General features: G+C 39.2%; 1 protein-coding gene across 2 annotated transcripts; it reads right to left on the bottom strand.

Moving 5' to 3' along the window:
• Nucleotides 1-18878: 18878 nt before the first annotated feature.
• Nucleotides 18879-95308, bottom strand: LOC126174990 (oocyte zinc finger protein XlCOF7.1-like). Of its 2 annotated transcripts, XM_049921470.1 has the most exons (10): nt 95231-95308; nt 95029-95148; nt 94489-94958; nt 80329-80467; nt 60390-60563; nt 45738-45943; nt 39226-39427; nt 33524-33668; nt 20380-20536; nt 18879-19489 (listed from the first exon to the last, which is right to left on the bottom strand). In XM_049921470.1, the coding sequence occupies exons 1-10, from the start codon at nt 95288-95290 to the stop codon at nt 19084-19086; spliced, it is 2079 nt and encodes a 692-aa protein (XP_049777427.1). In that variant the 5' UTR covers nt 95291-95308; the 3' UTR covers nt 18879-19083. The 2 variants fall into 2 exon arrangements, with proteins under 2 accessions (XP_049777427.1, XP_049777428.1); XM_049921471.1 differs by lacking the exon at nt 60390-60563.
• Between the last annotated feature and the right edge of the window lie 48871 nt (nt 95309-144179).

The raw sequence follows: 144179 nt of genomic DNA on the forward strand, positions 1-144179 counted from the left end.
CCACTACAGACATTTCTTTTGAGTGGCTACTAATCTCACACTATACAAAATGTTTCGATACTGATGTTATCCATTATCATCTTGCATCCTCATCGGCAACTTGTCATGCAAGATTACAAGCACCCCTCCCCCTCCCCTAGGCAGTCTGTGTGGTGTTGGTGGGTCTGCTGCTGAAGAATTCCAACTGCTGCACACTGCCCAAAGAGTGCCTCAAACAAATAACAAAATACAATACAAATATTTGAACTAATGCAGAATATCCTATTTATTGAAACATATGTCAATGAAGACTGTCTACATTTGCACTCTGGCAACTTGTTCTACTTTTGTGGCGACCCAGAAGGAAAACTCAATGGAGTTGGGTTCTTAATTAACAAGAAAATCGCTTGTAATGACACATTACAATGCAGAGAGGTATAATACTTTAAATTCTGTGCCAAAGATTAAATTGAGAGGAATTTAGAATATAATCTCTGTAATGTTCATATTTGATTCTCTTTTGTTTCATACTCCAAGAAAGAGTTGACACACTCTCGCTTGTTACCTTGTACAGGATGGACATAATTTTTGGGGTATGCTGAAAGGCAGCCATCTTGTTAGTATTTATGATTTGTGCAAAAAGAACATAGCAAGTCTTATTGTCTTGTGAATAAAAAAATAGTGAAAAGTAGCCAAGTTTTACGAGAATTATTTAAAGTGACGTAGCAATGTATTCCTTTGTTTCCACCATCTTCATGAAGGAAGCTGATGCTGACTTAGAAAGATACGCACGGTCAACGAAGAGAAGAACATTTAGGGCGACCATTGAATTAATATTGTGACAGAAGTGAGAACTCTGAATAAATAGACAACAATGTAAAATTCCAAAATATTGTTAATCGGAAATGTACATTAGATTTCAGGCAAAATTCAATCAGCACTGAATTTGTCCGCATTCAAAGCCAGTCATTACAGTCCTTAAAAGCCTTTCAAAAATTCTAAAGTTAGGGTTCCATATCCCTATTTTTTTCCTTTCATAAAATAAATACATAAATTTATTTATTTATTTATTTATTTCGCTGCACTGGTGACCATGACAGGACAGTGCTGGTGGAACAAAGAGTAAGTACTTGATTGTTGTACTACAATTGTACTTGTACTAATTATCATTTCTCTGTTACATGACACACATGGAAAATGGTGAATAAGGTGAAACAATATTAATTGTGCAAACAGATGGCACAATAACCAGAAGGAACAAGGACAAAGATTTACAAAACTAATGTAATTGTGAGTGACGCAGCTCAGCTAGAATTAAGGTAGGAAAGCGCAAACGCGGACAGCGGCTGCACCTTGGCTTAGCTCCACTTAAAGCAGAACCTTTTTGTTTCCATATTAAAATCCTGGTAGTGTTTGTGGCAATGCACAACACACAATTACACTTTGATAATTACATTTTTATGTTCAACAATCGCAGAATTAGAAGACGTAGTGCGCCTTTTGTAAATTTCTGTTGTGCACCAACTAACTATTGCGAAGATTTAGATTAACAGTAAAGTCCAGATAAAAATAATATCTTCAAAATGGAATCAGAGAATTTTAATTTGACAAATGTTCATGGACACGTCACCGATTCTGACAACAGTGACGTAAATGAAGACGCAATTAGTTTTTCAGTACAAAATAATGCAGAAGTAAATACAATTCAATTGCACTCCACAATAATTAAAAATAATGAACCACTTGCAAACGAAACCTTGTACACAATCGATGAAGCATCGATTACCAGATCAGATGAAAATATTTCGCGTGAAATCAGTGAACCTAGCCCGGTTGCGATTCAATCAGACTGTGGTAGAGAAACAATGGTTACAAATAATGGCATAAATACAAACACACAAGCGTCGACAATTACGCTTGAGGCATTATATAGTCTGGTGTCAAACGTGAGTAAGCAATTATCTGATTTAAAGATCACTCACGACACGATGAACACAAAACTGTCAAATCTAGAAATGAGCCACCACACGACAAACACAAAATTGTCAAGCATGGAAACTGGGTTCCAACAGCAGTTGTCAAGTGTAAACATGCAATTTGAAAATATGCACAAACATTTCGATCAACGCTTACACTCACCAATGAATCAATCAAAAGTTCGAAGACAAAGTCAACAAAACAGTTAATAGTGTATATATATTCTGACAGACACAAAAGCAAGGGTGAGATTCAGAGGAGCACTGTCAGAAGAATTTGAGATCAAGACTGGTGTTAAACAGTGAGACGGATTGTTACAATTGTTGTTCAATATAGCACTGGATGAACTGATCAGGCAGTGGAGAGCAATAAACGAGGAAATGGGCATACCAAAGACCCATGTGGGGGACAAAAAGGACAACAGGGCTCAAGTGGACTGCCTAGCCTTTGCAGATGACATAACAATAGTAAGTGAGACGGAAGAAGACACAAAGACACAACTCGACAACTTAAGTAAGGTAGCCAGAAAGGTGGGACTGAGGTTCGCCTACAACAACACAAAGACATTAAACACCACTGCAGACTAGGAAACACCGCAAAGCACTGTGCAAATGGTGGGCAAATTTAAATACCTGGGAGAATTTATAACAGGAAGGAACAGGAGCAAGGAGGGAATAGCAGAGAGGATAAAGAAGATGAGGTCAGCCTTCTGCATGACGAGATAGGTATACAATAAAAAGAATATATCCACAGAGGCAAAGATAAGCCATTACAAGGCAACAGTGAGGAATGAAGTATTATATGCTGCTGACACTAGGAAGAAATGGGGCAGAACAACTAGAGAAAGAAGAGAGAGAAATATTGAGAAAAATACTAGGCCCCAAAGGAGGTGGAGAGAGATGGATGCGAAGACCTAGGAAGAACTGTATCAGAACATGAGAACAATATCCGGGGAAATCAGACTCAAAAGGGCAAGGTTTGTTGGACATGCAGTTAGGATGAATGTGGACAGAATGACGAAGAGAGTGTGGGAAACAACAGGGAGGACAAGGGGAAAGACAGGAACCAAGTGGATTGTTGAACTTTGGAAGGACTGGTTGGAATTGGGGATCAAGGTCGAAGGAAAGGAAAATTGGAGGAACAAATATACACTGACAAATGTGCTGGAGATCAATGACAGAGAAGAATACAGGAAAAGGTTAGAATGTCACCAATGGAGCCGCCAGGAGAAATGGAAACTGAAGAGCTCGGAAGAAGAGCGGGAGAGAAGAAGAGAAAGAATGAAAAGGTTCTGGGAGAAGAAGAGGAAAATGCAGTTCACTAAGGGGCTACCCGTGGTCCTACAGAGGCCGTAACGCAAGAAGAAGAAGAAGAAGAAGAAGAAGAAGAAGAATGTATTGGCAAATGATTTAGAAAAGAAATTTTCAGATCTTACAAGCAAACAGGAACAGGAACTGTTAGCAATCGTAGAAACACACATTCAAACATAGACGGTACCCGCACGCTGGAGATTTGCTAGAATGGCACGCAATCAGACAACGTTGCCCACTAATGGACAACTAAATAATCAGGTGTGCATATCACCCGCCCACATTCAAAACTGGGGCCAGCAAACAAAGCTCGCCACCCCAGAATAAACATGGAAAGCAATACACAGACTTAATTTTCACCTCTGAAGAGGAAGGAAATATTTGTAAACAATGTTGTATTCTTTGTAGATTTTATTGAATAAACTTTACTATATATTGATGTTTTCTCAGTCTAAATTGAAAGTTTGTATATTAGGATTAAGGTTTGTAAATATTAGCATAAGTATACCAAATAACTGACACACACTCAGTAATACGAAAGAATTCACAGTGCCATGAAAATAGGACATTAAAATTGAAGTTTGTAAATAAAAGACCCCCAAACCTATCAATTGCAAGGTCGAATACTGTATCCTGTCAACCAAATAAAAACTTCTAGTGACAGTATACAATAGGGGGGCAGTTGAAATGACACTACGACACAGAGAGATACACTACTTTAAATTCTGTCCCAAAGATTAAATTGAGAGGAATGTAGAATGTAATCTCTGTAATGTCCATATTTGATTCTCTTTTGACTCATACTCCAAGAAAGAATTAAGACACACTCTCACTTGTTACCTTGTAGGGGAGGTTGGTTGGTTGTTTTGGGGAAGGAGACCAGACAGCGTGGTCATCGGTCTCATCGGATTAGGAAAGGATGGGGAAGGAAGGCGGCCGTGCCCTTTCAGAGGAACCATCCCAGCATTTGCCTGGAGTGATTTAGGGAAATCACGGAAAACCTAAATCAGGATGGCCAGACGCGGGATTGAACTGTCGTCCTCCCGAATGCGAGTCCAGTGTCTAACCACTGCGCCACCTCGCTCGGTGCTGTAGGGGAGGGACATAATTTTTGGTGTGTGCTGAAAGGCATACCTTGTTTGTATTTATGATTTGTGCAACAGGCATATCGAGTCTTATTGTCTTGTGAATAAAAAATAGTGAAAAAGTATCCAAGTTTTACGAGAATTATTTAAAGTGAAGCATTGTATTCCTTTGTTTCCACCATCTTCGTGAAGGAAGCTGATGCCAACTTAGGAAGACACACACGGTCAACAAAGAGAAGAACATTTATGAATTAATATTGTGGCAGAAGAACTAATGCCACATCTTAGGTGAGAACTCTGAATAAATAGACAACAACTTAAATTCCAAAATATCGTTAATAGGAAATGTAGATTATACTTCAGGCAAAATTCAATCAGCTCTGAATTTTTCCACATTCAAAGCCAGTCATTACAGTCCTTAAAAGCCTTTCAAAAATTCTAAAGTTAAAGTTCCATATCCCTTTTTTTCTTTTCATAAAATCAATAAATAAATTTGTTTATTTATTTCACCACACGCTGATTGAGTATCTGTCTTAGAAGGAACTTCCGAATAGGTATAAAATGCAGATTGTTCAGGTGTACGCTCCCACCTCAAGCTGTACTGACGAAGAAATTTAATCTTTATATGAAAGCCCGGGTAGCACCGGTAAAAAAGTTAGTGATTGTCACTTCCAGTTGGTTATTGGCAATTTTAATGCATAAGTTGGCACCAAGGAACAAGGTGACACAGTGGTGAGCAATTATAGGATTGATGACTGAAACGATATAGGTGAGAGATTAGTCCAATTCACTGAGTACTCCGATATGTCCATCATGAATACGTTCTTTAAGAAGCACCCTGACCGAAAATGGACTTGGAGGAGACCAAATTTCAGTGTTAAAAATGAGATAGACTTTATTCTGTCAAACATTCTGCAGACTGTAAAAGATGTATCAGTGCTAAATCAGTTCAACAGTAGCAGTGATCACCATATGGTGAGAGCAAGGGTCAAACTCAATGTAAGTGATGAAAAGAATAAACTTACGTAAGGGAAGAGAAGTGTAATCAACTTCAAAAACCTGGAAGAACATTAGTCGAAATTCCAAGAAGTCCTCCAAAGCAAGTTCCACATAACTAAAGATAGAGATTTGGTGGAAATGATTGTTTCAAGTGCACAAGAAATTTTTGGCGTATGCCAAAAGAATAAACAACGAAAGAAATTTAGTGCCAAAACTGAAAACCTTTTACAACACAGGAGAGAAATTAAAATCCAAACCTACCGATTGTGACATGGTAGCGTATTCTGAACAATGTAAGGCAATTTGAAGAGAAATGAAAACTGACACACAGAAATTCAGTGAGACACCTTACGAGCAAGTTTAGAGAACAAGACAAGTTTAAAGTCAGCCAAACGCAAACTCACAATCGGTAAAAAGCAGATTATCGCATTTGATGGAAATGACAGTCGAATCACTGAAAAGGAGGGGAGTTTTGAAGTTCATCACAGACTTTTATAGTAATTTGCATAGCAAACCAAGGGAAAATTTGAGTGTGTCTAAATTACATGATGTACCTAGTGTTCCAGATATACTCCCATCAGAAGTCAAGTGTGCACTACATAGCATGAAGAAGGGAACATGCTGGGTGTTGACATCCTGAAACTGACAGGAGAGGTAACAAATCACTTGGCAAAAGTATTTACTTCTTGCCTGCAATATGCTTCAATCCCACTATCATGGAACAAGGCAAACATTATATTGGTACACAAGAAATGAAGTATTCACAATATCAAAAATTATTATCGCCTATCAGCTAGCTCTCAATTTTGTACAAAATTTTCACAAAGATTCTGTTAAATCTAATTAGTGCCACCCTAGACTCAGTCCAACAAACAGGACTCTGAAGCACATTCTGGCCATTAGTGAAGTGATAAGCAGAGCAAATGAATACCAACTGCCTCTCTGCATTGCCTTTGCTGATTCTGAAAAGGCTTATGACTCCGTTAGACATATAGTTGTCCTCCAAGCTTTGAGTGAGTAAGGAGTGGGAGCAGCATACATTGAAGTGCTCAGCAATATCTACGAAACTTCTTCAGCTTATGTTAATATCGGCGAATCAACTCAAGAATTCCACATCACGAGGGGTGTCAAGCAAGGTGACCCACTCTCCCCAAAACTGTTCTCAGCTGTACTAGAAATGGCTATGTCAAAGCTGAGCTGGGAAGGTAAGGGAATTTAAACTAATGGAAGAAGGCTTACCAACTTGAGATTTGCTGATGATATTGCCTTACTGGCCAACGACTTCGCAGAGCCCCAAAACTTAGTTACAGATCTTGTATCGGAATGTCAGTTGGTCAGCTTGAACATGAACCTTTACAAAACAAAAGTAATATCCAACAAATGGGTCCCAGCTGGAGATGTGAAAGTCAAGGACAGTTCATTAGAAGTCAGTGAATATATCTACCTTGGCCAGATTATAAATATGAAGGGAGGTGTAAAGCCAGAAACCTATTTGCCCATCAAGCTTGGCTGGCAAGCATTTAGGAGGAATTAAACAGTATTAAGATCAAAAATGCCAATAAATCGGAAGAAAACAGTATTTGATCAATGCATTCTTCCTGTGCTGACGTATGGTTGCAAGACATGGACACTGAATTCATTTACAAAACGGAAACTTAGGATAGCACAGAGAGTCATGGAAAGATCAATGCTGGGCTATACAAGAAAGGATAGGAAAAGGGCAGATGACATCCGGTCTGTGACGAAAGTTAAGGACATCTTAGAGACAGTAGGCTACTTGATATGGCAGCGGGCTGGCCACGTCGCGAGAAGAAAAGACAGCGGATGGACGAAGCTATTACTGGAGTGGAATCCGAGAGAGCATTGGAGGCCTACAGTAAGACCACCGGACAGATGGGACAAAGGTATCAAGAAGACTGCTGGTAGCACCTGGCAGAGAACTGTCCAAGACTGTTCCACTTGGAGAGGACTGCTGAAAGCCTACCTGAATCCATGACTTGAAGAGGCCACATTATTTAATGATTGAATTGGATGATGATCATGATATCAATGAAAAAACTGATTTTTGAAATGTATTGTTAATTACTCATGAAGCAGTGGCAGGAGAACACACAGATGAAAGTATTTATATCTGCAAGCTTTTGAAGCAAGTGACTCCTTCTTCTGATAGAAGGGCAGAAAGGTGTGGAAAAGGGATGAAGGGAAAGGACTGGTGAGGTTTAGGAAATGGGAAGACTTTGGAAAAGTCACCCAGAACCTCGGGTCAGGGGAGGATTATTGGATGGGATGAGAAGGAAAGACTGGTTGTTGGGGCCTGCACTGGACGAGATTTGAAAACCTGAAAACTTAAAGGTGGAAGATAGGGTAATAAGCAAGAGAAGGATTGTTGACAAACATTGTGCGCGAGTTAATGCGAGCAGAAAGCTAAATATGTTGTATGAGACAGATGTGGGAGGGGGGACAGTAAAGTCAGCACCCACCTGATTCCAATCCTATGACACCCTTCCTGCTCATCTTAACCAACTTTTACTTAGCAACTACTTTACCTTTGAGGGGCAAACATACGAGCAGATCAGGGGCATGGTCATGGGAACCACGATGGATCCTCACTATGCCAACCTTTTTGTGGGTTGCTTAGAGAGAAGTACTTCCTAGGATCCATAAGCCTTCAGCTCCTGGTTTGGTTTGGATACACTAATGACATTTTTACCATATGGACTCATGATGAAGCTCTCCTATTAAAATTTTAGGAATCTCTAAATACACCCTCTCAATTAAATTTTCTCATGGTCCTATTCCAAGTCCCATGCCACTTTCCTTCATTTTGAACTCATCCTCACTGAAGGTCAGCTACACACTTCTGACCTACTAACAAACAACGGAACTTACATTTTGACAGTTGCCATGCTAACGTTGTCTCACAAAGAGCCTTGGCATTCAAGGTAAACATATTTGTTCAGATGCACACTCTTTACACAGTACACCACTATTTCTACTGAGCCTTCAATAGACATAATAACCCCACCAGCCTGTTTCAAAAGCAGCTGTCCCAGGCCATCACATCTGATCCTGGTACTGTTAACCTGTCTAAAAACCAATGTCAGAGTACTCTTATCACCCAGTATTATCCTCCTCTTGAATGTATTAATCAGCTACTTCAACAAGATTATGACTTCCTAAAATCATGCTCTGAAACGAGGTCCATTCTGTTAGACATTTTTTCCCACCATACCTAGAATAGTTTTTTGTCACCGTCTCAATATATCTGCAATATACTAGTCAGACTCTATGCTTCTTCTGTATCCATTTCCTGATCCTAGGGGTCCTATCTCTGTGGCCATCCCTGCTGTAAGACTTGCCCTATGCACCCTACTACCACTGCCTATTCCACCCCTGTAACTGGCAAAACATGAACTATCAGATGGAGAGTCACATGTGAGACAACACGTCATATATGTGCTGTTATGTAAACACTGTTCGGCATTTTATATCGGCGTGACTACCAGCGCGTTATCAGTTAGGATAAATGAGCATAGCCAGCAGATGTAAATACACAATATAAAGCATGCTCTACAACATGAAGTCGTGTCCTCGGTGCCTGTTTCACCACATCTGCCATATGGATTCTTCCCACAGACACTAGTTTGTCAGAACTCCATAGGTGGGAACAGGGGTTACAATATGCCCTTGGTTCTCACCACCAAACTAGCCTCAATTTATGTTAATTTTCTATGGTGTCAGCTTTTCTTCATAGTAAATATTCCTTTATTCTCTGCTGTTTAGTTTTCTATATCTTTCGTTTTCCAACCAGTCTGTTTTTCCGCAACCCCTCCCCCCTCTAGTACATACAATGCACTTAGATTTCTGCTCTTATTAATGTGTGAATAATGTTTTGCCAATAATCCCTGTCTTGCATATTATCCTATCTTCCATCTTCAGGGTCTCAGGTTTTCAAATCTCGTCCGGTGCAATCCCCTACAATCAGTTTTTTCTTCTCATACTGTCCGGTACGTCTCTCCTGAGCTAGGATTCTGGTTGATTTTTCTGAATTCTCACTATTTCCTACACCTCACCAGTCCTTTTCCTTCCCATTCAACCCTTCTGCCAGAAAAAGGAGCCACTGGCTCCAAAAGCTTGCAAATTTTAATACCTTTATATGTGTATTATCCTGCTGCCTATTTATAGAAAAGATACACTTTTGTAGTATTTAAACCTCATAACCATTACAAAGTAACATTAATTACAGACATACTTGCTGATTTGTAGATGACAAGAGTACAAATCACTTCATATCTGTAATGCTTATGGGAAAAAAATTCCTGGATTTTTGGGCACTATTAGCTGAGGGCAATTATGGTTGCCACTTGATGCCATCAGTGATGACACTGGTTTGAACCATTGTCAGTGGTGGCATAACTGTTGAGCATCTGCTTCCTTCTCATCAGAGTACAATCAGTTGATAGAATGGTGTCCTAGGAAGGACTACTTCCTTCTGCACTTCTTTTAAAAAAGAAAAGTCAAAGAAATAGGAAAATGCAAAAACATCCTACATATGCTTCTCGACTAGCTAGATCTATACACTGTTTGACAAAATAAGTGATGACAACAGTAAATTTTTCAGGATGTTTTACGAGTTGCTTGGCTACGTAAAAGAAGATATAATGGGAATCAACACAGAATTAAACAAGTATTACTCAGCAGAAGAAAAACTGGACCCCACACTGAGGTAAGTCGAGTTGTAGTTGTTACTTCATTCTTATATCTTGCACAGCTATCTATCATTTAGGCAAAAACAAATAGCTAAGACTTTGAACACCTTTATTTACACATAAAAAAAAGTTAAAATGTACATTACTTTTGAAATAATCATTTTCCATAAAAAATTACTGGAAAAGTAATACACACAAAATTCTAGCTTTCGCAACCAACGGTTGCCTCGTCAGGAAAGAGGGAAGGAGAAGGAAAGACAAAAGGATATGGGTTTTAAGGGAGAGGGTAAGGAGTCATTCCAATCCCGGGAGCGGAAAGACTTACCTTAGGGGGAAAAAAGGACAGGTATACATTTGCACACACACACATATCCATCCACACATACACAGACACAAGCAGACATTTGTAAAGGCAAAGAGTTTGGGCAGAGATGTCATTCGGGACGGAAGTACAGAGGCAAAGATGATGTTGAAAGACAGGTGAGGTATGAGCGGTGGCAGATTGAAATTAGAAATTAGCGGAGATTGAGGCCTGGCGGATAGCGAGAAGAGAGGATATGCTGAAGGGCAAGTTCCCATCTCCGGAGTTCTGACAGGTTGGTGTTAGTGGGAAGTATCCAGATAACCCGGACGGTGTAACACTGTGCCAAGATGTGCTGGCCGTGCACCAAGGCATGTTTAGCCACAGGGTGATCCTCATTACCAACAAACACTGTCTGCCTGTGTCCATTCATGCGAATGGACAGTTTGTTGCTGGTCATTCCCACATAGACACGCTTCACAGTGTAGGCAGGTCAGTTGGTAAATCACGTGGGTGCTTTCACACGTGGCTCTGCCTTTGATCATGTACACCTTCCGGGTTACAGGACTGGAATAGGTGGTGGTGGGAGGGAGCATGGGACAGGTTTTACACCGGGGGCGGTTACAGGGGTAGGAGCCAGAGGGTAGGGAAGGTGGTTTGGGGATTTCATAGGGATGAACTAAGAGGTTACGAAGGTTAGGTGGACGGCGGAAAGACACTCTTGGTGGAGTGGGGAGGATTTCATGAAGGATGGATCTCATTTCAGGGCAGGATTTGAGGAAGTTGTATCCCTGCTGGAGAGCCACATTCAGAATCTGATCCAGTCCCGGAAAGTATCCTGTCACAAGTGGGGCACTTTTGGGGTTCTTCTGTGGAAGGTTCCGGGTTTGAGGAGATGAAGAAGTGGCTCTGGTTATTTGCTTCTGTACCAGGTCGGGAGGGTAGTTACGGGATGCAAAAGCTGTTTTCAGGTTGTTGGTGTAATGGTTCAAGGATTCCGGACTGGAGCAGATTCGTTTGCCACGAAGACCTAGGCTGTAGGGAAGGGACCGTTTGATGTGGAATGGGTGGCAGCTGTCATAATGGAGGTACTGTTGCTTGTTGGTGGGTTTGATGTGGACGGACGTGTGAAGCTGGCCATTGGACAGGTGGAGGTCAACGTCAAGGAAAGTGGCATGGGATTTAGAGTAGGACCAGGTGAATCTGATGGAACCAAAGGAGTTGAGGTTGGAGAGGAAATTCTGGAGTTCTTCTTCACTGTGAGTCCAGATCATGAAAATGTCATCAATAAATCTGTACCAAACTTTGGGTTGGCAGGCCTGGGTAATCAAGAAGGCTTCCTCTAAGCGACCCATGAATAGGTTGGCGTACGAGGGGGCCATCCTGGTACCCATGGCTGTTCCCTTTAATTGTTGGTATGTCTGGCCTTCAAAAGTGAAGAAGTTGTGGGTTAGGATGAAGCTGGCTAAGGTAATGAGGAAAGAGGTTTTAGGTAGGGCGGCAGGTGATCGGCGTGAAAGGAAGTGCTCCATCGCAGCGAGGCCCTGGACATGCGGAATATTTGTGTATAAGGAAGTGGCATCAATGGTTACAAGGATGGTTTCCGGGGGTAACAGACTGGGTAGGGATTCCAGGCGTACGAGAAAGTGGTTGGTGTCTTTGATGAAGGATGGGAGACTGCATGTAATGGGTTGAAGGTGTTAATCTACGTAGGCAGAGATGCGTTCTGTGGGGGCTTGGTAACCAGCTACAATGGGACGGCCGGGATGATTGGGTTTGTGAATTTTGGGAAGAAGGTAGAAGGTAGGGGTGCGGGGTGTTGGTGGGGTCAGGAGGTTGATGGAGTCAGGTGAAAGGTTTTGTAGGGGGCCTAAGGTTCTGAGGATTCCTTGAAGCTCCGCCTGGACATCAGGAATGGGATTACCATGGCAAACTTTGTAAGTAGTGTTGTCTGAAAGCTGACGCAGTCCCTCAGCCACATACTCCCGACGATCAAGTACCACAGTCGTGGAACCCTTGTCCGCCGGAAGAATGACGATGGATTGGTCAGCCTTCAGATCACGGATAGCCTGGGCTTCAGCAGTGGTGATGTTGGGAGTAGGATTAAGGTTTTTTAAGAAGGATTGAGAGGCAAGGCTGGAAGTCAGAAATTCCTGGAAGGTTAGGAGAGGGTGATTTTGAGGAAGAGGAGGTGGGTCCCGCTGTGACGGAGGACGGAACTGTTCCAGGCAGGGTTCAATTTGGATAGTATCTTGGGGAGTTGGATCATTAGGAGTAGGATTAGGATCATTTTTCTTCGTGGCAAAGTGATATTTCCAGCAGAGAGTACGGGTGTAGGACAGTAAATCTTTGACAAGGGCTGTTTGGTTAAATCTGGGAGTGTGGCTGAAGGTGAGGCCTTTGGATAGGACAGAGGTTTCGGATTGGGAGAGAGGTTTGGAGGAGAGGTTAACTACTGAATTGGGGTGTTGTGGTTCCAGATTGTGTTGATTGGAATTTTGAGGTTTTGGAGGGAGTGGAGCTGGAAGTGGGAGATTGAGTAGATGGGAGAGACTGGGGTTGTGTGCAATGAGAGGAGGTTGAGGTTTGCTGGAAAGGTTGTGAAGGGTGAGTGAGTTGCCTTTCCGGAGGTGGGAAACCAGGAGATTGGATAGTTTTTTAAGGTGGAGGGTGGCATGCTGTTCTAATTTGCGGTTGGCCTGTAGGAGGATGCTCTGGACAACCGGTGTGGATGTGGGAGAGGAAAGATTGAGGACTTTTATTAGGGACAGGAGTTGATGGGTGTGTTGATTGGCTGAGTGGATGTGTAGGTGAAGGATTAGGTGGGTGAGGGCAATGGATTGTTCGGTTTGGAACTGGTATAGGGACTGATGGAAAGAAGGGTTGCAGCCAGAGATGGGAACTTGAAGTGTGAGGCCTTTGGGGGTGATGCCAAATGTCAGACAAGCCTGAGAAAATAAAATATGGGAGTGTAATCTGGCTAGGGCGAAGGCATGTTTGCGGAGGGAATGTAAATAAAACTTGATGGGGTCGTTGTGGAGGTGTTGTGAGGGTGACATGGTACTAGAAGGTGGAAAGTGGAACACGAGGTTGAAATGAAAATGAAAATAAATATAAAAATATATGGGGAGAGATAAAGGTAAAACTAGAAAGCAAATGGAGATCTGGTGTGAAAAAAGGCGAAAAAGGGTTGGTTAGAGCTGGGCTATTTTGATCCTGTGGTGAACTTGTGTAGGTAGATAATGATGTGCATAAGGTTAGGTGGTTGTGTTGCCGCCAAAACACGTTAAAGGGTGGAGAAATACGGGAAAATTTCGAAAAAACTACGTGAGGATGTATTAAAAGGGTGGTTTGGTGGTGGCAGATTATGGAAATGAAGCTAACAATTGTCTGATGAAGAAATAATGACGTTAAAACCTGTGGGAAGCGGCTAAAAATGATCGATGATGTGAGAAAAACGGAAATGGAAATAAAGCAAAAGATATTAAAACTAGCCGAAAAGGTTGTTTAATAGCTGAAAGGAACTGTTTGTGAACTGGAAACGGTGGATTTTATAGCAGCGGTAGTGTTGAAAGCGGAAAAAAAAAAAAAAAAAAATTTGGTTCTGAGGATTCCTTGAAGCTCCGCCTGGACATCAGGAATGGGATTACCATGGCAAACTTTGTAAGTAGTGTTGTCTGAAAGCTGACGCAGTCCCTCAGCCACATACTCCCGACAATCAAGTACCACAGTCGTGGAACCCTTGTCCGCCGGAAGAATGACGATATATATATATAGGGAAACATTCCACGTGGGAAAAATATATTTAAAAAGAAAGATGATGAGACTTACCAAACAAAAGCGCTGGCAGGTCGATAGACACACAAACAAACACAAACATACACACAAAATTCTAGCTTTCGCAACCAACGGTTGCCTCGTCAGGAAAGAGGGAAGGAGAGGGAAAGACAAAAGGATATGGGTTTTAAGGGAGAGGGTAAGGAGTCATTCCAATCCCGGGAGCGGAAAGACTTACCTTAGGGGGAAAGAAGGACAGGTATACACTCGCGCACACACACACATATCCATCCGTATATATATATATATATATATATATATATATATATATATATAAAGATGATGAGACTTACCAAACAAAAGCACTGGCAGGTCGATAGACACACAAACATACACACAAAATTCTAGCTTTCGCAACCAACGGTTGCCTCGTCAGGAAAGTGGGAAGGAGAGGGATAGACGAAAGGATTTGGGTTTTAAGGGAGAGGGTAAGGAGTCATTCCAATCAACGTCAAGGAAAGTGGCATGGGTATGGGGCATTTGTTCCATCAGATTCACCTGGTCCTACTCTAAATCCCATGCCACTTTCCTTGACGTTGACCTCCACCTGTCCAATGGCCAGCTTCACACGTCCGTCCACATCAAACCCACCAACAAGCAACAGTACCTCCATTATGACAGCTGCCACCCATTCCACATCAAACGGTCCCTTCCCTACAGCCTAGGTCTTCGTGGCAAACGAATCTGCTCCAGTCTGGAATCCTTGAACCATTACACCAACAACCTGAAAACAGCTTTTGCATCCCGTAACTACCCTCCCGACCTGGTACAGAAGCAAATAACCAGAGCCACTTCCTCATCTCCTCAAACCCGGAACCTTCCACAGAAGAACCCCAAAAATGCCCCACTTGTGACAGGATACTTTCCGGGACTGGATCAGATTGTGAATGTGGCTCTCCAGCAGGGATACGACTTCCTCAAATCCTGCCCTGAAATGAGATCCATCCTTCATGAAATCCTCCCCACTCCACCTAGAGTGTCTTTCTGTCGTCCACCTAACCTTCGTAACCTCTTAGTTCATCCCTATGAAATCCCCAAACCACCTTCCCTACCCTCTGGCTCCTACCCTTGTAATCGCCCCCGGTGTAAAGCCTGTCCCATGCACCCTCCCACCACCACCTATTCCAGTCCTGTAACCCGGAAGGTGTACATGATCAAAGGCAGAGCCACGTGTGAAAGCACCCACGTGATTTACCAACTGACCTGCCTACATTGTGAAGCGTTCTATGTGGGAATGACCAGCAACAAACTGTCCATTCGCATGAATGGTCACAGGCAGACAGTGTTTGTTGGTAATGAGGATCACCCTGTGGCTAAACATACCTTGGTGCACGGCCAGCACATCTTGGCACAGTGTTACACCGTCCGGGTTGTCTGGATACTTCCCACTAACACCAACCTGTCAGAACTCCGGAGATGGGAACTTGCCCTTCAGCACATCCTCTCTTCTCGCTATCCGCCAGGCCTCAATCTCTGCTAATTTCTAATTTCAATTTGCCGCCGCTCATACCTCACCTGTCTTTCAACAACATCCTTGCCTCTGTACTTCCGCCTCGACTGACATCTCTGCCCAAACTCTTTGCCTTTACAAATGTCTGCTTGTGTCTGTGTATATGCGGATGGATATGTGTGTGTGTTGGAATGACTCCTTACCCTCTCCCTTAAAACCCACATCCTTTCATCTTTCCCTCTCCTTCCCTCTTTCCTGACGAAGCGACCGTTGGTTGCGAAAGCTTGAATTTTGTGTGTATGTTTGTGTTTGTTTGTGTGTCTATCGACCTGCCAGCGCTTTTGTTTGGTAAGTCTCATCATCTTTCTATATATAAAATGCTGTAATTGTTATTTCTCGGTTGCCACATACAGCAAAGAGATGGATACCTCCGAATCTCACTATGTACCTGTTGTTTCGCTAAGCGTAGTACGTATAATCCGGAAAGTTGTTAGTGCAGTAATTATTTCTGGACTTACACATTCATAAACAATAATTTCCAATTAGTTTACATCAGTGGTTCACAACTGAGGGTAATTACCCCCATGAGGGGTGAAATGAAATTTTATGAGGAGTGAAAATCAAAGAGTTTAAGTTTGTTTTGGTCTCGAAACTTAAACCCATTACTATCATTAGTGTTTCGTAGTGCTGGAATACTGCCTACGCCAATGACCAATAAGAACGTATTTTTTTTTAAATAATGCTAACATTAATTCGTGACACAATGTGGCAGAGGATGCAGCTTGTGAAACGAATGTATGAATATATGTTCCTCATACATATATTCATACATATTTTGTAACATGCATCTATGATAGTATACGTAACACGTAGTCATCACATATGCTTGAATATCTCACGAATATGCCTTCACCGAGTTGTAGCTAATTCCCACGACAGATCAGAAATTGCTTCATCATTTACTCCACAGTAATGAACGAATTAACTGACAGCACAACACAACAGTAATGTAATGGCTGGTACATTGCTGTAGGGCTTACACATTATTGTTAGTTACAGTAGTCAGACACAAAGCATTGGCAGCCTGTAGTCTTCCAATTTCTGCAAGTTCAGAACAATGAGTCTAGCAATCAAGTGATTACATACAGTATGTTGCCTACAGTGCACACATTGTAACCTGAGTGATTTTAAATCAGAGTGGTGGGTGCGGGTGAAGCAAGTGCCTCTAGGAAGGAGTAGTGTGGAGGAAGGATGTTTTGTACGAAATGTCTACCCTCAATGTGGACAAATTTTGTTTTCTGAGAGGGGCTTATAAGTATCACTCACTGTGCACTGACAACTGCTTCTTCATTTATTTTTTTACAAGGAAGCAGTACCAATTGTCTCACTGACTCGTTAGTTTGTAGTTTTCACTCGTCATTTCAGAAGTAAGAGCTTACAAAGAAAATTCTTTTCCATTCTGAAGTGTACTCGAGCACTAATGTTGATTGAGAGGGGAGGGGGTACCAGATAATATCCCATTTTATTCATGGTAATCGTCTCAGAAATGTGACAAATCACTGGTTTTGCACAGTCTTATTATTATCTGCATTGTAATTTTGTCTTCAATAATCAACTGGATGCAATGAAAATATTAACAAAACCAAGTTCTGACATGACACGTTGGACAATTTCCTTGTTAGCTATGGCTCACTAATAAAGCAACGTAATAGAAGAACATGTACATATATTGAATAATGATTGATTATTTACGAATATTACTAAATTCTGTATTGAGCTATTAAAGTTATAAAACTCACCCAGAACATTCTTCTCACTCATGGGTCTTTCCTCGAACTCTGAAATGAAGTTCTTTAAAATACTGCACCAAGCACCCAGTTTCTCACTTTTGTTGGAATATGCTTCCGTCGTTACATCACAGAGTACTGATATAAATTGTATCTCAACAATTAAATCTTCTGTATTTATTTTACTTTCAAAGAGTTTATTCAGGTCCCTGAGTTCTCGAGGCAGTATTTACATATTCATAAGTTAACAATATTGTAACACAGTGCAAGTACAGCGTACACAGCACTGTTGTACATGAGCTACTGGAGGACAGCTGCAAGAGTGACACACCATGCGTGTGCACTGGTCCAGTGGAAGAAAAGTGGTGATGTAGGTGTCTTACAGGTCATGGGCCCCATTTACCACAATACCCCGCGAGGGGTCTGGGCAACTCCGAGTCGCCAGGGCAGTCACCAGGCCCATAAATTGGTGTCTCAGTGTTGTCACAAGTGTCCGCTAATTAAGTGCCATCTGACACAATGCCCCTTGAGTCGCCGGAGACACTAGTGGTGACGCTAGCTGCCCTTGGCTAATAGCGCCCATAATCAGCAAAAATTCTGTGCCTTCACACATAAATGAGTAAGTAAATGGACAATGAACATACATTTATGCAAGATATGTGTCTATGACAATGATGAAAAAGAACTTCACAATGTACCATGAGTTTTGTGATAGCTTTACCTATCACTCTTGTTTTAATGATAGATCTTACCTGCTCTGGTTTCTTTTCTTTTTTGATATTTTGGGATAAAATATGAGAATATGTCTGCATGGTAGACCTTTAATGTAGTAACAAAATACTGCTGGGGAACTACATAAGATTAATGAAAATAAAATAACGCTATCACAAAATAAGGATGTAGAACAAAAGTTACCTACACAATTTATGAATACATGTAAATTTCCTAAAGTTCGATTTCTTTCAGAAAAGCCTTCTGTGCAACTGCCAAGAATGAGTATTGGCAGTAGGTGATGATACCAACAAAGTTTGGTATTATGTGACTTCTATACTGTTTCAAATATTATCATGCACAGGCAATAGTATTTTCAAAAATTATTTATTTTTTTGTGTCGTATGTTACTGTGAATTTCTCTGGTTACTGAGACAGCTTTTTCAAAATATCATGACACTGTAAATGTTCACAGAGGATGAGGGATGTAATATAAAGATACCAACAGAAACATTCACTCTCCAGTCGGGGACTTGGTGTGATCGTCATCGTCATTCTTCGGTACACCAGGAAACATTATTAAAAATTTGGAAACTTGCACATTTGTGAGGGGATATAACCTTCACACATCAGTATTTAGTGTAATCAAGTACACTCAATGTAGTGACACATTATCACTTCATTAGGACGTAAAAAGAAAAGGAAAAAGATTATAAATTAAATTAGTGTCAGCTGAGTAATAAATATTTCATTTTATGACTCATTATTAGTTTAGCAGAGTTGATATGCAATGCTACAGTCACAATCACTACATTATACAGACAACTAAAGTGTTATCACTTATATGAGGTATTACAAACACTGCCACTGTTACACTAATCACAAGCCTTACAATTGGGAGCAGTGCACAATAAAACCAGATTTCTTATTATAAGTTATCAATAAGTGATACTGCTAACATCAAAAGTTGCTGGAACAAAGACCAGTCCAGGTTGAAGTCCAAAATCCTCTGTAGGAGGTGGTTGCACAAACTGGGCAGTTGTTCCAAGAGTTGGTCCTCCAGTTGCTGTGGTCCCATCAGTTGCCATCAATGGGCCTAACTGTACAGCATCAGTTAATGTCAACATGCCTGCATGTCCTCCATCAAGTTGTACTAGCACAGGTGGTGTACTAGATGCTGATTGCTGCTGTGGTACAACAGTTTCAACAGAGAGTGGAACAGGTAATGGTGATGGCTCATCTGGATCATCAATGTCAGCAACTGGTGTCAGTTCTGAAGGAGCTTCAGTAGATGCTGAAGCTTCAATAGGGGGATTTGAAGACTCAACCTCTGGATGACATTTCCTGAAAAGTATCACAATTGTGGGAACACAACAAATTGCTCTAAATATTGTGTTAAATGCTACACATGCAGCTGTCCTTGTTACATAATGAAAACTAAATTGACCACGTATTCCTCTCCCAAAATTTTAAGTTGTTTCTGTAAATCAAAGATATATTACCAACCATTGTACTGCCATAATTGAGATTAACTTTCATGGAAATAGGCTATCTTCCTCTGTAAACGGGAGGGGGGGATGGGAGGAAATTCTGCAGCTCTAACAAATAGTTCTTTTGCCTTAAGCTTCTCTTCATAACTTTTCCTTTACTCAGTATGCCTCATCCACTATCTTGAATTACTCAGCTCTGTTATGGCTTCTTTCTACAGCCTCAAATCTTAATGTTTCATTGTTGATTATAATTTTGTCACACACTGAACTTTCTCTCATGGGGCCCAAACTAAAGACTTCGCGATCTAGTTATAAAAGAGCTTCTACACCTTTTGCTTTCACATCACAAACTACTTTCTACAGACTTCTTGGTTCTGAATACTTTAGCTCTGATACAGATGTGCAGAGATACTTCTATTAATTGATCTTCATACAACAGTAATGGATTGTGTTCATAATTATACGCAAGGAAATAGGATGCACAAATTTCTTTGCATTACTTTGCTGCTATTTTCTGAAGTTAACATACTTGTAGTTATTGTCAGATTGAAGGAGACAGTGAAAGAACCAACTGAAGCAAAACTGATAATCTATCTCAAACCCCTCTGTCCAAACTTGAATCGCATGAACAAGCTTAAATGACACTTATCCTTTCCTTCTGTTGGTTTTTCATCAAACACTTCCTGAAGCTTGCATGCTGATTGCAAATAAAATTGTCGGTGGTAGAAGGATTTAGATACTTACTTCCGATGCAACTTAAGGTCCCAACTACTGGCATAGCACTTGGGACAAAGATCACAACTGTATCGTTTCTCTCCCAAATGCCGCCGAATGTGATCATCCAATTTTGATTTTCTTATGAATCCTTTGCCACATGTCTGGCACAGGTGAGGGCGTTCTCCTGAAAAGGAGTAAGTATTCATACAGAATTATGAAAAACTGTTTTTACTAAATACTGATTTTATGTATCACCCTGATTTCAAACTTATCTCCAAACCAGTACAGCAATGATGCGTGATTTACACAGAAACTCAGAGAATGAGGCATCACCTCACTTATGGAAAACTTACATAAACAAAAGTAACTGAGGAATGAACATTATCTACAGACTGGAACACAGAAGCTCAGTTACTTATTTTAGACCCCCCCCCCCCCCAAATACATATGCACATGCACACATTGTTCCAGTACTTGTACCTGACAGGCGATGGGGCTGCATTATGTGAGGTAAGTGGCATACAGAAGCGGATATGGGTGAAAGGAAGGAGGATATAAGCAAAATTTATGTTTGATGCACCTTTGATGAGGAGATCAACAGAGTAGGAACATGATCCCTGATCAATAAGAATGGGGAAGGAATTCACCGATTTCTTTTTGACAAATTTAAGAAAATCATATAAAACACATATGGAAGGTTAGACAGTGATTTGAAACTCTCTCTTCCTCCTGGATGGAAGTCCAATTGCGCCACCTCACTAGGTGGGAGGGATGGTGGACGAAGGAGGCTAATAGTGGTAAGGGCAAAGAGAGGAAGCACCAGGGTGGGAAGGTATAAGGGCACATTAGAGATTTTGCTCAGATGCTGGCAGAGGCATAGTTTGTTCAAAATGTCCTGAATGAGGTCTTCCTAGATATGGATCACCTGAAGCTGGTAAAAATTAGTCGACTTTTTGTCAAAAGTGTTTTACATCTGCCTGCTGTCAACAATGGCAATCTAAAAATACAGTACCTGTATAAAGAAATTACTGTCATGCAATGCCATGCAGTATGCACATGCTTAGAGGCAGTGCTGTGTAAGGAAAGTGCAAGTTGTTCTTTCCACACCTCTACTGTAACTATGGTTTTCAATGTGTTGGGCTGTAGTAGATGGAGCCTGATTCCTCAGCTGCTCACACCGCCATCCCCTCCCCCCATAAATTCTGCTCATGCCTGGTGATGCGGTAGGAAGGCTATCAATATTGCAGACTGATCTACCTGAACTTCCATAGCATGCAAATATAATGCCACCCAGTGGACTTACTCGCAGTTGCTGTTATTTGACTTTGTCTCTCCATGTGTACTATACTGCCACTTTGAACATCTAAGTCTTCAATTTTATTATTCACAGTAAATATCTTCACTTTCTTAAGAAGCCTACACTGTCTCATCCCTTAACTCAACCACCAAGTTTCATTTAAGTCTATTTTCAACTTGGTATTTCTTATCCAGGTTTTACTGCCATGCAGAAATGAGCATATGATAAATGTTCTATAAAATAATACATCAGAAATCATGATGCAGTAACAAATTTGGTTGAAATTTCTCCAGACGTTGCTGAGTTACCTGGACCTACTAGACATTTGTAGTACAGTGCTTCACCGATGAGCGTGTGATTTCTACCATTGCCAGGCTTAATGGAATTTTGCTTAACTTTATATTTAAAATATGCATGCAAAGCAAATTAGTAGTGCTTGGACTTGTATCAGTTTCAGTGAGGAACTATTGCATAATAATTATGATCTGAAACTATGGCTTATGTTAGTTTCCATCACGATTGTGGACAATTATACAATTTTGATCTGTCATTACAGTGGTTTACTTGTGTTCAATATATGTTGTTGTCCCTAAAATGAGGATTAGAATATTGAAGTCTTCAATTTTATTATTCACAGTAAATATCTTCACTTTCTTAAGCAGCCTACTCTTTTTCATCCCTTAACTAAAATAAATAAATGTAAATGTCATGTGACTTGGGCCTCCTGTGGGGTAGACCGCTCACCGTGTGCAAGTCTTTCGATTTGATGCCACTTTGGGGACTTGCGCGTCGATTGGGACGAAATGATGATGATTAGGGCAACACAACACCCAGTCCCTGAGCAGAGAAAATCTCCGACCCAGCCGGGAGTCGAACCTGGGCCCTAGGATTGACATTCTGTCGCGCTGACCACTCAGCTACCGGGGGTGGACGTTCCCTTGACTCAATCACCAAGTTTCATTTAAGTCTGCTTTCAACTTGGTTTTTCTTATCCAGGTTTTACTGTTATGCAGAAATGAGGATATGATAAATGATCTATAAAATAATACACAATAGCTGTAGGCCACTTCTTTACTGAAGCGCTACTAACTTTGGTCAAACAACAGGTGATCCTAAGACGTTAAAATGACGTTACTTACAGGCCATTTGTTCAAATGTGAGGATTTGTCTTGAATCGCCAAATTCCGTTTCAAAAACATAAAATGTAGGGAAGCAACGAAGTTACATGTGTGGGAATATGTTGGCAAGATGAAGTGTCAGAACAGTCTGGCCTGACTTTTGTAATATCTCAGTTCAAAAATTAACACACACAGCTTAATTCCTATGAGCTGAGTACATCATAATTCAACATTGTTACAGCTGCAAGTAAATTATATCAACTACTCCCTGTATTAATTACTATTTTTCAAAGTAGTAATTTAGGCAGGATATAGTACTATTTCCATGAACACCAAAGTATCTTATAATGTAAATAACAATTTATAACACGGTATAAATGTATGAATTATGTGATGTAACTTTATTTCTTGGTTGAAGGTTATTTGTAAAATTGATGACTGAAGTAGAGAGAGACATATTTTTGTAACCAACAGTGATTTGTATTCCCTGCCAAATCGCAGTGTCTATATGGAGTTGGAGGTACTGCTGCTGTTAAGTAAGACACAAGTCCCATGCACCTCCACAAGTTACTACCTGAAGCTTTCAGGTAAGGCCATTTGTATAGTCTTGTTTTAGTTTTTTTCATTCCATATTCAGTCTGGTCTGATCATGTCTACTTAACAACGACCTTTCTGCGAATTTTAAAATTCTGTTTCTAGCAAGCCATTCACTAAATGAACTTAGTTGTTACTGACTACTGGGAAGCTATTCACTATATGAACTTAATTGTTACTGACCACTGGGAACTGTCAATTGTTCCACTGGTCACTGTTGCTAAATGAAACTGAACTTATGCTACCTACCATTGAGCAGGGTAGTAAAAATATGTCACAAAAACAAAGGATAATTTTGGTTCCAGAACATATCTTTTTTAACTCTGTTTCTGGTTTATGTACACGAGTCAGGTGCTTCACTAATGCTACATAATGCACCATAGCTAACATTTGATTCTATACCTTCAACATTGTTTATCAATTGTTATTTAGATTTAATGATCTGGACTCAGCATGGAGTCTGAATTTTAGAGGTTATTGTTATAATTTCATTTTAAGATGAGGTGAGAGGTGATTGATGAGATGACTGTTACATCAAGAAGCATCAGCTTCCAAACAGCAGAAGAAAAACAAGTACATTTTTGCCCTAAGTGTGTTAGCAGCTGGCAAAATGGGGAAATACCAGATTCTGACAATGTCACATAGAGAAGTGTAGCAACATACATTCAATCCATACCAACAATGAGGCAAGCACTATAGGCACAGGTGATTTTAACTATTTTGAGGGACTGCAGATGTAGAGCCTACATGTGTGTCACCTTCAAAATGTGTAGGCACTAAGTACCTCTTGAGTGTCACACAGTGTATATAATTTGTGCAGTGGTTTTTGCTTCATCAAAACGCTATTGATACTACATTCCCCACACATGTCTGGACTATGAGAATCCATATCTGGGACTATGGGAATCCACATACTATACATGCACTCCATAAATACACCCAGCACATTGATTAATGATGCTTCCTGCTAAGTATCCAAGGGCAATTAGGGTTCTACACCTAGTCCGAATATCAACTGAGAGAACATGTCAGAGCTGCACCAGCAGCAGCAACTGCAACAAACAGGCAGTGGGAACTTCTACCACCAACACTGGCTTGCCCCCCCCCCCCCCCCCCCCCCCCCCCCGTGTCTGTATATGTGCCGATGGATATGTGTGTGTGTGTGTGTGGGGGGGGGGGGGGGGGGGGGGCGCGAGTGTATACCTGTCCCTTTTTTGCCCTAAGGTAAGTCTTTCCACTCCCGGGATGGGAATGACTCCTTACCCTCTCCCTCAAAACCCACATCCTTTCGTCTTTCCCTCTCCTTCCCTCTTTCCTGATCAAGCAACTGTGGGTTGCGAAAGCTTGAAATTTGTGTGTGTGTGTTTGTGTGTTTTTTATTGTCTCCTATCAACATACCAACACTTTCGTTTGGTAAGTTACAGCATCTTTGTTTTTAGATATATTTTTCCCACGTGGAATGTTTCCCTCTATTATATTCATATGTATTTATATATTGATATGTGTACTGTTGCATGCATACCTAATACGTTCCAAAACAGAACATAAAAAAAACGATTTTCTGATGTTCATATCTTGGGTTCTATTGGTAATAAAAAGGTAGGGTCAAGTGTTTTGGATAGTGCTTGGGCTAGGTATCATTTTTATACCCAAGAAAAGGATTGTCTTATTGTCACTATCCTACAGCACAGGGCCAAAGTAGGAATATTACTCACTTTCTCCTGCACAGGCAAATGGAGCAAATTTGTTGTTTCTTTTTGCATTTTAAGTGGTCTTTGGTGGGATTGATGGGACTTATGGAGGCACATTAGTTCACAGGCAGTTCCTTTGAAAATCCAAAAAGAAGGGTTTTTTACTATAGTTTTGCCATCGCCTGCAGACCAAAACCCAGCCAAGAAATTCCAAGATGGCTACGCACACCAAATGGCTGAAAATTTTACGATGTATTCCTATGATTCCAATCTCAAACAATATTAAAAATTTTTGAAAATATTCTTTACATCATTATCTGTTTCTGAGACACAGAAGTTTAAAGTTACCCCATTTTTACTTGCAAAATACACATGTAAAATGTGATATGTAGGAAAAAAAAGTTTATAAAGTGACGTAGTATGGAGAAATATGCTGTAAAGTGTCTTCGTTATCATCTAGGACCCCCATGTAGTGCTGAAGCACATGCATAATTTTTTTTCAGCAAAATCCAGCCTGAGGTGTACAATTAGTTTTGCATAATGTCAATTTCACGTAAGTAAACTATCTAAATTTTACCGACCAATACATTTCTTTTCATACGAGTTGCATGCCTTGCTGCAGCAGGGAAAAGAAGGGAACCAGCTGCAAAATGCTCCTATTGGACCAGAAAAAAATGTGAATATGTTCTTGTTTATTTAAAAGACTCTGACTGGAAAGTGGGGTACCAGCTACCTCATTCTACTTTCCTCAGTACATTTTAAAATTTTCCCCAATATTTTGGCATGCAAACATATTTGCAGTTTTTATGCTGAGAGAGGACAGTTGCAGTGGCAGTGAGACAGAAAAGAAATCAATACTGGAAGATAGTAGACAGTTGTTGTATTATATAAAGAGTAAATGAGAGAATGGCAGTGTGAGAGAAAGAGAGGGACACAATGGCAGTGGAACATAGCTGACAGTGACAAAACAGTACTACGAAGAGTGTGGAGGCAACACCACCACGGGGGTTGGGCTGAGGGTTGGAGAGGAAGGAGTAAAGAGAAAGAGAAAATGGAAGCGGGTGACATCCAGTAATAATGAGAGACAGAGTATTTGACCATAAGGCAGTGAGAGACAGTGACAGTGAGAAGAGACAGCAGCAACAGGAAAGAATGAATGAGATATTAGCAGTAAGAGAGAGCAAGATGGAGACAGTAATAGTGAGAGGAGGCTGTTGTAGGGGGACTGTGGCAGTGACATGGCAGACAATGACAGAGAGATATGAAGAGATAATGAGAATGAGCTGGTCTGAATAAGTCAGTGAGAAAGAGCAACTAGGAATGGATGGGTATGACTGATTTACAGTGATGGACTAGTGGGTGTCAGTGAGTAACAGTCAAAAGAGTTTGTGGGAGTTTGAGATGAGTTGCATGCTACAGCGCAAGTGTGTTCACATGCCAAACTTTTTGGGAAAATTTTTAAAGGTGCTGAGGAAGGTACAGTGAGGCAGCTTGTACACCACTTTTTAGTCAAGAATCTTTTAAATGAACACGAACATAACCACGTTTTTTTTTGTGCTCTCATAGGAGTGTTTTTTGCTGGTGTATGTGTTCCACATCTCCTCCTAAACTACTGGACCAATTTCAACCAAACTTGGTACACATATCACTTACTGTCTGGAAAGAACTGCTGTGGGGGCTAAGAACCACCTACCTATCTAAGAGGTGTGTGTGGGAGTGAAAAAGTAGTTTACCCCACAATGTGCAAATACCCAAACTTCATTCATCCAGTATTTGAAAATGAGAGTGCCTAGTGACTTGCAACAAACTTTACACGTAAGTTCAAACCATTACAAAACTTTTCCTCACTGACAAGTCCCACGAAATGATGAAATGAATATAGTTTATCCTTTACTACATTTATGCTGTTCAGGCTGTAAAATTGCCACATCAGGGACAACACATCAGGGACAACATTTTAATTTATTAGTTCTTTACTACTAACTGTACTTGCGACACATTTAGCAGACAGTATTTGCAGATACTACTGAATGTATCAGCAAAATTATATCATTGTATGACATAGTTCAGGATACATGACGTCATAAACACTGAGATGCGAGCAAAACTGCCACACCTGCATGAAATTTAAATTTATTACTTTTTTTCTACTAACTCTATTCACAACACATTTCACTGATGGTATCCACATATGCCACTGAATGACCTACAGAATTACTGTATATTGTTGCATGACATGTAGTTCAGGAGATATGACATCATGAAAATTGAGCTGTGTGAAAATGAAACAGTCACGTGATATTTGCTACAGCTCCAGGTGAACTGTATGTACAGATATGTGTGAAATATGTTAAATATATGTGGAAAATATTTGACATATGCATACATGGTCAAAACAACTCATAAAAAGCTTCTCCTAAGCCCCTGTATCAATTTCAGCCCAACTTGGTGCACATACTACTTACTACCTGGAAAGAAATACAGTGGAGGTAAGAACCAGCAATGTCCTATTAGGGTAGGGCTGATAATGTGGAAAGAGAGGAAGGAGGAGATAGATAGACAGACAGAAGGAGGGCAGAGGAGGAGATGGGGAAAGAAAGAGAAGGAGATGGACAGAGAGAGGGAGGAGAAAGCGGTGGAGAGAGAGAGAGAGAGAGAGAGAGAGAGAGAGAGAGAGAGAGGGGGGGGGGGGGGAAGAGAGAGATAGAATGAGAGAGGGGAGAGAAGGAGACCGACAGAGAAAGGAAAGAGGAGGAGATGTACAGAGAGAGAGAGAGAGAGAGAGAGAGTGAGTGTGTGTGTGTGTGTGTGTGTGTGTGTGTGTGTGTGTGAGAGAGAGAGAGAGAGAGAGAGAGAGAGAGAGAGAGTGAGAGAGAGAGAGAGAAAGGGGGGGGGGAATGAACAGGGAAAGGGAACAGGAGGAGATGGACAGAGAAAGGGGAAGCAGGAAGTGGATAGAGAGGGGCAGAGGAGAAGATATACAAAGAGTGGGGGAAGGAGGAGATGGACTAATAGAAGACTGGAATAAATACACACCTGGGCAACACCAGGTACTCAACTAGTTGTTATGCATCATACTTTTCATTTACATTCTGGACCTGTAGGGTAAGGTTTCCCTATTTAATATTGTCTTACATATATTAGTATTTTTTCATTGATGATAACGATTTCTTTGGTTGTTCGTTTTGATACTGATACTACATCATTACTTCTGCAAAAGCAGATCGGCTGTCCATGATGATCAGGCATATCTTTTTGAACTAGAAGTGACTCAATGGTCGTATCCACTCTTAGTAGTAGTCTTCTTTCCTTCCTTCATACTTCTTTTAGCGACCACACTGAGTGCTTTCATGGAGTGTAAGTAAAACACAATAACTATGGACTCTTAACAACCAATGTTTTCTATAAACATTACAGCACAGCAACAGCTGGTTCTAGTGCCACGGATCATCTCACTCAGTTTAACTACCACTAGAACAAATTTCGAATGAATGGTGCATTTCACAATATGTAAAAGAACCCTGTCATACTTGACAGAGTTAAGAGGACAGTGTTACAAAATGTCTGTAAATCAGACCCAGGACAGACAGAAAACCAAACACACAGAATAAAATATAATTTGTATGCAGTGGTTATTATTCACTCTCAGAATCTTAAGGTTGTATTGTGTGCATAATTCATATGTGTTAACAAGAATGCATATCTTAAAAAGAAAATTATCCTGTGTGTCTGGCCAACCATCCCTCAAAATTTGGTGGCGGGATCCTGAAACATCCTGTATACAACACGCTGAGTTTACATCCATAGGGCCCTTTCTTTTTTCTTTTTTTACCAAGTGAAGAAAGTGAGATCATGTGAGAGTGAGAATAGATAACTGAAAGCCCTGGTTCAATAGTGATAAAAAGGCAAAAAAGAAACAAATATCCTAATGTTATTTGCATCACATAAATAGTTCTGGAACCAAAATTATTGCACAACATTATAACTGCAGGTTTTTTTCCCCCAGTGATGACTAACATCTGGGGGTATTAAAAGAGAGCTTTATTTAATGCAAAGGACTAGCTCTAATCAAGATTTTAAAATCCTTTATCAGGTTACCTTCCATCAGGAATGAGAGTGCACTCAGTAATATGATATACAAATGATAGAGCAGAACAATCAGTCGTCCTTTTTTGCAGGTTTTATTCAGCACATCTAGATTTCAGATAGTGCCTATTTCATAGTATCAATGCATGTCAGTCGCCTGTTGTTCGGGCGTCTATCACAGTTGTGAGACTTGTGACTTCAAGAGTCTTGACAGAACTGCATATCTTACCAACAGAAAACAGTGTCTTATGAGCAATTGATATGACTGGAACAATATTAAGTTCAAAGTGATTAAATATTACATATGGTGTGTTGCGAGTCTCAGTGCTTGGCCCCACCGCTGTTCTTGGTCTACATACATGATTTACCAAGGACACTGGAATACTCTCCAAAAACTGCAATGTTTGCTGATGACAAAAGTATGCTGACAAAGGGCCCAAACATAAATACAACAAACAGGCAGACAGGGTAATAATGGAACAGGTCTACTATAGGTTTACAGCCAATAGCTTAACTTTAATCTTAGAAAATCTCATATTATGCAATTCCAAACAAATAACAATGAGACATTTCTTGATAAGAAAGTCCACTCCAAGTACAAAACTTATGCGAAAGTGCTGGACAATTAATATGTTCTTCTCAAATTCCCTCTCTCTATTCTTAAATCTTATTAAAGCCTGCCCATTCATCAGTTTACTCTTGTTCCCTATGACAGTAACAAAGTGGATTCCACTGACTGGTAAGGTTGGAGTGTTTTAATTCTTCTTTAACAGATCATATAGTATGGCAAGAGAGCATCCTCACTGCCATTGTCTCCTAAGACATTTACCTTTATTCTGTGTACCTCAGTCTCTACAAAAAGTGCTAACCCTTCACAATGTATGACATTGTTTTCGCGTACCAGATCTTGCCCTTGTCCCTCTGAGCTTCAAATTTTACTGTCTTGATCAGTATTGACCTGTTTTCAGTGTTTGTTCCCAACCAGACCCCATTAGAAACTTCTTTTAGTTTTCAGATTATTGATGTGCTAGCATGCATTCTCCACGATTATCCTTTTCAAGTGATTGGTTTGGTGACCACCTCCTATTATTCACAAATTCAGGACAGTTCTTTGCACAATATCCTCCCTGTGTGAATAGATCTCCTGAATTTCTTGTGTCCTCATAGTTTCTAAGATTACCATAAACACTGCGCTTTGGGCGGTCATCACAATTATGATGCATATACTCCCCAAGATAATCTTTCTTCCCACGTGCATTGTGGTTACCACAGCTGCGTTATCTCTGTTCATGTTTGTGCTCTTCATTCCTCCAGCTCTTCTCTGTCATGGCTTCTATATTATCTAGTATTAAACATAATTCCTATATATCACACTGTGTGTGTGTGTGTGTGTGTGTGTGTGTGTGTGTGTGTGTGTGTGTGTGTGTGTGGTGGGAGGGCTCAAGAGGGACAATTTTGTTTATTTCACAACCAATAATTCTTCAGAAACATATCCTCCAATTATTCATAGCTCTTGAAATTTTGATTGCTTGCTATGCCGCAAGTGTGTGTTCCTCCTTGCGTAACACCAACACAAAAATCATTTTCTTCCATTTGTCCCAATTTAAGCAAATGCATCTTTAAACAACTGTTTTAGAAGGGCAGCTGGGTGTATATTTTCAGCTGGTGAGAATGACTGAAATTTTGCACATTTAAATAATTATCTCTCGAGATGTGATAGTAGCAACAATAACTTATTTCTGTTTAACTTCAAACATTTTAGCAATTTCTTCATGCAGTTTCCGTTTGCCTCTTTCCAAATTGGTAGTTAACACTTTTTTCAGAGGATGAGCACAGGTCCGACCAGGTTGTTACTGTAACTCACTACATTGGTTTCGCACTCCACTGACATTTTAACTGATGATTCTTTTTTACCTGGGAGACACCTTTTGCTTCTGCAATTTATCTGTCTTGTTTTTTTATCCTGCATGAACAAAATTGTCATCATTTCTTCCCACCAAACTTTGTTTCTAGGAATACCCTTGTAGTCCTTGTACCTTGTCCTTAAATCTTTTTGTGCCTGCTGCTAAATTTTTCTTCAAGTTCTTTGTTAATAGTCTTACAAACATCCATGAGTGAAACCTTGATATTTTTCTCACTTGGCCTGAATCTCTTCCTTCATGATGAATCGTTCCATCTCTATGTCTATCTCTATTGTTCACATTGTTGTTAATTGAAAAGTCCTAATCACTTTTCTTCCCCTGTTCAACATTCTCTTACTTTGTGCACAAGGCACAAGTATGCAAAGATATTGATACCCTTACCATTCACTGATTTTGCAGTCAGTCATATCTGAGCCTAATTTCATCTCTTTAAATAAGGCATTTGGAGCTCAAAGACATATCCAGTCCTCCTGCCATTCTGTCTGTGTTACTGTAATCAGAGAGAAAGATAGCCTGCTGAGTTTCAATTTAACCACAACAATCTGATTGATGATAGTCTACCTGCAATCTGCTTCCTGACTTCAGCACCAAGATGCAGCCAACATGTTACAAACAACAGGATCTTAGGATCAGTGCATGTATCACCACGTTGTAATAACCCCTTCTCCTTCCTGATATACTGAACATATTCAGAAGATGTCACAGCAAGGATCAATGCATGTATCGTCACACTGTGACACCCCACCCCCTTCTACTTTTCCTTCCTAATACACTGACCACGTTCAGAGATGCCACAGCAAAATTATTTGTAGTATTTACCACTTGAATTGTGAGGAATCATTGGTTGATTAACAACAGAAACACTGAGATATAACTAAACTTGTGATTTTTATCAATACTTTCTCACGCAGCTGCTTATCACATGTCACTAAACAACTGCTTAAGAGCAAATCAACTTTCCTATGAATATTTCGAAGGAGCAAGATAATAACAGGTGAAGTTCACACATGAGAGCTTGAATAAAAATGAATCTGGCATGCAGTGCCAGTTGCCATCCGTACACTCCTACATTGTTGACACAGCAAATTACTTCTGACATTATTGACACAAATAAATATGCCCTCCTATGGTGTAATGTTCATCTATGGTGTGTAATGAACATCAACAAAAGCAAAACGAGGATAATGGAATGTAGTCAAATTAAGTCGGGTGATGCTGAGGGAATTAGATTAGGAAATGAGACACTTAAAGTAGTAAAGGAGTTTTGCTATTTAGGGAGTAAAATAACCGATGATGGTCGAAGTAGAGAGGATATAAAATGTAGACTGGCAATGGCAAGGAAAGCGTTTCTCAAGAAGAGGAATTTGTTAACATCGAGTATAGATTTAAGTGTCAGGAAGTCGTTTCTGAAAGTATTTGTATGGAGTGTAGCCATGTATGGAAGTGAAACATGAACGATAACTAGTTTGGACAAGAAGAGAATAGAAGCTTTTGAAATGTGGTGCTACAGAAGAATGCTGAAGATAAGGTGGGTAGATCATGTAACTAATGAGGAGATATTGAATAGGATTGGGGAGAAGAGAAGTTTGTGGCACAACTTGACTAGAAGAAGGGATCGGTTGGTAGGACATGTTTTGAGGCATCAAGGGATCACAAATTTAGCATTGGAGGGCAGTGTGGAGGGTAAAAATCGTAGAGGGAGACCAAGAGATGAATACACTAAGCAGATTCAGAAGGATGTAGGTTGCAGTAGATACTGGGAGATGAAGAAGCTTGCACAGGATAGAGTAGCATGGAGAGCTGCATCAAACCAGTCTCCGGACTGAAGACCACAACAACAACAACATGGTGTAATATGATTACAAAGGTTATGTTCCATATATTACTTATACTGTGCCATGCAGGGAAGGGATGGAAAGTGTTCTTTTATTTTTCATATTTTATACAATACAATCACGTGAGCATTTCACAACGGTATAATCAGTTTGACCAGCTATCATCTTCATGACTGGTCTCTGGCCCGAGATCCAAACAGGGTACTATTTTAACTCTGGATTATTTTACCCAGGAGGACAACATTAATCATCAAACCATATAAAACAGATGCATGTCATTAGCAAATGTAAAGGTGGTAGGAAACAAACTTCCTATTGTTACTTTTTCTTGAAAGTGAATTCAAGAGCTAAGCCGGGCATCAGAAACACTTTAAAAAAATCAGGTTAGAAACATCCCAACACATCACTGCAGTTAACATTCATGGCTAGTTGTTATAATGTAGTAGAACTCATGGACATAGATACATTTCACCTACATTAGTGCCTTTATCAATATCTACTTACTCTCAGGATTGTGACTAGTGACACTGTATTAAAAATGTAAGCATGGATATCAATAAAACTCTTGTTCACTGTAGATACCTTTTAACACACATTATTATGTACAATGTATAGCTAAAGAAATTACCTGTATGTATTCTGATGTGGAACTTCAGTTTTTCTTTCTGTCGGAATTTGCGACTGCAGAAGGAACATGAAAATCTCTTGAGTTCTGTATGTGTGTCCAAGTGAGCACTTAAACTGCTGTGGGTTGAGAACTTTTTGCCACACACCTATACAGATAATACCAACAGGTGCTATAAAAATGTCTTCACTTAACTAATTCAATGAATCTATCTGAAGATTAAATAAAGAGACTCTAAATGTAGCAACAAATAGCGATGGGCATTTGAGTTTCACTGTATATAGCTTTCTAGTAGCTGTGAAGCATATACACTAGGGATGAATCTTATTTTTCGAACTTGCTTCCTGTGCACAACAAAATAAGTTGTGTATAATACAGGCTCAATAGGAAAAGGAAAAGGCATGCCCTTAAGCTGCTACATTAGGAAAAAAAAGGCATAAAATCCTTTTTTTTATATCTTAAAAATGTTATTCAATAACTTATTAACTCTCAACGTAATTATTAATATTCCTGTATCAATCTTAATACTACAGTCTACAAAGCTACTATGTGCAATGTTTGCAAGGCAAATGTGACAAGAAACATCTTTTTTTTCTTTTCTTTTTTTTTCTTCCAAAAATTGTTATTGTTGATGTTGTCTCCTTTTATGCTATGAAAACATATGACGATACACAGATACAACCTGAACTACATACTGCTTCTGTTTTCATTTTTGTAAATTATTTATTGTACACCTCCATCAGATCGATGCCTATCTCATCCAGATTAACAACAATTTTCACATCACAATAACAACTAGATTGGCAAAACTTCATTTTCATGCCACTAAGAAGGATCTGTCTTAAGAAGTTTATCCCTCAAAACCAAACTGTTGAAAATATCCACACTTTATTAGAAACATACAGTTTAATCTCATTACTGATATTGTGTGGGATCTGACTGACTGGTACTTGAACCCCTATAATAATTCTGTCTGCTAGTTCTGGCCCACTGTTCAATGCATTGATTATTGACGCAGAAAGCTAATTAGGAACACGGATGGCCTAAACCACAGAAACGGAGACACATATTATAAATGGATTTTAAGTTTTTTCAGTGCTACATGATATCATCACTACTGATAACCCAATATTTACAAAGTTCTGAAAGAATACTAACATACAAATCGAGTGGTTGGTTTGGAGAGTAAAGGGACTGAACTACAGGGTCATCAATCCCTTTTTCCTCAAGCAAGCAGGTCTCAGGTTAATAACATGCCCAAAAGGAGACAGGAAAAGTAAAAAGGTGTAAAACTAACTGGGAACCACACTGAAAGACAAAACAAAAGAAGCAAAAAAAAAAGAGGAAAATGTGCACTAACAAGAAAAAAAAAGCAGTGGAAGGTATTAAAATAATGTAGCAGATGGCCTGGGCTGGGGTGATTGCAAGAAGAAAAATGGATGAGCCAGCCACTCTACAACATGCTAAAATCTCCAGCTGAAAAACACAAGGCTAGAGAAACACAAATATGGAAAAGGCAAACATCAATGTAGACAAACAACAAAGAAAGAGTGAGAAAGAGTTAAAAAATAGGGAGGGCGAAGGCCTGAGAGAGAAAGCCAGATGCCCACCATTAGATTGAGTGATAAAAACCTCCCCCTCAAAGAAACCAAAAACTAGATCAGCCGTTGAGGCATTGTCTCTTAACATGATGCTCAAATCATTATACCCACTGAAAGCAGGCTAAAGCTGGAGATAAGCTCAGCCAAAATTTTTGAGTAGAACCTACCGGTGCTCCGAAAGGATAGGCTAAATATGGTTGGTGGTGGTGTGTTTGTTGCTGTTAGAAGTAGTTTAACTTGTCGCAAGATTGAAGTAGATAGTTCCTGTGAGTTAGTATGGGCAGAGGTCACTGTTGGCAACCAGAATAAAATAATAATTGGATCCTTTTAGCGACTTCCAATTCATATGATACAGTTGCTGAAAGGTTCAAAAGAAACTTGAGTTTGATTTCAAACATGTACCCAACTCATATAATTATAGTTGGTGGCGACTTTAATTTACCCTTGATATGTTGGCGAAAATACATGTTTAATTCCAGAGACACACATAAAACATCTTCCGAAATTGTACTAAACGCATTCTCTGAAAGTTATTTGAGCAGTTAGTTCACGAGCCCATATGAATAGTTAACGGTTGTGAAAACACACATGACCTCTTAGCAACAACTAATCCTGAGTTAATTACGAGCATCAAGACGGATACAGGTATTAGTGAACACAGGGTCGTCATAGCAAGATTGAATACTGTAACCCCCAAATCCTCCAAAAATAAATGAAAAATATACCTACTCAAAAAAATCAGATATAAACTCACTTGACACCTTCCTGAGAGACAATCTCCAGTCCTTCCAAATTAATAATATAAGTGTAGACCAGATGTGGCTTGAATTCAAAGTAATAGTATTGGCAGCAATTGAGAGATTCATACCAAATAAATTAACAAATGATGGACCTGATCCTCCTTGTTACACAAAACAGGTCAGAACACTGATGCAGTAACAACGGAACAAACATGCAAAATGTAAACAGACGCAAAATCCTCAAGATTGGTAATCTTTTACAGAGGCTCAAAATTTAGCACGGAGATCAATGTGAGATGCTTATAACAGTTTCCATAATGAAACTTTGTCTCGAAACCTGGCAGAAAATCCAAAGAGATTCTAGTAGTATGTGAAGTACGTTCGCGGCAAGAAACAACAATGCCTTCTCTGCATGATAGCAATGGATATACTATCGAAGACAGTGCTGCCAAATCAGAATTACTACACATAGTCTTCTGAAATGCCTTCACAAAAGAAGACAAAGAAAATATTCCAGAATTCGAATCAAGAACAGCTGCCTACATGAGTAACGTAAAAGTAAATATCCTTGGAGTTGTGAAGCAACTTAAATCACTTAATAAAAGCAAGTCTTCTGGTCCAGACTGTATACCAATTAGGTTCCTTTAAGAGTATGCTGATGCATTAGCTCCATACTTAACAATCATATACAACTGTTTGCACAACTAAATATCCATACCCAAAGACTGGGAAGTTACACAGGTCACACCAATATTCAAGAAAGGTACTATGAATAATCCACCTAATTACAGGCCCATATCATTAACGTCGATACGCAGCAGGATTTTGGAACATATATTGTGTTCGAACTTTATGAATTACCTCAAACAAAACCGTCTATTGACACACAGTCAAAATGGCTTTAGAAAACATCGTTCTCGTGAAACACAACTAGCTCTTTATTCGCATGAAGTGTTGAGTGCTATTGACAAGGGATTTCAGATCGATTCCCTGTTTCTGAATTTCCCCAAAGGCTTTTGACACCATACCACACTAGCAGCTTCATCTCCATCTACATTATTACTCTGCAATTCACATTTAAGTGTTTGGCAGAGGGTTCATCGAACCACAATCATACTATCTCTCTACCATTCCACTCCCGAACAGCGCACGGGAAAAACGAACACCTAAACCTTTCTGTTAGAGCTCTGATTTCTCTTCTTTTATTTTGGTGATCATTCCTATCTATGGAGGTTGGGCTCCACAAAATATTTTTGCATTCGGAAGAGAAAGTTGGTGACTGAAATTTCGTAAATAGATCTCGCCGTGACGAAAAACGTCTTTGCTTTAATGACTTCCATTCCAGCTTGCGTATCATATCTGCCCCACTCTCTCCCCTATTACGTGATAATACAAAACAAGCTGCCCTTTTTTGCACCCTTTCGATGTCCCCCGTCAATCCCACCTGGTAAGGATCCCACACCGCCCAGCAATATTCTAACAGAGGACGAACGAGTGTAGTGTAAGCTGTCTCTTTAGTGGACTTGTTGCATCTTCTAAGTGTCCTGCCAATGAAACCCAACCTTTGAATCGCCTTCCCCACAATATTATCTATGTGGTCTTTCCAACTGAAGTTGTTCGTAATTTTAACACCCAGGTACTTAGTTGAATTGACAGCCTTGAGAATTGTACTATTTATCGAGTAATCAAATTCCAACGGATTTCTTTTGGAACTCATGTGGATCACCTCACACTTTTCCTTATTTAGCGTCAGCTGCCACCTGCCACACCATACAGCAATCTTTTCTAAATCACTTTGCAACTGATACTGGTCTTTGGATGACCTTACTAGACGGTAAAGTACAGCATCATCTGCGAACAACCTAAGAGAACTGCTCAGATTGTCACCCAGGTCATTTATATAGATCAGGAACAGCAGAGGTCCCAGGACGCTTCCCTGGGGAACACCTGATATCACTTCAGTTTTACTCGATGATTTGCCATCTATTACTATGAACTGCGACCTTCCTGACAGGAAATCACGAATCCAGTTGCACAACTGAGATGATACCCCATAGGCCCGTAGCTTGATTAGAAGTTGCTTGTGAGCTGTGTCAATCACCGACTCTAGCTCTGTAACTGTGGAGCAACATACAAATAATTGCATTGGTTTCAGTATGGGCACAGAATCAAGCTTCAACATCCCTACTTTCATAGACAACTTTTGCCTGCTGTATTCTGCAGCAAGTTAATCAACTGAAATGTTCCTATAATTAGAAGCAGGCATGTGTAGTGGATTTTTATTTTATTTTATTTAGATTAATTTCCACTATAAATAAATAGTATACTGAATTGCTGAAATTTTTACTTGCTTGATCCCGGTTCACACGGGTTGGTGGACACTGTTTCTTTTCAATTATTAATTTCTGGCATTCTTCCAGCATATTTTTGCAGTTGCCTCCACTGTTAATATATAGCTTCTAATTTTGATACATAGTTACTATGATACTATGTCAAAATTCACGATTTTTTCCGATAAATTGTCACTTCCAAAACAGCAAGTGTGACACGGGAGGGAGGGAGGGAGGGAATAAAAAAGAAGATGAAATCCTGAATATTTCTTTGACAGAAAGTACTTTAACTCCATTTATCTCACGTGAATCATGCTCAAGCAAATATATTACAAACTAAAGAGGAAGTCATTGTACTTCCTACAACATATACCTTCCCATCAATATGAACTACTGGGCCGAGTTAACAGTGTTTAGTTAAAGGGTTTGGTTCAGATCGCTCTGAGCTCCTCTATCTGGCTTGGGGTCACTAACCCCACATGAAACTTTACCAGTAAGAACTGTGAAATGAGAATGCTTTCAGTTCACGAAACAGAACTGAAATACACATTCATTATGTTATGAATTCATCATGTAGAAGTAATATTTTGCAAGGTTGGCATTTTTTCAGGATTTTCCTTATCCTACTGAACCCAAATTTCACACAGCTCATTTTTAAGTGAAATGGAATAACACTGGGGGATGGCCCAAGAAAAATGATCGAAAGTTAAAAAAGTTCAGCCCTAGTATAAGTTTTTCTTCTATTTTAAATTTACTGCAATACAAATAAAAAAAATACTGCAAGGATGTTCTGAGCTTAAAATTTAAACCACACTCAGCACAGAAAAAGCTATTTGCACCCCTGAAACACAAAGCTTCAATCAAATATATACACATGTTCTGACAAAGCTTCAATCAAATATATACACATGTTCTACTCAAATGAATATTTCAGATTAAATTCAAGGAGAGAACAAAAGAAAATGGTGATAAAAATTCAGTGTTTTTAATAATAGCAGAAATATATTAATGATTTTATGCAGTAAGTTGTTTACCTGGCATAAGAATTTCCTTTCAAACCGATGAAAACATATTTTGTGCCTAGTTAGATGTATTCTCTTCGTAAATGTTTTCGAGCATTCATCGCATGTGAAAAGGCTTTCGTGCCTCTCATGACGATTTACTTTATGTTTCTGCAAGGATGTTCTGAGCTTAAAATTTAAACCACACTCATCACAGAAAAAGCTATTTGCACCCCTGAAACACAAAGCTTCAATCAAATATATACACATGTTCTGTCTATTCATTACCAGGAATCTTGTGAAATTGCTTTAGATTATGTTTGTACCTCAATTATAGAAACAAACAGTTAAAAATACGAGGGCGATCCACAAAGTACATTACGTTTTGGAATTAAAAATAAATAAAGTATTGGAAATTTATTTTATTATATACGGATGAAAGCCACACTTAAATACTACTTTTCTACATAGTTGCCATTTAAATTAAGGCACTTATCGTAGCGATGGACGGGCTCGGAAATTCCTTCGTCGTAAAATTCGGCCGCCTGCGCCTTCAACCACGTGGTTACCTCTTCTTGAAGCTGTGCGTCGTCATCAAAATGCTGCATAGCCAACCACTTCTTCATTGCTGGGAATAAGTGGAAGTCGCTTGGTGCCAGGTCGGGACTGTACAGCGGATGAGGAAACAACTCCCACTTAAAAGATTCGAGAATTTCACGAGTGGCATTTGCCGTGTGGGCCTGGGCATTGTCGTGAATCAGCAAGATCTTTGAGCCCAACTTTCCCCTGCGCTTGTTTTGTATTGCTCTTCTGAGGTTGTGTAGAGTTTGGCAATACCTTTGAGAGTTTATTGTAGTGCCTCTTTCAGGAAATCCACAAAAATCACACCTTTTCTGTCCCAAAAGACAGTCACCACGTGGTTGAAGGCGCAGGCGGCCGAATTTTACGACTAAGGAATTTCCAAGCTCGTCCATCGCTATGATAAGTGCCTTAATTTAAATGGCAACTATGTAGAAAAGTAGTATTTAAGTGTGGCTTTCATCTGTATATAATAAAAATAATTTCCAATAATTTATTTATTTTCAATTCCAAAACGTAATGTACTTTGTGGATACCCTCGTACTTTGCACGAAAAATGTACAAAAAGTTTCAAAGTTTGCTGATTTGAATAGCACGAAGGATTCTGTTCTACATCTCCTCACACTGACCAGAGTCACTCAGTTTTGTGGCTCCATAGAAGGTAGCAGTAAATGAATGACAGTAGAACAGATTACACTCCATGGCCACTGGCAGTGTTACGAGGATACATCTAAGGAAAAACAACAGCCAATAGCCTTGGTTCAATCCAGCAGTCACATGAAGATTTTAAGTATACGAGGTATATCAACGACGAAATTACAATGACGACAATAATAAAAACATCCAACCACCACTTCAACGTAAGACTGCCGAGTGACAACTTTGAACTTTATTTCATGGCTACAGATAGCTCAGTACAATTATACCATGAGTGCTTACCTTTATTCTTTCCCTTTTTTGTATGCCTCTAATGATTTACCAGTATTTTGTTAATACAAGAAGATACAGTTGGATATATAGGATGCAGATGGTGACTACTGGATCAAGACTCCCTTCGAATGCTTTCTTGGCAAATGACTTTCTATTTTCACATTCTCCTCTATTTATTTATCTCTTCAGGTCCAAGAAAAAGAGAACTATGGTTTTGAAAGCATCAACATTTATTTTTCTTATGGTATCTATCATTCAAAACCTCTCTCACAGTTTATAGTTCACAAAAGATCTCATTATTATTTTTATTATGAATATGACAATGAATAACCAAGGACAGCAAAATAAAACAACAGCCAATCCTTTATAAAGTTAAATTTTTGTATGGTGGATAAAGAATTCTGAACAGGACTGAAATATAGTATCTCTAAAATTACACACACTATCTGTAAATGTAACCAGGGTTATTTATAGCCTTTTTGTTTCTACCAATGGTGTCTTTCATTAATGCAATTTCTTTCAGATACACCTTTAGAGAGAGAAAAAAAGTGAAGCAGGTTAAAATTCACTTTCTTGACAAGATCATTATAAACGGTACAATAGTTCACTTGAACAAGACTGTGTGAGAGAATGTCTTGGCTTCATTGATGAAATCATGTTGGAGTTCACCTGAAGTAATTAAGGAACCCTACAGAAAACCTAAGTCTCAATGGTTGGATGGGGATTTCAACCTCACTTCTAAATATCAGTCCTCTGTCTTAACAGCTGAACAACTTCACCCATTTGACAAATTTTGTCACTTAAGCAAATATGCATCATAGTAAGGAAGATATTTAAGAGGAAGAAGACCAGGGACAGATTGCTACTCACTATACAGCAGAGATGTTGAGTCGCAGACAAGCACAACAAAAAGACCAGAGGGCATTCTGGCTGAAAGCTTACATGTTTAATAGACTTCTTGTTGTGCCTGTCTGCGATTCAACATCTCCACTATATCATGAATAGCACCCTATTCTTTTCATAATATTGACTGTTATGTTCTTTTTCCACAGAATTTAATTTATGGATATATGCAAGCCTCATCTGAGAGGTTTATGAAAGAAGTCACTCATGCCTCTTATTAATCCAGGTTCTCTGATTTAAGAAGACGTAAGTATACATAATCAGTAGAAATCTAACAAGAGCTAAACTTAAAATGTTATAGAAATAATTTCCAATGAACCATTCAACATATTTATATGCATGCTGCAGGATCTAAGCAAAGCCTGTAAAAACTAAGAACTCTAGAAACATTATTTTACATGCTATGCAGTGACAATCACTTATTATGGTAGCCAGAAACCACAAGAAGATCTCTTAGAGTTACTATATCACTGCAGCAGCAGTCAGAAAAAGTGAACTATCAGTGACTTTGTTGTATTCATTCTGTGTTCTTAATGCTAATTATTCATTTCAGTTATGGATTTCAATACTGAGTGATTATTTTGCATTCATAGCATTCATTGTGAGTGGTAGGAAGCAGTCATATCATGTGCTGTACAAGCAAGCAAGAGGAACAGTGTTACATATGTATCAGCACTTGAGAAGACAGTCTTTCATTGGATCTTAGCTGTCATACAATGTGTGTCTTGCCATTGCCAAATGTCAGAGGTAGATGGCAGAAGCTGGTGAGTTTGGCTTAAAGACTGTGAAGAGAATTCCGAATGAGATAATGCAAGCAATAAAACTGCAAAAAAGCGGGTGATCTAGATGGTTTAATGAAAAACATTTTGTGGTGGATTGTATTCAACATGTATGCTAAAGGTGAATATCCATCAGCAGAAACATTACTTTTGCATATGGATAAAGCCAAAAATGTTGAAAGGAGCAAATGGACCACACTGACGATAATTTAAGATATGGGTTTTGGGTATCAGAAAAGAGCGACGGGATGAAACTGTTAACGAAACATAGTGGTACTGCAGGTCTGGGGACTGTGTTTTTGAGAACAATGCACGAGATCAAACAAGATAACATATCTCAAATTCATTACATAGATGAAACATACAATCAATCAAAAGCACAGAAAGGGAAATGTGCTACACAATGAGTAATGGGTATGGTGAACTTAAAGTTGGCAAAAGTAATTGACTTACAGTGCTTCACGTTGGGTCAGCAGAACATGGCTTTATTGTACAGAGTAAGCTGATTGTAATGTGTCAAAGGCTAAGAATTTTGAAGATTACCATTCTGAAATGACATACAGTGTTCTTAAAAATGATTTAAACAACAATTGTTGCCAATTTCCCCGCACACTTCTAACAGAATACCCCATAGTTCATAACAGACCAGAGCAGAATTGCTGGTACTTATCAGTAATCATGAGCCTGCAGACAGAACTTATGAGACAGATGAAATTGCAAAGCAGCCTGGACACAATGTTGTTGGACCACTGTCATTATAGCACAACAGAGCTGGTCTTAGTTCAGGCAAAATCATATATTGTGGAGAAGAACAATATACTCAGAGCTGTACATGTTGAGAAGGTTCACACACATGGCAGTAGACAATAAGCGACAGAAAACATCTCAACATCTGCAGGTATAGCTTGCATAAGGCACATGGGAAAACTACAGGATGAAGAGTACCATGAAAAAACTGTCAGGGATGCGACTATGAAACCTTTTATTAATAAGTCTTTGCGAGTGAGATTTCTTACAATGAACTATGGAAGTATTAATTACTGGTACTTATGATTTTGTTACCATAACTGTATCTACAGCTGCATTATAAAAATAAGGATAAGGGTTCATCTTTCGCTCATAAAATGTATTTTACTATATAAGGCACTTTAGGTCCCATGTAAATATATAAAAATTGTAAGCAGTTCATACAAAAAAGCAGCAGATATTGCAAGCAGTATGTAAAAAAAAAAAAAAAAAAAAAAAAAAAAAAAAAAAAAAAAAAAAAAAAAAAAAAAAAAACACAGTTTTTAATATCACACTAAATCTTCTGTTTCTGATATCCTTAACTTACATATTTTTACAGTTTGAGAATGACTTAAGTATATCTGATTAATGTAGCTGCCAAACACAAGCAATACAAAGAGTCATTTGATCAACAAAACAGATCATTCTAAGTGTAGTCTTCTGTGACCGTTATCACTGTCAATAAAATTCTTCTGGGTGAGTGTGCATTTTCAGTATGTAAAATTCTCCAACACTTCGGTCACTGTTGCAAATGGCCTTCCTCAGGGTGTTGTGCTTTTGCTGAATGAGATACGAAAAGATGTCTGTTTCCACCAATAACATGGAATAAAGCAAACACCAATAAATGATGTATAACACCCCACCTCCTCATCCTCAATACCCTACCATATTAAAAAAACAGCTTCTTTCTCTAGAAAGCAAAAAGTAAGTTTTCTCATTGCGCACTCAGGAATGCCATTTGCAACAGTGGCCAAATCGTTGGAGAATTTTATGTATTAACAATATGGTCACATACCCAGAAGAATCTTTCTGAAAAAACAGATCATTATTGTTCGCAGTACAAAATTTAAACATTGACAGTTTTTAAAGAAAACAGCTACAGCAACAACATCATGATTAATATTAAAAAATGACTCTAAAAATGCTTGTTGGTTGCTGAAAAAATCTTGTAGCTGTTTTTGGAGACTTTTTTCTTTCCACATTCACAATATATTTTGCGCCCAGCCCATTGTCTGGTGACCTGTCAGTAGTTAAAATTTGGGATTCCAAACTCTTCCCCTAATACAGATGCAAGTATACACAATTTCGAGATTCAAAAACGTAAAATCTGTCAAAACAGGCACAAAATGTACATATCATATGCAATTACATAAGCTCAAGAGGCATTTGTATATGCTGTACGTCAAGAAATGCGGGTTGTACATAAGGTGCAACAACCTTCCACTTGCACAGATAGAAACCAAATATACCAGCACCAGAGCAGTAGGTAATGCACGCCATGGCCGATAGTGGGCACCTTTGGCTAGCACAACGCCACATGGCAGAACTATCAGTATCACAACAAAATTTATTAAAAGTTGTACAGCAAGATTACTATCAATTACTAAAGTAAGGCTCAAAAACACAAACCCTGTAAGATATGACAGGAACTTCATGTGTGAAAATTACAGGATATTAAAAAATAAACTCAAAAATGTGGAAAATTTCACCGAACATTTGATGTTATAAATAGTTGCCACAAAGAGCACACGATTTTTACTTCCAGTGGCAACTGAAGAAATTATCAATAAGGCGAAAATACCAATCTCTTGTTCCACAGATCTGCTCATTAAGTAATCAGTCATGCAAGCACCATCTGTGCACAAAAATTTAAAGGTCTTCCAAAATATCCAAATAAACACTTTTATTCTCACACTGAAGAATCTGTACATTGTTTTTGATATCACAAAGCGGATGGTTACACTCATATAAGTGGATTCCTAATGCACTACCACAGCTAAAATAACCATGTTCCCTACACTGAGTTCTGAACTCCTTCCCAGACTGTCCGATGTAAAACTTGCAACAAGCTCCACACTTTATCTTATAGACACCCCCCTCCCCCAAATGCATCCTTATGATACTGGCAGTTCTGCTACAAGGTGCTGTGCTAGCCGAAGGTGCCCTCTATCGGCCATGGTGCGTGTTACCTACGGCTCTGGTGCTGGTAAATTTGGTTTCTGTCTGTGCTAGTGGTAGGTTATTGCACCTGATATACCATACGCATTTCTTGATGTGCAGCATTTACAACTGCCTTTTGAGCTGAAGTAGCTGCATATGGTACGTAGATTTATGTGTGTTCTGATATCTTCAATTTATTAGTATTTTTGTGTGTTTTTGAACCTTGCATTTGTGTATCAATGTATTTGTATTACGGGAAGAGTTTCTCTCTTTTTCTCTCCCCCCCCCCACCCCCCCCCCCCCCTCTTCCTCCCCTTACTGTGCAGAATCCACTACCCACCCACTTTCTTTACTACTCCAAACTCTTATACTAACACTTATCCTCCTCAATTCTACTCAATTACAAACCTGTGTGCCTTGCTTTTATGTTGGTTGAGTTCACGTGGAAAATCATACTTGTTTGGGCAGAGCTCACAGCGATATGGGCCACCAGAACAGCGAGCCAGATGGTACAATGTTCGAGCCAAACTTCTGAATTCTTCTCGGCAAAGGCCACAAAGAAATTTGCGAAGCTGTCTCAGGTGTTCAGCACTTGCTACTGCCTCTCGTCCTAGCTGCACTCGTAAAAGAAAAAGAAAATGTAGAAATTAGTGACAGTGATCAGAGGAACAACAGCTTTCCCTTTACTTCAAAACACATTCTTCAAATTGGAAGAAATATAATTTTTCTGGGAGATCACAATTGCTAAAAATGAAGCATAATGTGACAAAGGAAAACATTCAGAACTAAATCACATGAAGGACAAAAAATAAAACAGGTGATACGAGACAGATGTTCTAATGCTCATTAGAGTCAATGGTAAAGACAATTTTAAATAAACGCAGAACAAGCGATTCAAGTTTCATATCTGGTGTGTAAATTAGCAGTGGTCATGCATAGTCCTTGATCGGTCTGTGGGTATACAAGCCAGTATAGAACTTAAATCCGTTCTGTACGATCACACATTCATTCTCCGTATTACACATACTTAAGATAAATGGAGCAGTATACATATAAGCCAATGATCATACAGGCAAAAACAGACAGTTAGTGCACAACAACAACAGAGAACAGCAACTGAACACAAATTACAGAAAAGCAAGGCATTGACAAGAAACTATTACAACGCAACAAAAAAGCAAATATAGAAAAATAGTCCCTTTTTGCTTTCAAGAAGCAACCAGCACTTTTGCAGGTATAGTTTACATTTTCATACAGGCAATGGACTTGTCAGCCATCAATCCAGTGTAAAGTAGAGCAAGATTGTAACAGGAATAAAGTGGAGATCAGTGGAAACACCAAGGAAAGTTTACAGTAACTTATCACTATAAGGGAGGTAGGTACTGGAATGTATACCTACTGAATGTGATCACAGGAGTATTCAATGCAGCCACACGGACAGGAGAGTAAAAGTCACAAGAAAACTATTAGGATAATTAACTCTGATGTTGTGAATGATATTTCCTAACTTAGACAACAATGTTTGTATTAATGTGTTATTTGTCTGCCTTCTTGTAATGTTGCAAGCAACCAGCACTTTTGCAGGTATAGTTTACTTTACATTACATGAAACCACTAAATGTAGCAATATATATATATATATATATAGTTTAATGTGAATCTGCTTCACAGGATGATGACAGAGCTTTCAAATTTAACAGCCCTTACTCACATCTCACCTCTAATAATTCAAGTATTAGAGCAGCAGAAGCAGCATTCACAGCTGACATTTTGATCGTGCTTACTGTTCTCCATTCCTCTTCATGCAAATGCTTTCATACCCACACATAAATAGCTTCACTTTCTGACAAACCGATTACAGAAGGAAAGTTACTTCAGTTCAGCTCAAATACGTATTAACAGTTCTTGACTCAAGTGATTAAAAACTGTAATAATACAAGCCTATACAGACAATTAATTTTATTATTAATTTTTTAGTGTCTGAAGTACAAGTTCTCGTGGCTTTCTTCAGCTACAAACTGTGACCCATATGTCGATGATAGGCTGCGATTTAAAGAATTAGCGAGCAGTCTGCTACACCACGTGTCCGCATTTATCAACGCAACAATTAGCTCTAAATATATTTGTGTGTGCGTATGTGGTTAAAGGGAGGGAGGAGAAGGAAGAGACAGAGAGAGATAGAGAGAGAGAGAGAGAGAGAGAGAGAAGTATATGGAACAAATCCAACTATTCAGTTTACAATTACATAAAAATGTTACATAAAGACACCTTATACACAATGACATACATCATCCATGTGGTGCCCATTCTCTCTAATTAGCTATCTGCGAGAATTTACTCACAACTTGAGCTAACAGGCATTCAACAATCAAATCCATCTCTCCAACTCCCACCTCCCAAACTCCATTAAACTGTGGAGTTTATTAGTGCTGGTACGCTCTTTCAAATATCCCACATGAAAAAGTTAGAAGTAGACATGTCTTGTGATCCTGGAGGCCATGGCACGTCACCAAAATGAGGAATCAGGTGTAGAGGGAAAATGAACACTCCTCATGTTTATCTGCTGTCACTGCAATTCTGGTGGAAGGGATATGTTCAGCATGTGTACCTAATGTCTGGAGTTCCCTGTCACAGTTTTGCCATACTTCTCAAAAAAAAAAAAGAAGAAGAAGAAGAAGAAGAAGAAGGAGAGAGAGAGAGAGAGAGAGAGAGAGAGAGAGAGAGAGAGATTCCACCAACAGCTGCTAGGGCAAACCATATGGTCACACATGGCGAGTGAAGAGATCTTTCATGAACTACACAACTGCTCATAAACACTTGCATTTGGGTCAGCTGCACAGATGACTTGCATACACAAATTGAAGTCTTCTTCTTGTTGGAAGTCCCAATCATTCATCTGCTGGACTATCAGCATTTTTTAGATGGAAATTTATATCCAAAAATAATATTTTTCTCACAGGCTCAAGGCACATCTACAGACAGTGCAAATATTGCTATGCAGATCATCTCAGGCTCCTGATGACTCACAATACCAATGTGAGGTGTCCCCACTTTTTTTAATCAGAACTTAGCAGTTTCTTTTTAAGAATGTGTTCTGTTGTTCTGAAAGCTGTAACCCATCATAGGACTGTACTGCAATTTCAGCTGTGCAATTAAAACAGCAGTGAAATATGTGCCTTGTTGCAACAACAGACTTGGCATTTAGACCAAAAGTTTCATAAGCAAAAACAGTACTCCACAGTATCATTACTACTGAAATAATGAACAGTTCTACAGTGAATGATGTATGCATTGTGTCCCTCCCACCGTTGCCACTAGCCAATAAAAATGCCTGTTTCCTATAGATCACCTTTCAACAGTCCAATGATTGTCTGGGGGAATTTAATGGAGGCTTTCACAGCCAGTATTTGTATTATTGGTAAATTTTGTTTTATAGGCATTATGCTGTGTTCCAAGGCATGTTTATGTTGAAATTTATTTCTAAAATTCAACTGTAATAGGTATAGATGAACCACCTTAAAGCGACGCGTGAATATTTATGCCACATGGGGACTGGTACCTAGATTTCCTGCTTACTGTGACTAGTTGCCTTACTACATAGGTTATCTAAGCATGCTCCAGACTGACCCAAACGTCCACATGTTACACACCTATCTATTTCTTCTCACATATTATTAATTCATTTAATAAGTGGGAAATCTGGGTTTGATAAATATTGCATAAATTTCAATATTTGAAAAGGTAATTCATCATCAAATATAAAAATGCATATTTCTGTGGCTATTGTTTTGTCTCCTACTCCCTACTCCTGGAGACAACATCAGAGGTTATAAATAATCATACTTAAACAAGCTGAGCAGGCCAAACTGTTTATAGAGTTCTGCATAAGAATGAAACAGTTGTACTTGCTAAAGAAGGAAACTACACAATTTTCATGTTCTAGAATATCAATGGGAGACATTGTTCCCAATATTGAAACCAGAATCTGTGTTTTAGCTGGACTAGCAGCAAAGAAAATACGCATGGAATCAGCTGAGATATTGCTTAGAAGCAAACCACTTCACAGGCGCTTAAAAAAAGATGAGAAGACAGTTCCCCGAGATGTAAATTCTGATAAAGACATTCTAATTCTTATAGAAGGTAAGGGAAATGCTATAGAGTTAATGGGGAAAGAAGAATACCACAATAAATTTCGAAACATGTTAGAACACTGTAGATACAGAAATCTTAAGGGAGATCCTGCAACCTCTGTTCTTAATGTAACAAACAAGGCAATGAAGGTCTCTTTGATTTCTCCCTATGAAAGAAGTGTGTCACAAAATCAGAAACATGTGTCACCAATACTGTATGGTTTACCAAAAATGGACAATCCTGACATTCCATTAAAGCCTATCATTAGCACTACTGATTGTACAACACATGGGATTGTCCACTATTTAGGCACTCTAGCCATTTGTAGGAAATACTGAACTTACATTAAATGTAAACTGAGTGTGGAGGGGGAGGAAAGGAAAGGAAACCGGGAGAGGAAGGAAATCAGGATATCAGCTGCATCCAGACATTATGTGTAATCAGTGACGTGGAGCAAAAATTTACGTAATATGATTGACAGCTGCAGATTTCATGTGGTGTCTGTTCTTTCAGATACGTCTGAATGAACAGACACCACCCCTTCATATACCATATTAAACATTTTAGCCAGTTTATCAAAAAATTAAAATTCAGGTTGAGTCCAAGACATAGTATGGCCAGTTTTGATGTTGTATGACAGTTTGCTATGGTCTCTGTTAATGAGGTGATGTCACATTTGGAAGGAATTTCCATAATGGACATAGCACATTCCTTTAAATGTTTTCTCACAATATCTTATTTTCAATGGGACAGAAAATTCTGTGAGCAAACTGATGTTGTGGCTTTGGCGAACCCATTCAGTGCAGTAGTAGCAAATTTCTACATGGAAAAACTTGATGACAGAGCCCTTCAGATCAAATTTCATTTCTAGATGGATGTGTACTTCCACAACCTAAAGGAACTTTAGGACACAAAGTTTACAGATAGCCCACTCACATGGATAAATACCTTCACAAAAATTCCAATCACCATTCCACGCATGAAAAGGGAATGATCAAAACACTGGTGCACTTGGCAAAAAGAATCTGTGAATTGCTGCACTTGGTCGAAGAGCTTGATCATTTAACAACTTCTTTCAGAAACAACAGGTTCCCTGATGAAGAGAAGAACAGGACACTACTTTCTGAAACATTTGGAGCTTCTAGTGACAAAAAAATCAATGAAAGGGAAAGTTTTCTTCCCATTTGCAAAACCAGTCACAGTTCACGTTAGCTGAATACTAAGAAGACATGGTATTGGCACAGTGTTTAAACCAACAAGAAAAGTGCACAAATATTTGAACACTGCAAAGAGCCTGCTAGCAACAACAGAAGTACACAAAATCCCTTGCACAATCGGTCAAACATACATAGAAACTGCAAAAGCATTAAAATTTAAGGAAGATGACAGTAATTGTCATCTGGGAAACACCGATAAATCAGCAGTAGCAGATCAAGCAGTAGGACCACGGAACCACCAAATAATTTTCTCAAGATCCAATTATCATTAACCTAGGAATTACAGAGAGGCCACAGAAATTTAAAGACACAAAAACAACTTTTACAGAAAAGAAGTAGCATTGAAAATAGACAATTTGTGGACCTTAGAGCTAAATACAGCTAACAACGTCAACTCTTCCCCAATAAAAGTTCTATAACATTTAGGCATGACTGCTATCTTAGGCAACAATCTGATGACGTCGGGGCACGACCTGACTCTCTCTCTCTCTCTCTCTCTCTCTCTCTCTCTCTCTCTCTCTCTCTCTCTGTGTGTGTGTGTGTGTGTGTGTGTGTGTGTGTGTGTGTGTGTGTGCGCGCGCGCGCGCGCGCGCGCGCGCGTGTAGACACAGAAATACACCTTGGACCACAAAACAATACCTGAGTATGTATGGAAAATTTTAACCAATTTAGGAGAAACAGTTAACCCTTTGTCTTACGATTTAAGTTCCGTTAGCATGAGCCGTTAAGTGGGTGCAAGGTACGGATGCGCCTTACAATTCCCCGCGCTTACACATGCTAAGGCTGTGGTGCACTAAGCCTGTTGGCGTCCGAGTGTCGTGCACACACCCTCGGGATTTTTAAGTACGTGTGTGAGATACCAGTAACGTGACATTTCTACAGGTATCATAAATAATGACGATTAGTTGCCAATTGGAAATGAAACATTCATTGTCTCAAATGCAACGATATATTAACAAACGTTTTATTTCCCTTTATAAGCAAACATACATTGATGAAATACATCTTAATAATAATATTCACACCAATGCAATGATCTAAGACTGTATAATATTTTGTTCAAAACATTCTGGGAACTGTTACGTTAGTATGTTGGCAAACATATTTTCAAATGCACCGTCTTCACAATGACATGTACACGAATTTAATAGTCTTCGATTGTATGATATCGTCCAAAACAATCTGGCACATGTAATGCAACCCTGCACTTTTTGCATTCCCGCGTTGTTTATGCTTTCTGCACACTATACAAGCTCTCGCAGGATTGACTTTTGATGGTGTTTGATCAATACGTTCGGGAAAATGTGCCCAAAGTTGCGCGTGCAGTCTTAGTGGTATATCGCCGGATGCTAATCGTCTCTTCCGATTATATTCCGGTACAGGTGTAGTTTTCAACAATGATTCTGCAATGTGAATCCTATATTCTGCGTAGCTCTGTTATCTGCCACAATGTATTTTGTAATACAAAATGTACTTGTTAAATAGAGCAACAGCAAATAGGTAAAAGAATATCTTGTGGTATCCTTTCATACATTTTCTCATCAAAGGGACGCATGCGAGCATCCGATCTTGGCGATCAATTCCAATCATGCCTCTATTGTATTCGACGTCACATTTCGGTTTCCACGACGCATTGCAAAGAGGTTTGTCTGTGGCAATCATTTCTGCTGTTGAATGTTTGTGGAAAGCGTGTAAATGTCTTGTTTATCTTTCCATTTTAGTGCCAATATTCCATTACAACTCCTCACTGTATATTCTCCCTTCATTAATTTCACCTTCAGGAAGTCTGTGGGCATATTTTTTCTGTTTGAGCACACCGTTCCAATCACATTAGTTTTATTGGTGAGGAGAGTTTCGAAAAGTTTTGGTGAAGAAAACCAGTTATCAAATATAGAGTATGCTCTTTGTGTAATACCGACTGTGATAGTTCTAGAACTATACTTTCAGAGGCACTACCACTAGCATCACATTTGTCACTAACCGTGTATATCTTAAAATCATAGCAGTATGCTGAACTTGACTCACACAATTTATAAATTTTAATACCAAACCTCACTCTTTTGATGGGTTAAATTGTTTGTCGGATAAGCACCCCTTAAATTTCATTAATGATTCATCAATGGCAATATTCTCTTGCATTGTGTACACTTCCTTAAATTTTTGATTGAACATATCTATGACTGGCCTTAGTTTGTACAGCTTATCTGTGCTGCTGGCTAAACTGTTATTTGCTAGATGCAGAAATCTACTTATGTGCAGAAATCTCCTGAATGGCATCGTCTTCCTAAATATTGGCGTTACTATAACGGCCCTCCTAGACCAATACATCTGAATCGATGGTTTCCTTACTTCAGCCATGATTATACATGGCGCAATGTATATTTTTATTTCATTACAGCTGATAGGAGACCACTTTTGGTCTATTTTTCGCCTCTTCTGTTCATTGTTGAGTACTTCTTGTGCATATCTATTCGTCTCAGTTACAATGTTTTCCCAAAATGTACTATTAAATATTACATATAAAACGTCTAATTCTCTTATACTTGTACTCACGGTTTTATTTGGGAATATCCGTATATGTCCAGATTGTTGGTTCATTGTCTTCCTTTTGCCACATCCACCACTCTGATTGTTGCTGGTAGGTTTGCTCTTCTTCGTCAGTATCACCTTCAATCACCAGCCGCTTACACCATTTTCGTACAGGAGGTAAAACGTCACTACCACTGTCACTGCCGCTGTCAAAATATCCTGCAAAATCATTGCTGGCTATGCCACCAGATGTCCCCCTTTCCTCATGAACATGTTTTTTACACGTTGGGAACATTGTAAAAGTATTTTTGTAATGTCAGCAGGTCCTAATGCGGCGAAGAACACTTCGTGTATGCTGCGTGTACTCTATCAGTTCCGCAACGTATCAGAGACGTTCTGTTTACATTTGGCGCAGCTGACCGATGACGTCTCTCACACAACATGCGCTTGTTCGACACGGTAAATGTAGCACATCTCTGATATGTCTATGTGATGTTTGGCCAGGTCGGCACGCTACATCTCTCACATGACATTGTAAGTTAAGGGGTTAAAAATGAAAATACAAACATCAAACCAGAGGAGTAAATATATGGAAAATCACGTAAAACATTCACAGCACAAAGATGTTCTTGAGTGGTGTAATTAATTTAACAAATAATACTGTATAGTCAATTAAAACATGAAGTTGCAGCAAGAAAACAAAAAAGACTATATCACTGCTGTGCTTTACAAGTTTCTGTACCACAATTATGTTTTTAGGTCATAATGAGGAACAGCTTTCATTATTTTCTTAATTTAACCCCATCTTAACTAAATGATCCCAATGATTATTTACTTGCAGCAAGGTTATTTTCTCCCTAGCTAGAATCAGAAATTTACTATATACCTATCATGAAAGCTTATAGTACACGAATTCTTGCTATTCATGTATTACAAAATAGTAACTGAAAATGTGGAAATTGGCAGGAGATGATGTACAGATTTTTACACAATTTTGTGATAGACAACACTGCCATTTCTGATAAATTAAATGCACTTAAATCATAAGCACTTATAACCACAAAAATATATACAGGGACAACAAAACATGAGGAATAACCAGTACTCCTAAAGCAAGTTAGTAGCACTGCGGCACAGTACTAGCAGTCAGACTGCACAGTGTAGACTGGCACATATGATGAGAAAAGTCTGGGGAGGCAGACATGGCCAACAGTCGTCAACCAATCCACGAGTGTCCGTTGCTACTGACTGTATTGAAGACTGCTCGAGAGTAAGCCATGTATTAGCAGAGCCCAATATAGTACCACTTTCAATACATTTCATAAAATGGCTTGGTGTTTCAGTTCTCACAGGTACACCTGCTACGTCTTCTGTGCCGGCCCATGCCATGCTGTTTGCTGCCACCACACAACAGCACAACTCTGTTGCTGCTGGTGTACTGATTGTACGTCATGTCTATATTAACATATTTATGTCATTAAACAAAATATTGAACTAGACTTTTTCTGACAGCTCTTTCAAGTGGGCACAGAACAATCACTTTATAAAAAACATTTTGTTTGTGATGAGAGAGAAGTCAATGTCCTCCACTGATAATGGCGTTGGATGGAAGCTGGTTTAACTCTTATTTGTTTGGGCTGATTCAATCTACAAATTGTCTTAATTCTTGCTCAGCTATAGATATCAGTAAGATTGACAACATCAGTTCCACAGCTCTACAACATGGATTGGTAATTATATACTTTACTGCTGGCTGATGTGGAACTAATGTTATTGATGTAGAAAGTCATCAGAAATCATTCACTAGTACTGTATTATCATGGACAACGATTTTTTTCTTTCAGCTAATAAAGTGAACTGAATCAGTTTGTCCTAGCCTCAGGGTCTTTCGACAAATCTGCTTTGCTTGTTACCTCAACTGCAGTATAAAAATAATCTTGAACATTAATTTCACAAATTCATTTCAGAACTTTTATTACAATTTTTCTAATCAAAGACGACACTAGAGAATTGAAAGCTTGAAGAAATTAATATGTGTTACAAAGAATAATGAAAAGAAAATAACATAGTAAAAATGAATCAAAACCAAACTGGGTACAGAACTCAAGTCAGTGGCGCTAGTTAACATTATAAATTTCTTCATCACTGTTTTTCATGTGTGTGTTCAATGAAGCTGAGTTTTATAGATCATTAGAAAACTAACCTTGTGTTGACTTGTAATTTATATCACCAAGCACTGAATCGCTTGCAGTTTTCTTAGATATTCTTGGGCTTGTACCTTGTTATTAATCATTAGCTTCATTTCAAGGAAACACTAAGAAATAACATGATTCTGTGAAATAACTATTGTGATACAGATTATGAGGTTGTGGAAATGTATTACATGTATTTTTTAATCTGTTTCATAAAACACTTTTCTTATACGTGAATTTTTCATATTTTCACAATAAGTTTGTGGATTACATGATTTCCATTGACACTTGTTTGTTGAATCACAATTCTTTCAACAGAGAAAAAAAAGGTAGATCCCAATGTTAAAATGTAGGGTCACCTGTTATAAATCTGTAAACATGTAAAATGTCCAGTTTCTACAGACTAGTCAGTAAGAACAAGCCTGATTGTGACTGTGTTAAATTAAGAAACACTATTGGTATTGAGTATTAATGAAGAAGGCGTCCAGGAGAAATAACTAAATAACTTCTTAGGAAAAACAGAAGAATCTACTCCCATTCACCATTACAGTAAAATGACCCATTTCATCTGTTTAAGGATCCTTGTCATTCATAACTACAATTTCATGATTTAATAAATAAATACACTTCTTTAGTTCACACATAAACAGTAAGTGTGCTAATTGAAAATATAAAGGCTCTTAGTCGAAAGTATTTGAAGGCGATAACGTGAAAGTGATCCCTTCGAATCCGATGTCAAAAGATGATAATAATAAGAACTCAAATGTAAACGAACAAATACCAATTCTCAAACTATTCCTCTCTAATGGCTCTGTCAACAGAACTATTGTATATTATTTAATAAATCTAACAGCTGGATGTTGCCTTAAACAATAGTTGATTAGTTACATTCATAATGCCTTACTATGATGTGGCACATGTAAATTGATTTACAAAAGTACCATAACACATGTGCAACTAACCTATGCAGCACTTGAGATATAAATGAATTTCCGGCAGCAGTCTTTGTCAGATAAGAGTTGTGGGCCAAGAGTATTAAAATTAGGGCAGAGAAAATTAAGGGGAGCAATTCAAAACTGTTCTCTCTTTCTGACTGTATGTACAGCTGAAGCAACTCAATAAAGCGGTACAACTGGAAAAATGAGGGCTAACTTTTATTACTGTACATAAAATTTCTATTTGAGGAGAGATAATTACTGAAAATTTTACTTCATACTGTTAGTCCTTGAGTGGGTATACTGTTTTTCATAGTATGAGTGGGCATGCATGCGGTGTACTTTGTACACATGTGAAGAATAGCTGTCTTTATGTTATCAAAGTAAATATGTACGAGCAAAATCACAGTTTAACGATTCACTGGAAGCATTAAATAGCGCAGTTGCATCAGATCCCATCCAACTGCTTATTGAATTACTGATTATCTCAGAAGAAACCGTTTCATTGTGGGATTATGGTGCTAGCTCATAATATGGGCCGTTTTCTTGCATGGACCATGAATTTTTTCTCACCTAGCTCGCTGTTTATTTTATATTACCACTGGTTACTAGGACGCATGACAATACAATTTATCACTACATTAGCTGAAGTAGTAGTGAAGAAATGGGTATGGGCTTACAATTGTGAAACAACAATGGAATGGTGCAAAACAATTTTGTTTGTGGCTGGCGCACTTTATACCCAGACACACCTCTTCAAGGCTTAATGATACCATTTAGCACATAAATCTGTGTGCATTGGCTGTTCATTATATAATACTTACTTCAGTCTGGTTCAATGTTTACCACTAGAGCTTGCACAAAAAACGGTGTTCAAGTGCCGAAACACATTTTCATGCTGAACACTGTGAGAATCCACCCATTATTCTAAAGGGACGGTGACCTCCAACTGCTTGTCACCTGCCAACTTGTGCACTTTGAGTGTTCTGTTTGTTTTCTCTACACTGCATAGCATGGCACCACAGGTGCAAGGTCATTTCTTCATAAAAAGGCGCAAGTGACTGTATGGAATGTAATTACATTTATGCTGGAAGACATGAACAAAGCAGCAAAAAACTCTTTAAAAACCTGCTTGAGAGGATTTCAGGAAATGTTAACCATTCCAGTCATTTAATAATGAGAATGGAGGGAGGGGGGGGGGGGGATATAGTTACAAGTACTTCACTTCACTAGGCCAGACTACTTCTAAAATACACAGAAGAAGGAGAAGAAAATTTAAGCAGGAGACTAACAACATAACTGTCAACTGAACCCTGTGCTTTATTTTTATATTTTCACCAGGAATACATTAGTTCTTATGGTATGTTTTATCGGTTAACACGAATTTCGGTTAAGGCGAATTACGAACTCTGTTTCAGTTCCTAGTGTAATTAAATTTCACTGTAACACAAACTTCCGACCATAGAGTATTCTAAAGCAATTTTTTTTTTTTCCGAAATGAATGTAGGAAATGTAGCTACAAAGCTAATTATATTTATTGTTGACTCATTTTTAACGTATTGTAGGTCGGTAGCTGCGATTATCACCTCAACAATCAGCGTATGCTGTACATTGTAAGACATTCAATGTATGCAACAGCATTTAGGAATGTACTCAGTGCCAGATTTGACAGGTGTTCCATTAGTCGTAGCCATATCGAGTTGGAATACTGAATAAAAACTACAGTTACAACTGGTACCGTAGCACGCGAAAATGGCAAAGAGGAAACAGACAGCTCTAAATGTACAGTTAAAGTTTAAAATTCTAGATGAAGTGGACTGTGGTACCAAGAAAACAGCAATTGCAGAGCAGTTTCGAATACCTAAATCTGCTTTATATACGATTATTAAGAATCGAGAAAAAATTATTAATGCTGCGGCATCAGGTTCTGGAAACAAATATAAATGACTTCGTACCGCAAAGTATGAAGACATCGAGACGTTACTGCTAGAATGGTTCAATCATATGCGTGCATCTAACATACCTTTAACTGGCCCTGTGATTCAGTCAAAAGCAAATGATATTGCTAAAGATATGGACAGCAAAGACTTCTGTTGTTCTGCTGGTTGGTCGTATCGGTTCCAAAAGAGACATTCAATTTCATTTGTACAAACTTGTGGTGAAGCAAATAAAGTTGATAAAGAAAGTACAAACAGTTGGTTGCATGAATTCATCCGAGTGAGGGAAAAGTATGCCTTGTGTGATGTGTTTAACATGGATGAAAGTGGATTTTTCTACAATCTTTTTCCAAATCACACCCTAGGGATAAAAGGTGATAATTGTCATGGTGGAGCACGAAGCAAACAATGTGTGACTGTTGTACTGTGCTGTAATGCTGACGGCAGTGAGACATTTCGTCCCTAGGTTATCGGTAAATCTGCGAAACCACATTGTTTTAAAAACATAAATATGGACACTTTACCTGGCATCTACTCTCACCATAAGAAAGCTTGGATCGATGGCACATCATTTCGCAAGTGACTTCTTTGTTTCAACAGTCGAATGGTTGCTCAAAATAGACATGTTGTTCTTACATTGGACAGATGTACTGCCCATAGCGTTTATGATCTGAACCTATCCAACATAAAGGTTCAGTTTTTTCCACCCAACGCCACAAGCCGCCTTCAGCCTTTGGACTAAGGCATAATCTCTCTCATACAGAGAGCTTACCGTAAGCGACTTGTAAGAGCTGCAATTCGTGCTGCTAAAAACAATAGTGCAACCCCAAATTGGAATCTGCTTGATGCAATAAAAGCCATCGCAGCAGCCTGGAACTCAGTATCGCCACAACATATAGGGAAGTGCTTTAACAGAGCTTGGAGACATAGCAACACTGAAGATGTCCACGAGTTAGAAGATGCCACTTCACCTGATGAATGGACAGTTCTGCAGGACATTGCGACCCTGGGATTAGTTTCAAAGAATTCATTAGTGTAGACGACGATGTTGCCATATGTGCTTCTGTGGAATTGGACATGCCAAAAGCTGTGAACAAGGTGCAAGAAGGGCCATCAGAAGAAAGTGAAGAGGAAGAGAATACAGATACCATTCCACCTACCCGTCAGGAGATGTTTACAGCCTTGGACTGTTTAGAATGGTTCGCTTCAACATCCAACATCACTGCTGGGTTTACGGATGCTATCATTACAATTGGTTGTGAAATTACAAAATATTATTTTTCCCATGAATGTCATTGAACCATGACCAAATTTTTTCCAAGAAAGTAACGTACATCATTTGTGAATACTTGTAATTTTACAATCACTTTATAGTGTTATAAGTCTACAATAACGTGATTGATAGTGTAGTGTATTACACATTAGTGTACTGCTGTACATGTATACTTATCAAAATCTGTGTTTTTCACTTAACACGAGTTTTTTTAACACAGACTCCTGATTTATCGGTCCCTTCGGATTCGTGTTAACGAAGTTTTACTGTAGTAGTAGGCAATGTTGTCTCTTGCACTATATTCTTATCCCTTCTTTTTTTTATGAGATTTCTCTTTGGCAATGCATGACTGAACTTGTTTTGTTTTGGCTGATCCTTTTTCAGTACTCTAGTGAGAAGCTATTTACTTTGAACATCTACATGTGTCAAATTATTGGTCTGGTAAACATAACCGGTTACTACAATCACCAGCAGATTCGCTAGGTGTAGCTTGTAAGTAATGCAAGATATGCATAGTATGCTTCATAGATATGCATTGGCTTCAGTTATCAAACAGCACCGCCCTTGATGTTCAATGGTCATTCACGCTGGAACCTCCATGACTACTGGTGTTAACCTCCCCTACAGTGCTGTCTGCACAAGTACATTTTGTCTGCACTTTAGTTGTGACTTTTCTTTTCAATTTCCTAATGTACATGAAAAATATAACTATCAGAACTTACGCATACTCACACTACATACTTCAATCAAGCCAAACATCTCAGAAGGAATATAAAAATCTCTTTACCTCTCTCTCTCTTTTCATTGTTTATACTCACAGAAACGTTAAAACAACTGATAACTTACTTTGAGACTGGCGTCCTTGCATGCGTGGGTCACAAAATCGGATACAGACTTGTAAGCAGACTGACACACAACACAGCAGAAGAATGGCAAATCATCTGGAAAATCATCCTTAAGAGATACTGTATCTCCAGCAGTAGAAGCAGATTCAGTTGATGCCAAAGGCAATTTATGAATCTGAAAAGTAGATGTAAAATAATGTTGAATATAGTGTATCATATGAAATGGGAAAATTGCTGTAGATTAATTTGCAACAAATTTAGGTAAAGGCCTAATCTGAAATAAAAAATAATTCAAACACTAAAACAATATCACCAAGAGTAAATGCCACAATTTTTCATCTAGTAACCATTTCAGAAGATAGACATGTAGTCTGTAGAACTAAATCCAGAACAGAATATGTTGCTTCAAACTTGGAGATAACATCAGTGATTCTTGCCAATTTTAAACAGTTGGCAATGAAGTCAATTTATGAAAAAGGTTGAGAGACACAATGTAAGGTAGTCTAGGTGCCTATCTGTATTACTGGAATTTCAAAAGTCACTAAAAGAATTAGGTATGAAAGGGCATGCAGCTTCTCTTGGGGGGAAAATATGTTACACACAAAACAAACTTAGTAAAAAATTAACTGAAACACCTGGTTATAAAGTCTTGAAACAGACCTTGATTATCACCATCAAGATACCTTAAAAAATGTAAAAAATTTTCTACAGTGCTTGTGCTCATCAACAATGATTGTATATTTGTGAAATTTGAAATTTTATATTACCTATCAAACAAAACAGAAGAAGAAAATGTAATTGCACTTGACACCAACCTCAGTATTCAATGAGATAGTGATATGATGACACTGATCTACAACAGTAGCAATTCCAAGTGGGACAGTGCTAAGAAACATCTGCTTCACAGTGAATGACAGATATTTCTGTGTAAGTTACAGATAAAAATCAAGTACACTGAGCTCATTCATAATGATTAAAGGAATATTAGACACAGCAAACATCTCATGTCTGGGAGGGAGGGAGGGAGGGAGGAGAAGAGGGAGGGACGGGTGTGATGGGGGGAGGACTGGAGGAGTTAGGTTGAGGGAGGGAGGGAGAGAGGGAGGGAGGGAGAGAGAGAGAGGGAGGGGGGGAGAGAGAGAGAGAGAGAGAGAGAGAGAGAGAGAGAGAGAGAGAGAGGGAGGGGGGAGAGAGAGAGGGAGGGGGGGAGAGAGAGGGGGGAGAGAGTCTTCTTTCTTTTCTTTATGCAAAACAGTTTAGGTTAAAAGCACTGATATCAAGACTCAAAATGGGCTGCCTTCCAGAAAAAGCACTCTGTGGTTCTTGAAATTAGTCTGTGCATGGGAGCTTAAACAGCGTAAGTAAGTGGATAAAACTAAAACGAATAATGACAGTCATTATATCCTTGCCATTTACCTGCTGCTACTACAGCTACTGGTACAACATCCATGACGTGGGGGTTCCACAAACATTGTTTTGTATCCTGCAGTGGTAGACACACATGCAATAATTGCGGATTCCCAAGTGCTACATAAATAATACTTTGCTGATACAACAGGCGTAAGAGCAAGGTTCAACATGATGCACACTCATTCTCATAAATTAAGGATAATTGCAGAATGTGGTGCCACACAACATGGCACTGCACAAAACTGGCACTAATAGCAAAGGCACACAGGGAACACACTTCACAAAGATCTGCAAGTCCACAGTATTGGTGATTAGTTGAGAAAACCATCCCAAAACACATGCGCTACAAAACGCCACTGCACCCCGACATCAATACGGGATATGATCACCATGCACATGTACACAGGCCACACAACTACTCTGGATCAAGTGGTCGAGCAGCTGCTGGGGTATAGTCTCCCATTCTTGCACCAGTGCCTGTCAGAGCTCCTGAAGTGTCGTAGGGGTTTGAAGACGTACAGCGATACGTTGACCGAGTGCATTCCAGATGTGCTCGATGGAGTATACGTCTGGAGAACAGGCAGGCCACTTCATTCGCCTGATATCTTCTGTTTCAAGGTACTCCCCCAAGGTGGCAGCTTGGTGGGGTTGTGCGTTACCATCCATCAGGAGGAAGGTGGGACCCACTGCAACCCTGAAAAGGCGGACATACTGATGCAAAATGACGTCCCGATACACCTGACCCATTACAGTTCCTCTGTCAAAGACACGCAGGGGTGTATGTGCACCAATCATAACCCCACCCCACACCATCAAACCATGACCTCCATACAGGTCCCTTTCAAGGACATTAAGGGGTTGGTATCTGGTTCCTGATTCACACCAGATGAAAACCCAGCAAGAATCACTGTTCAGACTATACCTGGACTCGTCCTTGAACATACCCTGGAACCACTGTTCCAATGACCACATGTACTGTGTTCTTGACACCAAACTTTACGGGCTCTCCTGTGACCAGGGGTCAGTGGAATGCACCTTGCAGGTCTCTGGGCGAATAAACCATTCTGTTCAGTTGTCTGTACATTGTGTGTCTGGAGACAACTGTTCCAGTGGCTGCGGTAAGGTCCCGAGTAAGGCAACCTGCAGTACTCCGTGGCCATCTGCGGGCTTCTGATGGTGAGATATCGGTCTTCTTGTGGTGTTGTACACTGAGGACATCCCATACTGTAGTGCCTGGACATGTTTCCTGTCTGCTGGAATCATTGTCATAATCTTGAGATCACACTTTGTAGCACAAGGAGGGCCCGTGCTATGACCTGCTGTGTTTGACCAGCCTCCAGTTGCCCTACTCTTCTACCCTCATAACGTCATCAATGTGTGTTCTTTGAGCCATTTTCAACACACAGTCTCCATTAGCACGTCTGAAAACGTGTGCTCTCTTACTCACTGCACCGTACTCTGACATGCACCAACACACCTCTGCATATGTGGACTGCTGCCAGTGCCACCGTGCGACAACCGCAGGCCAAATCCACTGCATGGTCATTCCCAAAGGTGATTTAAACCCGCAAACTGCCCACCAGAGAGTTGTTTCACCATGTATAAGAATTATCCTCAATTTATGAGCATGATTGTAGATTCTGATGCTGCAGCACCACAGGCAGTTCAAACACTGGTCAGTGCAAGCACTGCACTTATGGCAACATCACAGCCAAAAACATAAGTATGCGTGTTGATAAGCCAACTAGAGGCAGCCACTAGAGGCAGCAGCCTCACCAGCAGCAGCCTGTGCATCAAGGATGACGCCACTGCAATTGTGGGCACTATGCTGCATCCACAAGTCACACGCTCACTGACCACTGGTCAAGTATCCTTCCACTAGACGAATATTTACAATGCTGTCTGGCTGCACCCAGTGGCCCATCTCTCTGAGATCACTGGCTCTATTTACCTGAGCATAGCCTCTGCATCTACAACACACCATGATACTGCTCCAGCTGCCACCGTGGAAGATACTGAACAAGAGCAACACCAGGTTGCCAGCCATCACCCTCAGAGCCTTCAAGTTCTTCGACATTGGCCTTATCAGGACTCATGACTGGTATTCTTCTGTGGAATGTAGTGTGTGAACCACTATTCTTCTGTGGAACTTAGATTGTGAACCAGTGCCTGGAAGTAACATCCCAACAGAGTCTGATTCTGTCACATTTATATCAGATCATGTGGATCCTTTAGTTGTGTCTATTAGAATCTCTTACGGTGTTGTGTCAACAAAGTATTATTCATGCACAACTTGGGAATCAGCAAGACACAAAAACATTGATTCTGGAACCCCATGTTCTATAAACTTAGCTGCAACCACTGTATAGCATTCTACATGGGCATGATGACTAACAAACTACTGTATCTGTCTGAATGTATGGTTACTGCCAAACTGTGGCCATTAGTCATATGGACCACCGAGCTGCTGAACATGTCATCAAACACAATGTGATTTAATTTAACAACTGTTTAACAATATGTGCTATCTGTATTCTTCCCATCAACACCACCTTTTCCGAATGGTGCAGGTGGGAACTCTCCATACAATACACCCTTCCTTTCCATAACACCCCTGGCCTCAATCTTCACTGGTCCCTGTCCTGCACCTGCTGCTATCCCATCGCCAATATTACACATGCCTTCTATCCCACCAATGTAACTGCACCTAGCAGCTCTATCCTGTCCCTACCGTGTCCCTGCACACCAACAAGTGGCACTAGCATCTTTTTCCACCCTACCCTGCTACCTCCCCCCCCCCCCCTCTCCCCCATGCCTCTTCATTCACCCCACACCAGTTAGACTGCTGCTCATGTCACATGCAGTCGCAGTTGGGCCTTAGTGGTTATGGTCATAGGTCGTGTGTGTGTGTGTGTGTGTGTGTGTGTGTGTGTGTGTGTGTGTGTGTGTGTGTGTGTGTTGGAGGGGGGGGGGGGGTCAACTTCTAAAGGAGGACAGCTATTTTAATACCATACTTTTTCGTTGTGCCTGTCTCCAACTCAATGCCTTTTCTATGTGGTGAGTAGCAATCTATCTGTTCCATATTTTGCAGTATATCTTGTAATGAGTTATAGCATCAATATAAGAGCTGGTTCTGATTAGCACATGCAGTTTTTTTGGTCTTACAAGACACCTTTATTCCACGAATAATCATTGGCTTCTCTGTAGACTTTGGTCTTGCATTTTTCATTCATGCCAAGAGCACTGTATATCTCACTCTAGTTCATATCCATGAGGAATTGCCCAAAATAATCCAGTTTTGGTTTACTGACTACCCTCTTGAACTCAGATTTAGTAGATTTTATATCCTGTTCATTATTAACAAAAGAAACTGCATGTCATGGTCTTAGAGGCTGTTGACTATTTGCTTTCTAATATAATTTTGTTCATTAGAGCTTTCTGTAGAGATACTATCAATGGTATTTTGTAAGCAATTACCTACACTAGTTAGAAAGTTTATGGCAGGAATTAAGCTGAATAACGCAGATTGTAATAAAGTCTTACTGGAAGTGTTTTAAAGAGAACCTACATTAAAATAACTATAAGTCACTATTTCTTTGTATTTCACTGTTAAATATGCCAACAGAGCTTCACAGCTATTGATGAATGGGTTAAAATAACCTGAAGGTACTCAGTACATACTTATAAAGAATTTATTATGAAATTCTACTTCTGTCACACGTGCTTGCTGTAAGTAAAATTTATGAATATATCTGTTTTTAAATTTATGATATTTCCTAATAATTGTGGCATCACCTCCTCTCTCCATTTCTGCTTTGAACACTAATGTAAATTCTGTAACACTTAACACATCTATACCAGTAATTTACTTAAAACATTAATGAAGTTAAGTAGTTCATTAATTTTACTTCTCTGCCTTCAAATGTTTTATGTGATAAAGATAGTAGGCATTTCACATTGGCTGAGACAAAACTGAGTGGAAATAAAATTTTTAACCAACATTTCTTTATGCTGATGCAATATGCCATAATTAAGTCATTTAATTTCTTTATCAAACTGAAGATCTGTTCCAATCCTAGTCCCCCTTAAAATTTTATTTCTTTCCCTTCCTATTCCAAAAAGGTGCAGCTCTGACAACTGTAATCACAACCAGAGACGAGTTAACAATTTCAGGCACTAAGCATGTACTTGTTTTTTTACTTGGGCTAGTATCTTACAGTAGTGTTTATAATGCCTTTACTGTGCAGGTTTAGAATGTATTGATGCTATTTGTGTTGTCTCTTTGTCTCAAAAGATACACTTATGCCTTTAAGTTTTTAACACACTTTGTAGGTTGGATTCTGTAATATTTTCGGAAACATGCTTTCCAAAATTGTTATCTCAGTTAAGGACAAACTGTATTTTGAGTTAGCATCTTCTCCAAGACACACTGGCCTCCATTATTAGTTTCTTGAAAGAATGACATGAATACCTGAATAGCTTCATTATTCATTATTGTTGTAGTTTTTCACTGTGGCCCATCTTGGTCAGACTAGGCATTATGAGGGCTGATCAACAAAAACTAAGACTGATTTTTTTCCATGAATGGTTATTACTCCATTTCAATGTTTACATCATATTTTTCAAAATACTCCCCTCCTACTTGAATGCAATTTTTATGGTGTTGTCGTAACCCGATGGGGTTGCAACATACTTATGTGAATCTCTTAGGCGAATAGGAAGTGATGGGAGATTTTTCAGGTCTACGGACTCTCTGACAAATGAGTGGCTTCGTGCAAAGGAATAAGTTGGTGGAGAGTCTAGCTAAGATTAATTGGAGACAGTACAGAAAGACTTGTGTAGCAGGTTAGGAAGGTAGAAATGAAGAAACGAGCTTCTGAGTTGGTACCTTGGTCTGATTTTATTACTTCTTCCTGAGTTTACATGAACATGCTGAAGAACATTGACACTGGGTCATAATTTCTATGAGTGAATAACATAGATGAGACTTACTGGATACTCAATTTACTAGAACAAATAGCCTGCCTGGCCTATCACTTTGACTTGAACCATGGAAAGTGGCCAGTTTCCTATTGATCAAATCGAACCCCCACCCCGGTTCCATTACATGTCACACTGTAAGTGACAATCAGTCATAGGTACAAGTAAGCCATGACAAACCAACTACCCACAGTCCAGAGGTACATAATGACAAGAATGCAAGTGCTTCTTAGTGTACAAACTTAACTGAAGACATTATTTCACTCACATAACTTTTTGCTCTCAGCCAACAGACACCTGAGGCTCATCTGCTGGCAGGAACTATCAAACTGTTGAATTCTGCCCTGATCATCAACTGGTGGCCTCTTTATACTGTACTGAGGATGTTAACTTACAGGTTGATGTGACTGTGTCACATTTTTTACCTATAATTTGCAATCAGCCAACTTGATATCAGCAGTTTCCTAATGCCCCCAACCTCATATTGGTCTGGTGAAAGTGTCAAGCACCGGACATCTTCACCTAGGTTTGCAGGCTCTACTTGTTAAAATTCTTACTAAGATGACTTTCTCTCTGTTGGCAATATATTCACGATTCAGTCATTAAAGCATGTCTGCCAGTCCTAAAACACAAAGTGCATGCCATTCTTTGTCAGGTCCTTGAGAATTACCTCACTTTTCTTGTTCACTGCTTCAGAGGTCTCAAACCTAATACCCCAAAGCTTTGCCTTTAGTGATGAAATAAGTATCACAGAATGCAAAGATCGCTGCCATAAGGTACAAAGGTGATACTGAAACGAGCCAGAAACTACGTAACTTGATACGTGATAGGGTGCTGCTCACTGTCATGATGCAGTCACCACTCTGTCCAAGAATATTCTGGTTGTTTCCTTGCAATTTGCTTCCTCAGTTTAGCCAATACTGATATGTAGTATGTTGCTGTAGCAGTAGTGTGAGTGGGAACTGCATGCTGGTAAATCATTTCATGACAGTAAAAAAATGTTATCACCACCACTTTCCCTGCAGATGGAATAACTTTAGCCTTTTTTGCTGTTTCCACACTATGCTGGCTCATTTTCCTTCACGATCATAATGATGCAGCCATGACTTATCACCGTGATGATCAATGCCAGAAACACATCCTCTCCATCATCAAGGAGATGCAGCACCTTATGCCTTGTCTCCATAAGCACAGCTTTTTGCTCAGGGGTCAACAGATGTGGCACCCAACGGGCAAAAACACAGGTATATGGAGATGATAATTCATAATCGCAAAAGTACTCCTATATGAAATTCTCAGCACTTCACTGAGGTTAGATAAAATTATCTGCTGATCCCAACATACAATCACAGCAGTTGTGCTGATGCTGACTTCAGTCATAGCAGAAGTCAAAACACTACGCCCATCTTGCTTAATACAGACAAGTCGGCCTTCTTTGAAGCCCTTGAACCATTGGAACACTGTTGCATGAGATAATGCATCTTCACCATATGCTTGCTGTAGCTTTTCTTATGTTACAATGGCCGCATGATTTAAATGAACACAGAATTTTATTGTGACGTACTGCTCCTCTCGCATCACCTCCTTTGTTCATTATGTGAAATGCAAGAGTGTCTACAAAATTGACCATTACTACCAACCTACTGATACGGGAGTTCTGCCGCCTACAACATTACACATAAAAACCCACTCTTTTCAAACTGAGGCAGTCCAGGATCAATTGTCAAAGATCTCAGGCTGAACTCGAGGCCACGCTACCCTTACTGCCTTGCTAGGAGGCAACAGAGTTACAACACTCTGAAATAAAGGAACACACATGGCCAGGCTAAGGAGTCTGTGGGTCCTGTCTGCCAGGAGTGTTCTATATGATGCTGGACGAGTAGTGTCTGCATCACCAAGTCTGTTGTTTTGAGTTGAGGGAAGAGCCTGTGGAGTTGTATGGTGGCGCTCTGGCAGTTGGGTGTGTGGTATTGTTCCTAGGCCATGGTAGTGCACCTTGCAGTAGAGTATAGCATACAGATGGTAGCCATAGCAGATAGCTGCCAGATAAGGCAATCAGAAACACCACATGAGTTGTCAACTGTTCCGTATGTTAGTCACCTAGTGTGGATGCTTCTCAAGATATGTTTGCTGACGGAGAATAAAGCAATAGTACAGTCCCTGGTGAGCACTATGTTTGCATGCAAATAGTTTTTCATTGGCATTAGGCAAGAGAGGGTCATTTGTGCTCTGAACGTTCGGGTGTGTGTCTGGACTTTGAAGTTCCTGAATTTGACTGGCCCTAAGGCTTTCGTTGGTTTAAGAATTTGTTGTTTTAAGAATAGAGGTTAAACTTTTTAAAATTCATTATGTGTTTGATGACACAATTCCTTTTAAATGTTCTCATTGTGTTGGCCCACTTATTTTAGTGCCATTAAACTTTCTGTAGTTAATTTTGAACTTAAATGGTTATGATGCTTGAGGCAAATTATGAAAGACTGAAGCTAGCTTGTAACGCCTTGTGGTTTTTTGAAAACTGATTAGACCGATCCGAAATTTAGTTTATATATGTTACAAGCATTAACATTCTACCTTAACGTAAAGTGTATTTTCTTTTAAAAATTACTGGGCATAAACTTTTTAATAAATATTAAGTTTTATTACTGGTTTTTAAATTCTTCTAATATAATTTGATTTTCACTGTAAGACTGGCTAAATGAGTGTCAAGCAGATTTCCTTTTAATTATGTTGAACGATTATTGCCACTCTATGTTTCACAATTTTATAATATATGTCTATTTCACATTTTGCCTGTACCTGACATGTATTAATGTGTTTTTTGAAAGCAGTGGCCAGCATGACTGTAGGGGCTGTTTGTTTGGAGACTATGCCGTTTGTCGTGTGCCGAAGTCACTGTATTTGAAAATTTTTGTAAACTATTCAGACAGTTATTTACTGGTAATTTATTGCTGAATAAATGTATATAATTTGCGTGTGTTTCTCTGGGTTTGTGTCCACGGTTCTTGCATGATATAACTGAGCACTTTTGTTTTTCTTTGTCCAATAGTACAGGAAACTATCATGGAAGCTATTGGAAGAAAATCAGTCTGTCCTTGTAGATCAGCCCTTGTCTTATTTTTTCCAACTGTGGTATAGTTGACTTTACTCTGACTAACAAAAATGTTGTTAATTAGGATGATGGTTGAAGTTGTGCCTCTGGCGAGGATACAATGGGGACATGATTTAGGTATGCTTCAGATGCTTACATTGTTTCAAGGAGATAATTTACAAAGAATTCTACATTAAAATCTCCTGTTGCTATCAAGTCACTATTTTTTAAGCATCTGAAGTGTATTGGCTCATTTGCTATTTTTCGGACATATTACATTACGTTTGATGATCTAATATTAACGTGAATGTAGAAAAAATGTCTATAAGACTGTTAGTTATTAGTGGAAATTAAAGTTATTATTATTATTTCACCAAAGCAACATGATCTGATAATGACACCACAACCACACAAGTACTTGTAGCAGTCAGAATGAACAGCCACACACAAAACTACATGTACTAACAACATATACTAGCCTGCAGTTGAAAATGCAACAGGAGTGATCCAAATATTACTTTCACCACTTAGAGCCATTTGTCTGACATTTTAACACAAATGTTGCACATGCACACACCGAGAGCATGGCTACCAACTATCACAGATTTTAATTGTTACAGATTTACGGAGTTATGGGAAGTTACTAAAAAATTGGGGAAATACACATTTTTCAATTTTATGTTATAAAAAAATTGGAAAATGTAGTGTTCACTTTTTGTTAATCATATGCCATTAAAATGTTTTTATAAACTATAATGATTTCCTTACTGAGTACATAGTACAACTGTCTACAAACGATTTTGTTACCATGGTGTACTAAGAGAGGTCATGCTGAGTGACAACAAAAATTTTTCATTCTCTGCGTGTCAGCTTAAAGGACAGGAATAAACCTGGAATTGAAATTAAAAAAATAAATAAATAAATAAATCTCACAAAGGCGATGATGCTAGTACCACTGGAGTACACACTAGAAGCTTCATTCATCATACCAAGTTCCAAAAATCTGTTGTTATAAAATTTTATGAAGTTATCTGTAGCCTTTTCATAAACACTAATTTCACAAAGGATTGGATTACGGCTACAAGCAAAGCAAGAAGATTATCACTCATGAGAAAATTATCTTCAGTAAGCAATGAGAATCCAGATTCTGTATTATACAAGTATAGGCAAATCCAGGAAGAAGAAGAGGCAGTGGATGAGGCAGGATTGTGAGTATTTCTGTATAAAACACTAAAGACAGGCCTCTCATTTATGAATGTAACTTGATATTGTTTTATGTGTCTGTTGATTTTGCAGTATTTGAAAATCACAGAATGTTTCTCAAGCACCCTTGATGTTTACTAAACTAAAAAGTATTTTCTGCTTAACTTCATTTTTTCATTACAGTTGTTTTTATTTCTGGAAAATCTTTATGTAATGTAAGAAAATTTCTGAAATCTACAGCCTCTTTTCAAGGGTGGCAGCTATGTAAGAGCAACAATATCCTGGACAAAATCCTGGATTTTTCATTGTTTGAGTAACACATTTTGGGTCTTCTTATTTCCTCTGGTTTGATTCATATTTGTTTATTATCCCTTTTCCTACTCTATACTTTAATACAGAATCTTCCCTTCCACCTGTGTGCTTGTATCAGTTTATGCTTATCTTCTCAATATCCTCCCCCCTTCACTTTCCCTCCCTTTACATTTTCCTCCATTTTAGTATCATTAGTCTCTTGTGATTTTTTCTATGGTACAGAATTTAATTTTTAACAATTGAGTGCTTGCTGTTTTCTTCTTTAGACAGACACACGTGGGTTGTGAAACTTGTTTCTTGAAACCAGCACAGCAAAACAAATTTCACAAATGACTGTCTACACAGTGACATCAGCATACATTCAGTTTTGACATTTTATTTAAACTGAAACCAATTTTTGTCTTTAAAATGAATGTGGTGGTAGTTATGTTGGTAATGCTGGAGTTCAGACTTGTCTGCTTGGCATCAGTACAGAAGAAAAAGAGTAAATATAATTTGTGACTGTATCAAGAGAAGATGTTAGCACAGATAGTCAACAACAAATTTCTTTTAGATTATTCCTGAAGCTACTTCAAAACTTTAGAATGATGTCAGAAAGATTTATTGATCATAACAGAGTTCACGATGCTACAAGGTGAAGTCTCATACATATTGAATCACGAACTTGTGTAGTAAGAATTTCCAAAGAGTTGCATACATGTGTTTTAAAATAACTCTCCACTATTCAAGCTACTTCTGCTTGTAATTGCACTAGTACAGATGCTGAAGAATATTTTATAAGAGTATTGCTGCCATATTGTCTTGTATCATAATTAGCGAATAATCTGGTTGAGTCCATTCACATATGACTATCGAGTTGGATTCACCATTGCCACTAATATGTGTTTTGAGTTTTTCTTTTCAGAAATTAAATCCGCATTTGTTGCATTTTCGAAACTTGTAGTTTGAGAAACAAAATCAGATTTAGAAATAATCGGGGAATATGCAGGGTTATTCTAAAGGATGGACCCATTTTCAAAACTTCATATTTATTCAAGTACAAATCCAAAATGAGCTTTATACCAACGAAGAAAGGAAGTTTCAAGGTTTTTTTTAAAAATACTGTTTGATATTATTTTAATAATTTGTAAGTAATCTGAACGATCTGCGGAACCGTATCACTACTACCGAGCACTCAGTAACAGCAGATACGCTTTCACGTGTGTGGGATGAATTTGGCTACCGCGTCGATGTTTGCCATGCAACCAATGATGGCCACATTGAATATTTATAACATTTACCACATTTCTAATTATTAAATAACTATTAAAAACTAATTAATTATGAATTATTACAAATTATTAAATTTATTAAACTGATGTCAAACATCAGGGAAAAAGCTTTGAAACTTTCTTTTTTCATTGGTATAAAGCTTGTTCATTTTGAATTTGTACTTGAATACATACGAATTTTTGAAAATGGGTCCATCATTTAGAATAACTCTGTATTATTATAATATAAAGCAAAGAGATATGTTACTGTGTGAAGCATTATCATCAAATTTGAAACTAGAGATCATGTAGCATTTTTTGGCATGCAGAGATTTTTATTCCTTGTCTCTACAGTACTGACGTCAAATTCTAGAATCCAGAGCTGCCAAGTTTATTTGTGATTCCACATATCTGGGAAGTTTCTTATCTCCTACATTCGCTTTGTACACATTGAATTTTCTATTTCTGATGTTAGCTCTACACTGTATTCTTTGGGTAACTTCCGCATTTGTGCAATTATATTTTTAGTAAAGTTATTCTCTTCAGTATGGCTTCATACTGAACTACAAAAAATTTTTACAAGTTTCCAAACGCAGAAAGGGATATTCATAAATCTTAGGTGTATCATTATTTTTTACAAGTATGGTATTTTGGTCAGCAACTCAGATTTCGTCATTCACTTGCTGTTCACGTCATGAACAATTGACTCAAGTGCAGTACTGTGTCACATTTTGTTCTTGTAATGGTTATCATTAATACCCTACAAGCACTTATGCATAGTGTAACGCCCCAGGAATCAACAATTTTCTCAGTTCCCCATCCCACCTAACCCAAAAAAACACGATTTACTATCAAATGTACAGTTTGGCTTTAGATGTCGTTTAACAATGGAAAATGCTATATTCTCTTTTTTCTCTGAGGTACTGGATGGGGTAAACAAAAGGTTCCAAACGTTACGTATATTTTTTGATTTAACTAAGGCATTTGATTGTGTTGATCACACAATATTTCTCTGCAAGTTGGACCATTACGGAATACAGGGAGTAGCTCACAATTGGTCCCCCTCTTACTTTAGCAATAGACAGCAAAAGGTCATTATTCACAATGCTGAGAATGCCTGTGATGTGGGTGTCTGAGTGGGGTACAGCCAAGTGGGGGTGCCCCAGGGATCAGAGTTGGGGCCACTCCTGTTCCTCATTTATATAAATGATATGTCCTCTAGTATTACGAGTAACTCTACAATATTTCTGTTTGCTGATGATGCAAACAATTTGGTAGCAAAGTATGTTGTGCGCAACATTGGCTCGGTTTCAAATAGTGCAGTTCATGACCTAAGTTCATGGCTTGTAGAAAATAAACTACGGCTAAATCACAGCGAGACTCAGTTTTTACAGTTTCTAACACACAATTCAACAAAACCTGATGTTTCAATTTCAAAGGTGGGCATATGATTAGTGAAACTGAATAGTTCAAATTCCTAGATGTTCAGATAGATAGTAAACTGTCATGGAAAGCTCACGTTCAGGATCTTGTTCAAAGACTTAATGCTGCCTTTTTACTATTCGAAAGGTATCTACACCTACATCTACATCCATACTCCGTAAGCCACCTGATGGTGTGTGGTGGAAGGCTCCTTGACTACCTCTATCAGTTCTCCCTTGTATTCCAGTCTCATATTGTTCGTGGAAAGAAAGATTGTCGGTATGCGTCTGTGTGGGCTCTAATCCCTCTGATTTTATCCTCATGGTCTCTTCGCGTGATATACGTAGGAGGGGGCAATATACTGCTTGACTCCTCGGTGAAGGTATGTTCTTGAAACTTTAACAAAAGCTCGTACCGAGCTACTGAACGTCTCTCCTGCAGAGTCTTCCACTGGAGTTTACCTATCATCTCCGTAATCTTTTTGCGATTACTAAATGATCCTGTAACGAAGCGTGCTGCTCTCCGTTGGATCTTCTCTATCTCTTCTATCAACCCTATATGGTACGGACCCCACACTGGTGAGCAATATTTAAGCAGTGGACGAACAAGTGCACTGTAACCTACTTCCTTTGTTTTCGGATTGCATTTCCTTAGGATTCTTCCAATTAATCTCAGTCTGGCATCTGCTTTACAGACGATCAACTTTATATGATCATTCCATTTTAAATAACTCCTAATGCCTACTCCCAGATAATTTATGGAATTGACTTTTCCAGTTGCTGCCTGCTATATTGTGGCTAAATGATAAGGGATCTTTCTATCTATGTATTCGCAGCACATTACACTTGTCTACATTGAGATTCAACTTCCATTCCCTGCACCATGCGTCAATTCGCTGCAGATCCTCCTGCATTGCAGTACAATTTTCCATTGTTACAACCTCTCGATATACCACAGCATCATCCGCAAAAAGCCTCAGTGAACTTCCGATGTTATCCACAAGGTCATTTATGTATATTAGTGAATAGCAACAGTCCTACGACACTCACCTGTGGCACACCTGAAATCACTCTTACTTCGGAAGACTTCTCTCCATTGAGAATGACATGCTGCATTCTGTTATCTAGGAACTCTTCAATCCAATCACACAATTGGTCTGATAGTCCATATGCTCTTACTTTGTTCATTAAACGACTGTGGGGAATTGTATCGAATGCCTTGCGGAAGTCAAGGAACACAGCATGTACCTGGGAACCCCTGTCTATGGCCCTCTGAGTCTCGTGGACGAATAGCGCGAGCTTTGTTTCACGCGATTGTCTTTTTCGAAACCAATGCTGATTCCTACAGAGTAGATTTCTAGACCCCAGAAAAGTCATTATACTCGAACATAATACATGTTCCAAAATTCTACAACTGATCGACGTTAGAGATGTAGGTCTATAGTTCTGCACATCTGTTCAACATCCCTTCTTGGAAACGGGGATGGCCTGTGCCTTTTTCCAATCCTTTGGAACGCTACGCTCTTCTAGAGACCTACGGTACCGCTGCAAGAAGGGGGCAAGTTCCTTTGCGTACTCTGTGTAAAATCGAACTGGTATCCCATCAGGTCCAGCGGCCTTTCCTCTTTTGAGCGATTTTAATTGTTTCTCTATCCCTCTGTCGTCTATTTCGATATCTACCATTTTGTCATCTGTGCAACAATCTAGAGAAGGAACTACAGTGCAGTCTTCCTCTGTGAAACAGCTTTGGAAAAAGACATTTAGTATTTCGGCCTTTAGTCTGTCATCCTCTGTTTCAGAACCATCTGAAGTGAGTGATCATTCGACAAGAAGATTAGTCTACTTCGCTTATTTTCATTCACTTATGTCATATGGTATTATACAGGTGTGGGTGGTTAGTGTTTAACGTCCTGTCGACAACGAGGTCATTAGAGACTGAGCGCAAGCTCGGGTTAGGGAAGGATCGGGAAGGAAATCGGCCGTGCCCTTTCAAAGGAACCATCCCGGCATTTGCCTGAAACGATTTAGGGAAATCACTGAAAACCTAAATCAGGATGGTTGGAGATGGGATTGAACCGTTGTCCTCCCGAATGCGAGTCCAGTGTGCTAACCACTGCGCCACCTTGCTTGGTGGTATTATACAGGATGTTACAAAAATGTACGGCCAAACTTTCAGGAAACATTCCTGACACACAAATAAAGAAAAGATGTTATGTGGACATGTGTCTGGAAACGCTTAATTTCCATGTTAGAGCTCATTTTAGTTTCGTCAGTATGTACTGTACTTCCTCGATTCACCGCCAGTTGGCCCAATTGAAGGAAGGTAATGTTGACTTCGGTGCTTGTGTTGACATGCGACTCATTGCTCTACAGTACTAGCATCAAGCACATCAGTACGTAGCATCAACAGGTTAGTGTTCATCACGAATGTGGTTTTGCAGTCAGTGCAATGTTTACAAATGCGGAGTTGGCAGATGCCCATTTGATGTATGGATTAGCACAGGGCAATAGCCGTGGCTCAGTGCGTTTGTATCGAGACAGATTTCCAGAATGAAGGTGTCCCGACAGGAAGACGGTTGAAGCATTTGATCGGTGTCTTAGAGGCACGGAACATTCCAGCCTATGACTCGCGACTGGGGAAGACCTAGAATGACGAGGACACCTGCAATAGACGAGGCAATTCTTTGTGCAGTTGATGATAACCCTAATGTCAGCATCAGAGAAGTTGCTGCTGTACACGATAACGTTGACATGTCACTGTATGGAGAGTGCTACGGGAGAACCAGTTGTTTCCGTACCATGTACAGTGTGTGAAAGCACTATCAGCAGCTGATTGGCCTCCACGGGTACACTTCTGCGAATGGTTTATCCAACAATGTGTCAATCCTCATTTCAGTGCAAATGTTCTCTTTACGGATGAGGCTTCATTCCAACATGATCAAATTGTAACTTTTCACAATCAACATTTGTGGGCTGACGAGAATCCGCACGCAATTGTGCAATCACGTCGTCAACACAGATTTACTGTGAACGTTTGGGCAGGCATTGTTGGTGATGTCTTGATTGGGCCCCATGTTCTTCCACCTACGCTCAATGGAGCATGTTATCATGATTTCATACGGGGTACTCTACCTGTGCTGCTAGAACATGTGCCTTTACAAGTACGACACATGTGGTTCATGCACGATGGAGCTCCTGCACATTTCAGTCGAAGTGTTCGTACGCTTCTCAAAACAGATTCGGTGACCGATGTATTGGTAGAGGCGGACCAATTCCATGGCCTCCACACTCTCCTGACCTCAACCCTCTTGACTTTCATTTATGGGGGCATTTGAAAGCTCTTTTCTACGCAACCCCGGTACCAAATGTAGAGACTCTTCGTGCTCATATTGTGGAGGGCTGTGATACAATACGCCTGCATCAGCGCATCAGGGATTCCATGCGATGGAGGGTGGATGCATGTATCCTCGCTAACGGAGGACATTTTGAACATTTCCTGTAACAAAGTGTTTGAAGACATGCTGGTACGTTCTGTTGCTGTGTGTTTCCATTCCATGATTAATGTGATTTGAAGAGAAGTAATAAAATGAGCTCTAACATGGAAAGTAAGCATTTCCGGACACATGTCCACATAACATACTTTCTTTCTTTGTGTGTGAGGAATGTTTCCTGAAAGTTTGGCCGTACCTTTATGTAACACCCTGTATTTTGGGGTAACTCTTCCCATTACAAAAGGATATTTTTGCCTCAGAGACGGGCGCTTCAGACAATAAGTGGTGTAAAGTTCGCACACCTCATGTCGACCCCCGTTCATGAGTCTAGGTATTTTGACATCGGCCTCTCAATGTATGTATTCCTTACTGTCATTTCTTGTTAACAACTTTAGCCTATTCCCAAGAATAAGCAACTTTCACTCATTTAATACAAGGCAGAAATCAAACCTGCATTTGGATCGGACTTCCTTAACTCTTGTGCATAAAGGTGTACAGTATACTGCTGCATCCCTTTTCAATAAGCTACCACCCAAATTCAAAAATCTTAGCAGTAATCCACACATTTTCAAATCGAAACTGAAGAGTTTCCTTGTGGGTCACTCTTTCTATCCTGTTAAGGAGTTCCTTGAAAAATTAAGCTGATTCTTGTTGTATTGTTGACTGTGTTTACTTGAACTTATGGATTGACTTTTTCGAGTTCATCAATATTTTATTTTTATCTGTTATTACTTTTATGTTGTAATTTCATGTACTGACATGTTCCATGACCTTGGAGATTTGCTGCTCAATATGGCCCTACGGATCTTCATGTGTAAATAAAAACATAAAATAAAACACACGACTGATAGTCATGCTGTGAAAGTTGGAACGACTTAAAACTGAATAGTGTTAATGATTTTCACCCCTGTGAGCCACGCATACGCAGTTGCTAACAGCACAGTTTTGAAACATTGTTTTGCAATGTAATGTCTCCTTGTAAACTAGGTTTAGCTATAAATGCAACTATGTTTCTTTCATTTGCAAGTCAGTTAACTCTACAACATGATTCCTCTTTCCACAGTTGATACATGAACACTTCACTTCAAATCTGTTACTTGTAGTGCAAATACTAAGACAAATTTAGCAATTATTTGTTCTGTGCTGCTAGTGAATCTGATGACTCACGACTTGTATTTTCACTACTAAATGCTTTCCTTTAGTCAACATATTACAGGTACACGATCAAAACTGTGCAGCTTATGAGTTCTTTTCTTAGTTGGGTCTTTGTGACTGAGTACCAAACTGAGATTAAGCCTGATAAATTTAGAGAGCTGCAGGCATTCTTCAGGCATTCAAATTGTAAGTCACATGGAATAATAACAGTTATTTAACCCCTTAACATTAAATCCTGAGTTATCTCATTTTAATTATTTTGACAGAAACTTTAAATCCCGAGTACGCTCGAGCAACCTAAGAACAGATCTTTTTTTAGGGGGAGGAGGGAAAAAAAACTGTATAGATTCATTTAAGCACTGATAGTTAAGTGTTCAACCACTAGAGAGCATCTAGTCCTACATTCGTAGCACATCACAGCTCTCATGTTCTGGTTGTGGTGGTTGCCATTAGACATCACCTTTACTGAGTGTAGCTTTGGGTACTTTACAACAAAACAAATGCTTTCAGCTTCTCTCCTGTATTGTTGTTTAGGCAGAGTTTAAAAAAAAAAAAAAAAGGTTGGCTAAAGTGATCCAGAGTTTGACACTGGATTTAGTGACTCAGAAAGTGAAGAGCAATGCGATGTTACTTCATTGGAGACAAAGTCACGACAGTTTGTCAACTGAGTGACAAATGTCTGCCAGTGGTATGAGATAAATACATCACATCCATTGGGCTCCAGCTAGCTTCTCCAAGATTTATGTTCATATGAAACCACTGTGAAATGCATGGTTCGACTTCGCAACTACACAGAAATTAAAAAATGATTTCCAGTTTCAGGATATTTTAGTCAAAGTCCAGTGCACAAGTATACTCGGGATTTTATTATTGGTGACCGGCAAAATTTTGTAACTCTTTATTTCTAACTTTAAAAGGTAACTTCATTTGTCTATATATAATGTCATTCATTAGAGGATGTTTTCTTTAGTAAAAAACTATTATTTTCTAAAAAACACTTCGCCGCCAAGAGTAAAAAATCATTACTTATTCAGAATGAATACTATCTCATTCTGGAACCCCCCCCCCCCCCCCTCCCCCGGCCATGCTGTGGCTAAGCCATGTCTCCACAATAGCCTTTCTTCCTGAAGTGTTAACTCTTGCAAGTTTCACATGAGAACTTCTGTGAAGGCAGGAGATGAGGTACTGGCAGAAGTAAAGCTATGAGGCTGGGTTGTGAGTCATGCTTGGTAGGACATTTGCCAATGAAAGGCAAAAGTCCCGAGTCAGAGTCCCAGTCCAGCACACAGTTCTAATCTGCCAGTAAGTTTCATTATCTACTGTTTGATTACTTATAATAAGTACACCTAAATCCACTAATTTTAGTAACATTATTAAAACATTATACTACACTAAGATTCCATAAAACTTCATACCTTCTGATCAGACGACCATTACGAATTTTGCCAATTTAAAATTAAACTCTGATAACTTACTATGAACTTAAACAAGTATCAATAAAGTAACAAAACCTCATGCAAAATATGTTAGTTTCTTCTTCTCTGCTGTCAGTGTACACTCATAAATCTTTGCAAACACAAATTACACATTTATTATACTACTAATGCCTGTAAGATTCTTAATTACTTACCCTTTCAATATGTAAATTTAACACACGTTGTGAAGAAAATCCCATGTCACAATATTCACAAAACCTCGTTTCTGCCTTGCCCTTTGCCTTGCCACACTTCGATAAATGTGCTGCCAATCGACTTTCCTTGAGAAATTTCCTGGATTCAGAATACTTTAGTGACTTTATGTATAGTGGACAAAATAAGTCAAAATGAGAAATTTTTTGATTAAGAAAAGAGAAAGCATAGTTATCCAAATTAAAACTTCACACTATGGCACAATAGTGTCAATATGAAGGCATTTACATATAGTACTGAATGTGAAGGGAATGAATGTTATGAGTTATCAAAATCTAAAATAAAATTTTATGGTAGTCACAACTGCTATTCTTGCATACCCAAGAGGATGTGGAACGTGAAATGACAAGTCTAATCAAATCTCATGAAAATTAGATTTACTTTTACTGAACTCCTACTATGAGTATGAAGTGTAACTTCCACATCTACATCCATACTCTGCAAATCACTGTGAAAGGTAATTCCTCAGGCTTTCCGAGCAATTTGCTGCATTCTTGAATTGTCGGTACTGCCCAATATTGTTTTCTTCCCTATATGATATTTTGGTGACGTGACTAGTCACTGTCATCAAGTGCTACCTGAGACTACTGTCCACAATTTGTACCCTCCATCTTCCTTCATTTGTGGTTCACTCTCAAGTCCCCAAGTGTTTTGTTTTCAGTCCAAACCGACTGGTTGCATTCTGTTTGTGGCCTGTCCTGTTTGGGTAATCCTGACACGATCTGATGACAGTCCACTCTGACTGGTAGAAAGCTTGAGGTTTCTGGGGTGACAAGGTCTAAATTTGTTGTACTTTGAAATGCAGAGAAAAGCATGTACCATTTAGTACGGCATCATCACATTCCACTCACATATGGAGTTTGAGGAGGAGGATTGCTTAAATGCCACTGTGAGTGCTGTTATTAGTCTAATCTAGTGTTTGCAGTCACTATGAGAGTAATAGGAAGGGAATTTTATATTCCTAGATTCCTCACTTAATATTGACCCTAAAGGTTTTTTTTATATCCCAGCAAGTAAATGACTATGATCTCTCAGTTTCTGCAGATGTGGCTTCAGTTGCCCGAGACTGCAGTCATATATATGTGTATGTGTGTGTGTGTGTGTGTGTGTGTGTGTGTGTGTGTGTTTGTGTTTGTTTGGAGGGGGGGGGGGGAATATTTCTGATGAAGGCCTTACTGTCCGAAAGCTTTATTTGTGACAGTCTTTTTGTTGTGCCTATCTGCGACTCAGCATTCTCAGCATCTCCGCTATATGGTGAGTAGCAACTTTCCTTTTCACAATATTGTTACACATCGTGGATTTTCCATTGTTTGATTTCTGCAGTTCAGATATTTCAAAACCTCTATGCTGCTCTTTAATGGGTTAATAAAACTTGTGACTGTGTGCCGCCATTCTTTATATTTGGTCAACATCCCATGACAGTCCTCTCTGCTATATTTGAGCAATATTCTAGGGTGGGTCACACGAGTCTTTTGAAAGCAACCTCCTTTTGTCAAGTGATTGTATTTTTTTCAGTATCCTACCAATTAACTGAAGTCTGTCACCTGCTTCATCTATGAGTGAGCCTATGATCTTTTCATTCCACATCCACACCAAACTGTTACACCCCAGTATTTGTGTGAGTTGACAGTTTTCAATTGTGCATCACTGATATCGCAATCACAATATACTACATTTTAGGGCCTTGTGAAATGCACAATTTACATTTCTGAACATCTAAAGCAAGCTGCCAATCTGTGCATCACCTGAAATTTCATAAAATCTAAATGAATATTTGTGCAGCTTTTGTCAGACAGTACATCATTGTACATAATTGCATCATCTGCAAAATGTCTGAGATTACATAAACAGCCAGGATCCCAACACACAACCCTGGGAAATACCTGAATTTAATACTACATCTGTCGATGAGTCCCCACCAAAGATAACGTACTGTGTCTTTTCTACCAAGAAATCCTCAATCCAGTCACAAATCTCTCTACTCCAACGAATCATATTTTCATTCATGTGTTGGGCTGGCACTGTATCAAATTCTTTTCAGAAATCAAGAAATACTGTACTGCATTTACTTGTTTGCTTTGATCCATGGCTTTTGGGATGTCATGTGATAAAAATGCAAATTGAGGTTCACATGACCAGTGTTTTCAGGATCAGTGGTAGTTGGAAAGCAGAAGCTCATTTTATTTGATACCTAATAATATCTGAGCTTGGGATATGTTCTAAGGTTCCACAACAGATGGATATCAAACAAGCTGGACGGTAATTTTGTGAATTATTTTTGCTGCCCTTCTTGTAGAATGGTGTGACCTGTGCTTTCTTCCAACTGATGGACTAGGGATTTTCTTTTTGTTTGAGAGATCTATGGGTCCTTTTTCAGTTTTTCAACATTTCTGTCTTTTCTTTGCTTTTAACTTTCAGTGTCATCTATGAGTGTTAGGATAAAACTTTAGAATCACTGACAGCTTTTGGGAGGTTTTATGAGAGATCTTTCAATAAAATGTTGCTACAGTGGTTATCAAAGGCTTCACACACTGCCCTTTTGAAACCCAAACAAATTTAATTTACATGTTATTGTATCCGTGCTGGACCGTTGAACTGTACAGCTGTTAAGGATTGTGATGAAGAATGTAACCAGCTGCAAATACCTATAGAATGCTTTAATTTAACTCCGTAACCTGTTTTGGGCTACCCTGCCCATTTCAGATGGCTAATATTTCCAATTACATTAATGTTTTCATCAGCAGCATGTCATTCACTCCTGCACAACACAAGACTATTTTAATGTTTAGTGCCACTTTTCCTGTTGTTTGGATAGCAAAACCATACTAACGTGCCAGCATCTGATAAGATGAAACAGTTGTATTCACTTAGATATGCTTCTATGGGTGACACTCCATCTTGCTTTGGCCCTTATGCTTTCTTGTACAACGTTCCAACTGTTGCAGTGCAAACAGCACACATATTCTACAAAAATCACTGTGCCAAATTAATATAATTGGTAACATTAGCCATTTGAAGATGAGAATATCAGTGTGAAACTGGTAATAGTGTTAAATAAACCTTCCTATAAGTATTTGTGTTTGATTTCCTTCTTCATCACCAATAATTTCATTTAGCTTTTCTCCATATACAGCACTATGTTTTATTGTGCAGTAGCTGTTGCTACTATTCTTGTACACCACAGAATGCATCTTACATCTTGAACTGTTTGACTAGATGATATATCTAGCCAGTGTTCGGTCAAGCATCTGAAGTTCAGCCACAGTTCCTCTACATGCTTCAATCCAGAGTCAGATGTTTCAAGTTCCACGTTAGGATACGATACTACTACCTATATTTTGTTTGCTGAATTTGTAAATTTCTTTACTTGTTTTTGTTGCCCTTTGTAATTTGGTAATCACTGCTGAAACAACTGCATGATAAATGGTACCTGTTTCAATATGGACATCCTCAATGAGGATTGGATCTATTTGTTGCCATTAGAACCAATATTTTCTCTCATGAGGGGGCTTCCAAATTATCTGTTCTAAGTACTTTTCATAGAATGTATTTAGTATTGTTCTGGAAGATGTCATGTGACATTCACCACTTACAAAACTGTAACTTCACTCTGAAAACCTCAGCTTCCTGCTGAGGGGACTTAACTCTGGTCTCAAAGCAAAGCAAATAAATGTGTATCCAACAGATGATTTCCATCTCATTATGCACAATGGGAGGTAAAATTAAAGAAAGAATCGAATAAATAATACTTCAGAGGCAATCAATGTGCATCACAGCTTACTCTGTTTCTATACCATGGACCACAGAATTATATTTATGGTATTTTTTCCAGGATGTATACAAAGAAGGGCAACACAAATGAATAAAAGTTTGTGTACCCCACAGGATAGTGTCATGGAAATGCTAATAAACCAGAACTGGCACATTCTTGAAGATAGATGCCAACTACCACATGAAAATCTACTTACAAAGTTTCAAGGACCAGTATTAAGTGGTTAATCTAGGAATACATTACAGCCTCCCACATATCATTTCCTTAGGGACAGTGAAGAAAAGAGTAAATAAACTGCAACAAACATAGTCACTTAAGCAGTCATTCTTCTTGTGCTCCATATGTGAATGCAATGGGAAGAAACCCTAATATGTGGTCAAATGGGAAGTACCCTCTCCCATGCAATTCACAGTGGTTTGCAGGATGTGGATGTAGTACCAAGTCAGCCATGATGGAGCTAACAAAAACGCTTACATTGTGCACTAAATAAAGATTGTGTACTGCTATATTTAGAGCTATCCAAGGATTTGATAATATTAAACATAAAATTTTACAAATAATTCAGAATCATTAGGAATAAGAGTAGCAGCAAATGAATGGTTCCAACCACAATTGCAAAACAGGGTACAAACAGTTGAGTTGGCATAGATCTCAAATAAAGTGAAAATTTTAATAACACTTCGATCAGAACCAAAACACTTTACTAAGAGTTTCTCTAGGTAGAAACTTAGGATCATTACTGTTATTGATATAAATCAGTCGCTTTCCAGATAAAGATGGGTTCATGGGAAAAAAATCTCTTTGACAATGACAGCAACAGTGTTATTACATATAAAACTACAGAACTCCTGACAGAGAAAGCCTCTTGGCCTGACAGATTCGGACATTCAGAGAGGTGGCGTTACTGCTAGTTGTGATCTCCAATTGATATGGCTGCCAAGGAGGGGAAGAAAAAGTGTGCACTCTGTGTACATACTGGAGACATCCCAGACGTGGAACAGGGGGCAGCCAACTGCAAGTGGTGGCTCATGTTGGCACTGATGATGTGCATCACTTTGAATTGGAAGAGATTCTCTCTGGTTTCTGGCAGCTATATGAAGTGGCAAAGAATGCCACTCTTGCTTTACAGATGAAGGTAGACTTACCACCTGTAGTATCATGGACAGGACCAACTGCGGACCTTAGGTACAGAGCCAAGTGGAGGGTCTGAATCAGAGGCTCAAGCAGTTCTGCAAATGTGTTGGCTGCAGATTCCTTCATTTGGACCATCAGGTGGTGGGGTTTTGGGTTACAATTAATGCATCAAGCTTCCAGTAAACACAGGAGATGACTACACATGGAGTGGGCACTGGGTATTGTGGACAGAGTTGTTTTTTTAGGTTAGAGTGCCTTGCAAAAGTACAATAGCAATTCGGTCTCAAAGGATGCATGGTAATCACAGGTTGAGGACAGACCTAGGACCAATCAGTATTATAGTTGTAAACTGCCGTAGCTGTGTTGGGAAAGAACCAGAGCTTCAAGTACTAATAAAAAGCACTGAAGCCCAAATAGTTACAGGTTCCGAAAGCTGGCTAAAGCAAAGTTTAAGTTCAGCCAATTAAATACTGTTGTTGGTGGTGTGTTTGTTGCTGCTAGAAGTAGTTTACCTTGTAGTGTAATTGACAGTTCCTGTGTGTTAGTATTGGTAGAGGTTAAACTTGATATCTGGAATAAATTAATAACTGGTCCCTTTTACAGACCCCTAACTCAGATGATAGAGTTGCTGAAAGGTTCAAAGAAAGCTTAAGTCTCATTTCAAATAAGTATCCCACTCATACAACTTTAGTTGGTAGTGACGTCAACCTGTCTTTGATATATTGGCAAAAATACATGTTTGAGGTCGGTCGTAAGCAAAAAACATTGTCAGAAATTATACAAAATGTTTCCTGTGAAAATATTTTTGAGCAATTTGTTCAGGAGTCCACTTAAAGTATAAGTGGCTGCAAAAGTATACGTGACATCTTAGCAACAAATAATCCTTTGCAAGCGGGTCGCATCTTGATGAACACAAAGCTTACTGACCACAAGGTGGTTGTAGTCAGATTGAATACTATAACATCAAAATCCACCAAAAACAAACATAAAATATACCTATTTCAAAAAGCAATTAAAAAATTGGTTGATATCTTTCTAAGAGAGAGTCTCCACTCCTTCCAAACTAACTACAAAGAGAGTCTCCACTCCTCACAAACTATGTAAGTGTGGACCAGATGTGGCTTAAATTCAAAGAAATTGTATTGATACCAACTGAGAGATTTTTACCAAATAAATTAACAAGAGATGGAACTGATAATGGTACACAAAACAGGTCAGAACACTATTGCACAATCAATGGAAAAAGTATACCAAAATTAAGAAGCATAATATCTAAAAATCGTGATGCTTTAAAGAAGCTCGAAATTTAGTGTGGACTTCAATTCAAGATGCTTTTAATACTATCCACAATGAAACTCTGCCTTAAAAACTGGTAGAAAATACAAAAAGGTTCTGGTCATATGTAAAGTATACAGGTGGCAAGACACAATCAATACCTTTGCTGCTCGATAGCATTGGTAATGTTACCAATGACAGTGCCACTAAAGCAGAGTTTACTTTCACCAAAGAAGGGGAAGAAAATATTCCAGAATTCAAATCAAGAACAACTGCAATGTGAGTTACATGATTAACTTATAAGTAGATATTATGAAAAGGAAAGTTGCTACTCACCATATAGCGGAAATGCTGAGTCGCAGATAGGCACAACAAAAAGACTGTCACAAATAATGCTTTTGGCCAGTAAGGCTATTGTCAAAAATAGACGGCACACACACACACACACACACACACACACACACACACACACACACACACACACACACACACACACACGACTGCAGTCTAAGGCAACTGTAGCCACACTATCAGCAGCAGCAGCAGCAGCAGCAGCACCAGTGCATGATGGGAGTGGCGGCTGGGTGGGGGTAAGGAGGAGGCTGGGGTGGGGAGGGGGAGGGATAGTAGGGTAGGGGTGGTGGAGAGTGAAGTGCTGCAGGATAGGCAGATGGCAGGGGAGAGGTGGGGGGGGGGGGGGCAGGGAGAGGGGAGCGGAAAAGGAGAGAAGTAAAAAGGCTGGGTGCAATGGTGGATAGAGGGCTGTGTAGTGCTGGAATGGGAACAGGGAAGGGGCTGTATGGGTGAGGACAATGATTAATGAAGGCAGGGGCTAGGAGGGTTATGGGAATGTAGGACGTATTGCAGGGAAAGTTATCACCTATGCAATTCAGAAAAGCTGATGTTGGTGGGAAGGATCCATATGGCACAGGCTGTGAAGAAATCATTGAAATGAAAGATATCATGATATCATGTTTGGCAGCATGCTCAGCAACAGGGTGGTCCACTTGTTTCTTAGCCACACTTGCTGCTTATAGTGTGGGTACAGTTGCCTGAGACTGCAGTCGTGTGTGTGTTTTAAGTCTATTTTTGACAAAGGCCTTACTGGCGGAAAGATTTATTTGTGACAGTCTTTTTGTTGTGCCTATTTGTGACACTGGATCTCCACTTCATGGTGAGTAGCAACTTTCCTTTTTATAATATTTTTACACTCCATCCTGGTGTTTCCATTATAAGTAGATATCCTTGGCGTAGTGAAGTAACTTAAATCACCTAAGAAAGGCAAGTCTTCTGGGGCAGATTGTTTACCAATTAGGTTCGTTTCAGAGAATGCTGATACAGGAGTTCCACACTAAGCAATCATAAAAAACTGCTCATTCGATGAAAGCTCTACACCTGGAAAGTTGCACAGGTCACGCAAACACTCAAGAAAGGAAGTAGGAGTAACCCGCTGAATTACAGATCCATATCACTGACATCAATTTGCTGTAGGATTTGGAACATATACTCTGAAAATTATGTATTATCTAGAAGAAAATGATCTATTGACACATAGCAAGAAATCAGTCAGAAAATATCATTCTTGTGAAACAGACACAAAGTAATGAATCCTGTTGACAGGGGATCTTAAACTGATTCCATACTTCTAGATTTCCAGAAGGGTATTGATGCTGCTCCTAACAAGCAACTTCTAATCAAATTACCTGCCTACTGAGTATCATTTCAATTGTGCAACTGGAATTGTGATTTCTTGTCAGAAAGGTCACAGTACTTCGTAACTGATGGAAAGTCAGTGAGTAAGACAGAAGTTGTATCTGGCATTTCCAAAGGAAGTGTTACAGGCCCCTGTTGTTTCTAAGAAATATATATGATTTAGGAGACAATATGAGCCGCCTAGATGTTTGCAAATGATGCTGTCATTTAACACCAAGGCATCAGGAGATCAAAACCAACTGCGAAATGTGATTCTTCAGTTTCTCCCAGCATATTTGTTACTCGAACAGTCTACAAGTGCACTGCCGGACCACAGGGTCCAACAAGCACAATATTTCGGTGATCAGACCTGTCGCCATGTCAGGTGCTCTGAGACTGCTATCTTACCTGCTGAAAAAGTTAATGCTACTGTTGTTCTCTCCCACAAGATCAACTGCTGACTCCACCAAGAAAGTAGAGAACAAGATCAAGGCACTTCTGAAGGAATCTGAGTTACCAGAAGGGTCATCAGGAAATTGGCACCACAAAGACCAGTACCACCAAGATTTGATGGCCTCCCAAAGTCCTCAAAGATGGTATGTAGTTATGTTCCATTGTTGACAAAATACCTGATCGACATACTAAGTGGGTGAATGCCAACATCACACCCAAAATTATAAGGATTTTGCGAAACATCTCAACAATTTCAGGTCGAAGAACTCAGATATCATGGTGAATTTTGATGCTGTTTCACTAGGGTGGCTCTACATGAGTCACTAGAACTCACTGGTAAGAAATTTGAGATAAGACCACCAGCCTTTTCATGCATGTCCTCTCCTCCACATATTTTCTATTTAATGGAGATACTAAGAGCAAAAGATAGGAGCCACAATGGGCAACCCACTCTCAGCAGTGGTTGCGAATTTGCATATGGATGACTTTGAGGAACAGGCTCTGATGGCATCCAAATGGAAACTGATCTGCCTTTTCCATTATGTGGGTGACATGTTTATCATCTGGCCTCACAGAAGGGACAAACTCCTTGATTTCTTGGTATATATGAATTCCATACATCCCAACATCAAATTCACTATGGAGATCGAAGTAGAGGGGGACTACCAAACCTGGACATATGGTCAAGAGAACAGCTGATTGCACCCTGGGCCATAGCGTCTATTAGAAGAAAATACACACTTAACTGAGTACTAAAAACACTAGTACACAAGGCACCACACCATCTCAGATGCAAAGTGTCTGCCAAAGTTAATGGAACATCTCAGAACTGTGTTCCAATAAAATAGATACTCAGGGTGGCACATTAAGAGCATTCTTTGCCCCACCACTACAGTACAACCTGTGGGGACGGATGAAATCACAGACGAGTGCATACTGAATAAGCTCCATGTAAGAACTGTCTCCTGCCAGCCCAATAAAAAAAAGCATTACTGGGGAGTGTCAAATATTACCTTGGTTTATGGAAGGCCAGGCTATATCAGATTCCGTGCCAATGTTGCAAGACATATACTGGACAAACAGTGCACACCATTGATGATCAATACCAAGAACAGCAGCGGCACGCTACTAATTTACCCCCTCAAATCAGTGGTCACTGAGCACTGTTTGCCAGAGAATCATGCGATGGAACACGAACATATCAGGATTTTAAAGCAGACGTACAAATACTGGTACACTGTCATGACAGAAGCCATCGAAATTAGTGCTGGAGATAATCTTATCAATTGCGACTGTGCCTATAATCTCAACAAGGCTTGGAAACCAGAACTGAGTCTAATGAAAAACACACTTTGCAAACACGATATGGCAACCATGACCAGAGAGGCTTACACACACGTCTATGCTGCAACTACCAATGTGCGCTCTCGGATGTGGACCACTGAGGCAATGGATTGCTGTAGGAGGGGATATAAGTCGGCTGCCTGCCATCAGGAATTCAGTTCCTCAACGAACCTGGCAACGGTGATATGGCTGCCTGCTGAAATACTGTGCCTGTTGGACACTATGGACCAGCAGTACACTTGTGAAGCATTTGCAATATGATTTAGACAAGATATTTGTATGGTGCAAAAAGCGGCAGATGGCTCCAAATAGTGAAAAGTTTAAGATCATATAGATGAGTACAAAAAGAATTTGATTATATTTTACTTATATGATAAATCACACAAATTTAAAGGCTGTCAGTTCATCTAAATACCCAGGGATTGCAACTATGAACAACTTAAACTGGAACGTTCACAAAGATAATGTTGTGGGGAAGGTGAGCCAAAGACTGTTTTGTTGGCACAACACTTAGACGATGCAACAGATCTACTAAAGAGACTGCCTACACTATGCTTGTCCCTCCTCTTCAGGAATAACACTGCACGGTATGGGATCCTTAACAGATAAGGCTGCTGGAGAACACCGAAAAAGTTCGAAGAAGGGTTCACTCCAGTAATAAAATGAAACTAAAGAACGAACCATGGGAAGCAGGGGATTGGGGCAGTGACAAATAAATATATGATATGAAAACATCACAATCCAAAAACAAATATTATCCACAAACTCAAACAAAAAATTCTCAACATATGGCATAATGCTATAAGTATGTAAACCACAGGACTTGTACATTTCCCTTAACCTACATAGCTCAAACAAAGCTCTTGATATGAAAAAAACCAACATAGGCAAATCCAAAACAAAGTATCACAAATTTCTCTTCACCTATAAAGCTCAAACGAAGTCATCAATACCTAGATCCCAAACAGAAGTTGAAAGTCCTGGTATTGTAAATTTCACACAACGTACATTGCTCAAATGAAGCCAATGATATCACACCCCTCCTCCTCATACACAATTTGAAAATCCAAAATCCCTAGATTCCCTTGCCCAACTAAAATACAAGCAAAATACTATACATCAAAACAAACAAGTTGTAAACAACACTTTAAAAACCAAATAAAACAAAAAATTACAAGCAAGTTAGCTATCCCCTCCCCCACCCAAAAAAAAAAATCTCACACACACACACACACACACACACACACACACACACACACACACACACACATACAAATTAAGACTCTTCAATCTCCACTACCATCCCAATTATACATTTCCCTACAAAAATAAAATCAATCCAACACACTTTGTGCATTCACTCCTGCCTTATTGACACAAAAATGTAAAGATGAACAATAACAAAAATAATATGTAAGAGAAAATTGCTCAAACCACGTCCTCATCAAATAGTTTTGCAAATATTGTCACAGTGACACTGCCACACATACAGGACCCTGGTTTGAGAAGCTGGGACTCTAGTCAACTTAATCTCATAACACATAACTTCTTACACAGTCGGCAATCAAGTAAAACTCCTGAAAAAACCTTATAGTTGTTGTCATATCATCACCCAGAGCAAGCCAGAGCGAATAACTAATAAATTTTTCAATTATATCCATCGCTAGAAAAAACAAGAAAAACTGTACTGCATTTCAGTAAAAACATGACAATTATAACTAAGACAAATAAGAACACATAAATGCCCAAAACAAACACATTCTTCCAACAACAACTTCACAGAATGATTACACAAAGTCAAATGATCACATACCACATGTAACACAAAAACTTCACACATGAACATCCACCACAAGAGTGCACCAACAATTACTACAACAAGTCATCTACAAACATGACCTGACTCAAAACACTGCACCACAATAACATCATACAACACAACACACTTATGTCATGGGTCACGCAGATGGGTGGAATCTGGCATTTCCCCTGACCCCACCTTTTATATATTATCGCGAAAGAGGGGACAGAGTGTCACAGATGTGATACAAGAGTTACGGGTGGCAATCATTAGAAAGAAAAGCACTTTTTGCTGCAGCAAGATCTTTTCATGAAATTTCAATCACCATCTACCTCTTCTGAATATGAAAATATTTTACTGGTGGCCACCTACATAGGGAGAAATGATCATCGTAATAAAAGTGAGAGAAATTGAAACTGGCACATAAAGATTTAAGTGTTCATTTTTCCCATGCTCTTCAAGAGTGGAGCAGAGAACTAGTCTGAAGGTGATTCAATAAACCCTCTACTCGGCACTTAAGTAAGAATTACTGTGTAGTCATGTAGATGTAGACACTTTGAGGGATGTTTACTTCTAGTCAACCATTAACTAATGTTGAACATAAATAAAACAAAGTGCACAAATTCCAGTTTGAAGAGGGGAATTAATAATGCCACGTGTAGATGTTAATTCCATTAACTGTAACAAACACAAAAATTTTAGCTATGACCATTCACTGTCAGCTGAGCTGGATTGAGCACACAAAGATACTAACAAAAGACTGTCATGAACATGTTATGCCTTTAGAGCTTTGTCATCAGTGGGTAATAGAAGGTGCCCAGGCTCATTCTTTAACTATGGCTTCTTTTTGGGGAATAACATGCACAAAATACAACAATATTCTACCTATACAAGCCGGCAATAAGAATGACAGAAAACAATAACTGGGCTGTAATTCTTCAGGCTTTCCCGGCGGTCTAATGACATCTTGGGTTGTCTGGTGTTCTGCCGGATATCAGCGTCGTACTGAGACAGTCTCAGGTCGCACCTGATGAAGGTCACGAGCTACGTGACCGAAATATCGTGCAAGTACGGCGCTGATATCCGGCAGAACACTCGACAACCCAAGATGTCAATAACTGGGCTTACTGTAAACCTCTGTTTAAAGAGCTCGGATTTTAACTGCCTTGTCTGAGTACATCTGTCAATCCATTGCACATATAAAGGGGAAAAAAATGTATGTTAGTATTACACTATCAGCACTATTCAGGATCATCACCCGATTTTAACTAACACATACTGAGGAAAATTACACAAAAAACTTAGAACTACATAGTCTACCAGCACATCAAACTGCAACCCCATCACCCTACAACAAATTACCCACAACAGTGAAAGGGGTAACTAGCACTAACATGTTTTATCTCGAAAATAATATAAACTATAAAATATTATTCAAAAGTAACATGGGTTGGTAAAATGAAAATATGTCGGTTATTTTATAATATACTTTCAGAATGTAATGCATATTACTGGAAAATTGTAAACAAAGATCTGTGATGAAAAATGGTAGCTGCCTCTTGTCTTTCGAAGCTCAACACTGCTGTCATTATACAGAGATGCTTACTCAATTTTTCACACAGATAAATAGGAATGAAATGAGAATGTAAGGGAGAGGCTGGTGTATACTGATCAGCCTTTCAGACAAATTGACGTATTGTGTGTGCAAACAAAGTTGACACTCGGCACAGAGGCTGATTGGAGCGACTGCGCCGCTTCCATCAGCCAGCACACCGAGTGTCAACTTTGTTTGCACGCTTAATATGTAGGCCTATAGTGTTTCCAATGAGTGTAATGTGTGCATGACTTACAAGATAAAAAAAAAGTACTATTAGTTTTGAAATCAGTTAGATCTGTAACTAACATCATGCCTGCATGTTTTTTAACATTTAATTATATTTTATTGTTGTCTTTTATCTATTAGTTCATCCTGGAATTATTTTATGACGACACAGGATTTGTGTCAAAATGCAATGAAAATAAATAGCTCCAAAATATATACGCAAAGAGGATAGGATAGGTAGTCAGCTGTGAATTTGTCAAAGGAACCATCCTGGCATTTGCCTGAAATGATATAGAAATACCAAATTTAGGATGTTCAGATGGAGCGGACTTGATCCTCCAGAGCATGAAGTCAATATTTTTAACAATTACACAGTCTGCTGGTTGGTCCATAATGTGTGTGTTTTCTTGATCACACCAATTTGCAATTAATAAGTATACTACAACTGTAAAATTATCTATAGATGAATAAAGAACTAACTACCATAACTAGCTAACTAAGATATCATTTGAAAATAAACACTGAATAAATGGTCACAACACTAAAGAGGATATGACACAAGCAAAATTGCAGGAAGAAATTCATTATGTAGGCACACCAGTACCAGAAGCATAAATTATTCAAAACAGCTGTGTTAGCTGATTATTTTCCCACAGCTAATCGTTACAAACATAAACTTTGAAGCCGTCTTCAAAAATATCTTTCCTCTTATTTCAGCAATGGGCATGGTATTTGTTCAAATATATTTTTCTAAGGGTACATTTGCATCTTGAATTTTTATATGAAGGTTCGGGTTCGGGCTACTATACCTGTTGCATACTGGACACACGAAAAATCTGCTTCTAGAATCGTTGTTGACGGTATCTTGTATATGAGAGCTTTTCCCTGTAACGTCATTTTCTGTTTTGCAGCAGCGCTCATCTTTGTGCTTTCGGCGTAATGTTTTACAGGCTTTGACATTCTCTTTTGGACTGTCGATATTCTCTGTCACTACACCCTCATTCCCATTCCCATCCCCGTCTTGAAAGTTAGAGGGTGTTTCATGGTTTGTTGAATCTGCTTCGTTCACATTATGAAGAGATGTTAGGTTCTGAATGTCTTTTGTTGAGTAATCAATCTCACAAAATGATAAGACGACGGACTCGTTGGTTCTAGTGGTATCAGTCTTCCCTTCTTCATTGCTGCTGCACGTTTCAATTCTAACACCATTTAAATTTTGAGGCGATGTTACTACAGGTTGACTGTATGGTCCAACAAGAGCCTGCTCCTGAATCACCAACTGCAAATACAAATTAGCACTCAGATACAGAAATAATCGTGTGCTTTCTCGTGTGATGAACCTTTCTCACCTGCAATTCGTTTATAAGCTCGTTGACAATAGGTTTAAAAAGATTACTAGCAGGTTCCAAAACGCCGACTTTCAGTTTGTAATTAAAAATGAGTGCTTCAAATACACCAAGCTGTGCAACCTGAAAAGGCACATAATGTTGCCGTGGTAATCATATAATTAAAATATTGTATTTAATTTAGTTTTTAGTGATAATGATTTACCTTGTGTAGAAATAGTTCTAGGTTAATAAATGTTTTGCCAATAAGACTATCGGCAGCCATACTACGGATACAGTGACAGTTGAGTGTACCGACGCGTCGAGTCACTAGCGGTATTTACAAACGACTTCGGACTAGTATTTCACAGTCCCTTGACGAAAGAAGCTTGTGTTAGAACATATTTAGGGGATAAAAGGAAATGGAAAGAAGGTGCAGAAATTACCCGAACAGTCATACTTTTGCGCGTACATTTAACGACTGTTGATGAATAGGAGCTGCACTTCAGAATGAAAGCAAAATTGCATGAACCAGTAACTGAAACCATATGGTATTCATTAAGAAGTTGTATACTGTTTTTGCAGGTAACAAGCAATTAGTACATTTGATCTAATCCGATCCGTACTAAGTAATTTAATGCGAATAGATTTTGCTAGCTTTGCGAGTCGTGGAGAATAAATTAGTGAAACTTTAGTATGATTACAATGTTGATGCGTTTTTACTGCGGTCATTCTAACTACTTACGAATGTCAGTATGTGTTTGCTAAATATATACACTAGATGTAAACACTATATGACATTACTGGATTTTTTCATATTAGGTAAGAGGTACTTCAATTGCATCCAGTTTTCTTTCTCCACTTTGCAATTTATAATTGAGCCTTGTTATAATAAGGTTGTCTCTCTGAAAGGCTCTGTCAGTAGGAAGCATTTCTACAATCACTGCATGTTTGTCATTGTATAAACGAGCAGTAGTAATAATGTTTGAAGTAGATAATGGCCTATCTTACATACCAGTTGGTCTATTATAGATATCTTCAAAGACCTCACAATTCTTTCTGAGTTAACAGTGCACTTGCCTTTTTTAATGCTATTTGTGTCTACTTCTAAAAACTGCTTTAAGATGAGCAATAATTTACGCAACCACTCCACAATACTCAAAACAAGTTCTGTGTAGAATATAAATGTTTAGAATATAAATGTTTGACTAGGGTTAGAGTGAGCCGGCAAGTGGCCGTGCGGTTCTAGGCGCTTCAGTTTGGAACCGCGTGACCGCTTCGGTCGCAGGTTCGAATCCTGCCTCGGGCATGGATGTGTGTGATGTCCTTAGGTTAGTTAAGTTTAAGTAGTTCTAAGTTCTAGGGGACTGATGACCTCAGATGTTGATTCCCATAGTGCTCAGAGCCATTTGAACCATTTGGTTAGAGTGAGGAACTGTATGCTACTGGAAAGAGATCTTTTTAACAGGCTACTGACAGACATTAAATGAGAAAATGGGTATTCCTGCAAATGCAAAGGAAAATCAAACAAGTATCGTTCTAGTCATTTTTACTATATTCAAGGACTGAAGATTACTGCTCGACGTTTTGTTTTGTTACTTATTTATACATTATTTGGACTGTATTTGTGACAAGTTGCCATAATGTTGAACTTCTTAGTAAGTGTACACCACATATTATCTTTGTAGCACATTTCTGTGCAATTAATAGTATTTGCCTATGTGTGTGGACTATATCCAGAAAAAGTGTTTCATGTGGCATTAATGAGGAAAAGTATGTAAAGTAAATTAAATTTCTGATGCTATCTTCAACAAAATCATCAATCTGAAATAGAGCAAATGTTATAGGATATTTCAGGATGAATGTTAAATACCGGTATCTTAGGAAATGGTAGTGTACCAACTTGCAGTAAAAAATGCCATATAATATCTGCCAATTTTTATTGAGTACAGACATACAGCTGGGTTCAACGCATTTTCATATCGTGTGTTATTACACTGGTTGGTATTGTTGCTATGGGCATATTTATCGAATGTCAGGGTATTCATGTTGTGAAGTTGTGCTCTTGATTTACATTGAAGCTTTCATTGTAATTTATTGACCAAGTCAACTGTACTGTAGCATATAAACATGCCACATGTATTTACACATGCTGAGTATGGTGATATGGTATTCGTGTATGGGTTTTGTAATGGAAATGCTGCTGCTGCTTGTCGAGAATACAGCGTATGATTTTTTAACTATAGACTACCAGATTAAACAGTGTTTACTTGGGTGTTAAATACACTGCTTGACACTGGTACAGTGCCCAGAAGTCATATTGCATCTTAACTTATAAACGAACAGACTGTGGATGAAGTAGAAGACATTATTCAGTTGGTACAATGTAGTCCTTCAACAAGCGCACATAGAATTTCTGCACATATCGGTGTTCCACGTACAAGAGTATGGTGGACATTACATATGCACAAGTTCCATCCATAGAATTTACAGCTCATTCAATACTTTTGAGCAGGAGATGAAGATAGATGACTGGGATTTTGTCATCAGATACTTCAAAATTGGCTGGTAGTCCCATTTCTACTCTTAACTGATGAAACCACTTTCACTTGTGATGGCATCAGTAACACTCGTAATTCACATCAGTGGTCTAAAGAAAACCAACGTGCCATTGTGGAGACATAATTTCAAGAACATGTCTCTGTAAATTTGTGGTGTTGTTTGATAGGCAATGTTGTTGATTGGGCCTGTTGGGTTACCACATTGTCTTACAGAGCTCGTTATCTACACTTTCTTGAAAATGAGCTTCCAGCATTATTTTAAGAGATTCCTTTGGCTAGAAGAATATGTATGTTCATCCAGCATGACAGGGCTCCTGCACATCATCTAAACCTAATATTCCCCGGAAAATGGGTCGCTAGATATGGGCATGTTGCTTGGCCACTGAGGTCCCTGGACCTTACATTTTTTGATTTTTTTCCTGTGGGGATGGCAAAGTTTACAAAGAGCAGATTTGATCATCCAGATTATGAGTAGCACAGCCCTCACAAAAGAACACAAAGATGACCTCAGAAGTGCTACGCATGGTGTTATCAAGAGAAGCCAAAAGTGCGTTGAAGTTGGTGGTGGAATTTTTGAAAATCAACTGTGTACATCATTTGCCTTTGTTTTGAGTTTGTTTGGGTTACATACTCAGTAAAAATTGGACACATGTTACATGGCATTTTTTTTATTGCAATTCGTCTATACTACCACCTCCTAAAATAATTGCTGTTCTTCATGAAACACCCTGTATAAGCGATTCATTGTCTGAGGCTCAGAAAGTTTTGGTTGAAATTTATGAATTATTTAAGAATAAAGGAGATGACTCACCAAAAGGCAGAAGTGCTGCGCCGTCAATAGACACACAAACGAAAGGTTCGGAGCGGCTAGCATACAAAATGCACTTCCTTTTTTTACCTGCAGGAAGAACATGCACAGAAAGACACACACAAACATTCACTCACATGCACACACCTGTCTCCCTACATTGTGTTCAGTCGACTGCCAGCTCTTTATTGACCCATAGTGAATGTACTGGGGTGAGATGGGGGTGGCCTTTGGTGGGATGGGATGAGGGATGGAGAGAGGTGTGAGCAGGTAGGAGGTTGGGGGAAGTGTCTAGGGGCTCAGGGGAGAATGGGGTGCTATCTGTGGGCTAGCTAGGGAAGCCTGTGCCGGGACTGGAGTAATTGATGCTGGGTGGGAGGATTGGTCAGCACTTGCATCTGGATATTCCACAGGGGTATGATCCCTGTGGCAGGGGATCGGGGGTGAAAGTGGTATAGGGATGGACTAGGATGTTGTGGAGGTTGTTTGGGTGGGCAGCAGAACACCACTTTGGGAGGGGTTGGAAGTATCTTGGGTAGGATGTCCCTAATTTTCAGAGAATCAAAGCCCTGATGAAGGATATCGTTCAGTCTTTCTAGTCTGGGATAGTATTGGGCGAAAAGGGGGGGGGGGGGGTGCTCCTTTGTGGTTGGTTCTTGGGGTGGATGTGAGGATCAGGTGTATGTGAGGATATGGCATGGGAAATATGTATGTGAATTAGGTCTGGAGGGTGTTGCCTGTCTGCAAAGGCCTTTGTGAGGCCTTCAGCATACTGGGCAAGAGAGGTCTCATCACCATCACTGCAGATGCATCCACCACAGGTGGCCAGGCTGTATGGGAGAAATTTTTTGGTGTGGAAGGGGTGGCAGCTGTCACAGTGCATGTCCTGTTGGTGATTGGCGGGTTTGATGTGGACCGAGGTGTGGATAGAGCCATCTGAGAGGAAGAGATTGACATCCAGGAAGGTAGCACAATGGATGGAGGAGGACAAGGCGAAGTGGATGGGAGAGGAGGTGGTGAAGCTGTGGAGGAATGAGGTTAAGGTGTCCTGGCCTTGGATACAGACTATAAAGACATCATCAATAAACTTGAACCAGACTAGGGGGTTTGCTGTTTTAGGAAGCTAGGAATGTATACTCATAAATGCCCTTGGCTGTGCCACAAATTTGTTTGTATACCTTCCCTTCGAAGGGGAAGTAATTGTGAGCTAAGATGTACTTGGTTAGGTGTACAAGTGTGTGTGTGTGTGTGTGTGTGTGTGTGTGTGTGTGTGTGTGTGTGTGTGTGTGTGTGTGGTACCTTTTGTTTGTGTGGTCATCTCCTTTATTCTTAATTAATTTGTGATATTCAACCAGAACTTTCCGTACGTTATTATGCTGCCTAGTGGCTGGCTTCGATCCAAACTTCACGTTGTTCATCCTTCTTTACTGTCTCCTTCATTTAGCTCCACTCTATTGTTTATTTCTTTCTCTCTCACTTGTACACTTACTCTGTAATGGCCATGGCACACTCTTTAGTATTGGCTGTGTCCATTATGACAGCTGCGCGTGTAACTCCAGCAGCCATGCGACCCCTATTAACAGCATAACACAGTTTTAGCAACTCAAAATCCTTCCCTCCCTCACAAATCACTCCCAGTTTGCCTGTTCTTGTTTCCTTTTCATGAGATCGGATGTGTTGGTGAGCCAGGTCATGCACCATTGATCTAATCACGTGACAGTCAGAAGGAGCAGTGTCTGGAGAATGTGGCAGGTGGGGTAGGACTTTTAACGTTTCCAAGTGCGTTTTGACCTCTTTTGCAACGTGGGGTCAAGCATTGTTGTGCTGCAAAATCACTTGATGGTGCCTCTCGCTGTATTGCAGCCATTTGTCTTTTAATGCTCTGCTCAAACGCATTAATTGCATTTGATAACGAGCACCTGTGATTGTTTCACTTGGTTTTAACACCTCATAGTACATGACGCCGAGCTGATCTCACCAAATGCAGAGAATGATCTTGGAGCCATGAATATTTGGTTTGCCTGTCAACATGGAAGCATGTCCGGGATATCCCCATGACTTTTTGCATTTAGGGTTATCGTAATGAACCCATTTTTCGGCCCCGGTCACAATGCATACAGAAATCCCTTCCGTTTTTGCCTCTGAAGCAACTGTTCACAAACACACAAACGCCGTTCAACGTCTCTTGGTTTCAGCTCACATGGGATCCAAGTTCCTTCTTTCTGAATCATGCCCATAGCCTTGAGACATTTTGAAATGGCTTGCTGTGTCACTCCCACTAATCGTGCCAGTTCTTCTTCAGTTCGACGTGAGTCTTCACTCAGCAATGTCTCCAATTCTGCATTTTCAAAAACATTCTCTCTTCCACCAATATGCCAGTCTAAGATGTTAAAATCACCGTTTTTGAAGCTGAGAAACCACTCATGACATGTTCTTTCACTAATAGCATCCTTACCATACGTACTTGAGAGCATTTGATGAGACTCAGCCGCTGTTTTCTTCATATTGAAACAAAACAGTAACACCTCCTGCAAATGATGATAATTAGGCTTGTAAACTGTCATTTTCAATCAAGAACAACTTTATGATGCACACACAAATCAACTAATGTTTGAATGTGGTTATGTTGACTGAGGTCCAAGACAATTGCCTGTTGTTTGCGATCTGTTTCTTTCGACCACTACGTACCGCTGTCTACACCTATTGGTAAATGGCGGAAGCAAAGTTGTACACCTTTTACATTTAGGCAGACCATTGGGAGTGATAACTGAAGTCTCTACTCTAAGGAGGAGATTACCAGAGAACTTACAGTGGGAACTTATACATTGCCCTCACTGATTATTGAAAACTTTTGGGATTCATTGAAAGGGTGGATCAGGCAACTTGCCATAAACCAGGCTCAGAGGTAATGATATAGGAAATAATCATAGGGAACAATACGAGTTAGGTTAACAATCACCAAAATTCAGAGGTAGAAATCAAAATGAAAGCTGGAATGAGAACAGAAATAGGGATAGAAATCAAAATGAAAATTGGAGAGAAAACAGAGCAATGTGAAATGATGAAAATAGGAACCAAAAGGGTCCAGGAGGGAATGACTACCAGAATGAGGAAAGGTCAGTGCAGGAAGATAGAAACAGGAGAGGGGAGATGAATAACAGAGAGCAGCAAAACAGAATTCTTTAAACTATGAAATGTTCTAACTGGAATCTGATTTGGGGCAAGACACAATGACAGAAACAGGACAAGGCCACAGGAAAATAACTATAGGAAAAATAATGGGGGGTTTCAAAAGAAGTATTAAGTAAGACAGTAAGGAAGGAAGAGGGTAAAATTTAAAACTGCACTCAATGATGATTTAGTGGCTATTTTGCATGGGGCACAGTGCTTAATGGATGCAATGGAGGTTGAGGAGGAGATAAGGAATAAAGTAAATAATACTAAGAGGATTACTGAAATGGAGAAGCCGGAATTATATTAGTTATTAATTAGAAACAGAGACACGTTTTCAGGACAACCAGAGAAGGTGACAGATTTTGAATACTTACTCAGGGTGAAACCACATGAACCCATTAAGATCAGGCCATATCCAGTAGCATTAGCAGACCGAGAGACAGTTAGATTAGAGCTACAGCATATGTTGGAATGGGGAATTGTTAATCAATAAAGAAGTGAATATTACAACTCAACAGTAATTGTCAAGAAGAAGGACAAGTATTTGTGTTTGGTTGCAGATATTAGGAGGCCAAATGAAATAAGTGGGAGGGAAACAGACCATCCAAAAAATATGGATGAATTAATCCTAAGTTTCAACAATGTAAAATTATGAACAACTATGGATCTGACCCCTGGATTTTGCCAGGCCCCATTTACAGTGAAAAGCAGAAAATGTACCGCCTTTCTGTTCAAAAGTAGTGTGTACCAGTAAAAGTAGTATATTATGGACTTTGCATGGCTGTTGATGCATTTGTAAGGGGTCTGTGTTACATGCTGGGAATTGAGCTGATGAGAAGACTGACCACATACATGGACGACATACTGATTGCCATGTCAACTTGGAGGGAGCACTACTGTTTGTTGAAGGATGTGTTTGCAGCTTTAAGAAATCGTGGTATGCCTGTAACGTTAAAAAATAATGAGTTTGTCAAGGCAGAAATAATTTCTTAGGCATGTGCTGTAGTCAGAAGGTCTTGTACTTAATGAAGACAAGATAAAAACAATAACAGAGTGTGCTTAGCCAAGGAATTGTAAGCAGTTAAAGTCGTTCCTTGGAATGGCAAGTTTTTACTGGAAATTCATTGGTGATTTAAGTCTAAATTCACCAAACTTGTCATGCTTGCTTAAGAAAAATGCACCAAGGGTGTGGACAGCTGACTGTGATAGGGATTTCAATAAAATAAAGGATAGTCTGAGTGATAGTAGTTTACTCCATTACCTGGACATGTGTCTCCCATTTTACCTTGCCACAGGCAGCTCAGACTATGGAATAGGTGCTGCTCTGTTTCAGAGGAAGTTCATGAATGGCGTATCATTTGCCAGTGAGGTGTTGACAAAATGTGAGTGGGCCCATGACACATTAGAAAAGGAATTACTGCAGTAGTATGGGCATTCTTGAAATTTCAGACATATTTGGAAGGACATGAGACCATTGTGGTGACAGATCACAAGGCTCTTAGTTACTTACAGGACTGTAACCTAATGAATGAAAAGCTCACTTGGTGGGTGACATTCTTGCAGAGATTTCAATACCAGATAGAGTTTGTCAAGGGCATTGATAATGTGGTTGCTGATGTGCCCTCACACTTGGCAGTTGGAAGTGATGGAAATAATGAAGGAGGGTAAGAGAGGAGTGAGTTTAGAATGTACATGAGTGGTGGTGGGAGATATGGAAGGGGAAAAACACATTAGAAGTATATGCAAGGACATGAGATGGATACAAAACGCTGATCCTAATTTAAGTTAGTAAAGACCAGTTTGGGAACTACAGGGAATGAGAAGTTGGACAAGTTTTATAAGATTTAAAAAGGGATGTTGTTCTGTATGAACAGCTAAAATAAAGAGGAGTGTGCAGAACATGTACAGTCCCTCATAAATTATGTGTAACTGAACCATGGACATTATGGGGCACAGAAATGTGTAAATGTGTTACAGGACTACGTATTTTTTAACAAAATAGACCGTAGAGGGCGGAAGCAACTAGGTGCTTGTGACAGGTGCCAAAGAGTAAAACACAGAACCATTGCAAGTCAAGCAGAAATGCAGAACATCTTCCCAAAAATGTGAGGGAACTTTTTGTGATTGATGTATTCAGTCCATTGCCAATGGGTATGGACGGACAAAATACATTCTGCTTGCTGTAGAGGTTTTTTTCCAAACATGTAAAGTTGTATGGAATGAAAAAGGCCACTAATAGAACTATAACTATGATAAAGAAATTGGAGTCTTACCAAGTCTTACCTTAAGAGCCTAGGTAAGCCAAAGGCATTGCTTTCTGGCAATGGATCCCAGTTAATCAAGGGCATGGGAAAATTTCATGAATCAAACAGCTACAAAGCACATCAGGACCCCAGTTTATCACCCAGCAGGAAATCTGGCTGAACAATAGATGTGCAAGCCTTACCATCTGGGCAGAATATGTAATCACATTTGAGGATGTGATGAACAGTCTGAAAAGTAGTGCTAAGGGATTCACACCACATGAAGTGATGTGGACAATAAGTTATATGAATTGATTAAAATATCTTTTTGTGGTATATAGTTTTCTGTCTTTATGTTTGTGGCTTACTTTATTCAGTGAGGTTAGAATGAGATTGTGTATTGTGTTGTGTAATGGGATATTTATCAATTTTTACTTTTGTTCATTACTCCCCTGCAGGTCCAGAGGTTAGAATAGGCCCGAGGTATTCCTGACTGTAGTAAAGAGGTGACTAAAAGGAGTCTCCCATTTTTCGGCCCTATAACTTCAGGTTCCATTTTATGGTTTGACCTGCCACTTTCTAAATTCTACAAAAGTTCGGGTCATATGGGGAAGGATGCCTCACGTGGTGCACCAGTTATCCATAGTGCCATTAGATTCGATGTCCTAAACCTATTCTCGTCATGGCTTTGCATTTCCACCTGCAGTCAACTATTTGGGGGAGGACACTTTCATCTTATTCTGTTGTCTCCTGTCCTCTTTCACCACCATGACAATATTGGATTTCTCTGTGCCCAATACCAGCACGGTAGCCAGTCCGTTGTGGTGGGGCCATCATGTACACCCTGACAACACAGGGATCGCACTGCTGATGCCTGAGCTGTAAACTTCCCATGTATGCCAAGGAGTAGATGCTCGTCTTCTTGGGGCATCAGGACTCCTAGCAACGGCCATCATGCCAGGTGGCCTCTGCTGTGGCTGGGTGGCACCTGTAGGGAGAGCCCGTGATCGGAGTGGGTGGCATCAGGGCTGACAACCCGCAATGAAGTGGACTAAGTCACGTCTTGCTGGTGACGGAACGGTGCCAGCAGTCTCTAAGAAGGGAAATATCAAATACAATGCTGACAGGTAGACCCTAAATTGTTTCCCTCCCTCGCTATGCCATGGGAGGAACATAGAGTTATAGAAAGAAGAGAACCATATTTGCCTTGGTATTTAGTCTCTAGCAGAATGGATGGGGACTCCTTTCTATCTATGAAGTCTCAATTTTTTGTTGAACATTTTGAGGATAAGTTTGGGGAAGTGACAGCGTTGTCCAAGATGAGAAACGGTGCAGTCTAGATTCAGACAGCATCCCCAGCCCAGCCCCGGGCCACACTCACCTGTGATTAGCTGGGTAATATTCCTATTTCCATCACTCCCCATAAAAGCCTCAACATGGTCCAGGGATTTATTTTCCACCGTGACCTCCTCTTGCAGTCTGATGACGAGCTCCACAACAATTTAGAATGGCAGTGTGTTCATTTCATCCGGCGCATTTACAGGGGACCCAAGGACAATGGGGTTGCTACTGGTGTCTTAATCTTGGCCTTTGAGGGTGATTCATTGCATGAAAAGGTCAAGGTGATGCTTTACCACTGTGATGTTAAACCATACGTCCCTCCCCCTATGAGGTGCTTTAAGTGATGGACATTTGGGCACATGTCTTCCTGCTGCAATTCCAGTGCCACATGTTGAGACTGCAGACATCCACTGCATCCAAATACTCCATGTGCGCCTCCTCCCACTTGTATCAGCTGTGGAGAGAACCACTCCCCCTGCTTGCCAGACTGCACAGTACTCCAAAAGCAGCAGAAAATCATGGAGTACGAGACCCTGGACCAATTGACTTACCAAGAGGCTAAACATAAATTTGAACGATTACACCCCGTGGTTGACGTTCACATAAGCTGCAGCTACTTCAACATCACCATCACAAGTGACGGTAATTCCACACTCTGTGCTGTGAACAGTGGGCGCTCCGTGCCACCAGAATGTATCTATATCTGCCCCCTTGGTGGTAGGGGGGAAAAATATTCTTCTGTTGCTTCCAAAGCACCTACTTCGGGATCAATACTCCCTCGAACGCAGGGGACATTGGTCCCCTCCCCCTGCAGCCATCTCTAAGAAGAGCTTTGCAGCTTCCTCCGGCTCCTCTTGTGCAGAAGGTGTCCCTTAGGACTCTCTCTTCCAAGGTCTCCACTTATGCCACAGAAGAAACTTGCCAGTGGCTAAAGGAGCCAGAAGTTTCTGGATGAAGAGCTTCACAGTCTCCGTCCATGCCTGAAGTCCTCCCAGCAAGCCCCTAAAGAGAAGCGAGAGGGCAAGCAAACCAAGAAGAAGACTGGTAAGAAACAGGACCCTCTGGTGGCTCCAAGACCACCACTCCTTACCAGTTCTGCCTCTGAGGATGAGGTGGAGATTTTAGCATCCCCTGAGGATCTGGATCTCACTGATGCCTCATCTGCAATAGGAATGGATACAAATACTCAATCAGTGGCAGCAGGTGACCCTGAGGCGTAAACTGCCTCCTTGCACGCTTTGTGCCTTCACAGCCTCACAATAACGTCATCCTCCAGTGGAATTGTGCGTTTTTTTTTTTTCCCACCACCTGGATGAACTACAGCAACTGGTAAGCTTTACACCTGCTTACTGCATTGCCGTCCAGAAAACCTTTCCTGGCAATTTGGACCCTGCCCTCTGCGGCTATAGAAGGTATTACGAGAACTGTAGAGAATATAATAGTGTGTCAGGCGGAGTTTGTGTCTATGTCCTCAACTCAGTATGCAGTGAACTTGAACCCCGTCAAACTCCTCTTGAATCTGTGGCTGTCAGGATAAGGACGACACAGGAAATAACCGTCTGCAATGTATATCTTCCTCCAGATGGTGCAGTACCCCTGAACATATTGGCTGCACTGATTTATCAACTCCCTAAACCTTTATTACTTTTGGGAGATTTTTATGCCCATAACCTCTTGTGGTGTGGCACCATGCTTACTGGGCGAGGTAGAGATGTCGAAAATTTACTGTCTAAACTCAGCCTCTGCGTTGCAAGTACTGGGGACCCCACACATTTCAGTGTGGCTCATGGTATTTACTCGGCCATTGATTTATCAGTTTTCAGCCCAGGGCTTCTCCCATCTGTCCACTGGAGAACCCACAATGACTTGTGTGGTAGTGACCACTTCCCCATCTCCCTGTCACTCCCCTCGTGTCATGCCCATGGACGCCTTCCCAGATGGGCTCTAAACAAGGCAGACGGGCAAGCTTTCACCTCTGCCGTCACCATTGACAGTACCTTGGTGGTCGCCAGAAATTGCTGAGCCCATTAAAGAGCATAGGCGGGCTCTGCAGTGACATAAGTGCCACCCTTCCCTGGAGCACCTAATAGCTTTTAAAAGGCTCTGTGTCAATGACCGCCAGCTTATAAAAAGAAGGAAACAGGAGTATGGGGATAGGTACCTCTTGACCATTGGGTATCATACGTCACCTTCCCAAGTCTGGCTGAAGATCAGACATGTTTTTGGGTACCAGACCCTGATAGGTGTCCCTGGCATTAACATCAATGGCTTGTTATCTACCAGCACAAATGCTATTGCCGAGCACTTTGCTGAGTACAATGCTGAGCACTGTGCTCGAGCCTCTGCATCGGAGAATTACCCCCCCAGCCTTTCGTATCCTCAAATGGCAGATGAAAGGGAAACTCCTCCCGTTCACTATATGCCACAGTGAACCGTATAGCTCCTGACGTCAGCACCCTTGCTTATTGCTCCGACACAGCTCCTGGGCCAGAGCGGATCCACAGTCAAATGATTAAACGTCTCTCATTGGACTACCAGCGACATATCCTCGTCATTTTCAACCGCCACTGGAGCGATGGCTCATTCCCGTCGCAGTGGTCAGAGAGCATCATCGTTCCTGTGCTGAAACCCAGTAGAAACTCGCTTGATGTGGATAGCTACCAGACCTTCAGCCTCACCAACACTCTTTGCAAGCTGCTAGAACATATGGTGAGTCGGCAGTTGTGTTGGCTCCTGCAGTCATGTGGCCTACTTGCTCCATTCCAGGACGGTTTCTACCAGGGTCACTCTGTCACTAATAATCTAGTGTCCCTTGAGTCTGCCAGCCTTTTCCAGACGCGGACACCTGGTTGGCATCTTTTTTAATTCACGAAAAGCTTACGACATGACCTGGTGACATCATATCCTTGCCACATTATATGAGAGGGGTCTCCATGACCCGCTCTCTATCTTTATACAAAATTTCCTGCTGCTCCATACTTTCCGTGCCAAACTTGTTGCTCCCCCCCCCCCCCCCCCCCCTATATCCAGGAGAATGGCGTCCCGCAGGGCTCTGCATTGAGTGTATCTCTATTTTTAGTGGCTATTAACGGTCTAGCAGCAGCTGTAGGGTCCTCCGTCTCTCCACCTCTGTATGCAGATGACTTTTGCATTTCCTACTGTTCCTCCAGTACTGGTGTTGCTGAGCAGCACCTACAGGGCGCCATCCACAAGGCGCAGTCATGAGCTCGAGCCCACGGCTTCCAGTTTTCAGGCACGAAGCCATGTGTTGTGCACTTCTGTCGGCATCATACCATTCATCTGGAACCAGAGCTTTACCTTTCTGACGACCCACTCACTGTAGTGAAGACTTATTGATTCTTAGGACTGGTTTTCGATGCTCGATTCACTTGGCTTCCTCACTTTCGTCAAGTTAGCACCCCTTTTTCGAGAAAAATACATTTTTTTCACAGTTCTTGTTAGATGTGCCATAGTTCTAGAGTTATTTGCACAAAATTTCAATAGTTCTGCAGAATGTAACGAAGAAAAAACAATACTCGAAAAAATTATCGTGTCGGAAACATTCTTTGTCAATTTCCGCATAATGTAAAGAAGTACAAGAGTTCTGAGCACAGTTCTGAACACAGCTCCAAGAGTTCTATCGAAAATCCAAGTAACATTTCTTTGTGCAGCTAATAGTTTACGAGATAATTGCAATTTAAGGAGAAAATCTTTTCACTTACTGTGAAGTTGGCACCCTTTTTTTCACAAATGTATATTTTTTTCAGAGTTCTTGACAGGTATAGCATAGTTCTAGAGTTCTTTGTACAAAATTTCAATAGTTCTGCACAATTTAGCGAAGAAAACAACAATATTGGAAAAAAATTTGTATCGAAAACATTCTTTGTCAATTTTCGCAAATTGTAAATAAGTACAACAGTTCTGAGCACAGTTCTGAACAGAACTCCAAGAGTTCTATCGAAAATCCAAGTAACACTTTTTTGTGCAGCTAATAGTTTACGAGATAATTGCAATTTAAGGAGAAAATCTTTTCACTTACTGTGAAGTTGGCACCCTTTTTTTCACAAATGTATATTTTTTTCAGAGTTCTTGACAGGTATAGCATAGTTCTAGAGTTCTTTGTACAAAATTTCAATAGTTCTGCAGAATTTAGCGAAGAAAAGAATACTCGAAAAAATTTTCGTATCGAAAACATTCTTTGCCAATTTTCGCAAAAATTAAACTTGTACAATAGTTCTGAGGACAGTTATGAACAGAACCCCAAGAGCTCTATCGAAAATCCCAATAACATTTTTCTATGGCGATAATAGTTTGAGATAAATTGATTTAATGTGGGACACACTTTCTCTACTGAAAATATAAATATATTCGTACAACAGTTCTGATGACAGTTCTGGACACCACATGAAGAGTTCTATCGAAAATCCTAGTAGCATTTTTTTGTGCAGTTAATAGTTTAAGAGGTAATTGCAACTTAATTAAGAATTCCATAAGAGCTCCTACTGTGAAGCTGGCACCCTTTTTTTTCAGAAATATATATTTTTTTCAGAGTTCTTGGTAGATATACCATTGTTCTAGAGTTCTTTGTACAAAATTTGAATAGTTCTGCAGAATATAGCGAAGAAAACAACAATGTATAACAAAGCTGATTCAGGAACCCTTTCTTTCTGATACAATTCTTACTGTTGCCACAATAAATCACTTGTGCATAGATTCCAACTGTACTGATCATTACGAAAATATAAGCATTGACCAGCGGCGCACATTTCTTGCAGCGTTGTACAAAGCATTCAGCTTATCCGCTGTGAAAATACCACACTTAACGCTATTGTAAAATTTACGATGGATGGCTTCCGTTTATCTACAGTGTCAGCCTCTATCGAATTATCTTCATGCAAACGTGATGCCAGGATCACACACTTCCCCTTTTTAGGTACGGAGGAAACTAGAGTTCAGTCTTGTGGAAGCCAAAAAAGGAAATGTGGGCAGCCCTTCTATTACTAAGAGCAAACTCTAGAGAAATCTCACGCTTGTTTTTCTTCATCGTGATAACAAAAGAAAAATTCTCCCTTCATAGCACTATTATCATTCCAGTACTAGTAAACCAATTGTCCGCTTTCACATTTCGACCTGACTGATATATAGGTTTACACAGTCACAGAACAACATCAAAATGTGTATTGCTCAGTTTGTAAATCCTGGTTGCAACACAGCGTATATTTCCAAATTGTACAGATAAAATACTTAAGAATCCACACTTAAGAATCCATACTTGTTTGTTTTGATAGGTACATATTGGCGAAAATTGTACCTTCCACAGAATCCTTCCAGCTTCTTGTCTACTGTAACATTTTCTCCAAGGGTATAAGATCTGTGGTAGTTGCGTGCAAACACAGTAAATACTTCCCGAATTGCTGTTAGCGTGTCTAATTGTCTCCTTTCATCACGAATAGCGCGACTGTAAAATCTAAGGCACTCCACAATAAATTTGAAACGGCTTATGTTCAATTTCGAGGTGAAATTTTTCATTGCCATCCCCATCATTTCCACACAGATCTTCCAGACTTTATCTGTTACTTTTGTTAACAACAATTAAAAATAAGACACTGATGAAGGCTTTCAATTCAATAACACCTATTGATTTTACCCCTCTCCCACGCTGAAATGAAGCTTTGATGCTCTCAAAATGCTGATTGGAATACAAAACTACAATAGACAAATATCGTCATCTATGAGGTAATTACAGCATCACTAAGGCTGCTTTAGCTGCGCCTATCGGTCCAGGTAAATTTCGAATAATATTATCCTCTTTGTACAATATGCGTTAGATTTCTTCAACATGATCTAGTACTTCCCACTTAAAATAATAAAATTCCTATAAAATAACGCAACCAGGCGCAGTGTATTAATCTGATATTTGACGTTCAGACAGCGGACACTGACGATTAAACAGTTCAAACAGAATTTAAGTGCATTTTACATTCTGGATTAGCTTTGTACTACTTACTACACTGATAAACAAATAAATTAATTGCTGAAATGAAATACGAAAGGGCACAGTGGATAAAAACGAGCAATCGGCTCATATGTCATCAAGATAGCATTAGCGTCGACACTGAATCATACAACAATGAAAGGCATACAGAGGAAGGAAGCTATAACTAGAAGGCGCCAGTGCTGCCAATTGTTGACAAGTAATTTACAGAATCACACAACAATGAAAAGCTTACGGAGAAGGGAAGCTATTAACGAGAAGACGCCAATACTGCAAATTGTTGAAAAGTAATTTACAGAAAATTTCGACATGTGTCAATCTGAACAGCTGCGCCCAATGGAAGGATAATGAAAACTATGATACGTCCCTGAGACCTCTCAAGACCAAAAAATAATAAACAAAGCACAGCAACAATACAAAAGTCGTGGCTCTACATCTGGAAACAATGAACACGTGAACTGCGTCTTTTAAACAATCGGCAAATGACGTTAGCGTAGCAGTTACAATAGAGGTAGCATCAAAGCTTCTCGCGGTAGCATCAAAGGTAATGACAACAACAGCTGCACTTTTTGGGTGGCGCGCGCCGCGTCGTGTGAAGCCGCTCGCCAGCGCTGCATTTCGCTCCTTGATCTGCCCCTAATGACTAAACGTAACAATACTACTCACTCTCATGCGAATAATCATTATGCTGGTTCAGTCAGAGCTCTTGTGCAGTCGGTGCTTGTTGTGCAGTCGGTGCTGTTGTGTAAGTGATATTTATGAACCGTAATACCCACAAAAATGTACAATCTACCAGAATTGAATCGTTTTCTCAGCATGGAGGAATTTAAAGTAATCGATGATAGAGGCATTCAATTCACTCCGTCTCATCCGGTCTTCCAAAAACTGTCCGATGCCATGGCCGACATCGGCTCGAAAATGTCTTCAAAACATATTTACACAACAATTAAAGAATATCGTCATGATCTGCTTACTTTTGGTAGAAACACTTTCAGGCTGGAATGTTTCGTTGAAGAAAAAGACGACGACAGCAAAGATGAGTCGTGGAATGTTTTTGGTTCTTTGTGCAACAAGGATATGACAAAGCAATTCGACTTACTACTGTCAGCAGAAAAATAGTCTACCATAAAATCAACAAAGAGGAAACTTGGAAAGCCTTCAAGCCTGGAAATAGGGAAATTGACCGATTTGATGGCTGATAAAATTTATGAACATCGCAAAATTCCCTCTGCCTTTTCTTTCAAATACGAAATGTGAAAGTTCAAGTTCAAAGTACTTCTTGAAGATCAAAGGAAGCCACTTTCGAAGGGATTGCTCTGAAGAAGCCAAAAAGGACAAAGATATTATTCTGAACTGCAGGCTTTCAAACTTTTCATACGATAGAAATCACCTGAAAAGAAGACAACTTCGTGGCACGAGAAGACAATAGGTAGCTGCTAAATTAGTTGATAACAGGATGCCTGCAGCTCTTTGGCGAAATCATGAAGCGAAAAATATGTCATTCGGAGACATGATTCCTCCAAATTTACCAAATGCTGATGTCTTGAGAAAGGCTAAGGAATAGGAAAGGGGCAAACGATTTGGTATAACAACTAGTAAGCCTGTTGAAAACCTGCAAATTGCAAAACATCGGGACGAAATTCACACAATCGGGTTGGACCCATTCTTCTGTATATATTGGCTGAAAGATTAATGTCAGTGGCACAAATATTGTCATCAAATCAATAGCAGTGTATACGTTTCAGTAGATGCTACAGGTGGCGTTGCATTTCGAGTTATTTCACGAATTGGGGATCTGTCAAAAAGGGCTGACTGTGTGGAAATTAAGTCAAAGTACATATACCTGTATCAGTACATGTGCATCCGCGAAGTAAACGTCACTAGTAAAGATCCAAATATCGTCAATCGATCATCAAACAGTTGCCCAACTTATCAGATGATATCCTCTAGGCATGACGCATCATTTTTGTCATTTTTATTTATGGAAATCGTCGGATCTGGAGCTCCCAGACCAAAAATCATGGTAACTGATTTTCATAAGGCTTTGTTGGTTGCCATTTCTGGAGCAATAGCCAATTTCTCGGACTTAACATTATTTGAATAGGTGTTGTAGTCATATTGTTTTGCATGAAAGAGTAATTCTACCCTCTACCTTGAGAATAGATTTACAACATTTTATGGTCATGATTTCGAGGTGGAAATGCTTCTCAACAGGTAAATCACAAGTCAAACAACTTTATCTTCGAGTTTTGGCCCATATTTACATGATGACAGATTTTCATGATATTGAATGTGCTTTGCGCTCACTTTTGGTTGTTGCGTTGAGTGAACATCTTGGTATTGATGAGTGCGGTCAAGAATATTCATCAATGGAACATCAGCGCCACCTTGATAACATTATCAGAGGTGGTCCACGTCATTCATATATTGACGATAAGTAAGATGATGACAAGAAAACTGATGATGTTGAAAACAATGATGACTGTCTTTTCGAATCAATTTTGAACTCTAAAGACTCTACTGCAAACGCGTGGATTGATAGGGAAAAACGTATCTACAATGAAGCTGAAGTCATCGCGAATCAGACTAAGGATGACAATCTCTTTGATGTGAATCTGTTCAACATTCCTAATGCTGCAGAGATGCTGAAAGAGTTGATGTACTATATACCACTGTGGACAGCTGTGATGTATCATCCTTTCCATATTCCTTTATCTATTCGTTCGTGAGTAAGGACTATTTTCAAAATTAAAGACAATGGGCTTTGACAAATTGCTTTTATGAGTAAACAAATTCATTTTTCAACATTTGAAGTGGCTGCTCGAGGAAACAAAACTGTTAGTGTCACTTATGATGAAAAAACAAGATTCAAAGCAAGCTGTGAAGCACAAACCAACTGAAGCATCATTGCCTTACCATGAAGAAGAAAACTGGAGAGGAAAAAATAAGAAGCTGAAGATAACAAACCCCGAAAGCAATCATATCCTTGATAATTCTGTGAGCACACTGAACAATACCTTACGAATTGAGACCCAACACGATGATGCCAATGAGACAGAGTTAAACAAAATTTTTAATAGTTTTGAATACAGATTTTCTCCTACTTCAAGCTCACTTGTTATGAATGTGGAGAACAACAGTCTCTCAGTCAAAAGTGATAGTGTGTGTTTTCAGCGCTCTTCAGATAATAATTTACTGCCTAATTTGGACTCTAAAGAGATAAGTCATTCCACAAAAGACTATCGAGAATCATGCTTCACCAGGGATGTCACTGAAATTTCATCCTGTGGTTCGAAAACAGAAGAAAACCGAGAGACCTGTAACAATAAATAGGAGGAGAGTGCAATGCTGAAAACGCTTCAAAATGAAATCATTGTCACATCGAGCATGCAAACTAAGAGCAGGAAAAACTACTTAGATGATTGTCAAAACTGGAATTCGACTAAGAAATTCATAGACATTAATTTGCCACTTTTCCCAAATGGGTCCTCAAGCAAATTCAAATCTGCTACCTACAACTTGAAGGGAACATGCGGTTTCGATTCTTTGATGACCTTATTCATGGAAGCAATATCACTCAGTGATGATTTCAAAAGTACCATTCAAATGGTGAGCCATCCATTTTTGGATCTGACTTTGGTTGTTGTGGGCAAAAAAATTATAAACTCCCAGTATTTTAAGCAGAGATTTGATATTTTATATGTGATACTGTTCCTAAAAAAAGGAGTAATCTCTCGAAAAATATTGTCTCTGAATGCAGAGTCGAATGTTGGGGAATTATATGAGACAATATTAAAAGATATCCTGATTTGCAACAAAAAGATATCATGTCTGACGTGCCTAAATTCACGCTATGTGAAACTACATTATATTTCCGTTGATATGTATGTGCTTTTCCGACTTGGTTATAATTTCGTACAAGAGGCTGGGATGCAATAAATGGAGGTCTAAAGACTATCATAAAATGCAAGAAATGTAAAGGAGAAGCAGTCAAAGAAAAGAATTCAGATGCTACTTGATGATGGATACTAGTATAACAACTTGTCCACTAACTGAAGATCAGTTTCCTCCGAATCAAAGGAAGAAATGTGTGTTGCAAACGATCACGAAAGAAATCATAGTCAACAATCAAGAGTACACTCTCGTTGGTGCCATTCATTATAATAGCTCCATCAAACACTACATGGCATATGTCTTCGATGGAACCTACTGGGAGCAGTATGATGATCTGTATAAAGATGTACAGAGAGTTTCAAAAGAAACGATAATTTCTCCACACCTGTTCATGTATGTCAAGACAGGAAAATTTTCAAATGGCAGCTACAAGACCGACGAGACTAAACAAGTAGTTCCTACATAGGAACTTTGCTTTATAAGGTAAGCAATTGCTAAAAGTTGATATCTAAATATTACAAATACAGCTCTTACGTTAATTCTTAGTATCTTTGTCTCTGGAACCACAGCCCTCCTGTTTTAGTTACTAGAATAAGAGCATTTTATGCCCTAAATTTCACGGTTATATTTTTTGTACTTATTTTTCTTAGTTGTTTCACACCTCATAAATTCTATGCTTATTTATTACTGAATTCTATACATATGTATTTCCTTTTTAGTGTATCCTGAAGAAGAGCTGTTAAGGGGACCTGTACATCACAGCCTGTAGTTTTTACTGGTAGTTTGAAATTTAATAATACAAGACTGTCAATAGATTCAGGAATGAAACTTTTATCAAACAATTGGTATATTGTGAGCTCTAGGTGAAATACATTGTAAATCTGTGGAATACATTGTGCAGTGAATATTGATGTTTTTCTTACATACTGAATTACACGTAATGGTTATTTTAGGTTCAATGTACCTACACACTATTCCAAATAAAAGATAAAAAACAAATTTTATTCTTTGAATTATTACCTTGTTGAAATAGCAAACCAGTAATATTTTTCAGTTTCATGTTTTGATTATTTTAAAAACAATGTATTTTAAGAGTCAATTTTTCTCCTAATAATTTAAGAACATAATACGACATACTGCAGCTTAAAATATTTAATCCATTGTTGAATACTGTGGTTCAGTGTGTAGGCAAGCACTATATTATTATTTATCCATAGCTTTGTTTATGTAGCTTTAATAGTGGATGAGATACCGGTAAGCCGGCCGCTGATGGCCGAGCGGTTCTGGGCGCTTCAGTCTGGAACCACGAGACCGCTACGGTCGCAGGTTCGAATCCTGCCTCGGGCATGGATGTGTGTTATGTCCTTAGGTTAGTTAGGTTTAAGTAGTTCTAAGTTCTAGGGGACTGATGACCTGAGATGTCAAGTCCCATAGTGCTCAGAGCCATTCTTGAGATACCGGTAACAGTCTCTCTGTATGCAAACACGTTGATTGCAGAAAATTGAAACTAAAGATTTGTATATCATTTTCTTCTCAATGACGACATTGCAAACCATTCCTGCTCCATAGTCCTGTTGATACATTTCATGTCCTTTTCATTTTCTTCAGTTTTGCTTCTTTTCTTTGTTATTCTGGCCTCCTTTTTCATGCTTTTAGCAGCTTTTTCAGTTTATGTGACATGTTGCCTGTCCGCCCATACCAGCACAATTTTCATGTTGTTCCTAGTTTTGATACCTGTTTTGCTCATTGTCTTTAATCTTTACTCCATCAGGCTGGCCGAAGTGGCCGAGCAGTTCTAGGCGCTACAGTCTGGGACCGCGCGACCGCTCCGATCGAAGGTTCGAATCCTGCGTCGGGCATGGATGAGTGTGATGTCATTAGGTTAGTTAGGTTTAAGTAGTTCTAAGTTCTAGGGGACTGATGACATTAGAAGATAAGTCCCATAGTGCTCAGAGCCATTTGAACTATTTTTACTCCACCATTAAAACATATTGCAACTGTTGAAACACATTCTGATTTTGTTTTATGCCATGTAAACATTTTGCCTGCACATACGACAGTTGACAGGTTCTTCAAAGATATTACATAAACGAAGTTCCTCGGAAACTGCGGCGCCCAAATTAAATGTTCAGATGTTCAAAGGTGTGTGAAATCTTATGGGACTTAACTGCTAAGGTCATCAGTCCCTAAGCTTACACACTACTTAACCTAAATTATACTAAGGACAAAACACACACCCGTGCCCGAGGGAGGTCTCGAACCTCCGCTGGGACCAGCCGCACAGTCCATGTTTGCAGGGCCCTTAGACCGCTCGCCTAATCCTGCGCGGCACACCCAAATTAAACTAAATGACATTTAAGCACTAGAATGACGAGGTACTGTACATGAAGTGTATATTTTTAGAATCAGAAAGAACCAGATGAATTTAATTACATAAAACAGTAATTTTTTTGACCTCTCATGACATCTAGGACCCACTAACAGCTAAAAATATGCCCAGGACGCTCATAGATGGAAGTTAGGTGGCAACATCACCAGACGCTAGTATACATAAAAACATGTGCTGTGTGTAACGAATACATGTGACACTGCTGTCGTTAATATTGTTGCAAACATTTGTCCTAGTTTGAAAGGAAGTGTGGAAGTGAGTTACACTACAGCGAGAATCAAAAGTCTTTACAATGTGTAGAAATGTATGTATATTTAAATGCATATATTGTACAAGCAAACTAAGTATTATGTTTAAATCCTAATTCAGTACATGACTGATAGAGGTGTTATTATGTTGAGGGGACACAGTATTAATGTTAATAAGGAGTTTGTATACAAGAACCTCGTTTATTTGGTCCTCACTAATCCGGATTTCCGGTTTATCCGGATTCATATTTTGTGTCCCTTGGTATTTTTCTCTTTTTTTGTTATAACATGAAGATGTGTAGTCGGTGAGGTACATAGGCTGCTTATCACTAGGTCGGTAATTTAGTCTAGTACTAAGTGATAAGGAACTCACGAGTGTGTGAATGACATTGTTTCTCAAGTATTGTACATTAATATAACGGTGTATTGGTGCCCATCAAGTAAGTTGCATAGTAACCACGCCAACAGCAATCCACCACAGCTCATTGATCCTCTGGTGCGATTCTCGACAGGTGTGACACCATCTGGTTATTGGCGCGTGTGAATGTATCTGCTCTCTCAGCCATCTGTTTGTTTTGCACTGACGAGCCTTCTCTCCTTGAATCATCTAAGCGTGCACATCCCACGCTTCCACATACAGTTACTACAGTCAATCTTAAGAATGTGTACTGGCATTTGTACAGTGCTGAACAATTAGACTTTTTGTATTTAGTAGAATATATATCCAGATTTTCGGTTTTCCAAAATAAAAGTGAGAATTTAAGATCCATCCTCATAGCTGTACTTCCAGCAGTACCTCATCTCCTGCTTTCCCAATTTCATAGAAGTTGTCATATGAAAATTGCAGATGTAGCAATCCTGGAAGAAAGGATATTGTGACAATATTCCTTCATCACAGCCAGGGGTTAGACACCCGGCCCGGCACACAGTTTTTATCTGCCAGTAAGTTTCACATTGGCGCACACCCACTGCAGAGTGAACACACAATCTATTTCACAATCTATTGGCACCATAAAAATGTTAAGAGGGTTTTTAAAAGAACTCTTTCGGTGCTATCCAGAACTGTCAGCAAAAGGCGTTGTGCCAATTTATTATAATGTAGACCAAGTGGGTCTCTTGCAAATGATATTATCTCATTAACTGTTATCCCCACAAAAATATGTTATTACAGTTTTTGGTAGAACTCTTAGGGTCCTATTAAGAAATTCTATCAGACCTTTTGTACGAATTTATTACTTTTACATGACAAAATTGAGTCCCACATTAATTATCTCATATAATGTCATCGTCACAAAAAATGTTGTTATAGTTTTTGGTAGAACTCTGTGGGTGCTATTCAGAACTGTCATGAGAACTATTCTACGAATTTTTATTTCGTAGAGAAAGTGAGTATCAGATTAAAACAATTATCGTATAAAATATTATTGCCACAAAAATGTTCTCATCATTTTCAGTTCAACTCTTCGGGTGCTATCCAGAACTGCCAACAGAACTGTTATACAAATTTATTTTTTCCAAACTGACAAATAATTTTTTACCATACCAAAATTTTGCCAAGTTATTATTTTCTTCCCGAAATTCTGCAGAACTATTCGTGTTTTGAGCAGGAAAATCTAGAGCTATTGCATACATATCAAGAACTATGTAAAAAAGGTATTTTTCTTGTAAAAGGGGTGCAAACTTCACGGGAAATGCTCATAAGCATTCCTTATTAAATGCAGTTACTATGTAAACAATTACCTGCACAGAATATGTTACTAGTATTTTAGATAGAACTCTTACTATGCTATCCAGAGCTGTCATCAGAACATACGAATAGACATAATTTTTTTGTAGAGTAAGTGAGCCCCACAGTTAATCAATTATCTTATAAACTATTATAACCACAAAAACTTTTATTATGATTATTGATAGAAGTCTTAGGTTGTTAACCAGAACTGTTCATCAAAACTATTGTACAAATTTTTTTTTTCTGTGGAGACAGTGGGTCTAACATCAAAGCAGTTACCGTATAAACTATCATCACCACAAAAAGATGTTATTAGGATTTTCGATAGAGCTCTTGGTGTTGTGTTCAGAACTGTTGTACGAATTTACTTTTTGCGAAAATTGACAAAGAATGCATTCGATACGAAAATTTTTTCGAGTATTGTTCTTTTCTTCACTAAATTCTGCAGGACTATTCAAATTTTGTACATAGAACTATGGCATTTCTATCAAGAACTCTGAAAAAATATATATTTCTGAAAAAAAGGGTGGCAACTTCACACATTCGGGAGGACGACGGTTCAATACCGTGTCCGGCCATCCTGATTTAGGTTTTCTGTGATTTCCCTAAATCACTCCAGGCAAATGTCGGGATGGTTCCTCTGAAAGGGCACAGCCGACTTCCTTCCCCATCCTTCCCTAATCCGATGAGACCGATGACCTCGCTGTCTGGTCTCCTTCCCCAACCAAAACAAAAAAAATCCAACTTCACAGTAAGTGAAAAGATTTTCTCCTTAAATTGCAATTATCTCGCAAACTATTAGCTGCACAAAAAAATGTTATTTGGATTTTCGATAGAACTATTGGAGCTCTGTTCAGAACTGTCCTCAGAACTGTTTTACGAATTTACTTTTTGCGAAAATCAACAAAAAATGGTTTCGATACCACAATTTTTACGAGTACTGTTGTTTTCTTCGCTAAATTTTGCAGAACTATTGAAGTTTTGTACAGAGAACTCTAGAACTATGACTTATCTATCAAGAACTCTGAAAAAAAAATATATTTCTGAAAAAAAGGGTGTTAGCTTCACAGTAGGAGCTCTTATGGAATTCTTAATTAAGTTGAAATTACCTCTTAAACTATTATCTACACAAAAAATGCTACTAGGATTTTCGATAGAACTCTTCACGTGGTGTCCAGAACTGCCATCAGAACTGTTGTACGAATATATTTATATTTTCTGTAGAGAAAGTGTGTCCCACATTAAATCAATTTATCTCAAACTATTATCGCCATAGAAAAATGTTATTGGGATTTTCGATAGAGCTCTTGGGGTTCTGATCAGAATTGTCCTCAGAACTGTTGTACAAGTTTAATTTTTGCGAAAATTGACAAAGAATGTTGTTTTCTTCGCTAGATTCTGCAGAACTATTGAAATTTTGTACAAAGAACTCTAGAACTATGGCATATCTATCAAGAACTCTGAAAAAAATATATATTTCTGAAAAAAAGGGTGCCAACTTCACAGTAAGTGAAAATATTTTCTTATTAAAATCCAATTATCTCGTAAACTATTAGCTGCACAAAAAATGTTACTTGGATTTTCGAAAGAACTCTTGGAGTTCTGTTCAGAACTGTGCTCATAACTCTTTTACTTATTTACATTTTGCGGAAATTGACAAAGAATATTTTCGATACGAAAATTTTTTCGAGTATTGTTGGTTTTCTTCACTAACTTCTGCAGAACTATTGAAATTTTGTACAAAGAACTCTAGAACTATGGCACATCTATCAAGAACTATGAAAAAAATGTATGTTTCTCGAAAAAGGGGTGCTAACTTCACACGACTCTTTCATCAGTGTAAGTGGAAGTGCTGGTAGCACCACTATGCCTTCTGCTGCCTGAGCAACACTTATTGGGATGTAGATCGCTCTACACTGCTGCAACTGGACAGAGCCCTTGTTCAATCCTGCCTTGACTGTGGGAGTGTGGTTTATGGTTCAGCGGCGCCCTCAGTGTTGCAATTGCTCGACCCAGTGCACCACTAGCGACAGGGGCTTTCAGGATGAGTCCGGTAACCAGCTTACTGTTGGAGGCTTTAGTCCCTCCATTGCAGGTCAGGCATGCGCAACTGCTCGCCAGCTACGTTGCACACTTTTGTAGTTCTCCTGAGCATCCAAATTACCGTCTCCTTTTCCCAACCACCGCAGTTCACCTCCTGCATCAGCGGGCCAGGTTAGGTCTTAAGATTTCGGTTCATGTGCGAGCCCTTCTGTCTGAACTGGAGTAATTCCCTTTACCATCTCTACTCGAGGGCCATTCACATACACCTTGATGGTGTAAACCTAGGCCGAAGCTTCATCTGGACCTTTCGCATGGCCTTGAGGACTCAGTTAACCCCACGGCTTTCCACTGTCAATTCCCCTTGATTCTTGACCTGTCCAGGGCTCTGAAATGGCTTATACTGATGGCTGATGGTCACGTTGGCTTTGCATATGTTCACAGAGGACGTATTGAACAGCACTCCTTGCCAGATGGCTGCAGTGTTTTCGCTGCAGAGTTGGCGGCCATATCTTGTGCTCTTGAGCCCATCTGTTCATGCCCTGGCGAGTCGTTTCTTCTCTGTAGTAACTCGTTGAGTAGCCTACAAGCTATTGACCAGTGCTACCCTTGCCATCCTTTGGTAGCGACCATATAGGAGTCCATCTATGCCCTGGAACGGTCCAGCTGTTCAGTAGTGTTTGTCTGGACCCCAGGACATGTCGGAATTCCAGGTAATGAACTTGCTGACCGGTTGGCCAAACAGGCTACACAGAAACCGCTTCTGAACTTCGGCATCCCTGTAACTGACCTGTGTTCATTATGCTGCAAGGTTTTTCACCTTTGGGAGTTGGAATGGCAACAAACAACAACAAACTGCATGTTATTAAGGAGACTACAAACGTGTGGAAGACCTCCATGTGGGCCTCTTGCAGGGCTCTGTGGTTCTCTGCGGCTCTGCATTGGCCACGTTTGGGTGACCCATGGCTCTCTCTTGCACTGTGAAGACCCACCTCATTGTCAGTGCCCGGTTGACAGTGGCCCATATTCTGTTCACTGTCCTACTTTGGCTGCCCTATGCCATAATCTTCAGTTACCGGACTTGTTACTGTTAATTTTAGCAGATAACGTCTCATTGGCTGACGAAGTTTTACATTTTCTACGTGAGGGTGGGTTTTACGTTCTATAAAGTTTTAGCGCATGTCCTTTGTTCCTCTGTGTCCTACACCCTAGTGCTTTTAGGCTGGAATTATTAATGTGTTGCAGAGTGGCTGGATTCTCCTTTCTATTCTCGTGATCGGCCAGCCATTGTCATCTTCTCTCTTGTTTTAATCCCTTCTACCTGTTTCTTGTGTCTCTGTGATTTTCTTGTCCTATTTTGTCCAGTGTAGTGTTTGTTGTCCTTCTGTTGTTCTTGTGGTTTTTCCTTTCTCCTTGTTTTATGCTGCAAGTCTCATTTGTTTTATCCTCACTCTTGTGGAATTGTTTTAATCGGAACAAGGGACTGATGACCTAGCAGTTTGGTCCCTTCCCTCCCCCCCTTCCCCCTTTTTAAACCAACCAATCAACCAACTTTTATTCATTTGCATAAATTTAGGCCAAAGAGCAATGAACAGAAGTTGACTTAATGTTTGCAAAAGGAGTAGCCAAGACTGTAGCTGACACCTACCATGAAACCAATCATGTGTCTAGATATTCTGAGTGTTGTCCTTGTGAAATTTTCATTTCACTTTGGTTGGAGAAACTTTGTCTCCATGTTGTACAGTAACATAGATTTGAGCTTTTCTGCCCTTGAATAGAACAATCTGTTGCTATCGAAATGAAAAATCTGTATCTAATGTGCATTTCTTGCACACACAATCATCTGTTTGTCTGTGTTAGCTTTCACCCTGAAATTTAGTTTGATTGCGTCAAGTAAGGATGGCAAAGGGGGTGGGTTTTTAATCCAACCAGTCCTTGGTACTCGGACGCTTTTGCTCATAAGAAACTGATTGGGTGATTTTTGTATCTTGCTAGTGTCATGTCAACTGGTTAACAGGAGAGCTCAGAAACTGTGCCGAAGGTAGAAGCTGCACCTCAGTTATGATGAGGCATGTATGAAGACACTGAAAGGTGTTGTGTAGTGTTTGTGCAAATTGTTTACAGTGAAAGAAATAAGTAAAAATGTGACATTAAATTGATGGTGGAACTTGCCCACAGACATAAAATTTGTTCATTTATTGTTTGACACAGAGTGTAATGTTACTTATATCTATTTAGGATAATTATGTTTACATTAAGTCACAAAGTGCTGCTGCATAAGTTTGTTTATAGATTCATTTAGGTAAGTTCTTTTGGTTTTGTGTGATAGTTTTTGGGGTAAATTATTTCTAATAATCCGGTACAGTGTTTGGTGTTACTTGCGACACCATTCACTATGTATGTGGTGTAGCAAGTGCAGGTATTGTAACATGACAGCGTACTGCAAGGGGAAGAGACACTTTATTCAGTCACAAACACACAATCACAGACGCACAGGCAGAGCCTAAGATCGGGTCATAATTGAGTTGACAGCTGAAATCAGCTCGACAGGAGCACATGCAGGCCAGTTTCATGTAGTGCACCACAGATGGTGTTGTCTCTAAACTTCTGCTGGCTGCTAAGATGATAGCGTGACTGAGAAAACCCATTCATTGGGCAGCGCATTGACTGCTCATTTTATATGTCTGCTTTTTGTTTTCAGTGCAGAATTAAAACTTACCCCAAAATTAATAAATATTGAACCATACATTTCACTGAAGAGCCAGTAGGCCCATTTGAAGCAGAAAATATGGACGATTGTGCGTGTGAAGACACACCTTCGATATCAACTTTTGGTTTATGAGTTAAATGTTATAATAATGGCATGTGACGTGGGCCTCCCGTTGGGTAGACCGGCAACACATTATGTGATTGCAACAAATGAGGAGTCTAAAGATACATCTCGTAGAACTGTATTGGATTGTGATAGTAGATTTACTGAAATTATTCGTGTATTTAAATGAGAGACCAAAAAATGGATTTCACACAATTAAAAATAGCTTTTCTTACTAAATAAATAGAGAAACATTAAAAGTGGTGGCAGTACTGTAAGCTTTAGATATACAGGAAATTATTTAATGTATAATTTAAATTGTTTGTTAATATTTACACTTATAAATCCAAAGTGGAGAAAAACTGTTGAAATTATCATTTATGAATAAACAATGGCAGATAAGAGAAAACTGATACCAGCATAATATTTCTCATGAAATTTCCATATAATTTGATGTATCATATGTGTATAAACAGTTAAAATTAAGAATTTCGGCAATTTTTGTGTTCACTCGTTTAACTGACTTCAGTGGTGCTTGACTCTGAGGTCTCCTAGGTGAGCAGTAGCATTTTGGTGAGGAGTCAATCTTCAGGTGCCATTGGAGCCAGCCAAGCTGTGTTGGTCTCTGTTTCAAGAAATTTTATTTAGAAGTTTTCAATGTATAGCCGTTGTGGAATTTATAGTTTGAGGTATTGTGGAACTTTAATGGTTTTCTAAAGATAAATCATGCAGTTAATCATGGTTTATTCAGCCACATCGAGCGTCTTAAGAAACTAGGTCATGCTCTGAAATTAATGTAATGTGAACTGTGACTTTTGATGTTTCTATGTTCTTGTTGGAAATAATCATGAATATGTGAAACTTTAAATAATGCATGAATGCATACGTGGCTTTTGCATAGCAAATCCTGCCTGAACTTACATTAATTACTTTTGTGTTGGGTACATTGCGACGAATGTGAGTTGGCACCCTGTACACAAAACACAGCCAAACTTTTAGTCCAATCAAATTTACGGGGCCCATTGAAGGGTTTGTGTGGGTAAATGTTTTCATGCAGTAGCCCATGGGGTCTCACTGTTGACATAGAGCTTGTGAACAATTTAGAACTTTGATTTTCAGTGAGTTGATGTAGAGATTGTATTTTTTTTTCATCATCCACACCACATGCACATTCCTATACAACTTGTATGGTCACATCCTCCTTTGGAGAAAAGTTAGCCACTACAATAGTTTGTGAAAATTCACATTTAGCACTGAATTTACACAAGTCTGATACTTTAGGTGTTGAGTAAAATAACATAGTGAAGGTTGATGACTGATATAAAGTTCCTGGTCATCTATGAGGCATAGCCCAATTCCTGGTGGCGGTGAAGGCAGACACTGGCAGCTCCCTCAGTCAGTGGTGGCTGATGCAATAATATCTATATTAAAAATGAAGAAATTCCTCCAGCTATATTTGAGTTACTACCCACCTTCCACACAGAGCACATCCATATCTCACCACTGACTTCTAGTATCAGCTGCACACAGTTGACGTCAACAAGTGTATGGGCCTGAAGATGGCGTTGTTACAATGTTGAAACTAGTTGTCAAAATAAAATTGACACCTTAAATACAGCTGGAGTAATTTCTTCATTTCTAATATAAATATTATAAGTAGATATTGTGTTGGTACAGAAATTTCAGAATTTTAGTTTTGAAAGATTCCATAAACATCTTTTACTCTCAGCAATAAATATGAATGAGCAAACGCTTTCTATTGTAACTTTGAATCAGTATGAATTATTGTTAAATCAGGTTTTGGTTTTGTCTATCAATGATTTTTTATGTAACAAGTACTGTATTAAGTTTGTGTTTGTATTTCATAATTTCTGTTTGAAGTATTCACTGGGCTTCATGCACTGTTATGGACGCAATGAGAGATGCTCTAATGTCACCGTAGGTGTAACAGACACACTCCAACACTGTACGTCATTACACGGAATACTTCAGGCAGAAGCCTTCCTTGAGAAAATGTTAATGACGTTATATAAAAACAAATGCAGATGGGTAGGAGAGACAGTGAGTAGTTTGAGATCCTTTAAATTGGGAAGGTCTATTTATTTAAATATTATAATAAATCGGTTGGTTATATTCAGGTCATTGCTACTCATTGAAGTAGGATTGAGTGACATAAGTACATCTACACTTTGAAGGATAAAGTGGATGTGAGCTCTGCAGGACCAGAAGACATATAATTTTATGCTGCTTAACCCTTGCATGTGGCACTGTGGAGTTACGTATGAATTTGAATTGAATAGAAACTCAAAATAAAAGACGAAAATAGCTATGAATAATTTTTCAACGGGAATTTAGTACTTATTGCATCAATAAGTTACTATGTTTCCATTGGCACATGCCCTTGCCCATGGGGATCATCTTGTAAGAAGAATTCTGTATCAGGAAAAGAAGTCCAGGCCAAAAATTATCAAGTGGCACTGGAATTATGAAAATTGTTCCTGGCATACTTGAAGATGAACCAAGAAGTGCACTTCACGATTGCGGTGTTAAGTGAGGGTTATCCACAAAAATCAATATAAATGACAAGATGAAATACAAAACTAATAGAGAGAAATGCCCAGTAGTCATAATTTGAAGTGATGGTGCCGACGAATTATATTCAGGGATGAGCAATATTACAGTACTAAACTTTCTGGACAAATTGCTCAAGCATCAGTAGTGTAATAAATTCTATCTGGAAAGAAGAACCAAACAGTTTATTGTGAATTTATGATTAATTCACAGGAAAAAAATTGAAAAATATGAGCTGTGGGTCATGTTGCATTGTTCTGCTGGTAGAAGCCATTGTGCTGAGGAAAAACAAACTGCTTGTTGGCATGGACATGGACCCCAACAGTAGATGCATAATTGCATTGATCCATTCTGCTTTCCAGAATGACAATATTACTCAGAGAATACCATGAAAACCTTCCCCATACTATAACACACCCTCCTCCAGCCTGGAGCTTTCTCATGATTGTTGTAGGGTATTTGCTTTCAGATGCATCACACCAAAGGAGAACAAAACAAGGTTGATATGAAAAGGCCACCTGTTGTCACTCAGTGGACTTACAGTTGTGATACTGGCATGCAAATTTCAGCCTTTGTCACTGATAAACAGCAGTCAGCATGGGTACATGAACCAGGTGCTTGCTGCAGAGGTCCATACGTATCAACATTCGTTGAATGGTCATTAAGGAAAGACTGTTGGTAGCCCTTGATTCATCTGGGCGGTCAGTTGCTTGACAGGGGCACATCTATTCGCCCATGCATATCTCCACAGCTGCTGTCCGTCCCTGTCATTTTGGCGCCACTTTTGGATAATGGCATTTCATAAGGCTTGGCATACTTTAACTATGGCGGTGGACGAGTTTAAAAAACTTTGCCATTTTGGAAATGTTGCCAACCTTGGCCCAAAAGCCAATGATAAAGCCCTTTGGATGTCAGATAAATCACTCCATTTCTGTGTTATGGTAATGACTGCACTGCTTTCTGCACCCCCCCCCCCCCCCCCCCCCCCCAAAACACGTTTCGTATACCCTCCACTATTAGTGTTGCCACCTACCGTCTGTGAGTGGTTATTGCACATTGATGTCAAACATAGGCAGTTATCACATTAATGAATGGTCCTTTTTTTAAGTGTTACTTAATTATTATTATTATTATTATTATTATTATAGCCCTGTTATTCTGCTGAGAGATAACATCTTATTTAAAGCAAAGGATGGACAATCTAGATACTACAATATAATTAAGAAAAAACATTGTGTCAGATGTTGATGATTATTTAAGTTTAGTTGAAGAAACATTAGATAGCAATATTAAGTATGTTACTATTAATTCAGTGCCATATAGTACAGTGACTGAAGAACATGTGTTAGAAATACAAGTACTAGAAACACTAGATAATTTAGAACAAGTTAGAATTAAGACTGAGGAGACTGTTGCATCAATTAGAAATAATATCTGACTGTTAGAAGATTTCACAGGTGCCACAAGTTCTGAAATCAGAGAATTTCAAACGTGTCAGGGGAATTCTAAAAAACACTGGAAAACCTCATTTTTGGCTCAGCAGATGAAATGGTTTGTTTACAAAGAAGCCACACCTCATTGCTGGCAGGGTGTAGCTGAGTAGCTGCTGGGTGAAGTGCACCCCCTCCCTACTCCATCCTTCCTACCACTTCTCTGCTCCCCACCACTCCTCTCAGTTTGCAGTCAACACCCCCACCGCTGCTTGCTGAGCAGCAGGGAGGTGTGGGAAGTAGTTTTTTGGATCTCAGAGTATGTGTGCAAGTTATCCATTGCACAGATTGATCACTACAGGCTCAGTTCATCAACATGCTGTTGGTAATTCATGACAGTGTAGGAGTACCTCGAAAATGCCTTTCTGCTGGCTAAAATATCATTTTTTGTTTAGTAGCAGCTCACGCTTTTCTTGAGGGAACTCCAATGTGTGTCCCTCATGGCACTTTTCCTGTACAAACTTTATTTTCTATTCTTGCTAATGCAATGTCCATAATACACTGATGGAAAAATATTACACCACCAAGAAGGAGTCATGTGGCATAAACAAAAGTTAGTAAGCAAGTTTCTTCATATGAAAGATACCGGTTTATATTTTGCACTTGTCACATAGGAGTGGCACTAGTAGCACTACTATGAGGATGCAAATCAGGTTTGATTTAAATACACACTGTAACCATAATGAGTGATCTTTACCTTTGAGATTGAATGTGGTGAGTTGATGTTAGTCAAGGATGTCTTTAAGATGACAAAGATGCCATTATCAGCATTTCACTGAGTTTGAATGAGGCTGTGTAGTATGGCTACGAGGAGATGGATGTTTCCTTTGCAATACTGCAGAAAGACTTACTAGGGCTGTAGCCATTGTACATAATTGCTGGCAGCAGTGGTCACGAGAATGTACAGTTGCAAGAAGACCAGACCCTGGATGGCCACATGACACTGCCAAGAGGGAAGATCATAGTGTTCATCATTTGGCTCTGGCACATCATGCTGCATTTGCAGCAGCAATTTGAGCAGCAGTTGGCATCACAGTAACACCTCAAACTGTTACAAATCGTTTACTTCAAGGACAGCTCTGAGCCAGACGTCCTGTAGTATGTATTCCACTGACCCCAAACCATTGCTATCTGCGATTTCAGTGATACCAAACAAGAGCCCATTGGAAGGCAGGATGGAAGCCTGTTGTGTTTTCTGATGAAAGCTGGTTCTGCCTCAGTGCCAATGATGGCTGTGTGTTGGTTAGGAGGCGGCCAGCTGAGGGCCTGCAACCAACGTGTCTGCATGCTAGACACACTGGACCTACACTTAGAGTTATGGTCTGGAATGCGATTTTGTATGACAGCAGGAGCACTCTCGTGGTCATCCCACATACACTGACTGCAAATTTGTATGTCAGTGCAGTGATTCAACCTGTTGTGCTGCCATTAATGAACAGCATTCCAGGGGGTGTTATCCAATGGGATAACACGCACCCAAATACTGGTATTGTAACTCAGCATGCTCTACAGAGTGTCAGTATGTTGCCTTGGCCCTCTCCATCACCAGATCTGTCTCCAATTGAGCACATATGGGATATAATCGGACGACAGCTCCAGTATCCTCCACAGACAGCATTAATCATCACTGTAATGACTGTCCTAGTGCAACAAGCGTGGAACTTTTGATCTTACCATCCTTCCCATCACCAGTAGAGTTTCATTCTCCTAAATAATTGATTTATTTCACAAGCTTCAAGAAGAGTAAGATGTACAAATAACGTTTTTACTTATCTTCATTTTCTCGTTGTTGGCTTCAGTTTGTCACGTCTAGGAGTAAATTCTTGAGGCTGATTTTTTTTAATTTGTAGGTTCCAGATGACTTGATAACAGTTAAGTAAGTCTGCTGCATTATTCTGTTTCTATGACTATTTTGTCCCATTCTTCTATGTCTCACTGTCTTTACAATCTCCACTTTAAAACAGAAATTTACATTGTTTTTGCCAAACATAAAAACACGTCCAATTCCATCTGAGGCATGCCCAGTACTAGTTAATCCTGCGGTATTAATAATATTCCAGAGAGTTTACAAAACAAAAAGAGTTTACAAACTTTCTTGAAAAAGAAGAATCTTCACCAAGTTGTATCATTATTTTGTAAATGAGTCCAGAAATAAATTTAATAATTAGTATCAGATTGTGTAATTAATAATAGTAATTTTACATGTGCCAGATATTTTGAAATTTCAGATATTTCTAAAAGAACAATTTATTTGTACATACAAAGTTAGTGCACATCAATTGTAACAAATTAATCTCTTTTTATACATTTTAGCCTGAAATATAATGCATCGTATATCAAATCATATAAAATTCTTTCAGTGAAACAGCTGAGATAATCTTAACCTATACAAGATTCGAAAATATTTTGGTATCAGTTATTTCTATTAAAGAAACATAATGTTAGAGAAGGGTGTCCCATTACAAACTCCATCCCATAAACTGACATGCAGAACCTGTACAACAGAATGCATGCACATTTGCATGCTTGCATTCAACATTCTGGTGGTTACTCCGGTTATTAATGTGCCAGCATTTCACATTTGTAATGGCCTGTCTTGCACCTTTGTTAACCCTTGATCTACCAATGTTAATCACTTAAATATATTTCCCAGACAAATGTATTCTCAAAATTTCATTACTGTACATTGATTATTTTTTGGTGTTGTGATTTTTGTCAGTGTAGTTAAGCCTGATGTATTATCTGCTGTGAAATCGGTATGTGATATAAAACTTGACAATGAAATTAATCTTATTCCTGCCAAAGAAATTATCTTAAATTATGAAATTTGGTCTGAGCTAAGGGAGGTAAAAGTACCTGCCAAAGATATTTAAACTCTTAGGACTGAATGCAGGGACTTTATGATCAAAATGTGCTCAAACCACCTCCTAAAGTAATCTTTAAGTATAGCATTTGTAGATGCATAAGCTTTTGTGATCCAGTTGTGATAAACAGCAGCCCAAGAGCTAATAAGAGTAGAATCTCAAATGCCTTGCAGAAATTCTCTTCGCAGTATTCAGTGAGTGTTAAGGATTGTGATAAAGTTCAGGAAGAATAGTTGCAACTTCGTGGGAAGCAAGAATCTTTGGATCTCTGTGCAAGCTACGAGAGAAGTGAGGTGAGATTTGATCACTTTTGGAGAGACTCATTGGCTGGTGCTATGACCTATCAGCATTTTTATAGGTTTCTTTAAAAGGTTCTCATTCTGAATCTTGGTCAAGCCTCCATAGAACAAGAGTTTCCATTCATAAACAGTGGGTGATCATCAACCAGGAAACCAATTCATTTGTATCCGTACATATGTATATGACAGCATGAAGTTGACTAGCCATGTCTTCAAGATAGACATTTCCAAGACAATGATTGCGGATTGTCACAATGCTCGAGACTGGTGGTATGATGAGGCTTTAGAGCTACAAGGGGATAACTAGGCAGAAGAGGCCCATTGTACAGCTAGTTAATAAAATGAAGGCTAAAAAGTCACATATACTGGCTGAGGGAGCCACTGAACTGATTGGGATTGATGAACAGATCACTTCTCTCACAAAGGATGTTTGACTGGTTTTTGTCGACTGATTTTAAATTGTTTGTTTGAATTTTATTGTTTGACAAAACACAGAGTATTATTTGGCAGAGAAGATTTCACTGTATGTATCCCAGTGCTGTCACTCTTATTTTTGAAACTTTAATGTTACATTATATGGAATATTACTTTTTGTGTTTCTTGTCTGATCTGGCACTTTATTTTGTTTGGGAAATTCATGTATCCTGTATGTGAAAGGGAGCAAAAACTGGCTGTCTGGCTGTTAATTCAAAGTTTGAGTTAACTCGTTAATGAACACAGAAATGCTTTAACTGAAAATGGCTTTTAGTTACTCAACTTATCTGTTTACTTACACTTCAGATAAAAAATCCTATGAAGGTGTCAATAACTTGCTGTTCATTCAAAATTAGAGTTAAAGACACATTCAGAAATACAGAAGTCTTTACATTTTTTGGCCAACTTACTTGTTTACTTACCAATCAGATCTCAAAATTTATCAGGAAAAAAATACTAAAAACTGCTCTGTCTAGAAATCAGGTAATTTCATTTTGGGAAATGTGTGGAACCATGAATTTACAAACTGTGGAAAAATCCTCTGATAGTGAAGTGACTACACATATTGTAGATTAATAGATGATACTATTAATACTGATACGTTTGGGTGCTACTGACAAATTGTTATCATGTGTTACATCTGAGAACTTACCGTCACCAATTACTACTGAGAATATGTTATCTTCAATTACTATTGAGAATTTATCAGCTACTGTTAGCACAGAGCTTTTACCACTGTTTGCTACTGGTAGCTATTTACTATCTTCAGTACCATTTCTCAGTTTCTGTGTTACCAGTAACTGACTGAGTGCTATCATTAGCAATTACTAAGCTCTATTATTATGAAAAATTTAAAACTGAAAATTAATTGCTTATTAGCATTACTGGTATTGTATGTTACTACTGAATAGGTAGAGGTTACTACCTCATTATGTAACTTTAAGGATGCGGGATTTTCTATACATGATCTGAGTATAAATATTTACATCAGCTTTAATTATGTCAGATATGAACTGAGTTTACAGTTAAATAATTTATTTTTTTTACACAAAAGGAGTGTGTTCCACACATAATTACATAAAGTGTAGAAGACCACAACAAACCAAATTGGTCCACTATGTTGTGGCTGGGAAATTGGCAGGCACTTGTACTCACATAGATTTGTGTAGCTGACACACAATTAGTGACAAGACATAATTTCAAATTTGAACAATCTTTAAGGAAGCTTTACCAAATGACCAGTGTATCAAATTTCAAAATTTTTGATAAAAGGAGTCTTTTTCTGAAACTCACAACAATGTATAGGGGACCTAGTAGGAAGTAACACTGTGAATGTATGGCAAGTAGGTGATAAAGGAGTAGCACTACCCTACCATTCTGAGGATTAAGAGACAAACAGTAAGTTTTGCTTACTGATACCGGAGAAAATATGGGAGTAATTAACTGATACAATAGCACACTGTTTGCAGAACTAAATTTTTTTTAATGTGTCCAAGCTGGCTGGCGGTATTAGAAATGGTCTAATGTAATGTTAATTAATGTTAAGATTCAAAAGTAGTCTCAACATAAAATCTATGATAGTCAGTGAATCAATTTTATTTTATGGACCTCCAGCTTGCTACAGCTGAAATAGGTCAGCGACTGTTCCTTTATGAAATAAATGGTTGGAACTTTATCAAAAGTTGCAGTAAGAAGAGTCCTTTATTTATTTCTGGTTGACTAGTTATGAGCATTATTTCCATTTTCAAACCATCCCTCTTCGTAAGTAATTAAAATGCCATCAAAATATACATTCATTCTGTACTGTTCAGCATAGTTTGTTTATTACATGTTGAACGAACTGCATTGCCATTCTGGATTGTGTGCTGTGGCTATTTCTAAGCATGCATATTTTGACCTTATTTTAAGTGCTTACAAAGACAGATGGTTTGCAAGTGAACATAAAATCTGAAACTAGTCACCACCAATAAACAAAGGATACTTCTTAAGGTGTCTTTTGGCAGAATTCTAACAATTTATTTCAGTTGTATTTTAAATTATTGTAAAAGGGTTTTGTGTTCATGCTAGTGTTTGTAAGTTGATGTATTAAAGATTTTGAGAGTTAGCAGTTTCTACATCTACATCTACATTTATACTCCGCAAGCCACCCAACGGTGTGTGGCAGAGGGCACTTTATGTGCCACTGTCATTACCTATCTTTCCTGTTCCAGTCGCATATGGTTCGCGGGAAGAACGACTGCCAGAAAGCCTCCGTGCTTGCTCGAAGCTCTCTAATTTTACATTCGTGATCTTCTTGGGAGGTATAAGTAGGGGGAAGCAATATATTAGATTCCTCATCCAGAAACACACCCTCTCAAAACCTGGACAGCAAGCTTCACTGTAATGCAGAGCACCTCTCTTGCAGAGTCTGTCACTTGAGTTTGCTAAACATCTCCGTAACGCTGTCATGCTTACCAAATAACCCTGTGACGAAATGCGCCACTGTTCTTCGGATCTTCTCTATCTCCTCTGTCAACTCGACCTGGTATGGATCCCACACTAATGAGCAATACTCAAGTATAGGTCAAACGAGTGGTTTGTAAGCCACCTCCTTTGTTGGTGGACTACATTTTCTAAGAACTCTCCCAATGAACCTCAACATGGCACCCACCTTACCAACAATTAATTTTATATGATCATTCCACTTCAAATTGTTCCGTACGCATACTCCCAGATATTTTACAGAAGCAACTGCTACCAGTGTTTGTTCCACTATCATATAATCATACAATAAAGGATCATTCTTTCTATGTATTCTCAATACATTACATTTGGCTATGTTAAGGGTCAGTTGCCACTCCCTGCACTAAGTGCCTATCTGCTGCAGATCTTCCTGCATTTCACTGCAATTTTCTAATGCTGCAACTTCTCTGTATACTACAGCATCATCCGCAAAAAGCCGCAAGTAACTTCTGACACTATCGACTAGGTCATTTATATATATTTTGAAAAGCAATGGTCCCATAACACTCCCCTGTGGTACGCCAGAGGTTACTTTAACATCTGCAGGCATCTCTCCATTGAGAACAACATGCTGTGTTCTGTTTGCTAAAAACTCTTCAATCCAGGCACACAGCTGGTCTGATATTCCGTAGGCTCTTACTTTGTTTATCAGGTGACAGTGCGGAACTGTATCGAACGCCTTCCGGAAGTCAAGGAAAATGGCATATACGTGGGAGCCTGTATGTAATATTTTCTGGGTCTTATGAACAAATAAAGCGAGTGGGGTCTCACACGATCGCTGTTTCCAGAATTCATGTTGATTCCTACAGAGTAGATTCTGGGTTTCCATAAATGACATGATATGCGAGCAAAAAACAGGTTCTAAAATTTTACAACAGATCGATGTCAGAGATACAGGCCTATAGTTTTGCACATCTGCTCGACGACTCTTCTTGAAGACTGAGAATACCTGTGCTCTTTTCCAATCATTTGGGGGGAGGGGGTGGGGGGGGGGGGCGCTATTTCCGAGGTCAGTGTATCTTTTATACCTGTCTAAGGGAACTAGAGCTATCTCTTATGGCAGGCTTCATATGCTTTGGTAGACGTGCACTCTATTAGAGGAGGCTATCAGAGCAGGTTACAGTATTGTTGCCTTTATAGTTGAAAAGAGCACAGAACCTCTCCACTATGAAAGCCATGTTCCTTGGGCAACAATGTCCATCCCCAAACAGTACTCAAACCTGAATGCTCTACCTAACCCAAAATGGATTACATAAAGAAAAGATCTTATAGATTAGATGAAATTAAGGCAAAGTTTATAGGGGAAGTTTTAACAGATAACTGTGCCTGAGAGGGTTTTAAGATGTTTCTACAAAATGGTAATTGCAATTTAGTAAGTTTATTATCCATAAACCATTACCTCACAGATGCTGCTTTATGGTAGTGTATATTGCCAGGCTGATATCATTGCCATCATGTCCAATCTGTTCTTGTTCTATACACAGTATACAAAACTTGAATGATTTAACTTGTTTTATAACTGTAATTTAAAATATATTATGGCCTCTTGATTTACCAAGATGCCTGCTTCTTTCAACACTATAGGAGGCCCGTAATGTCTGTTATGCTATTCTAGCATGAACAGTTTTGCCAAGAATCCTAATGGCTTTAGGACTTGTAAGCAGCTGAGGAACAGCTGCTCTGCTTGGAGCAATGGTGGTGGGCACTTTGTCTTGTCTAGCTGATATACACTCCTGGAAATGGAAAAAAGAACACATTGACACCGGTGTGTCAGACCCACCATACTTGCTCCGGACACTGCGAGAGGGCTGTACAAGCAATGATCACACGCACGGCACAGCGGACACACCAGGAACCGCGGTGTTGGCCGTCGAATGGTGCTAGCTGCGCAGCATTTGTGCACCGCCGCCGTCAGTGTCAGCCAGTTTGCCGTAGCATACGGAGCTCCATCGCAGTCTTTAACACTGGTAGCATGCCGCGACAGCGTGGACGTGAACCGTATGTGCAGTTGACGGACTTTGAGCGAGGGCGTATAGTGGGCATGTGGGAGGCCGGGTGGACGTACCGCCGAATTGCTCAACACGTGGGGCGTGAGGTCTCCACAGTACATCGATGTTGTCGCCAGTGGTCGGCGGAAGGTGCACGTGCCCGTCGACCTGGGACCGGACCGCAGCGACGCACGGATGCACGCCAAGACCGTAGGATCCTACGCAGTGCCGTAGGGGACCGCACCGCCACTTCCCAGCAAATTAGGGACACTGTTGCTCTTGGGGTATCGGCGAGGACCATTCGCAACCGTCTCCATGAAGCTGGGCTACGGTCCCACACACCGTTAGGCCGTCTTCCGCTCATGCCCCAACATCGTGCAGCCCGCCTCCAGTGGTGTCGCGACAGGCGTGAATGGAGGGACGAATGGAGACGTGTCATCTTCAGCGATGAGAGTCGCTTCTGCCTTGGTGCCAATGATGGTCGTATGCGAGTTTGGCGCCGTGCAGGTGAGCGCCACAATCAGGACTGCATACGACCGAGGCACACAGGGCCAACACCCGGCATCATGGTGTGGGGAGCGATCTCCTACATTGGCCGTACACCACTGGTGATCGTCGAGGGGACACTGAATAGTGCACGGTACATCCAAACCGTCATCGAACCCATCGTTCTACCATTCCTAGACCGGCAAGGGAACTTGCTGTTCCAACAGGACAATGCACGTCCGCATGTATCCCGTGCCACCCAACGTGCTCTAGAAGGTGTAAGTCAACTACCCTGGCCAGCAAGATCTCCGGATCTGTCCCCCATTGAGCATGTTTGGGACTGGATGAAGCGTCGTCTCACGCGGTCTGCACGTCCAGCACGAACGCTGGTCCAACTGAGGCGCCAGGTGGAAATGGCATGGCAAGCCATTCCACAGGACTACATCCAGCATCTCTATGATCGTCTCCATGGGAGAATAGCAGCCTGCATTGCTGCGAAAGGTGGATATACACTGTACTAGTGCCGACATTGTGCATGCTCTGTTGCCTGTGTCTATGTGCCTGTGGTTCTGTCAGTGTGATCATGTGATGTATCTGACCCCAGGAATGTGTCAATAAAGTTTCCCCTTCCTGGGACAATGAATTCACGGTGTTCTTATTTCAATTTCCAGGAGTGTAGTTCTCAAGGAATCTTGCATGATGAGGTGCCACTTTTGGATGCTTAGGCACAGCTCATCAGCTTCAACATAGGTGCATGGAATATGACTTTTCCTACAAACCTCTGTCGCTAGTCCATCAGCTTGCATGGTGTACTGAATCCAGCATTACATGTACCAGCTGAATTACAGATGGTGTATACACATTTAGCCAAAATGCAATAGACAAAAGCTGTGTGCACCATAGATCCTCCCATCCAGGTACTTAAGAAAACCGAAGGTTTCTAGTACTTTTATTTTAAAGTTTTGCAAGTGTGATACCCTTTTGTCAAATATGAATCCCAGGACGGATTCTCAAAGAAGGAAAGTGGTGCCATTAAAATGTAGTTCATATTCATTAAAATGGACACACTCCGTTTTAGCTGTTGAAAATATAAAATCTGTCCTTTCTCACCAGTCCTACAGACTCGTTAACTGTTGCCTGTAATTGAAAAGTAATAGAACACTGAAGAGGATGATAATTAATATGCTTTCAAGACACTATTTTTTGTGTATATTTCAATAATTTCAATAATTTCAATTTCAATAATTTCAATAATTTTGGCATCCTTCCATGTAATTTACAACTGGGTAGACTGACTTAGTTCACTATATGATCAAAAGTATCTGGACATCCCTATGTAATACCAAATTGACTACTAGGTGTCATGAAGTTGGACCCACCAGTATAAAAGAAGGCAGGGAGTATTGTGTTCTCAGTACAGAAGCAATAACAGCAGAAAGGCTCGTTCATGAAAGCTCAGTGACTGAACATGAAATAGTCATGGGATGTCACCTGAATAAAAAGTCTATCAGAGATATTTCAACCCTTCCAAAACTGCCCATGTCAATGGTTGGTGATGTGACTGTAAACTGCAAATCTGAAAGATTGATGACAGCTAACACAAGGACAGGCAGATCTCATGTACTGATGGACAGGTACTGTCAAGCATTACAAAGGGTGAGAGTAAAAATTCACAAATCAGCAGAAAGAATCACTCATGAGTTTCAAAGTGCTACCTGTAGTCCAGCTAGCACAATGACTGTGCCTGTGGGGTTAGGTTACAATGGATGAGCATCTTCTTATAAGCCACACATTTCTGTATCAGTGCAAAGCAGTGCTTGAGGTGGTGTAAAGTGGATGAGAGGAAATAAGTAATTTGGAGTGATGAATCACACTATATGCTGTGGAAATTCAATCGAAGGGTTTGAGTTTGGTGAATGCCTGGAGAGTGTTACCTGCTATCATGTGTACTGCCAACAGTGAAGTACATAAGCGGTGGTGTTATGGTGTGGGAGCATTTCTTTTGGTTAAGGTATAGTTCTGTTATTGAATTTAAGAAAATGCTAAATGCAAAAGTATATGAGCACATTTTTCCCAGCAGACACATATAGATGGCGGGTAACTAAACTTAAAAAATTTGGAAGAAGAGGGCTACTGGTTCTCAGGTGTGAGTTGAAAACATAGGGCACAAGAAAAACAGGGTTAGTGATGAAATAATATAATTTTCAAATTAAGAGTGGAACAATAAAATAGGAGTATATGAAACTGCTTTGCAAATAGTTGTGGCTGTGTGACCAATGAATAAAGTACAAGAAAGAGGCATACATTCTAATTTGTATTAAAAATCTGCATGTTAATAAAACGGGAAGGATTTTTGAACATCACAAAATTTTAAAAGCAGTGATACACTCGTTCAGCTGTTAACCAAGTTATTCAGTGTGCTGCCTTCAGCACACGAATAAAATTAAGTTAAATATTTAAATGTGGTCATTCCATTTCCACATATCTATGACAGTACCCCCACAAATGTTTGTCATCTACTTAAAAGTCACAAAGCCAGCCACTTCTCAGCAAAACCGTTCATACTAGAATAGCATAATAGATATCACATTCTCCCACAGTGTTTAAAGAAGCAGGCATTTTGATTCGTCAAGAGGCCCAGAATATATTTTAAATTGCATTTGCATAACAAATTAAATAATTCAAGTTTTCTATACCAGCATACATTCTTGAAGCATTTTAAAGAAACATTTTGAAGACACTGTCATTAACACTGATGGCCCCAAGCTAGAAGATTTAGTTGACTGTTCTGTTGCCTTCTCACAGAACATCATTAGGACTAGCCTACCAAGAGAAGTTAGTATCTCTGATGCTGAGGTTTATGCTCATTGCTCACATGATGAGCTTTGTCCATATAAATGCTGTCTTTACCACTCATAGACTGTCAAGAGAGTGTATGCAGCAAAGAAACTTGAACAACACATCTAGGATATAATTTTCTCTGTGCAAAAATCAGGGGCAAATAAGTGAAGTTCTGCTGGACACTAGGACATGTCGGAATCTGTAGCAATGAGGGCACAGGGTTGAGTAAACATACATAAGGGCACATACTGATATAAATAGTGAAGCTCAGAAACTATCTTTTATTGTTGCAAAAACAGACTTATGCTATGTACACTGTTTTACAGAAAGACTTTACAACTTGAAATATAAATACATGCATTGATGTAGTGTGTGAAGATCGGAAATTATCATTTTTGTGTTGCAAAAACAAACTTATGCTGTTTTACAAGGCAATATTGCAACTTGAAATCTATTATTGAATAACAGCTTTTCTCTGTCATATCACAATACCATACTGAAGATGTGGATGTATCACTCTGAAGTATATTTGTTTCAAGCTGTCATGGTCTAGGATGGCTGAGGCCCTTATTAGCAGATAAACGTTTGTACTGATTTTCTTACAAACATGGTCTATATGTTCTTTCCATGACAGGTGTTCATCAGCAGTTTTGCCCAAAAGTTTGTGTTTGTTTGTGTAGCTAATGGTCAATGGAGGTCTAGATAGAGTCCTATTTATGTTATCATTATGGCCAAGCATAAATTGCATTGTCACTGTCTTCTCTTTATTTATGAGTAGATTATTTGCAGTAAGATAACTTGACAGAAAATTATAATGGATTTCACTACTGATTGTAGTAGTTTGCGTATCATGGCCCCAGCTGACAAAAGATGTGTCATCAGCATAGCTTACAACCTTGCAGTTTTGGGGTTCACTTCAATCATCTACATACACAAGAAACAGAAGAGGTCCCAATATACTTCCTTGGGCACACCACATTGAAGTATCTTGTGGGTCGATTCGGTTGTTACCTACTGTTCATTCCTTTTATAAGTTAGCTTGACACACTGTTTCGTCTTTTTTCAAATAGGAAGTAAATAGTTGTAAGGCTACTCTTCATCCCAAATGCTTCTAATCTATGCAGTAAAGTTGTACAATTCAATATTGGCCTATAGTTTTCATGTCAGTTTTTATTTCCTTCTTATAGACTGGTAGGATTTCAGTGATTTTAAAAAAAATCAGCGAATTCTCTATGGCAGAGTGAGATATTTATTAGGTGTATCAGAGGCTTTACTAATTCTCTTCTGCATTCCTTTAGCAGCATAGATGAAATATCATTCCACCCACAAGACATTTTAGCTTGAAGTTTTGAAACGACTGTGAGGAGGTCCCTCTCAGTAATGCCATGGATGGAAAAAAGATTGGCTACTTTTTTGTAACATTTAAATTGGGTGCCCAGTCATGTGTTTTTTTGTGCTGATCGTATTAAACACCTGTATGAATTTCTCACTCACTTCTTTTGGGTCATTTGTTGTACTGTCATTTTCTATTAATGTTGTGTTGGTGTGTTCCTGAGATTGCTGTTTCCCATATTCTTTCTACATTATTTTTCAGACGGTTTTACTAACACATGTTGAGTTGCTTATTTGATAGGCATATTTCTGAGCTTTAAGGTTGGTCAAGGAATCTCTCAATTTTTTCTGAGCAGTTTGTATTTTGTTACATAGTATTGTAATTTAGTACAGTATATCTAAACAGTACATAACAGTCTTTCACATTCTCTCTCAGTTCAATGATTTCTGGAGGGGAATGCTCAACTTTGTGATTAACAACTTTGTTTACTTGTTTTACTATACAACATGTTTCATTAAACATTTTATTGAATAGTTTATAGATATTTTCCCAGTTATCGTTCACATTTGTTGCACTGTAAACTGGTTCCCATTTGGCATTGCCTAATGCACTCTTAAGTTTATTATAATTGAATGTTCTTTTATACATAAATGTATCACTTCTATTTATAGTTACATTCCGTACATCAATTACCATAGCGAGGGTCCTGTGGTCAGACATATCATTTTCTGCTGTGGTTATGTTTATGTTCTCCTTTGTTATTTTGTGAGAATGTGGTCAATGCATGTCTGTATTTCTACAGTAATTCTTGTAGGTTCTGAATTTATGTGATAATAGTAAGTCAACATAATGCAAATAATTATTGCTATTATTTAAAGAATATATGTAGATGTCTCCAGCAAACAGCATTTGTTTTTTATATGTGCTTGTGAGGAACGTGCCTAGATGTTATATGACATTCCCTAGCAATTTACTGATGGCATTTGTGGGGGTACTGTCATAGATACATGGGAATGAAATGACCACATTTGAATATTTGAACTTAAACATGATTTGTATGCTGAAGGCAACACCTTGAAAGGCTTGGGTAATTGTTATATGAGTGTATCACTGCTTTTAAAATTTTGTGATGTATGGGAGAATCCTTCCCAAGTTATTAACATGTAGATTTTAACAGACATTAAGATGGGTGGCTCTCTCTTCTATTTTATTTGGTGGTCACACAATCACGTCTGTCCGCAAAGCAATTTTATATACTCCTTTTATTGTTCCACTTTTAATTTGAGAATTATTTTATTTCATCACTAATTCTGATTTTCATATACCCTATGGGTTCAAATCACATCAGAGTACCAGTAGCTCTCTTCTTCCCAGTTTTTTTAAATTTAGTAGTCAGCCATCCACATGTATCGATGAGAATTTTAAATTGTTATTGAAATTTTTATTAGATGAATATTTTATCTCATGGTTATCACATTGCTGTTATACCATTTTTGATCAGAGCAACAATCAGTTCAGCAGCTATCCTTTCTATTGAATATTGCCTGCAGTGCTGAACTGTGACTATAGTATATACAGTAATGTAACAAATAAATAAGAAACATTTATCAAAAGAAAGCAAAGGTAGTTTCCAATACCAAAAGGAAGAACTGTGTTGCCATCAAGAAATGGAATGCTATCATTTATTCACTCATTGTATTCCATCGAGGAGGAGAACTTTCAAGGATGTGGAACAAACAAAGCATAACTTAAAAGAAGAGGGAAATTATGTGTACTTAATATGAACACTGCATTAAAACAATAAACTATTATTAGACTGCTTATTAATTTATTTCACATTCCATGGATCCATTTGTGAATAGACCACTGGATATAGAATGGCTCAGATTTTTACAAATTATTGTTTAGTACTTACGCACATTGAACTTTTCATATGAATAACAGAAACTAACAAATAGTTCAACATATAACCTACCATACATTATTTCAGTAGAATTATACATATATACATAAATTGGAGTTTAAGGGGAGTTGGAATGCCGGAAAATGGAAAAAATTCACATTTTCAGTTTTTAACCTTATAACTTAATTTGAAATTTTCTGCTTAAAATGGTGCAAAATTTGTTAAGAAATTCCAATTGGAAGTATTTTTATTTAATTTTTCAAAATTACATGTGCGCCCAGCAAAGTTACCCATCTTGTGATTTGTACACATTTAAATCTTCGCATTTCCGAAAACATTACATATAGAAGGCTGTGGATTTCACTCTTCAGTTGTAGAATCTTTGATCCTTCCATAGGTACCATTGTTTTTACGACTAGCTGTGTTTATTGTTCAGTTTTTGATCTGTGAGTGTTTGTTTTGAGCCTCGAGTTTAGTTTGTCGCTCATTTGGAGTTTGTTATCTGTCTTGTTTTGACTTTCAGTGGTGAGTGCGTAGTTTCTACGATGCCTAGGAGTGCATCATTATTTAAAAAGCGAAAGTTTCGCGGTAATAGATTTACAAATAACGTTTGTTCAAGTGATTCTGCTTCAGCACCTGTTGATGCTGGTGAAAGTTCTGACGTTTGTACAGCTGAGATGTGTGAAGGAGACACGCCGACCAGTGCATCAAAAAAGAAGTTATCAAACTGTGCAAGTGAAATTACAGATGAAGCTTCTAATGAACAATATGTTTTAGTCGACTTTCCTGTTTTTACTGAGTTTATGAAGAAATGTTTGTGTTGTAATCTTTGTGGAGGTTCTTTTGATATGAACATAACAAAATCTATAGGACTTTCCTGCAAAATTGCTATAGTTTGTGCCAGTTGTGAAAATGAGACCTGTTTTTGGAGCTCTAAAACATGCAGTAGCAATTTGTTTGAGAGTAATATCAGGCTAATGTATGCAATGAGAGCAATTGGTAAAGGACATACTGCTGCTCAAACATTTTGTGCCATAATGAATCTTCCACCTCCACCTGCTAAAATTGACAATTACACTGAAGTGATAGGAGATGCTGTTCAGTCTGTAGCAGATTTATCAATGAAAGCTGCTGCCAGTGAAGCAAAATATATAAATGAAGGAAACCCAGATATCCCTGTTGCTTTTGAT

Source organism: Schistocerca cancellata, chromosome 3 (genome assembly GCF_023864275.1).
Source record: "Schistocerca cancellata isolate TAMUIC-IGC-003103 chromosome 3, iqSchCanc2.1, whole genome shotgun sequence".
Taxonomy (NCBI): domain Eukaryota; kingdom Metazoa; phylum Arthropoda; class Insecta; order Orthoptera; family Acrididae; genus Schistocerca; species Schistocerca cancellata.

Excerpts from the sequence above, each read along its gene's own strand:
- LOC126174990 (XM_049921470.1), bottom strand. The coding sequence starts at position 95,290 with ATGGCTGCCGATAGTCTTATTGGCAAAACATTTATTAACCTAGAACTA. Across the intron at positions 60,564-80,328 it reads TAAATTTACATATTGAAAGG|ATTCATAAATTGCCTTTGGC; the intron begins GTAAGTAATTAA and ends TCTACTTTTCAG. Across the intron at positions 20,537-33,523 it reads CCACATCAGAATACATACAG|GAGAACGCCCTCACCTGTGC; the intron begins GTAATTTCTTTA and ends ACTCCTTTTCAG.